We start from the raw sequence: 144,179 nt of genomic DNA, 5'->3' as shown, positions 1-144,179 counted from the left end.
CCGCCAAAGCCGTCAATGGGGTGCTGGGGAAAACATGAGCAGAATGGAAGAGGACAGCCTGGGAGGGAGGTGTGGTGTCCATAGCTTCCATATTAGAGGTACTGCCTGCCTGATCTGAGAGCAGAGAGTGAAAGTGGGAGAGCTTCTTCCTAGATTCTAACTCCTCTGAATTTATAGCACTGGCTCAGCCTGGCTTTATGACATATCCATTGTACGTGTCACAGAGAAAGGGCGGGCGGGGCAGGGGGGTGAGGCAGGGGTCACGTGCAAGCCCAGCTCGTGGCTTAACCCAGGCCCAAAGGCAAAGGGTGGGGCCCCTTCTGGACTTTCTAGTGTCTGGGACTTCTCGCTGTGGGTGGCAGGTGTTTGGCGCCAGATGGGCCACCATGCGGTGACTGCTGGGGACTGTGGAAGCCTCCTCCAGAGCTCACCCTGCCTGGGGACTGGCTCTGCAGGCCCCTCAGCCCTGTGTATGTATCGGCCAGGCCTTCCCCACCACGGGGCCCAGAGGCCAGAGCCTGCTGAGACCTGAGGGCAGGAGGCAGCCAGAGCTTACCAGGGTGTGGGCCACCTCGTCCGGAGACCTCCCCAGCTTCTCTGCGAGACCTGGAGACAGGATCGCCTTCTCCAGGGCTGCTCAGCTGCCAGCATCACCATGAGCCAGGTGGCCAAGGTTTCTGAGCAGGAGATGCAGAGCCCTGATCCGACTGGATACTGCACCCCACGATGTCCCTTCCCGGCAGATAGGTTCTTTCTTCACTTCTTTTTTGAAATCTGGTAAAACAACATTTAAACCTTGGCCTGTCCTTCAGGGTATATAGATGGTAGTGGCTTAGCTGGGATTCGATCCAAGCCTGTGTGATTCCAGAGCTCGTGCTCTGGACTGTGGTGCCTCCTTATCGTATATGCTTCATGTGTTACTTGTTTTTCTTTTTCTCTTGTAGTCCTTATGGTACTTAGCCCTAAGTGCCATACCTGTAACGAACAGCTACACTGCCCTGTAGGAGGTCTTCTTTTGTTCAATGCATGAATTGGTCATCCACCACACTGTGTTGTAATCTCAGAAGATACAGGTCAGGGACCACCAGTTGTCAGCATGGCACCATTCCATATTTCTAATTGAGGCTTGAAGCCCGTATTTTCCCTTTGTCTAGTTTGAAGGATCCAGATATGTCAAGATGATATTCTAGATAAATCATGGGCTATCGTGAAAGAAATTCACCAGTGAATTGTTCCGTATGGATTAGAAGCCAGCTTCTCTGGCCTTCCTGGAGTATATCCAGTAAGGCGTCTCATTCATGTCTAGAAAGCAAATATATCATTTATTGCAACTTCAGCGTGGGGCGATGTATTGGTATAAAGTACGATCAACACAATTTGGTCATTGTGAGTATGCCAGCTGGGTCCACTCTTACTACAGATATGTAACTCTAGAGATTCTTATGCCCAAGAGAGGAGACATACTCTTGGCTGTCTAGGACAAGGGAAGCATGTGTTGTTATTCAGGAGCTGGAAGCTTCAGCATGACAGGTAGGAATTGAACAATCCTGGTCTACACATCACTTGCCCTTGCTTAAAACTTGTTTCTTTGGCTTGCTTCATTGGAGTGTTTTCTCCCTCCTGGGGCTGACATTGTCTGTTATGTATCACGCATGTGACATGTAGAAGTTTCAGAACCCAAAATCATATAGATCAGTAAAAATGTATATATATATATATATATATGTATGTATGTATATATTTTAAAACCTATTGAAACTCACACTGGACATAATTCATATATTCCAAACTCAGTTTGACCCTCTGCTCATGAGATTCTTTTTATGGTATGTCCCAGCAAATCTGGGCTTCCATCCCCAATAAATGTTGGGGTTGGAGGACACAAAAGCTTTTGCTCAGACCTAAATTCTGTCTGAACAAAAGGGAAATATTATAAGCCCTTTGTAACCTCTCCAAGAGCAGAAATGATTTACAGCTGTGGCATTGAACCATAATTCCTCGATCTCCTTTGAGAAGAGTTCAGTTAGAAACAATGTCTTGATTTTTGTTTCTTTTGTTTCTTCCCTGTTTTCTTGTCTTGCTTACCAACAATCCATTGTAATTCATGAGTTAGTATGGCAGCAGGCTGAGTGTTCCCTGGAGCTCATTAAATGAACTGTTTTTCCTAAAATGACGTTTTGTCTCCTTGTTTTCAGCCCCTCTTCTTTCCTCTGCCCTTTACTATAACCAGAGCTCAGCAAAAGCTGAGTGGCTTTGTGCAGACCTTACTTAGGTTCAGCCTTTTTTTCTTCATTATTTTATTTACGGCTCCTCCATTTCATTGTTTGCCTTCTCGAAATGTGTTGAAATCTTTCTGTGGTTGATGACTTCCAAAATATCTTGGCTTTTATTGGTTGATTAATTTTGGTATTTCTACAGTTTTATTTAGATATGGTTTCAGGCGGAACAGAAAGTAATTATATTTCCTAGTCTGCCATCTTGCGCTGAAAATCCCTGTGGATTTTAGCATCCAGTGTTCCCATGGGAAAACACCCAACCATGGCATAAATGGATGTAACACTCAAGATTTCAGCTTTTCTTGAGCAATCACTAAGGATTTAATATGTGGTCATTTCTAATGGGGAAATAATAACTATCTCATGACGTTGATTTGGGGATTAAATTAGATAATGAACATGAAAATGCTTTGTAAGATTTAAAATTCTGTAAAAATGTTTTTGTTATTATTTGATGTGTTGCTATTTCAACTTCACTTGACAGTTGTTTATGACCTTGCCTATGTGAGAAAATGCCCTCTGGGTTACTTTTTTGAAAGCCAGAATGTATTTTTCAATAGCTCAACGGAACTGGCATCATTTGTGAAGGTTTAGGGTGAACGGGTAAATGTTTCTTGACCCCTATCACTTTACAGTGTTTTCAGGAACGAACTGACTCATGTATTCCTCTTCCAAATTTGGTTGAGGACCTCCTACCAGCCACATGCTTTACATCAGGTGTTGGAAAGCATCTTCTGGATTTTAAATATCTTAGGCTTTGTGGGCCATATACAGTTTCTGTAGCTTCTCCTCCTCTTTCTTCTTCAACAAGCTTTCTGAACGTGAGAACCGTTATTAGCTCACAGTCCCACAGATCCAGGCTGAGAGCCTGATTTGATTTGTGGTCATTATTTGCCGATTCCTGCTCTGCGTCCTCATTGAGGAGAGGGACCAGGTTTGAGTAATCACTTCTTTGAATCAACTGTTGGTCTTCTGGGGCTTGTCCTTGCTCTCCTACAATCTCTAATCAACGTGGCATCCAGAGAGATCTTGTTAAAACATAAGTCAGATCATGTCACTCAAATTTCTTCAGTGGCTTCTTCACAGAAAATGCAAAGTCCTCAGAGTGCCTCCACAGACCTAGAAATCTGGGCCTCCGTTTCCTCTCTGAGTGTTTCCTTCTCCTCTCCAATTTGCTCGCTCTGTTTTTCACACGCTGACATCCTTTCTGCTCCATGGATACTCCAAGCCTACACTTGCCTCATTGACTTTCTGCCGCAGGCCAGTTGCAGAAAGAGGATTTCACCGCCCAGGGTCAGAAGGGAAGGGGTAAGGAACTGAAGTAGCACCGATGAATGGTGTCAGAAGCCCATGCGGTCAGAAGGCTGCAATGAGAAGCCTGCTCACTGCAACAAAGAATAGACCCCCGCTCGCCAAACCTAGAGAAAGCATGCATGCAGCAATGAAGACCCAATGCAGCCAAAAATAAATAAATAAAAAATAAAGTATAGAATCTTAAAAATAATCTATAAAGGATATTACAAAAACAGAATCACAGGCCAGTTACTCCTTTGAACATGCATGCAAAATGTGTAAAGAGAAGCACAAACTGTATCCATGGTATGTTAAACAATCATATATCAAAATCAAAGTAGCTTTATTCTGGCAATGCAAGGTTGCTTTAATGTCCAAACATGAAACTGATCCCAGGAATGAATTAGAGTGGGAAAAAAGTCATTTAAAACTGAAATCCTGGGACTTCCCTGGTGGTCCAGTGTTTAGAACATGGCACTTTCACTGCTGGGACCCTGGGGTCCAATCCCATGTCAGGGAACTAAGATCCTGCAAGACATGAGGCAGGGCCACGAGAAAAAAAAAAGGAAAGAAAGAAGTCTTAACCAGGAGAAGCACAAGATCGAATAAACATAACAGATAACACCTTATGAAAAGTAGGTGAAGATTATGGAATATTCTAAAATTTAAAACAGAAAGAACCTTTTAAAGATTCAAAAGGATGTGACAAATATTGTACATAGGCAAAAATAAAATGAAATAAAATATACAAATGATGGGAGCCCAAAATTCCAGATGCCCAAGTCCTGTCTCTGAAGATTCTCATTCAATGGGTTCAGGATTTCCTCTATATTTATAAAGCTACAGGTGATTCTGGTACGATTCACAGACACAATGTAAAGCTTCTCTTTTACAGGAAAGAATACCAGATTATTTTGTTATCTTATAGTTATACTAACAGGTTGTACTATTGACGGATAATTCTGCTGTCAAAATGCACCCCCACTATGGATAAGAAAGGAACTAGTAGTCTCTACTGCTACTTGGTGGCAGCATGCATGTATTGCAAGGGCAATTATTGTAGGAATCCAAATTAGTGGAACATTTTAGAATTGGAAGACTACATACAGATCACCTAGTCAAGCTTCCAACTATTATAGTTGTAAAAACTAAGGCCCATATAAATGAAATGATTTATCTCCAAAGAGCATTAGTGAAAGTATGAAGTAAAAAATACCTCTGAAGTTTTAAATTAGTGCTGTTTTTATCAATCTCGAGTATTAGCTTCAACTTCAGTGTGACAGATTTGGGATTGAATCCTTGCTCATGTTTACTGATTGCGTGCCTTTTAGTAAGTTACTAAAACACATTTTTTTAAAAATAGACGTATTTATTTATTTATCTTTGGCTGCCTAGGCTCTTCATTGCCGTGCGCAGGCTTTCTCTAGTTGCAGTGAGCGGGGGCTACTCTGTTGCAGTAGGCGGGATTCTCATTGTGGTGGCTTCTCGTTGTTGCTGAGCACGGGGTCTAGGTGTGTGGGCTTCAGTAGTTGTGGTTCACGGGCTCTAGCACGCAGGCTCAATAGTTGTGGCACATGGTCTTAGTTGCTCCGTGGCATGTGGGATCTTCCCGGACCAGGGCTCAAACGTGTGTCCCGTGCACTGGCAGGTGGATCCTTAACCACTGCGCCAACAGGGAAGCCCTACAAATACACTTTTAACTTTGCTTTTCACATACGTAAAATGGTGAGCCTTGACTGATCTAGAACATGAGATAACCTAGCACTGTTCTTAACACATATATGTATTTAATTTTTTTGGCTCTCATCCCTTTTGGGCTGAACTTGTACATGGTAGTCATTCAACACTGTCCAGGGAAAAGTAAATAAAATAAAACCCAACTCTTCTGATGTAGCACATGTATGAAAGGTTAACTTGCTGCTCAGCCGCGTGGACGTACATGAAGACGTTTCACTTCTGGTGTCCTCTACTTCAGTACTTTACTCACAGCTCATTCACACATGTAGGCAACAGCATTCCTTAATTCGATGGAATCTGCAGCACTGGTTGTGATCGGTGTCATGAAAAGAAAAGGAAAGGTGGCGCAAAAGCCAAGGGAAGAGATTTTCAAGACAGAGACGTTGTTTAAGATCTAACTCGGCTTGGCGGTCACAAAGATAAGGATTGAGAAGTAGTCCCCTGGACTTGTCAACAGAGAAATCATTGGGGGCTTCAAGGAGGTCAGTTTCACGGGAGTAGTGGGGCAGAAACCAGATCGCAGTGTAGATGGGAGGGGAGAAATGGGGGGCAAGTCAAGAAATTGATGGCAAAGGGAAAGAAGGGAGGGTTGGATAGGAGGACAGGAAAATGGAATGGAGGAGAGCATTTCCTTGTGGCTCTTTAATATGGCTGGGAGGGGCCAACAGAGAAGGAGAGCGTGAAGATGTAGGAAGAGGGGGTGGCATCCCGAGCCCAAGGAGGACTGGCCCCTGTCTTCAGCTCCCACCAGCTGGATGTTCCCTTCCTCTAGCTTTCCACGTAGGCTGTGGAAGTTGCCCCTTGCCTCCTTGGATCAGCTGCCCTTGATTCGTTCGTCCTTTTCTTATTTCTCAGCACATCTGGGTCATACGTTATGTGAAGACAAACAAATCACCACGGATGCTTAATTTTCTTGAAAAATCCCCCAGGCAGGTACCATTTTGGAGAACTACATAGTGTGCCTCAGAAAGCCAAAGTAGCCCATTTTTCCTCTGTCATTGGGAGAGACTGCTGTTTCTTGGAGAACCTGATGAAGAGGGTGACTCGCACTTAGGAATAACGTTGCTTGAAAGGTGCAAAAGGTGAGGTAGTTTAGCTATGAGGGGCCTCTGAGGCCTGAGACTTCCTGAGAGATGGCAGACTCACAGCTCCCATTTCCCTCTGACCCTGGGCTATGAGCTCATCAAATGAGATGGTAAATAAAGTCACTGACATGGTTTAAAGGATAATTTTGTTCTCTCTTTTTCACTCAGAGCAAATTGAATGGAACTTGCATACAACATACGGATGAAATATCTATACGAAGGGGCTTGACCATATCCTCATGGTTCCCCTTCCCTTTTCTACATCTGGCCACTTTAGCTCTGCAGACTTAACGCCACACCATCAGTCCACCCAGTCGGTCCGCTGAATGTCTCTTCCTCCTTCGCATCTGGTCGTTGTCCTCACCTTGTTCTCCACTACCGCCCCCTGCAGTAGCTGTTAGGTCCAGAGCGGTTGGTTCACTGTGAGCAAGTAACAGTCAACTCCATGGATGGTTGGAGGTGACTTGGCAGCCGGAATGCACCCACCCTGAGTTCATTATACCAATGAGGGTCAAGGAGAATGGGGATGCAGCTGGTCTGCAGAGCCCCGGCAGTTCTGAGACACATGCTCCTGGATCCAAAGGTTGCTCCATACCCAGCCTTGCCTTTCTTTTTGCTCTCTCTTGACTCCATCCAGGTTTCTGCTCTCCTTGTCCCTTTGGGGAGGGAGGCCAGTACCAGCCCAGGTGTAGTCCCCCGAAGCTTCCTACTTCCAAGCATTACGTAGGCTTCTATATCCACTTGCTTGGGTTGCCCTGGCATTCGTGCCAACAAGTTGAGTGGTTTATGCCCTAGGCTCTCTTTTCTGGCAAGAAAGTGCCTAAAAATCTCCGCCTCTGGTTTGGTGGCCCCTAAACATTCCCAGTCAGTATTGGTGAGGGGACACTTGGTGACAGTGTTGTCTTTCGAAATGAGTGGGTCCATTACCGACAATGCTTTGCTCCCCATACATTATTTATAAGGTTTCCCTGTTTGTATGTGCAAACTCTTTGTGTGTATATTTTGAGAAATACATTGTACAGGCCTCTTTTTTATTTCTTCCACACACCCTAGAGATGTCATAGAGGCAGTAAATATGTCCAACTTTTTGAGATATTGGCACAATCAAGAGTTACCTGTATGGAATGCTGTTAAAGATGTCAATTCCCGCGACAGTACCTTTCCTCTGACACACTTAGGGACTGTTAACAGGCTAAAAGTAGTAAAAGACGCGGATAGAGAGAATTTTCATTATCTTGTGCTCTGAAATCTTGGATTTTCACTGGTTTGAATGGGCCTGAAAGTGTATTTTTGTTAGTAGGGGCATAGAAGCCTCTAGCGGTATTCTTAATAAAGCAAGGTGAGTTGTAAGCAATCATCTGATGGAGGGTAAATGTACCACACTCCAGTTTAAGAGAAATACAATATAAAAGTCTTACCATGGAAGAAAATCTTTATATGATCTTTTGTAAAAAAAAAAAGCTTCAAGAAACATAAAGACATGACACCATATTCAGTTGAAAGTCAGTGACTTGTAAGCAAGGCAAAGCAAAGACAGTCTGATTAAGGCCGTTGCATTGTTCTGGCATTTTTGAGGTCTCACCCATTTCTGTGGCCTTTTTAGAACCTAAGCTTCTAGGGCACAGAGCACTTCATCTTGACGTAGGGCTGAGCAAAGGCACAGAGCATTTCTCAATAAGTAGGCATTAAAATCTAAGTCCAGAAGGAGGCTTGAGATGCCCTCTCTTTACTCCTTGGTAGAACTGTTTTAACCATCAGCGAAAAACAGATTTTTTACTTTAAATCTCAAAATTCAGAGATTCCACATTCAGAACTTACTTCTCATACTGCCTTGTGGTCTGCTGTGGGCATGTGTCGAATGGTGTGAACTCTGCATGGGGAGCCTGGCCTACCCTCCTGCCCCACGGTTTGGGCTGCGGTGGTGCCATGCTGTGCTCAGGGGCCTTCTTTTTTGGAAGTCTGGGCTCCAGTGAGCCTTGGTCATGTTCTTTTATGGAACCTTGGGTGCTAGACCACTCTGACCCTCAGTCTCATTTGCAGGTTCTGGGGAGGATGAAATGAGCTCACGTGATATCCAGGTGACTGAGGCAGAGTCGGCTCGAGATGAACCTTTGCTTCGTTTTCATTAGCCGTGGAGAAGACGATGACAGCTTGGTGCCTCTCCAACTATAATATGGGTATGCCTCTCTTGTGGATCTTGTTAAATGCAGGCTGGTATTCAGTAGTTCTGGGTGGGGCCTGAATTCTGTGCTTCAAACAAGCTCCTAGGTGACGGTGACGCTGAGGGCAAGGGTTTGGCACCTGTGTTTCTCCCTTTCTGGAAGAGCAGGATGTCTGCCCCGCCCCCACCCCGAGAGGAGAAAACATCCGCAACGTGACTACTAGGAACCAGCATCCCTCACAGGCAAGGGACCTGTACCACTGCTCCCAACCATTCTGTCTGAGGCACAGCAAGCCAAAACACTGAAATGCTGAGGTTTGCGGCAAAGAGGAGGTTTATTCACAGGGTAGCCAAGCGAGGACGTGACGTGACAATAGGTCTCAAATCCGCCTCCCCAAAGGCAAGGGGCTTTGGGTATCTGTGGGATAAAGAATAAAGAAGCAGGGCAGTATGAGGCATGGGGAGCATGAGGAAAGGTGACTGGAAAAAGGTGTGCTCATCATTGTTCTGAGCTGGCATAACTAGGCTACAGGGCTCAGCACATTCTCAGGCTGGAGATTTCGGCCCTCTGATGGCAGGAGGTCAAAAGGCACTTGCCCAGGTGGAAGATCGGTGGTCCTCTCCACTCTAAACCAGCTCAGCCTAACCAGGCACAGCTGATTCCAAGTTCCTGGACGATCTCGGGACAAACATCTTATTGCTTATGCTACATGCTACTTGGAGGACGTGCAGGTGTTCAACCTACCTTGATGAGTGAAGACGGGATTTGACTAATCATGACACATTGTTTCACCTCCAGGCGAGCAGAAGAGAGCTGTAGGCTGAGTCTGGCTCCTGGCACCTGGTATTGGAGGCAGGTGGTTTAAAAACGGGCTCTGCCACCCTCTGTGCGATATTAGGTAGATAGACTATTGAACCTTCCTGTGCCTGTTTCTCCACAAGCAGCATGGGGACGCCCAGAATCCCTCTCTTGGGGGCTGTTATGAGGGTTCAGTGAGATATAGATGCATGCACAGGCACATGGGAGACACCCACTGTGTGTTCCCTTCGTGCTTATTTTTATTAGGACACCAGTATTGTTAGAAGATTTCTGGTTTGGACAACAAATTACATAGGTGGTCATTGCTATAGTTTATGCAACAGCAATTCACATTGCCATTTGCAAAAATGTAGTTGGTTGTCCAATGGGGATTATAAACATCCGTTTAACATGAGCTACTGAACAGATAGTTTACACAGTAGCGACTTTATTTAAAATCAATTCTCTTTGTTTTCTTAAGCAATTGTTAACCCCCAATTTCGTGAGTACTACCAAGTAAGTCACTTGAAAATCATCTAGAGCAATCTATTTCACTTAGCAAGCCTAAAGCTATAGTTCAACCATTTTATTTACTGTTCTGTGACAAAAATTACTCTCAACAGCTATCCCCTGGATAAGTAATCAGCTAAAGCTAGTTTGACTGACTAAATCGATTTACTGAGTTAATAAGCCAGTTGTTTTAGAAAAGGTCTAATGCATATTTCTCGTCCATTCTGCATTAAGCTATTTCCCATGCCTCAAATGTCTTTTTTCCCATTCGTACATACCCAAATTCCTACTTCTGTGCTGTAGGCCTTGGCTGAACTACACCTGCCTTCATTGAAACTTTTCTGCCCTGCACAATTGGAGATAATTTTAGTCTCCTCATGACTCCCACGGGGTTACCTCTGCTGTGACAATTGACTATTTGGTGGCATATTTTATTTTATTTTATTTGAAAAAGCCTTCCGTTCCTCCGTGCACATCAAACAGTAAATGCTTTCTCTTCGTACACCTGCATAACACTTTTCTGAACTCTTCTGCTCTGGGCAAGATTCATCAGTACACCAGGCAAACATAGTGAAAGAGGAGACAGTACTTGCGTTCTATTCAATTGGGTCTTGATACCTAAGTGTGACTCTTAACCAAGGATTACGCAGTAGTTAAGGACACAGATTAAAGTAGTTTAGGGTGTGTCCTAAAGTGTCAGTGGCAGAATGTAAGTCTCTACTCTGGAAATTGTAGACCTGAGACAGACTACTTCCCTAAACGTCATTTCCTACATCTGAGAAAGATAATAGTATCTACCTTGTAGTAGACCGAATAATACCATTGCCCCCAAATGTCCACATCCTACTCTCCAGAACCTGTGAATGTCACCTTAAATGGCAGAAGGCACTTTGCCAGTGGGATGAAAGTAATGGTTCTCAGATGGGAAGATTCTCCTGGACTACCTGGACGGGCCCAAATATAACCACTGGTGTTCTCGTAAGAGAGAGGCAGAGGGAATTTTTACCCCAAAGAGAATGTGATGATGAAGTTGGGGTTGGATTGATGTGGCCAGAAGTGAAGGAATGCTGGCGAGGAAAGAGATTCTCGCTTAGAGCCTCTAGAAGGAGGATGGATGGCCCTGTTGACTCCTGGTTTCAGCCCAGGGAAACTGGTTTTGGACCTCTGTCTTCCAGAACCATAAGAAAATAAGTGTGTTTTGTTAGAAGCAAGCACATTTGTAGTAATTTGTTACAGCAGCCATAGCGAACTAATGCCTACCTCATAGGAAGTATTTCTCCAATTAAAATGTGTGACTGGAAACACACTTAGTGGCATGTGTGACACACACTAGTTATGCTACCGTAGGTCGTTCTTGGAAACTGAAGCCTTGGTTTTGAGGGATCATCAAAACCAGTACAATGGTTGCCATGTTTCTCCTTGTTCAGCCTGGTGACCAACCCGGTAGAGAGAGCTCCATTCTTTCCCAAAGGACACAACCTGTGGGTACGTAGAGGGGAGCGGTTATGTCTCACTTAAGGCACCTTTTTCTTTTCCTTTCTACTTTTGTCTTCGTTAATCTTCATCCAACTGACCTTTCTAAATTTTACAGGAAACAAAACCATTTCTCAGTGGATTCAGATACTATCCCAAGTTAACATTCCAACCAAGTTCTTGTTCTTCTGGGTCTCATCACCAGAAATTTCTGAGCCTAAACCTTCTCTAGTTTCTAGGATCACTCATTTTCTCATTTCTCCCTTCTCCTTTTAGTTCAGAGTCTTGTCAATTTAGTTCCTTCCCTAACCACAACTTATAATAAGGTGACACAGCAAAGTGATGAAAGTCTAGATGGTCTGGTTTTAATCCCGGGTTTTGCCACCTACTAACTGTGTGGCATTAGGCAAGCTATTCAACGTCTCTGAGCCTCAGTTTCCCCCCAAAAAGTGAACATTATGAATATTCCCTACCACTAGGGTTGCCATTATGAGGAATAAGTGAGTTAATATTTGGTAAGCCCTTAGAATAGTACTTGTTATAGTCTAAGCACTACAGTTGTGCTTGTTAATAATAATAAATGAAATTCCAAGCGTATAACTTACTCAATTTTCTGTCATAACTTTGAAGTGTTGGTCTATCTGTTGGCTCACGTTGCAGGTAAATGAGTCGAGGCATGGGCTGAGGCATTGCTACCACTGGGTGGTGTGTTCCCAGAACTGGGAACAGCAGTGTGAAATGGGTAGTGGTTCTACTTGGAGACAGGGCAGACTGGAAAATGACAGCCTGGGAAGGAGGTGTGGTGTCCATAGCTTTGGTGTTAGAGGTGCTGCCTGCTGAAGCACCAGTGCCGGCCTAAGCGGTAAATGGGGTGCTGGGGTAAAGAGGAGCAGGATGGAAGATGACAGCCTGGGAAGGAGGTGTGGTGTCCATAGGTTCGGGGTCTGAGGTGCTGACTGCTGAGGCACCGATGCCCACCAAAGCCGAAAATGGGGTGCTGGAGAAAACAGGAGCAGAATAGAAGATGACAGCCTGGGAAGGAGGTGTGGTGTCCATAGGTTCGGGGTCAGACGTGCTGACTGCGGAAGCACCGATGCCCGCCAGGGCCGTAAATGGGGTGCTGGGGAAAACAGGAGCAGAATGGAAGATGACAGCGTGTGAAGGAGGTGTGGTGTCCATAGGTTCGGGGTCTGACGTGCTCCCTGCTGAAGCACCGATGCCCGCCAAAGCCGAAACTGGGGTGCTTGGGAAAACAGGAGCAGAATGGAAGATGACAGCATGTGAAGGAGGTGTGGTGTCCATAGGTTCGGGGTCTGACGTGATTCCTGCTGAAGCACCGATGCCCGCCAAACCCGTCAATGGGGTGCTGGGGAAAACAAGAGCAGAGTGGAAGATGACAGCGTGTGAAGGAGGTGTGGTGTCCATAGGTTCGGGGTCTGAGGTGCTGCCTGCTGAAGCACCGATGCCCGCCAAAGCCGTCAATGGGGTGCTGGGGAAAACAGGAGCAGAATGGAAGATAACAGCATGTGAAGGAGGTGTGGTGTCCATAGGTTCGGGGTCAGACGTGCTGCCTGCTGAAGCCCCGATACCCGCCAAAGCCGTCAATGGGGTGCTGGGGAAAACATGAGCAGAATGGAAGAGGACAGCCTGGGAGGGAGGTGTGGTGTCCATAGCTTCCATATTAGAGGTACTGCCTGCCTGATCTGAGAGCAGAGAGTGAAAGTGGGAGAGCTTCTTCCTAGATTCTAACTCCTCTGAATTTATAGCACTGGCTCAGCCTGGCTTTATGACATATCCATTGTACGTGTCACAGAGAAAGGGCGGGCGGGGCAGGGGGGTGAGGCAGGGGTCACGTGCAAGCCCAGCTCGTGGCTTAACCCAGGCCCAAAGGCAAAGGGTGGGGCCCCTTCTGGACTTTCTAGTGTCTGGGACTTCTCGCTGTGGGTGGCAGGTGTTTGGCGCCAGATGGGCCACCATGCGGAGACTGCTGGGGACTGTGGAAGCCTCCTCCAGAGCTCACCCTGCCTGGGGACTGGCTCTGCAGGCCCCTCAGCCCTGTGTATGTATCGGCCAGGCCTTCCCCACCACGGGGCCCAGAGGCCAGAGCCTGCTGAGACCTGAGGGCAGGAGGCAGCCAGAGCTTACCAGGGTGTGGGCCACCTCGTCCGGAGACCTCCCCAGCTTCTCTGCGAGACCTGGAGACAGGATCGCCTTCTCCAGGGCTGCTCAGCTGCCAGCATCACCATGAGCCAGGTGGCCAAGGTTTCTGAGCAGGAGATGCAGAGCCCTGATCCGACTGGATACTGCACCCCACGATGTCCCTTCCCGGCAGATAGGTTCTTTCTTCACTTCTTTTTTGAAATCTGGTAAAACAACATTTAAACCTTGGCCTGTCCTTCAGGGTATATAGATGGTAGTGGCTTAGCTGGGATTCGATCCAAGCCTGTGTGATTCCAGAGCTCGTGCTCTGGACTGTGGTGCCTCCTTATCGTATATGCTTCATGTGTTACTTGTTTTTCTTTTTCTCTTGTAGTCCTTATGGTACTTAGCCCTAAGTGCCATACCTGTAACGAACAGCTACACTGCCCTGTAGGAGGTCTTCTTTTGTTCAATGCATGAATTGGTCATCCACCACACTGTGTTGTAATCTCAGAAGATACAGGTCAGGGACCACCAGTTGTCAGCATGGCACCATTCCATATTTCTAATTGAGGCTTGAAGCCCGTATTTTCCCTTTGTCTAGTTTGAAGGATCCAGATATGTCAAGATGATATTCTAGATAAATCATGGGCTATCGTGAAAGAAATTCACCAGTGAATTGTTCCGTATGGATTAGAAGCCAGCTTCTCTGGCCTTCCTGGAGTATATCCAGTAAGGCGTCTCATTCATGTCTAGAAAGCAAATATATCATTTATTGCAACTTCAGCGTGGGGCGATGTATTGGTATAAAGTACGATCAACACAATTTGGTCATTGTGAGTATGCCAGCTGGGTCCACTCTTACTACAGATATGTAACTCTAGAGATTCTTATGCCCAAGAGAGGAGACATACTCTTGGCTGTCTAGGACAAGGGAAGCATGTGTTGTTATTCAGGAGCTGGAAGCTTCAGCATGACAGGTAGGAATTGAACAATCCTGGTCTACACATCACTTGACCTTGCTTAAAACTTGTTTCTTTGGCTTGCTTCATTGGAGTGTTTTCTCCCTCCTGGGGCTGACATTGTCTGTTATGTATCACGCATGTGACATGTAGAAGTTTCAGAACCCAAAATCATATAGATCAGTAAAAATGTATATATATATATATATATATGTATGTATGTATATATTTTAAAACCTATTGAAACTCACACTGGACATAATTCATATATTCCAAACTCAGTTTGACCCTCTGCTCATGAGATTCTTTTTATGGTATGTCCCAGCAAATCTGGGCTTCCATCCCCAATAAATGTTGGGGTTGGAGGACACAAAAGCTTTTGCTCAGACCTAAATTCTGTCTGAACAAAAGGGAAATATTATAAGCCCTTTGTAACCTCTCCAAGAGCAGAAATGATTTACAGCTGTGGCATTGAACCATAATTCCTCGATCTCCTTTGAGAAGAGTTCAGTTAGAAACAATGTCTTGATTTTTGTTTCTTTTGTTTCTTCCCTGTTTTCTTGTCTTGCTTACCAACAATCCATTGTAATTCATGAGTTAGTATGGCAGCAGGCTGAGTGTTCCCTGGAGCTCATTAAATGAACTGTTTTTCCTAAAATGACGTTTTGTCTCCTTGTTTTCAGCCCCTCTTCTTTCCTCTGCCCTTTACTATAACCAGAGCTCAGCAAAAGCTGAGTGGCTTTGTGCAGACCTTACTTAGGTTCAGCCTTTTTTTCTTCATTATTTTATTCACGGCTCCTCCATTTCATTGTTTGCCTTCTCGAAATGTGTTGAAATCTTTCTGTGGTTGATGACTTCCAAAATATCTTGGCTTTTATTGGTTGATTAATTTTGGTATTTCTACAGTTTTATTTAGATATGGTTTCAGGCGGAACAGAAAGTAATTATATTTCCTAGTCTGCCATCTTGCGCTGAAAATCCCTGTGGATTTTAGCATCCAGTGTTCCCATGGGAAAACACCCAACCATGGCATAAATGGATGTAACACTCAAGATTTCAGCTTTTCTTGAGCAATCACTAAGGATTTAATATGTGGTCATTTCTAATGGGGAAATAATAACTATCTCATGACGTTGATTTGGGGATTAAATTAGATAATGAACATGAAAATGCTTTGTAAGATTTAAAATTCTGTAAAAATGTTTTTGTTATTATTTGATGTGTTGCTATTTCAACTTCACTTGACAGTTGTTTATGACCTTGCCTATGTGAGAAAATGCCCTCTGGGTTACTTTTTTGAAAGCCAGAATGTATTTTTCAATAGCTCAACGGAACTGGCATCATTTGTGAAGGTTTAGGGTGAACGGGTAAATGTTTCTTGACCCCTATCACTTTACAGTGTTTTCAGGAACGAACTGACTCATGTATTCCTCTTCCAAATTTGGTTGAGGACCTCCTACCAGCCACATGCTTTACATCAGGTGTTGGAAAGCATCTTCTGGATTTTAAATATCTTAGGCTTTGTGGGCCATATACAGTTTCTGTAGCTTCTCCTCCTCTTTCTTCTTCAACAAGCTTTCTGAACGTGAGAACCGTTATTAGCTCACAGTCCCACAGATCCAGGCTGAGAGCCTGATTTGATTTGTGGTCATTATTTGCCGATTCCTGCTCTGCGTCCTCATTGAGGAGAGGGACCAGGTTTGAGTAATCACTTCTTTGAATCAACTGTTGGTCTTCTGGGGCTTGTCCTTGCTCTCCTACAATCTCTAATCAACGTGGCATCCAGAGAGATCTTGTTAAAACATAAGTCAGATCATGTCACTCAAATTTCTTCAGTGGCTTCTTCACAGAAAATGCAAAGTCCTCAGAGTGCCTCCACAGACCTAGAAATCTGGGCCTCTGTTTCCTCTCTGAGTGTTTCCTTCTCCTCTCCAATTTGCTCGCTCTGTTTTTCACACGCTGACATCCTTTCTGCTCCATGGATACTCCAAGCCTACACTTGCCTCATTGACTTTCTGCCGCAGGCCAGTTGCAGAAAGAGGATTTCACCGCCCAGGGTCAGAAGGGAAGGGGTAAGGAACTGAAGTAGCACCGATGAATGGTGTCAGAAGCCCATGCGGTCAGAAGGCTGCAATGAGAAGCCTGCTCACTGCAACAAAGAATAGACCCCCGCTCGCCAAACCTAGAGAAAGCATGCATGCAGCAATGAAGACCCAATGCAGCCAAAAATAAATAAATAAAAAATAAAGTATAGAATCTTAAAAATAATCTATAAAGGATATTACAAAAACAGAATCACAGGCCAGTTACTCCTTTGAACATGCATGCAAAATGTGTAAAGAGAAGCACAAACTGTATCCATGGTATGTTAAACAATCATATATCAAAATCAAAGTAGCTTTATTCTGGCAATGCAAGGTTGCTTTAATGTCCAAACATGAAACTGATCCCAGGAATGAATTAGAGTGGGAAAAAAGTCATTTAAAACTGAAATCCTGGGACTTCCCTGGTGGTCCAGTGTTTAGAACATGGCACTTTCACTGCTGGGACCCTGGGGTCCAATCCCATGTCAGGGAACTAAGATCCTGCAAGACATGAGGCAGGGCCACGAGAAAAAAAAAAGGAAAGAAAGAAGTCTTAACCAGGAGAAGCACAAGATCGAATAAACATAACAGATAACACCTTATGAAAAGTAGGTGAAGATTATGGAATATTCTAAAATTTAAAACAGAAAGAACCTTTTAAAGATTCAAAAGGATGTGACAAATATTGTACATAGGCAAAAATAAAATGAAATAAAATATACAAATGATGGGAGCCCAAAATTCCAGATGCCCAAGTCCTGTCTCTGAAGATTCTCATTCAATGGGTTCAGGATTTCCTCTATATTTATAAAGCTACAGGTGATTCTGGTACGATTCACAGACACAATGTAAAGCTTCTCTTTTACAGGAAAGAATACCAGATTATTTTGTTATCTTATAGTTATACTAACAGGTTGTACTATTGACGGATAATTCTGCTGTCAAAATGCACCCCCACTATGGATAAGAAAGGAACTAGTAGTCTCTACTGCTACTTGGTGGCAGCATGCATGTATTGCAAGGGCAATTATTGTAGGAATCCAAATTAGTGGAACATTTTAGAATTGGAAGACTACATACAGATCACCTAGTCAAGCTTCCAACTATTATAGTTGTAAAAACTAAGGCCCATATAAATGAAATGATTTATCTCCAAAGAGCATTAGTGAAAGTATGAAGTAAAAAATACCTCTGAAGTTTTAAATTAGTGCTGTTTTTATCAATCTCGAGTATTAGCTTCAACTTCAGTGTGACAGATTTGGGATTGAATCCTTGCTCATGTTTACTGATTGCGTGCCTTTTAGTAAGTTACTAAAACACATTTTTTTAAAAATAGACGTATTTATTTATTTATCTTTGGCTGCCTAGGCTCTTCATTGCCGTGCGCAGGCTTTCTCTAGTTGCAGTGAGCGGGGGCTACTCTGTTGCAGTAGGCGGGATTCTCATTGTGGTGGCTTCTCGTTGTTGCTGAGCACGGGGTCTAGGTGTGTGGGCTTCAGTAGTTGTGGTTCACGGGCTCTAGCACGCAGGCTCAGTAGTTGTGGCACATGGTCTTAGTTGCTCCGTGGCATGTGGGATCTTCCCGGACCAGGGCTCAAACGTGTGTCCCGTGCACTGGCAGGTGGATCCTTAACCACTGCGCCAACAGGGAAGCCCTACAAATACACTTTTAACTTTGCTTTTCACATACGTAAAATGGTGAGCCTTGACTGATCTAGAACATGAGATAACCTAGCACTGTTCTTAACACATATATGTATTTAATTTTTTTGGCTCTCATCCCTTTTGGGCTGAACTTGTACATGGTAGTCATTCAACACTGTCCAGGGAAAAGTAAATAAAATAAAACCCAACTCTTCTGATGTAGCACATGTATGAAAGGTTAACTTGCTGCTCAGCCGCGTGGACGTACATGAAGACGTTTCACTTCTGGTGTCCTCTACTTCAGTACTTTACTCACAGCTCATTCACACATGTAGGCAACAGCATTCCTTAATTCGATGGAATCTGCAGCACTGGTTGTGATCGGTGTCATGAAAAGAAAAGGAAAGGTGGCGCAAAAGCCAAGGGAAGAGATTTTCAAGACAGAGACGTTGTTTAAGATCTAACTCGGCTTGGCGGTCACAAAGATAAGGATTGAGAAGTAGTCCCCTGGACTTGTCAACAGAGAAATCATTGGGGGCTTCAAGGAGGTCAGTTTCACGGGAGTAGTGGGGCAGAAACCAGATCGCAGTGTAGATGGGAGGGGAGAAATGGGGGGCAAGTCAAGAAATTGATGGCAAAGGGAAAGAAGGGAGGGTTGGATAGGAGGACAGGAAAATGGAATGGAGGAGAGCATTTCCTTGTGGCTCTTTAATATGGCTGGGAGGGGCCAACAGAGAAGGAGAGCGTGAAGATGTAGGAAGAGGCGGTGGCATCCCGAGCCCAAGGAGGACTGGCCCCTGTCTTCAGCTCCCACCAGCTGGATGTTCCCTTCCTCTAGCTTTCCACGTAGGCTGTGGAAGTTGCCCCTTGCCTCCTTGGATCAGCTGCCCTTGATTCGTTCGTCCTTTTCTTATTTCTCAGCACATCTGGGTCATACGTTATGTGAAGACAAACAAATCACCACGGATGCTTAATTTTCTTGAAAAATCCCCCAGGCAGGTACCATTTTGGAGAACTACATAGTGTGCCTCAGAAAGCCAAAGTAGCCCATTTTTCCTCTGTCATTGGGAGAGACTGCTGTTTCTTGGAGAACCTGATGAAGAGGGTGACTCGCACTTAGGAATAACGTTGCTTGAAAGGTGCAAAAGGTGAGGTAGTTTGGCTATGAGGGGCCTCTGAGGCCTGAGACTTCCTGAGAGATGGCAGACTCACAGCTCCCATTTCCCTCTGACCCTGGGCTATGAGCTCATCAAATGAGATGGTAAATAAAGTCACTGACATGGTTTAAAGGATAATTTTGTTCTCTCTTTTTCACTCAGAGCAAATTGAATGGAACTTGCATACAACATACGGATGAAATATCTATACGAAGGGGCTTGACCATATCCTCATGGTTCCCCTTCCCTTTTCTACATCTGGCCCCTTTAGCTCTGCAGACTTAACGCCACACCATCAGTCCACCCAGTCGGTCCGCTGAATGTCTCTTCCTCCTTCGCATCTGGTCGTTGTCGTCACCTTGTTCTCCACTACCGCCCCCTGCAGTAGCTGTTAGGTCCAGAGCGGTTGGTTCACTGTGAGCAAGTAACAGTCAACTCCATGGATGGTTGGAGGTGACTTGGCAGCCGGAATGCACCCACCCTGAGTTCATTATACCAATGAGGGTCAAGGAGAATGGGGATGCAGCTGGTCTGCAGAGCCCCGGCAGTTCTGAGACACATGCTCCTGGATCCAAAGGTTGCTCCATACCCAGCCTTGCCTTTCTTTTTGCTCTCTCTTGACTCCATCCAGGTTTCTGCTCTCCTTGTCCCTTTGGGGAGGGAGGCCAGTACCAGCCCAGGTGTAGTCCCCCGAAGCTTCCTACTTCCAAGCATTACGTAGGCTTCTATATCCACTTGCTTGGGTTGCCCTGGCATTCGTGCCAACAAGTTGAGTGGTTTATGCCCTAGGCTCTCTTTTCTGGCAAGAAAGTGCCTAAAAATCTCCGCCTCTGGTTTGGTGGCCCCTAAACATTCCCAGTCAGTATTGGTGAGGGGACACTTGGTGACAGTGTTGTCTTTCGAAATGAGTGGGTCCATTACCGACAATGCTTTGCTCCCCATACATTATTTATAAGGTTTCCCTGTTTGTATGTGCAAACTCTTTGTGTGTATATTTTGAGAAATACATTGTACAGGCCTCTTTTTTATTTCTTCCACACACCCTAGAGATGTCATAGAGGCAGTAAATATGTCCAACTTTTTGAGATATTGGCACAATCAAGAGTTACCTGTATGGAATGCTGTTAAAGATGTCAATTCCCGCGACAGTACCTTTCCTCTGACACACTTAGGGACTGTTAACAGGCTAAAAGTAGTAAAAGACGCGGATAGAGAGAATTTTCATTATCTTGTGCTCTGAAATCTTGGATTTTCACTGGTTTGAATGGGCCTGAAAGTGTATTTTTGTTAGTAGGGGCATAGAAGCCTCTAGCGGTATTCTTAATAAAGCAAGGTGAGTTGTAAGCAATCATCTGATGGAGGGTAAATGTACCACACTCCAGTTTAAGAGAAATACAATATAAAAGTCTTACCATGGAAGAAAATCTTTATATGATCTTTTGTAAAAAAAAAAAGCTTCAAGAAACATAAAGACATGACACCATATTCAGTTTAAAGTCAGTGACTTGTAAGCAAGGCAAAGCAAAGACAGTCTGATTAAGGCCATTGCATTGTTCTGGCATTTTTGAGGTCTCACCCATTTCTGTGGCCTTTTTAGAACCTAAGCTTCTAGGGCACAGAGCACTTCATCTTGACGTAGGGCTGAGCAAAGGCACGGAGCATTTCTCAATAAGTAGGCATTAAAATCTAAGTCCAGAAAGAGGCTTGAGATGCCCTCTCTTTACTCCTTGGTAGAACTGTTTTAACCATCAGCCAAAAACAGATTTTTTACTTTAAATCTCAAAATTCAGAGATTCCACATTCAGAACTTACTTCTCATACTGCCTTGTGGTCTGCTGTGGGCATCTGTCGAATGGTGTGAACTCTGCATGGGGAGCCTGGCCTACCCTCCAGGCCCACGGTTTGGGCTGCGGTGGTGCCATGCTGTGCTCAGGGGCCTTCTTTTTTGGAAGTCTGGGCTCCAGTGAGCCTTGGTCATGTTCTTTTATGGAACCTTGGGTGCTAGACCACTCTGACCCTCAGTCTCATTTGCAGGTTCTGGGGAGGATTAAATGAGCTCACGTGATATCCAGGTGACTGAGGCAGAGTCGGCTCGAGATGAACCTTTGCTTCGTTTTCATTAGCCGTGGAGAAGACGATGACAGCTTGGTGCCTTTCCAACTATAATATGGGTATGCCTCTCTTGTGGATCTTGTTAAATGCAGGCTGGTATTCAGTAGTTCTGGGTGGGGCCTGAATTCTGTGCTTCAAACAAGCTCCTAGGTGACGGTGACGCTGAGGGCAAGGGTTTGGCACCTGTGTTTCTCCCTTTCTGGAAGAGCAGGATGTCTGCCCCGCCCCCACCCCGAGAGGAGAAAACATCCGCAACGTGACTACTAGGAACCAGCATCCCTCACAGGCAAGGGACCTGTACCACTGCTCCCAACCATTCTGTCTGAGGCACAGCAAGCCAAAACACTGAAATGCTGAGGTTTGCGGCAAAGAGGAGGTTTATTCACAGGGCAGCCAAGCGAGGACGTGACGTGACAATAGGTCTCAAATCCGCCTCCCCAAAGGCCAGGGGCTTTGGGTATCTGTGGGATAAAGAATAAAGAAGCAGGGCAGTATGAGGCATGGGGAGCATGAGGAAAGGTGACTGGAAAAAGGTGTGCTCATCATTGTTCTGAGCTGGCATAACTAGGCTACAGGGCTCAGCACATTCTCAGGCTGGAGATTTCGGCCCTCTGATGGCAGGAGGTCAAAAGGCACTTGCCCAGGTGGAAGATCGGTGGTCCTCTCCACTCTAAACCAGCTCAGCCTAACCAGGCACAGCTGATTCCAAGTTCCTGGACGATCACGGGACAAACATCTTATTGCTTATGCTACATGCTACTTGGAGGACGGGCAGGTGTTCAACCTACCTTGATGAGTGAAGACGGGATTTGACTAATCATGACACATTGTTTCACCTCCAGGCGAGCAGAAGAGAGCTGTAGGCTGAGTCTGGCTCCTGGCACCTGGTATTGGAGGCAGGTGGTTTAAAAACGGGCTCTGCCACCCTCTGTGCGATATTAGGTAGATAGACTATTGAACCTTCCTGTGCCTGTTTCTCCACAAGCAGCATGGGGACGCCCAGAGTCCCTCTCTTGGGGGCTGTTATGAGGGTTCAGTGAGATATAGATGCATGCACAGGCACACGGGAGACACCCACTGTGTGTTCCCTTCGTGCTTATTTTTATTAGGACACCAGTATTGTTAGAAGATTTCTGGTTTGGACAACAAATTACATAGGTGGTCATTGCTATAGTTTATGCAACAGCAATTCACATTGCCATTTGCAAAAATGTAGTTGGTTGTCCAATGGGGATTATAAACATCCGTTTAACATGAGCTACTGAACAGATAGTTTACACAGTAGCTACTTTATTTAAAATCAATTCTCTTTGTTTTCTTAAGCAATTGTTAACCCCCAATTTCGTGAGTACTACCAAGTAAGTCACTTGAAAATCATCTAGAGCAATCTATTTCACTTAGCAAGCCTAAAGCTATAGTTCAACCATTTTATTTACTGTTCTGTGACAAAAATTACTCTCAACAGCTATCCCCTGGATAAGTAATCAGCTAAAGCTAGTTTGACTGACTAAATCGATTTACTGAGTTAATAAGCCAGTTGTTTTAGAAAAGGTCTAATGCATATTTCTCGTCCATTCTGCATTAAACTATTTCCCATGCCTCAAATGTCTTTTTTCCCATTCGTACATACCCAAATTCCTACTTCTGTGCTGTAGGCCTTGGCTGAACTACACCTGCCTTCATTGAAACTTTTCTGCCCTGCACAATTGGAGATAATTTTAGTCTCCTCATGACTCCCACGGGGTTACCTCTGCTGTGACAATTGACTATTTGGTGGCATATTTTATTTTATTTTATTTGAAAAAGCCTTCCGTTCCTCCGTGCACATCAAACAGTAAATGCTTTCTCTTCGTACACCTGCATAACACTTTTCTGAACTCTTCTGCTCTGGGCAAGATTCATCAGTACACCAGGCAAACATAGTGAAAGAGGAGACAGTACTTGCGTTCTATTCAATTGGGTCTTGATACCTAAGTGTGACTCTTAACCAAGGATTACGCAGTAGTTAAGGACACAGATTAAAGTTGTTTAGGGTCCTAAAGTGTCAGTGGCAGAATGTAAGTCTCTACTCTGGAAATTGTAGACCTGAGACAGACTACTTCCCTAAACGTCATTTCCTACATCTGAGAAAGATAATAGTATCTACCTTGTAGTAGACCGAATAATACCATTGCCCCCAAATGTCCACATCCTACTCTCCAGAACCTGTGAATGTCACCTTAAATGGCAGAAGGCACTTTGCCAGTGGGATGAAAGTAATGGTTCTCAGATGGGAAGATTCTCCTGGACTACCTGGACGGGCCCAAATATAACCACTGGTGTTCTCGTAAGAGAGAGGCAGAGGGAATTTTTACCCCAAAGAGAATGTGATGATGAAGTTGGGGTTGGATTGATGTGGCCAGAAGTGAAGGAATGCTGGCGAGGAAACAGATTCTCGCTTAGAGCCTCTAGAAGGAGGATGGATGGCCCTGTTGACTCCTGGTTTCAGCCCAGGGAAACTGGTTTTGGATCTCTGTCTTCCAGAACCATAAGAAAATAAGTGTGTTTTGTTAGAAGCAAGCACATTTGTAGTAATTTGTTACAGCAGCCATAGCGAACTAATGCCTACCTCATAGGAAGTATTTCTCCAATTAAAATGTGTGACTGGAAACACACTTAGTGGCATGTGTGACACACACTAGTTATGCTACCGTAGGTCGTTCTTGGAAACTGAAGCCTTGGTTTTGAGGGATCATCAAAACCAGTACAATGGTTGCCATGTTTCTCCTTGTTCAGCCTGGTGACCAACCCGGTAGAGAGAGCTCCATCCTTTCCCACAGGACACAACCTGTGGGTACGTAGAGGGGAGCGGTTATGTCTCACTTAAGGCACCTTTTTCTTTTCCTTTCTACTTTTGTCTTCGTTAATCTTCATCCAACTGACCTTTCTAAATTTTACAGGAAACAACACCATTTCTCAGTGGATTCAGATACTACCCCAAGTTAACATTCCAACCAAGTTCTTGTTCTTCTGGGTCTCATCACCAGAAATTTCTGAGCCTAAACCTTCTCTAGTTTCTAGGATCACTCATTTTCTCATTTCTCCCTTCTCCTTTTAGTTCAGAATCTTGTCAATTTAGTCCCTTCCCTAACCACAACTTATAATAAGGTGACACAGCAAAGTGATGAAAGTCTAGATGGTCTGGTTTTAATCCCGGGTTTTGCCACCTACTAACTGTGTGGCATTAGGCAAGCTATTCAACGTCTCTGAGCCTCAGTTTCCCCCCAAAAAGTGAACACTATGAATATTCCCTACCACTAGGGTTGCCATTATGAGGAATAAGTGAGTTAATATTTGGTAAGCCCTTAGAATAGTACTTGTTATAGTCTAAGCACTACAGTTGTGCTTGTTAATAATAATAAATGAAATTCCAAGCGTATAACTTACTCAATTTTCTGTCATAACTTTGAAGTGTTGGTCTATCTGTTGGCTCACGTTGCAGGTAAATGAGTCGAGGCATGGGCTGAGGCATTGCTACCACTGGGTGGTGTGTTCCCAGAACTGGGAACAGCAGTGTGAAATGGGTAGTGGTTCTACTTGGAGACAGGGCAGACTGGAAAATGACAGCCTGGGAAGGAGGTGTGGTGTCCATAGCTTTGGTGTTAGAGGTGCTGCCTGCTGAAGCACCAGTGCCGGCCTAAGCGGTAAATGGGGTGCTGGGGTAAAGAGGAGCAGGATGGAAGATGACAGCCTGGGAAGGAGGTGTGGTGTCCATAGGTTCGGGTTCAGACGTGCTGACTGCGGAAGCACTGATGCCCGCCAGGGCCGTAAATGGGGTGCTGGGGAAAACAGGAGCAGAATGGAAGATGACAGCGTGTGAAGGAGGTGTGGTGTCCATAGGTTCGGGGTCTGACGTGCTCCCTGCTGAAGCACCGATGCCTGCCAAAGCCGAAAATGGGGTGCTTGGGAAAACAGGAGCAGAATGGAAGATGACAGCATGTGAAGGAGGTGTGGTGTCCATAGCTTCGGGGTCTGAGGTGCTGCCTGCTGAAGCACCGATGCCCGCCAAAGCCATCAATGGGGTGCTGGGGAAAGCAGGAGCAGAATGGAAGATAACAGCATGTGAAGGAGGTGTGGTGTCCATAGGTTCGGGGTCAGACGTGCTGCCTGCTGAAGCCCCGATACCCGCCAAAGCCGTCAATGGGGTGCTGGGGAAAACAGGAGCAGAATGGTAGAGGACAGCCTGGGAAGGAGATGTGGTGTCCATAGCTTCCATATTAGAGGTACTGCCTGCCTGATCTGAGAGCAGAGAGTGAAAGTGGGAGAGCTTCTCCCTAGATTCTAACTCCTCTGAATTTATAGCACTGGCTCAGCCTGGCTTTATGACATATCCATTGTACGTGTCACAGAGAAAGGGCGGGCGGGGCAGGGGGTGAGGCAGGGGTCACGTGCAAGCCCAGCTGGTGGCTTAACCCAGGCCCAAAAGCAAAGGGTGTGGCCCCTTCTGGACTTTCTAGTGGCTGGGACTTCTCGCTGTTGGTGGCAGGTGTTTGGCGCCAGATGGGCCACCATGCGGAGACTGCTGGGGACTGTGGAAGCCTCCTCCAGAGCTCACCCTGCCTGGGGACTGGCTCTGCAGGCCCCTCAGCCCTGTGTATGTATCGGCCAGGCCTTCCCCACCACGGGGCCCAGAGGCCAGAGCCTGCTCAGACCTGAGGGCAGGAGGCAGCCAGAGCTTACCAGGGTGTGGGCCACCTCGTCCGGAGACCTCCCCAGCTTCTCTGCGAGACCTGGAGACAGGATCGCCTTCTCCAGGGCTGCTCAGCTGCCAGCATCACCATGAGCCAGGTGGCCAAGGTTTCTGAGCAGGAGATGCAGAGCCCTGATCCGACTGGATACTGCACCCCACGATGTCCCTTCCTGGCAGATAGGTTCTTTCTTCACTTCTTTTTTGAAATCTGGTAAAACAACATTTAAACCTTGGCCTGTCCTTCAGGGTATATAGATGGTAGTGGCTTAGCTGGGATTCGATCCAAGCCTGTGTGATTCCAGAGCTCGTGCTCTGGACTGTGGTGCCTCCTTATCGTATATGCTTCATGTGTTACTTGTTTTTCTTTTTCTCTTGTAGTCCTTATGGTACTTAGCCCTAAGTGCCATACCTGTAACGAACAGCTACACTGCCTTGTAGGAGGTCTTCTTTTGTTCAATGCATGTATTGGTCATCCACCACACTGTGTTCTAATCTCAGAAGATACAGGTCAGGGACCACCAGTTGTCAGCATGGCACCATTCCATATTTCTAATTGAGGCTTGAAGCCCGTATTTTCCCTTTGTCTAGTTTGAAGGATCCAGATATGTCAAGATGATATTCTAGATAAATCATGGGCTATCGTGAAAGAAATTCACCAGTGAATTGTTCCATATGGATTAGAAGCCAGCTTCTCTGGCCTTCCTGGAGTATATCCAGTAAGGCGTCTCATTCATGTCTAGAAAGCAAATATATCATTTATTGCAACTTCAGCGTGGGGCGATGTATTGGTATAAAGTACGATCAACACAATTTGGTCATTGTGAGTATGCCAGCTGGGTCCACTCTTACTACAGATATGTAACTCTAGAGATTCTTATGCCCAAGAGAGGAGACATACTCTTGGCTGTCTAGGACAAGGCAAGCATGTGTTGTTATTCAGGAGCTGGAAGCTTCAGCATGACAGGTAGGAATTGAACAATCCTGGTCTACACATCACTTGACCTTGCTTAAAACTTGTTTCTTTGGCTTGCTTCATTGGAGTGTTTTCTCCCTCCTGGGGCTGACATTGTCTGTTATGTATCACGCATGTGACATGTAGAAGTTTCAGAACCCAAAATCATATAGATCAGTAAAAATGTATATATATATATATATATGTATGTATGTATATATTTTAAAACCTATTGAAACTCACACTGGACATAATTCATATATTCCAAAATCAGTTTGACCCTCTGCTCATGAGATTCTTTTTATGGTATGTCCCAGCAAATCTGGGCTTCCATCCCCAATAAATGTTGGGGTTGGAGGACACAAAAGCTTTTGCTCAGACCTAAATTCTGTCTGAACAAAAGGGAAATATTATAAGCCCTTTGTAACCTCTCCAAGAGCAGAAATGATTTACAGCTGTGGCATTGAACCATAATTCCTCGATCTCCTTTGAGAAGAGTTCAGTTAGAAACAATGTCTTGATTTTTGTTTCTTTTGTTTCTTCCCTGTTTTCTTGTCTTGCTTACCAACAATCCATTGTAATTCATGAGTTAGTATGGCAGCAGGCTGAGTGTTCCCTGGAGCTCATTAAACGAGCTGTTTTTCCTAAAATGACGTTTTGTCTCCTTGTTTTCAGCCCCTCTTCTTTCCTCTGCCCTTTACTATAACCAGAGCTCAGCAAAAGCTGAGTGGCTTTGTGCAGACCTTACTTAGGTTCAGCCTTTTTTTCTTCATTATTTTATTCACGGCTCCTCCATTTCATTGTTTGCCTTCTCGAAATGTGTTGAAATCTTTCTGTGGTTGATGACTTCCAAAATATCTTGGCTTTTATTGGCTGATTAATTTTGGTATTTCTACAGTTTTATTGAGATATGGTTTCATGAGGAACAGAAAGTAAATATATTTCCTAGTCTGCCATCTTCAGCTGAAAATCCCTGTGGATTTTAGCATCCAGTGTTCCCATGGGAAAACACCCAACCATGGCATTAATGGAGGTAACACTCAAGATATCAGCTTTTCTTGAGCAATCACTAAGGATTTAATATGTGGTCATTTCTAATGGGGAAATAATAACTATCTCATGACGTTGATTTGGGGATTAAATTAGATAATGAACATGAAAATGCTTTGTAAGATTTAAAATTCTGTAAAAATGTTTTTGTTATTATTTGATTTGTTGCTATTTCAACTTCACTTGACAGTTGTTTATGACCTTGCCTATGTGAGAAAATGCCCTCTGGGTTACTTTTTTGAAAGCCAGAATGTATTTTTCAATAGCTCAACGGAACTGGCATCATTTGTGAAGGTTAAGGGTGAACGGGTAAATGTTTCTTGATCCCTATCACTTTACAGTGTTTTCAGGAACAAACTGACTCATGTATTCCTCTTCCAAATTTCGTTGAGGACCTCCTACCAGCCACATGCTTTACATCAGGTGTTGGAAAGCATCTTCTGGATTTTAAATATCTTAGGCTTTGTGGGCCATATACAGTTTCTGTAGCTTCTCCTCCTCTTTCTTCTTCAACAAGCTTTCTGAACGTGAGAACAGTTATTAGCTCACAGTCCCACAGATCCAGGCTGAGAGCCTGATTTGATTTGTGGCCATTATTTGTCGATTTCTGCTCTGCGTCCTCATTGAGGAGGGGGACCAGGTTTGAGTAATCACTTCTTTGAATCAACTGTTGGTCTTCTGGGGCTTGTCCTTGCTCTCCTACAATCTCTAATCAACGTGGCATCCAGAGAGATCTTGTTAAAACATAAGTCAGATCATGTCACTCAAATTTCTTCAGTGGCTTCTTCACAGAAAATGCAAAGTCCTCAGAGTGCCTCCACAGACCTAGAAATCTGGGCCTCTGTTTCCTCTCTGAGTGTTTCCTTCTCCTCTCCAATTTGCTCGCTCTGTTTTTCACACGCTGACATCCTTTCTGCTCCTTGGATACTCCAAGCCTACTCCTTGCCTCATTGACTTTCTGCCGCAGGCCTGCTGCAGAAAGAGGATTTCACCGCCCAGGGTCAGAAGGGAAGGGGTAAGGAACTGAAGTGGCACCGACGAATGGTGTCAGAAGCCCATGCGGTCCGAAGGCTGCAATGAGAAGCCTACTCACTGCAACAAAGAATAGACCCCCGCTCGCCAAAACTAGAGAAAGCATGCATGCAGCAATGAAGACCCAATGCAGCCAAAAATAAATAAATAAAAAATAAAGTATAGAATCTTAAAAATAATCTATAAAGGATATTACAAGAATAGAATCACAGGCCAGTTTCTCCTTTGAACATGCATGCAAAATGTGTAAAGAGAAGCACAAACTGTATCCATGGTATGTAAAACAATCATATATCAAAATCAAAGTAGCTTTATTCTGGCAATGCAAGGTTGCTTTAATGTCCAAACATGAAACTGATCCCAGGAATGAATTAGAGTGGGAAAAAAGTCATTTAAAACTGAAATCTTGGGACTTCCCTGGTGGTCCAGTGTTTAGAACATGGCGCTTTCACTGCTGGGACCCTGGGGTCCAATCCCATGTCAGGGAACTAAGATCCTGCAAGACATGAGGCAGGGCCACGAGAAAAAAAAAAGGAAAGAAAGAAGTCTTAACCAGGAGAAGCACAAGATCGAATAAACATAACAGATAACACCTTATGAAAAGTAGGTGAAGATTATGGAATATTCTAAAATTTAAAACAGAAAGAACCTTTTAAAGATTCAAAAGGATGTGACAAATATTGTACATAGGCAAAAATAAAATGAAATAAAATATACAAATGATGGGAGCCCAAAATTCCAGATGCCCAAGTCCTGTCTCTGAAGATTCTCATTCAATGGGTTCAGGATTTCCTCTATATTTATAAAGCTACAGGTGATTCTGGTACGATTCACAGACACAATGTAAAGCTTCTCTTTTACAGGAAAGAATACCAGATTATTTTGTTATCTTATAGTTATACTAACAGGTTGTACTATTGACGGATAAGTCTGCTGTCAAAATGCACCCCCACTAGGGATAAAAAAGGAACTAGTAGTCTCTACTGCTACTTGGTGGCAGCATGCATGTATTGCAAGGGCAATTATTGTAGGAATCCAAATTAGTGGAACATTTTAGAATTGGAAGACTACATACAGATCACCTAGTCAAGCTTCCAACTATTATAGTTGTAAAAACTAAGGCCCATATAAATGAAATGATTTATCTCCAAAGAGCATTAGTGAAAGTATGAAGTAAAAAATACCTCTGAAGTTTTAAATTAGTGCTGTTTTTATCAATCTCGAGTATTAGCTTCAACTTCAGTGTGACAGATTTGGGATTGAATCCTTGCTCATGTTTACTGATTGCGTGCCTTTTAGTAAGTTACTAAAACACATTTTTTTAAAAATAGACGTATTTATTTATTTATCTTTGGCTGCCTAGGCTCTTCGTTGCTGTGCGCAGGCTTTCTCTAGTTGCAGTGAGCGGGGGCTACTCTGTTGCAGTACGTGGGATTCTCATTGGGGTGGCTTCTCGCTGTTGCTGAGCACGGGGCCTAGGTGTGTGGGCTTCAGTAGTTGTGGTTCACGGGCTCTAGCACGCAGGCTCAGTAGTTGTGGCACATGGTCTTAGTTGCTCCGTGGCATGTGGGATCTTCCCGGACCAGGGCTCAAACGTGTGTCCCGTGCACTGGCAGGTGGATCCTTAACCACTGCGCCAACAGGGAAGCCCTGCGAATACACTTTTAACTTTGCTTTTCACGTATGTAAAATGGTGAGCCTTGACTGATCTAGAACATGAGATAACCTAGCACTGTTCTTAACACATATATGTAGTTAAATTTTTTTGGCTCTCATCCCTCTTAAACAGCCTCTATCCTCTTAATAAGGAATGTGTCTTTCAGCTAGCAGAGCACCCCAGAGCTGACCACATTCTGGCAAGAGATATAGGATTCTTTTTCTTACTGGGGGTTCTTTATACCTGATATTTGAACTGCACTTAATCATGAACAACTCTTGTTTATACTGTATTAATGGATTTGATGGATGAAGTTTAGAAAGTAATATGCAGGAATTGAGCTGCCTTCCTCTCAAGAAATATAATTCGATAGTGGTGGCTAGAACGACAAACACTGTTTGGACAGGGAGTCCATATTGGATGTGAACTTCCTGTACTCCCTCCCATTCGTCTATTAAGAGTAAATTGAATCCTTTCAAAATGTGTTTTAAAGGGCAGTTATTTCTTTCTGCCTCATTTAAGTTACCTGCAAGAAAAAGACAATCTCCTGAATCCTTGTTTAATAGGCTTTTGATATAAATCAGCTAATTTTTTGCAACATTTCCCAAACTTTTAATTATCCAATTGGCTGAGGCTTCTCAACGATTATCATTTCACAACAACATCTCCATCTTCAGCTTCTTTCAATGAATTGGCCTAATAGATGTGCCATTAAAACAGAGCTTCACTCTCAACGTATTTTTAATTTTGTATTCAAACAGTATGAAGGATTCAGCCGTAACAGTGAGTGGATTTCTGATACATGCTACATGATGGATGCAACTAAGTGAAAGAAGTCAGGCATGAAAGGCTACATCTTGTATGGTTCCATTTATATGAAATGTCCAGCAGTGGCAAATCCATACACACAGAAAAGATTATACATTAGTGGTTGCCAGGGGTTTGGAAGAGAGGGAAATTGGGAATGACTCCTTAAAATGGGTGTAGGTTTCCTCTTGGTTGATGAAAATGTTTTGCAGCTAGGCAGTGGTGATAGTTGCACAACATTGTGACAGTAGTAAATTCCACTGAATGGTACAGTGAATTGTAAAATGATCCAAATGGTGAATTTTGTGTTATGTTCATTTTACTACAATAAAAAGGGGAAAGAATTAGAGAAAGACTTAGAGTTTGGGAAACTAAGGTGAACTGGTCAAGAAAAAGACAGCTCTATTATTCAGGTTTCTCTCAGCTCTCCCAGTGCATTATTAATCCTCAGCAAAAAGTAGCCTGAACTTGTAGATGATAGCCATTCAACACAGTCCAGGGAAAAGTAAATAAAATAAAACCCAACTCTTCTTCTTTAACACATGTATGAAAGGTTAACTTGCTGCTCAGCCACGTGGACGTACATGAAGACGTTTCACTTTAGGTGTCCTCTACTTCAGTACTGTACTCACTTTAGCTCATTCGCACGTGTAGGCAACAGCATTCCTTAATTCGATGGAATCTGCAGCACTGGTTGTGATCGGTGTCATGAAAAGAAAAGGAAAGGTGGCGCAGAAGCCAAGGGAAGAGATTTTCAAGACAGAGACGTTGTTTAAGGTCTAACTCGGCTTGGCGGTCACAAAGATAAGGATTGAGAAGTAGTCCCCTGGACTTGTCAACCGAGAAATCATTGGGGGCTTCAAGGAGGTCAGTTTCACGGGAGTAGTGGGGCAGAAACCAGGTCGCAGTGTAGATGGGAGGGGAGAAATGGGGGGCAAGTCAAGAAATTGATGGCAAAGGGAAAGAAGGGAGGGGTGGATAGGAGGACAGGAAAATGGAATGGAGGAGAGCATTTCCTTGTGGCTCTTTAATATGGCTGGGAGGGGCCAACAGAGCAGGAGAGCGTGAAGATGTAGGAAGAGGCGGTGGCATCCCGAGCCCAAGGAGGACTGGCCCCTGTCTTCAGCTCCCACCAGCTGGATGTTCCCTTCCTCTAGCTTTCCACGTAGGCTGTGGAAGTTGCCCCTTGCCTCCTTGGATCAGCTGCCCTTGATTCGTTCGTCCTTTTCTTATTTCTCAGCACATCTGGGTCATACGTTATGTGAAGACAAACAAATCACCACTGATGCTTAATTTTCTTGAAAAATCCCCCAGGCAGGTACCATTTTGGAGAACTACATATTGTGCCTCAGAAAGCCAAAGTAGCCCATTTTTCCTCTGTCATTGGGAGAGACTGCTGTTTCTTGGAGAACCTGATGAAGAGGGTGACTCGCACTTAGGAATAACGTTGCTTGAAAGGTGCAAAAGGTGAGGTAGTTTGGCTATGAGGGGCCTCTGAGGCCTGAGACTTCCTGAGAGATGGCAGACTCACAGCTCCCATTTCCCTCTGAACCTGGGCTATGAGCTCATCAAATGAGATGGTAAATAAAGTCACTGACATGGTTGAAAGGATAATTTTGTTCTCTCTTTTTCACTCAGAGCAAATTGAATGGAACTTGCATACAACATACGGATGAAATATCTATACGATGGGGCTTGACCATATCCTCATGGTTCCCCTTCCCTTTTCTACATCTGGCCCCTTTAGCTCTGCAGACTTAACGCCACACCATCAGTCCACCCAGTCGGTCCGCTGAATGTCTCTTCCTCCTTCGCATCTGGTCGTTGTCATCACCTTGTTCTCCACTACCGCCCCCTGCAGTAGCTGTTAGGTCCAGAGCGGTTGGTTCACTGTGAGCAAGTAACCGTCAACTCCATGGACGGGTGGAAGTGACTTGGCAGCCGGGATGCGCCCACCCTGAGTTCATTATACCAATGAGGGTCAAGGAGAATGGGGATGCAGCTGGTCTGCAGAGCCCCAGCAGTTCTGAGACACATGCTCCTGGATCCAAACGTTGCTCCATATCCAGCCTTGCCTTTCTTTTTGCTCTCTCTTGACTCCATCCAGGTTTCTGCTCTCCTTGTCCCTTTGGGGAGGGAGGCCAGTACCAGCCCAGGTGTAGTCCCCCAAAGCTTCCTACTTCCAAGCATTACGTAGGCTTCTATATCCACTTGCTTGGGGTGCCCTGGCATTCGTGCCAACAAGTTGAGTGGTTTATGCCCTAGGCTCTCTTTTCTGGCAAGAATGTGCCTAAAAATCTCCACCTCTGTTTTGGTGGCCCCTAAACATTCCCAGTCAGTTTTGGTGAGGGGACACTTGGTGACAGTGTTGTCTTTCGAAATGAGTAGTTCCGTTACCGACAATACTTTGCTCCCCATACATTATTTATAAGGTTTCCCTGTTTGTATGTGCAAACTCTTTGTGTGTATATTTTGAGAAATACATTGTACAGGCCTCTTTTTTATTTCTTCCACACACCCTAGAGATGTCATAGAGGCAGTAAATGTGTCCAACTTTCTGAGAAATTGGAACAATCAAGACTTACCTGTATGGAATGCTGTTAAAGATGTCAATTCCCGCGACAGTACCTTTCATCTGACACACTTAGGGACCGTTAACAGGCTAAAAGTAGTAAAAGAAGCGGATAGAGAGAATTTTCATTATCTTGTGCTCTGAAATCTTGGATTTTCACTGGTTTGAATGGGCCTGAAAATGTGTTTTTGTTAGTAGGGACATAGAAGCCTCTAGCGGTATTCTTAATAAAGCAAGGTGAGTTGTAAGCAATCATCTGATGGAGGGTAAATGTACCACACTCCAGTTTAAGAGAAATACAATATAAAAGTTTTACCATGGAAGAAAATCTTTATATGATCTTTTGTAAAAAAAAAAGCTTCAAGAAATGTAACGACATGACACCATATTCAGTTTAAAGTCAGTGACTTGTAAGCAAGGCAAAGCAAAGACAGTCTGATTAAGGCCGTTGCATTGTTCTGGCATTTTTGAGGTCTCACCCATTTCTGTGGCCTTTTTAGAACCTAAGCTTCTAGGGCACAGAGAACTTCATCTCGACGTAGGGCTGAGCAAATGCACGGAGCATTTCTCAATAATTAGGCATTAAATTCTAAGTCCAGAAGGGGCCTTGAGATGCCCTCTCTTTACTCCTTGGTAGAACTGTTTTAACCATCCCCCGAAAACAGATATTTTTCTTTAAATCTCAAAATTCAGAGATTCCACAATCAGAACTTACTTCTCATATTGCCTTGTGGTCTGCTGTGGGCATCTGTCGAATGCTGTGAACTCTGCGTGGGGAGCCTGGCCTACCCTCCAGGCCCACGGTTTGGACTGCGGTGGTGCCATGCTGTGCTCAGGGGCCTTCTGTTTTGGAAGTCTGGGCTCCAGTGAGCCTTGGTCATGTTCTTTTATGGAACCTTGGGTGCTAGACCACTCTGACCCTCAGTCTCATTTGCAGGTTCTGGGGTGTATTAAATGAGCTCACGTGATATCCAGGTGACTGAGGCAGAGTGAGTCGGCTCGGGATGAACCTCTGCTTCGTTTTCATTAGCCGTGGAGAAGACGATGACAGCTTGGTGCCTCTCCAACTTTAATATGGGTATGCCTCTCTTGTGGATCTTGTTAAATGCAGGCTGGTATTCAGTAGTTCTGGGTGGGGCCTGGATTCTGTGCTTCTAACAAGCTCCTAGGTGATGGTGACGCTGAGGGCAAGGGTTTGGCACCTGTGTTTCTCCCTTTCCGGAAGAGCAGGATGTCTGCCCCGCCCCCACCCCGAGAGGAGAAAACATCCGCAACGTGTCTACTAGGAACCAGCATCCCTCACAGGCAAGGGACCTGTACCACTGCTCCCAACCATTCTGCCTGAGGCGCAGCAAGCCAAAACACTGAAATGCTGAGGTTTGCAGCAAAGAGGAGGTTTATTCACAGGGCAGCCAAGCGAGGACGTGACGTGACAATAGGTCTCAAATCCGCCTCCCCAAAGGCAAGGGGCTTTGGGTATCTGTGGGATAAAGAATAAAGAAGCAGGGCAGTATGAGGCATGGGGAGCATGAGGAAAGGTGACTGGAAAAAGGTGTGCTCATCATTGTTCTGAGCTGGCGTAACTAGGCTACAGGGCTCAGCACATTCTCAGGCTGGAGATTTCGGCCCTCTGATGGCAGGAGGTCAAAAGGCACTTGCCCAGGTGGAAGATCGGTGGTCCTCTCCACTCTAAACCAGCTCAGCCTAACCAGGCACAGCTGATTCCAAGTTCCTGGACGATCACGGGACAAACATCTTATTGCTTATGCTACATGCTACTTGGAGGACGTGCAGGTGTTCAACCTACCTTGATGAGTGAAGACGGGATTTGACTAATCATGACACATTGTTTCACCTCCAGGCGAGCAGAAGAGAGCTGTAGGCTGAGTCTGGCTCCTGGCACCTGGTATTGGAGGCAGGTGGTTTAAAAACGGGCTCTGCCACCCTCTGTGCGATATTAGGTAGATAGACTATTGAACCTTCCTGTGCCTGTTTCTCCACAAGCAGCATGGGGACGCCCAGAGTCCCTCTCTTGGGGGCTGTTATGAGGGTTCAGTGAGATATAGATGCATGCACAGGCACACGGGAGACACCCACTGTGTGTTCCCTTCGTGCTTATTTTTATTAGGACACCAGTATTGTTAGAAGATTTCTGGTTTGGACAACAAATTACATAGGTGGTCATTGCTATAGTTTATGCAACAGCAATTCACATTGCCATTTGCAAAAATGTAGTTGGTTGTCCAATGGGGATTATAAACATCCGTTTAACATGAGCTACTGAACAGATAGTTTACACAGTAGCTACATTATTTAAAATCAATTCTCTTTGTTTTCTTAAGCAATTGTTAACCCCCAATTTCGTGAGTACTACCAAGTAAGTCACTTGAAAATCATCTAGAGCCATCTATTTCGCTTAGCAAGCCTAAAGCTATAGTTCAACCATTTTATTTACTGTTCTGTGACAAAAATTACTCTCAACAGCTATCCCCTGGATAAGTAATCAGCTAAAGCTAGTTTGACTGACTAAATCGATTTACTGAGTTAATAAGCCAGTTGTTTCAGAAAAGGTCTAATGCATATTTCTCGTCCATTCTGCATTAAACTATTTCCCATGCCTCAAATGTCTTTTTTCCCATTCGTACATACCCAAATTCCTACTTCTGTGCTGTAGGCCTTGGCTGAACTACACCTGCCTTCATTGAAACTTTTCTGCCCTGCACAATTGGAGATAATTTTAGTCTCCTCATGACTCCCACGGGGTTACCTCTGTTGTGACAATTGACTATTTGGTGGCATATTTTATTTCATTTTATTTGAAAAAGCCTTCCGTTCCTCCGTGCACATCAAACAGTAAATGCTTTCTCTTCGTACACCTGCATAACACTTTTCTGAACTCTTCTGCTCTGGGCAAGATTCATCAGTACACCAGGCAAACATAGTGAAAGAGGAGACAGTACTTGCATTCTATTCAATTGGGTCTTGATACCTAAGTGTGACTCTTAACCAAGGATTACGCAGTAGTTAAGGACACAGATTAAAGTTGTTTAGGGTGTGTCCTAAAGTGTCAGTGGCAGAATGTAAGTCTCTACTCTGGAAATTGTAGACCTGAGACAGACTACTTCCCTAAACGTCATTTCCTACATCTGAGAAAGACAATAGTATCTACCTTGTAGTAGACCGAATAATACCATTGCCCCCAAATGTCCACATCCTACTCTCCAGAACCTGTGAATGTCACCTTAAATGGCAGAAGGCACTTTGCCAGTGGGATGAAAGTAATGGTTCTCAGATGGGAAGATTCTCCTGGACTACCTGGACGGGCCCAAATATAACCACTGGTGTTCTCGTAAGAGAGAGGCAGAGGGAATTTTTACCCCAAAGAGAATGTGATGATGAAGTTGGGGTTGGATTGATGTGGCCAGAAGTGAAGGAATGCTGGCGAGGAAACAGATTCTCGCTTAGAGCCTCTAGAAGGAGGATGGATGGCCCTGTTGACTCCTGGTTTCAGCCCAGGGAAACTGGTTTTGGACCTCTGTCTTCCAGAACCATAAGAAAATAAGTGTGTTTTGTTAGAAGCAAGCACATTTGTAGTAATTTGTTACAGCAGCCATAGGGAACTAATGCCTACCTCATAGGAAGTATTTCTCCAATTAAAATGTGTGACTGGAAACACACTTAGTGGCATGTGTGACACACACTAGTTATGCTACCGTAGGTCGTTCTTGGAAACTGAAGCCTTGGTTTTGAGGGATCATCAAAACCAGTACAATGGTTGCCATGTTTCTCCTTGTTCAGCCTGGTGACCAACCCGGTAGAGAGAGCTCCATCCTTTCCCACAGGACACAACCTGTGGGTACGTAGAGGGGAGCGGTTATGTCTCACTTAAGGCACCTTTTTCTTTTCCTTTCTACTTTTGTCTTCGTTAATCTTCATCCAACTGACCTTTCTAAATTTTACAGGAAACAAAACCATTTCTCAGTGGATTCAGATACTACCCCAAGTTAACATTCCAACCAAGTTCTTGTTCTTCTGGGTCTCATCACCAGAAATTTATGAGCCTAAACCATCTCTAGTTTCTAGGATCACTCATTTTCTCATTTCTCCCTTCTCCTTTTAGTTCAGAGTCTTGTCAATTTAGTCCCTTCCCTAACCACAACTTATAATAAGGTGACACAGCAAAGTGATGAAAGTCTAGATGGTCTGGTTTTAATCCCGGGTTTTGCCACCTACTAACTGTGTGGCATTAGGCAAGCTATTCAACGTCTCTGAGACTCAGTTTCCCCCCAAAAAGTGAACACTATGAATATTCCCTACCACTAGGGTTGCCATTATGAGGAATAAGTGACTTAATATTTGGTAAGCCCTTAGAATAGTACTTGTTATAGTCTAAGCACTACAGTTGTGCTTGTTAATAATAATAAATGAAATTCCAAGCGTATAACTTACTCAATTTTCTGTCATAATTTTGAAGTGTTGGTCTATCTGTTGGCTCACGTTGCAGGTAAATGAGGCGAGGCATGGGCTGAGGCATTGCTACCACTGGGTGGTGTGTTCCCAGAACTGGGAACAGCAGTGTGAAATGGGTAGTGGTTCTACTTGGAGACAGGGCAGACTGGAAAATGACAGCCTGGGAAGGAAGTGTGGTGTCCATAGCTTTGGTGTTAGAGGTGCTGCCTGCTGAAGCACCAGTGCCGGCCTAAGCAGTAAATGGGGTGTTGGGGTAAGGAGGAGCAGGATGGAAGATGACAGCCTGGGAAGGAGGTGTGGTGTCCATAGGTTCGGGGTCTGAGGTGCTGACTGCTGAGGCACCGATGCCCACCAAACCCGAAAATGGGGTGCTGGAGAAAACAGGAGCAGAATAGAAGATGACAGCCTGGGAAGGAGGTGTGGTGTCCATAGGTTTGGGGTCAGACGTGCTGCCTGCTGAAGCCCCGATACCCGCCAAAGCCGTCAATGGGGTGCTGGGGAAAACATGAGCAGAATGGAAGAGGACAGCCTGGGAGGTAGGTGTGGTGTCCATCGCTTCCATATTAGAGGTACTGCCTGCCTGATCTGAGAGCAGAGAGTGAAAGTGGGAGAGCTTCTTCCTAGATTCTAACTCCTCTGAATTTATAGCACTGGCTCAGCCTGGCTTTATGACATATCCATTGTACGTGTCACAGAGAAAGGGCGGGCGGGGCAGGGGGTGAGGCAGGGGTCACGTGCAAGCCCAGCTGGTGGCTTAACCCAGGCCCAAAGGGAAAGGGTGGGGCCCCTTCTGGACTTTCTAGTGGCTGGGACTTCTCGCTGTTGGTGGCAGGTGTTTGGCGCCAGCTGGGCCACCATGCGGAGACTGCTGGGGACTGTGGAAGCCTCCTCCAGAGCTCACCCTGCCTGGGGACTGGCTCTGCAGGCCCCTCAGCCCTGTGTATGTATCGGCCAGGCCTTCCCCACCACGGGGCCCAGAGGCCAGAGCCTGCTGAGACCTGAGGGCAGGAGGCAGCCAGAGCTTACCAGGGTGTGGGCCACCTCGTCCGGAGACCTCCCCAGCTTCTCTGCGAGACCTGGAGACAGGATCGCCTTCTCCAGGGCTGCTCAGCTGCCAGCATCACCATGAGCCAGGTGGCCAAGGTTTCTGAGCAGGAGATGCAGAGCCCTGATCCGACTGGATACTGCACCCCACGATGTCCCTTCCCGGCAGATAGGTTCTTTCTTCACTTCTTTTTTGAAATCTGGTAAAACAACATTTAAACCTTGGCCTGTCCTTCAGGGTATATAGATGGTAGTGGCTTAGCTGGGATTTGATCCAAGCCTGTGTGATTCCAGAGCTCGTGCTCTGGACTGTGGTGCCTCCTTATCGTATATGCTTCATGTGTTACTTGTTTTTCTTTTTCTCTTGTAGTCCTTATGGTACTTAGCCCTAAGTGCCATACCTGTAACGAACAGCTACACTGCCCTGTAGGAGGTCTTCTTTTGTTCAATGCATGAATTGGTCATCCACCACACTGTGTTCTAATCTCAGAAGATACAGGTCAGGGACCACCAGTTGTCAGCATGGCACCATTCCATATTTCTAATTGAGGCTTGAAGCCCGTATTTTCCCTTTGTCTAGTTTGAAGGATCCAGATATGTCAAGATGATATTCTAGATAAATCATGGGCTATCGTGAAAGAAATTCACCAGTGAATTGTTCCGTATGGATTAGAAGCCAGCTTCTCTGGCCTTCCTGGAGTATATCCAGTAAGGCGTCTCATTCATGTCTAGAAAGCAAATATATCATTTATTGCAACTTCAGCGTGGGGCGATGTATTGGTATAAAGTACGATCAACACAATTTGGTCATTGTGAGTATGCCAGCTGGGTCCACTCTTACTACAGATATGTAACTCTAGAGATTCTTATGCCCAAGAGAGGAGACATACTCTTGGCTGTCTAGGACAAGGGAAGCATGTGTTGTTATTCAGGAGCTGGAAGCTTCAGCATGACAGGTAGGAATTGAACAATCCTGGTCTACACATCACTTGCCCTTGCTTAAAACTTGTTTCTTTGGCTTGCTTCATTGGAGTGTTTTCTCCCTCCTGGGGCTGACATTGTCTGTTATGTATCACGCATGTGACATGTAGAAGTTTCAGAACCCAAAATCATATAGATCAGTAAAAATGTATATATATATATATATATGTATGTATGTATATATTTTAAAACCTATTGAAACTCACACTGGACATAATTCATATATTCCAAAATCAGTTTGACCCTCTGCTCATGAGATTCTTTTTATGGTATGTCCCAGCAAATCTGGGCTTCCATCCCCAATAAATGTTGGGGTTGGAGGACACAAAAGCTTTTGCTCAGACCTAAATTCTGTCTGAACAAAAGGGAAATATTATAAGCCCTTTGTAACCTCTCCAAGAGCAGAAATGATTTACAGCTGTGGCATTGAACCATAATTCCTCGATCTCCTTTGAGAAGAGTTCAGTTAGAAACAATGTCTTGATTTTTGTTTCTTTTGTTTCTTCCCTGTTTTCTTGTCTTGCTTACCAACAATCCATTGTAATTCATGAGTTAGTATGGCAGCAGGCTGAGTGTTCCCTGGAGCTCATTAAATGAACTGTTTTTCCTAAAATGACGTTTTGTCTCCTTGTTTTCAGCCCCTCTTCTTTCCTCTGCCCTTTACTATAACCAGAGCTCAGCAAAAGCTGAGTGGCTTTGTGTAGACCTTACTTAGGTTCAGCCTTTTTTTCTTCATTATTTTATTCACGGCTCCTCCATTTCATTGTTTGACTTCTTGAAACCTTTCTGTGGTTGATGACTTCCAAAATATCTTGGCTTTTATTGGTTGATTAATTTTGGTATTTCTACAGTTTTATTTAGATATGGTTTCAGGAGGAACAGAAAGTAAATATATTTCCTAGTCTGCCATCTTGAGCTGAAAATCCCTGTGGATTTTAGCATCCAGTGTTCCCATGGGAAAACACCCAACCATGGCATTAATGGATGTAACACTCAAGATTTAAGCTTTTCTTGAGCAATCACTAAGGATTTAATATGTGGTCATTTCTAATGGGGAAATAATAACTATCTCATGACGTTGATTTGGGGATTAAATTAGATAATGAACATGAAAATGCTTTGTAAGATTTAAAATTCTGTAAAAATGTTTTTGTTATTATTTGATTTGTTGCTATTTCAACTTCACTTGACAGTTGTTTATGACCTTGCCTATGTGAGAAAATGCCCTCTGGGTTACTTTTTTGAAAGCCAGAATGTATTTTTCAACAGCTCAACGGAACTGGCATCATTTGTGAAGGTTTAGGGTGAACGGGTAAATGTTTCTTAACCCCTATCACTTTACAGTGTTTTCAGGTACGAACTGACTCATGTATTCCTCTTCCAAATTTGGTTGAGGACCTCCTACCAGCCACATGCTTTACATCAGGTGTTGGAAAGCATCTTCTGGATTTTAAATATCTTAGGCTTTGTGGGCCATATACAGTTTCTGTAGCTTCTCCTCCTCTTTCTTCTTCAACAAGCTTTCTGAACGTGAGAACCGTTATTAGCTCACAGTCCCACAGATCCAGGCTGAGAGCCTGATTTGATTTGTGGCCATTATTTGTCGATTCCTGCTCTGCGTCCTCATTGAGGAGGGGGACCAGGTTTGAGTAATCACTTCTTTGAATCAACTGTTGGTCTTCTGGGGCTTGTCCTTGCTCTCCTACAATCTCTAATCAACGTGGCATCCAGAGAGATCTTGTTAAAACATAAGTCAGATCATGTCACTCAAATTTCTTCAGTGGCTTCTTCACAGAAAGTGCAAAGTCCTCAGAGTGCCTCCACAGACCTAGAAATCTGGGCCTCTGTTTCCTCTCTGAGTGTTTCCTTCTCCTCTCCAATTTGCTCGCTCTGTTTTTCACACGCTGACATCCTTTCTGCTCCTTGGATACTCCAAGCCTACTGTTGCCTCATTGACTTTCTGCCGCAGGCCAGCTGCAGAAAGAGGATTTCACCGCCCAGGGTCAGAAGGGAAGGGGTAAGGAACTGAAGTAGCACCGACGAATGGTGTCAGAAGCCCATGCGGTCCGAAGGCTGCAATGAGAAGCCTACTCACTGCAACAAAGAATAGACCCCCGCTCGCCAAAACTAGAGAAAGCATGCATGCAGCAATGAAGACCCAATGCAGCCAAAAATAAATAAATAAAAAATAAAGTATAGAATCTTAAGAATAATCTATAAAGGATATTACAAGAATAGAATCACAGGCCAGTTTCTCCTTTGAACATGCATGCAAAATGTGTAAAGAGAAGCACAAACTGTATCCATGGTATGTAAAACAATCATATATCAAAATCAAAGTAGCTTTATTCTGGCAATGCAAGGTTGCTTTAATGTCCAAACATGAAACTGATCCCAGGAATGAATTAGAGTGGGAAAAAAGTCATTTAAAACTGAAATCTTGGGACTTCCCTGGTGGTCCAGTGTTTAGAACATGGCGCTTTCACTGCTGGGACCCTGGGGTCCAATCCCATGTCAGGGAACTAAGATCCTGCAAGACATGAGGCAGGGCCACGAGAAAAAAAAAGGAAAGAAAGAAGTCTTAACCAGGAGAAGCACAAGATCGAATAAACATAACAGATAACACCTTATGAAAAGTAGGTGAAGATTATGGAATATTCTAAAATTTAAAACAGAAAGAACCTTTTAAAGATTCAAAAGGATGTGACAAATATTGTACATAGGCAAAAATAAAATGAAATAAAATATACAAATGATGGGAGCCCAAAATTCCAGATGCCCAAGTCCTGTCTCTGAAGATTCTCATTCAATGGGTTCAGGATTTCCTCTATATTTATAAAGCTACAGGTGATTCTGGTACGATTCACAGACACAATGTAAAGCTTCTCTTTTACAGGAAAGAATACCAGATTATTTTGTTATCTTATAGTTATACTAACAGGTTGTACTATTGACGGATAAGTCTGCTGTCAAAATGCACCCCCACTAGGGATAAAAAAGGAACTAGTAGTCTCTACTGCTACTTGGTGGCAGCATGCATGTATTGCAAGGGCAATTATTGTAGGAATCCAAATTAGTGGAACATTTTAGAATTGGAAGACTACATACAGATCACCTAGTCAAGCTTCCAACTATTATAGTTGTAAAAACTAAGGCCCATATAAATGAAATGATTTATCTCCAAAGAGCATTAGTGAAAGTATGAAGTAAAAAATACCTCTGAAGTTTTAAATTAGTGCTGTTTTTATCAATCTCGAGTATTAGCTTCAACTTCAGTGTGACAGATTTGGGATTGAATCCTTGCTCATGTTTACTGATTGCGTGCCTTTTAGTAAGTTACTAAAACACATTTTTTTAAAAATAGACGTATTTATTTATTTATCTTGGGCTGCCTAGGCTCTTCGTTGCTGTGCACAGGCTTTCTCTAGTTGCAGTGAGCGGGGGCTACTCTGTTGCAGTACGCGGGATTCTCATTGTGGTGGCTTCTCGCTGTTGCTGAGCACGGGGCCTAGGTGCGTGGGCTTCAGTAGTTGTGGTTCACGGGCTCTAGCACGCAGGCTCAGTAGTTGTGGCACATGGTCTTAGTTGCTCCGTGGCATGTGGGATCTTCCCGGACCAGGGCTCAAACGTGTGTCCCGTGCACTGGCAGGTGGATCCTTAACCACTGCGCCAACAGGGAAGCCCTACGAATACACTTTTAACTTTGCTTTTCACGTATGTAAAATGGTGAGCCTTGACTGATCTAGAACATGAGATAACCTAGCACTGTTCTTAACACATATATGTAGTTAAATTTTTTTGGCTCTCATCCCTCTTAAACAGCCTCTATCCTCTTAATAATGAATGTGTCTTTCAGCTAGCAGAGCACCCCAGAGCTGACCACATTCTGGCAAGAGATATAGGATTCTTTTTCTTACTGGGGGTTCTTTATACCTGATATTTGAACTGCACTTAAACATGAACAACTCTTGTTTATACTGTATTAATGGATTTGATGGATGAAGTTTAGAAAGTAATATGCAGGAATTGAGCTGCCTTCCTCTCAAGAAATATAATTCGATAGCGGTGGCTAGAACGACAAACAGTGTTTGGAGAGGGAGTCCATATTGGATGTGAACTTCCTGTACTCCCTCCCATTCGTCTATTAAGAATAAATAGAATCCTTTCAAAATGTGTTTTAAAGGGCAGTTATTTCTTTCTGCCTCATTTAATTTACCTGCAAGAAAAAGACAATCTCCTGAATCCTTGTTTAATAGGCTTTTAATATAAATCAGCTAAGTTTTTGCAACATTTCCCAAACTTTTCATTATCCAATTGGCTGAGGCTTCTCAACGATTATCATTTCACAACAACATCTCCATCTTCAGCTTCTTTCAATGAATTGGCCTAATAGATGTGCCATTAAAACAGAGCTTCACTCTCAACGTATTTTTAATTTTGTATTCAAACAGTATGAAGGATTCAGCCGTAACAGTGAGTGGATTTCTGATACATGCTACATGATGGATGCAACTAAGTGAAAGAAGTCAGGCATGAAAGGCTACATATTGTATGGTTCCATTTATATGAAATGTCCAGCAGTGGCAAATCCATACACACAGAAAAGATTATACATTAGTGGTTGCCAGGGGTTTGGAAGAGAGGGAAATTGGGAATGACTCCTTAAAATGGGTGTAGGTTTCCTCTTGGTTGATGAAAATGTTTTGCAGCTAGGCAGTGGTGATAGTTGCACAACATTGTGACAGTAGTAAATTCCACTGAATGGTGCAGTGAATTGTAAAATGATCCAAATGGTGAATTTTGTGTTATGTTCATTTTACTACAATAAAAAGGGGAAAGAATTAGAGAAAGATTTAGAGTTTGGGAAACTAAGGTGAACTGGTCAAGAAAAAGACAGCTCTATTATTCAGTTTTCTCTCAGCTCTCCCAGTGCATTATTAATCCTCAGCAAAAAGTAGCCTGAACTTGTAGATGATAGCCATTCAACACAGTCCAGGGAAAAGTAAATAAAATAAAACCCAACTCTTCTTCTTTAACACATGTATGAAAGGTTAACTTGCTGCTCAGCCACGTGGACGTACATGAAGACGTTTCACTTTAGGTGTCCTCTACTTCAGTACTGTACTCACTTTAGCTCATTCACACATGTAGGCAACAGCATTCCTTAATTCGATGGAATCTGCAGCACTGGTTGTGATCGGTGTCATGAAAAGAAAAGGAAAGGTGGCGCAAAAGCCAAGGGAAGAGATTTTCAAGACAGAGACGTTGTTTAAGGTCTAACTCGGCTTGGCGGTCACAAAGATAAGGATTGAGAAGTAGTCCCCTGGATTTGTCAACAGAGAAATCATTGGGGGCTTCAAGGAGGTCAGTTTCACGGGAGTAGTGGGGCAGAAACCAGATCGCAGTGTAGATGGGAGGGGAGAAATGGGGGGCAAGTCAAGAAATTGATGGCAAAGGGAAAGAAGGGAGGGGTGGATAGGAGGACAGGAAAATGGAATGGAGGAGAGCATTTCCTTGTGGCTCTTTAATATGGCTGGGAGGGGCCAACAGAGAAGGAGAGCGTGAAGATGTAGGAAGAGGCGGTGGCATCCCGAGCCCAAGGAGGACTGGCCCCTGTCTTCAGCTCCCACCAGCTGGATGTTCCCTTCCTCTAGCTTTCCACGTAGGCTGTGGAAGTTGCCCCTTGCCTCCTTGGATCAGCTGCCCTTGATTCGTTCGTCCTTTTCTTATTTCTCAGCACATCTGGGTCATACGTTATGTGAAGACAAACAAATCACCACTGATGCTTAATTTTCTTGAAAAATCCCCCAGGCAGGTACCATTTTGGAGAACTACATATTGTGCCTCAGAAAGCCAAAGTAGCCCATTTTTCCTCTGTCATTGGGAGAGACTGCTGTTTCTTGGAGAACCTGATGAAGAGGGTGACTCGCACTTAGGAATAACGTTGCTTGAAAGGTGCAAAAGGTGAGGTAGTTTGGCTATGAGGGGCCTCTGAGGCCTGAGACTTCCTGAGAGATGGCAGACTCACAGCTCCCATTTCCCTCTGACCCTGGGCTATGAGCTCATCAAATGAGATGGTAAATAAAGTCACTGACATGGTTGAAAGGATAATTTTGTTCTCTCTTTTTCACTCAGAGCAAATTGAATGGAACTTGCATACAACATACGGATGAAATATCTATACGAATGGGCTTGACCATATCCTCACGGTTCCCCTTCCCTTTTCTATATCTGGCCCCTTTGGCTCTGCAGACTTAACGCCACACCATCAGTCCACCCAGTCGGTCCGCTGAATGTCTCTTCCTCCTTCGCATCTGGTCCTTGTCGTCACCTTGTTCTCCACTACCGCCCCCTGCAGTAGCAGTTAGGTCCAGAGCGGTTGGTTCACTGTGAGCAAGTAACCGTCAACTCCTTGGACGGGTGGAAGTGACTTGGCAGCCGGGATGCGCCCACCCTGAGTTCATTATACCAATGAGGGTCAAGGAGAATGGGGATGCAGCTGGTCTGCAGAGCCCCAGCAGTTCTGAGACACATGCTCCTGGATCCAAACGTTGCTCCATACCCAGCCTTGCCTTTCTTTTTGCTCTCTCTTGACTCCATCCAGGTTTCTGCTCTCCTTGTCCCTTTGGGGAGGGAGGCCAGTACCAGCCCAGGTGTAGTCCCCCAAAGCTTCCTACTTCCAAGCATTACGTAGGCTTCTATATCCACTTGCTTGGGTTGCCCTGGCATTCGTGCCAACAAGTTGAGTGGTTTATGCCCTAGGCTCTCTTTTCTGGCAAGAATGTGCCTAAAAATCTCCACCTCTGGTTTGGTGGCCCCTAAACATTCCCAGTCAGTTTTGGTGAGGGGACACTTGGTGACAGTGTTGTCTTTCGAAATGAGTAGTTCCGTTACCGACAATACTTTGCTCCCCATACATTATTTATAAGGTTTCCCTGTTTGTATGTGCAAACTCTTTGTGTGTATATTTTGAGAAATACATTGTACAGGCCTCTTTTTTATTTCTTCCACACACCCTAGAGATGTCATAGAGGCAGTAAATGTGTCCAACTTTCTGAGAAATTGGAACAATCAAGACTTACCTGTATGGAATGCTGTTAAAGATGTCAATTCCCGCGACAGTACCTTTCATCTGACACACTTAGGGACTGTTAACAGGCTAAAAGTAGTAAAAGACGTGGATAGAGAGAATTTTCATTATCTTGTGCTCTGAAATCTTGGATTTTCACTGGTTTGAATGGGCCTGAAAATGTATTTTTGTTAGTAGGGACATAGAAGCCTCTAGCGGTATTCTTAATAAAGCAAGGTGAGTTGTAAGCAATCATCTGATGGAGGGTAAATGTACCACACTCCAGTTTAAGAGAAATACAATATAAAAGTTTTACCATGGAAGAAAATCTTTATATGATCTTTTGTAAAAAAAAAAAGCTTCAAGAAACGTAAAGACATGACACCATATTCAGTTTAAAGTCAGTGACTTGTAAGCAAGGCAAAGCAAAGACAGTGTGATTAAGGCCGTTGCATTGTTCTGGCATTTTTGAGGTCTCACCCATTTCTGTGGCCTTTTTAGAACCTAAGCTTCTAGGGCACAGAGAACTTCATCTCGACGTAGGGCTGAGCAAATGCACGGAGCATTTCTCAATAAGTAGGCATTAAATTCTAAGTCCAGAAGGGGCCTTGAGATGCCCTCTCTTTACTCCTTGGTAGAACTGTTTTAACCATCTCCTGACAACAGATTTTTTTCTTTAAATCTCAAAATTCAGAGATTCCACAATCAGAACTTACTTCTCATATTGCCTTGTGGTCTGCTGTGGGCATCTGTCGAATGGTGTGAACTCTGCGTGGGGAGCCTGGCCTACCCTCCAGGCCCACGGTTTGGGCTGCGGTGGTGCCATGCTGTGCTCAGGGGCCTTCTGTTTTGGAAGTCTGGGCTCCAGTGAGCCTTGGTCATGTTCTTTTATGGAACCTTGGGTGCTAGACCACTCTGACCCTCAGTCTCATTTGCAGGTTCTGGGGAGGATGAAATGAGCTCATGTGATATCCAGGTGACTGAGGCAGAGTCGGCTCGGGATGAACCTTTGCTTCGTTTTCATTAGCCGTGGAGAAGACGATGACAGCTTGGTGCCTCTCCAACTTTAATATGGGTATGCCTCTCTTGTGGATCTTGTTAAATGCAGGCTGGTATTCAGTAGTTCTGGGTGGGGCCTGGATTCTGTGCTTCTAACAAGCTCCTAGGTGACGGTGACGCTGAGGGCAAGGGTTTGGCACCTGTGTTTCTCCCTTTCCGGAAGAGCAGGATGTCTGCCCCGCCCCCACCCCGAGAGGAGAGAACATCCGCAACGTGACTACTAGGAACCAGCATCCCTCACAGGCAAGGGACCTGTACCACTGCTCCCAACCATTCTGTCTGAGGCGCAGCAAGCCAAAACACTGAAATGCTGAGGTTTGCAGCAAAGAGGAGGTTTATTCACAGGGCAGCCAAGCGAGGACGTGACGTGACAATAGGTCTCAAATCCGCCTCCCCAAAGGCAAGGGGCTTTGGGTATCTGTGGGATAAAGAATAAAGAAGCAGGGCAGTATGAGGCATGGGGAGCATGAGGAAAGGTGACTGGAAAAAGGTGTGCTCATCATTGTTCTGAGCTGGCGTAACTAGGCTACAGGGCTCAGCACATTCTCAGGCTGGAGATTTCGGCCCTCTGATGGCAGGAGGTCAAAAGGCACTTGCCCAGGTGGAAGATCGGTGGTCCTCTCCACTCTAAACCAGCTCAGCCTAACCAGGCACAGCTGATTCCAAGTTCCTGGACGATCACGGGACAAACATCTTATTGCTTATGCTACATGCTACTTGGAGGACGTGCAGGTGTTCAACCTACCTTGATGAGTGAAGACGGGATTTGGCTAATCATGACACATTGTTTCACCTCCAGGCGAGCAGAAGAGAGCTGTAGGCTGAGTCTGGCTCCTGGCACCTGGTATTGGAGGCAGGTGGTTTAAAAACGGGCTCTGCCACCCTCTGTGCGATATTAGGTAGATAGACTATTGAACCTTCCTGTGCCTGTTTCTCCACAAGCAGCATGGGGACGCCCAGAGTCCCTCTCTTGGGGGCTGTTATGAGGGTTCAGTGAGATATAGATGCATGCACAGGCACACGGGAGACACCCACTGTGTGTTCCCTTCGTGCTTATTTTTATTAGGACACCAGTATTGTTAGAAGATTTCTGGTTTGGACAACAAATTACATAGGTGGTCATTGCTATAGTTTATGCAACAGCAATTCACATTGCCATTTGCAAAAATGTAGTTGGTTGTCCAATGGGGATTATAAACATCCGTTTAACATGAGCTACTGAACAGATAGTTTACACAGTAGCTACTTTATTTAAAATCAATTCTCTTTGTTTTCTTAAGCAATTGTTAACCCCCAATTTCGTGAGTACTACCAAGTAAGTCACTTGAAAATCATCTAGAGCCATCTATTTCGCTTAGCAAGCCTAAAGCTATAGTTCAACCATTTTATTTACTGTTCTGTGACAAAAATTACTCTCAACAGCTATCCCCTGGATAAGTAATCAGCTAAAGCTAGTTTGACTGACTAAATCGATTTACTGAGTTAATAAGCCAGTTGTTTTAGAAAAGGTCTAATGCATATTTCTCGTCCATTCTGCATTAAACTATTTCCCATGCCTCAAATGTCTTTTTTCCCATTCGTACATACCCAAATTCCTACTTCTGTGCTGTAGGCCTTGGCTGAACTACACCTGCCTTCATTGAAACTTTTCTGCCCTGCACAATTGGAGATAATTTTAGTCTCCTCATGACTCCCACGGGGTTACCTCTGTTGTGACAATTGACTATTTGGTGGCATATTTTATTTTATTTTATTTGAAAAAGCCTTCCGTTCCTCCGTGCACATCAAACAGTAAATGCTTTCTCTTCGTACACCTGCATAACACTTTTCTGAACTCTTCTGCTCTGGGCAAGATTCATCAGTACACCAGGCAAACATAGTGAAAGAGGAGACAGTACTTGCGTTCTATTCAATTGGGTCTTGATACCTAAGTGTGACTCTTAACCAAGGATTACGCAGTAGTTAAGGACACAGATTAAAGTTGTTTAGGGTGTGTCCTAAAGTGTCAGTGGCAGAATGTAAGTCTCTACTCTGGAAATTGTAGACCTGAGACAGACTACTTCCCTAAACGTCATTTCCTACATCTGAGAAAGATAATAGTATCTACCTTGTAGTAGACCGAATAATACCATTGCCCCCAAATGTCCACATCCTACTCTCCAGAACCTGTGAATGTCACCTTAAATGGCAGAAGGCACTTTGCCAGTGGGATGAAAGTAATGGTTCTCAGATGGGAAGATTCTCCTGGACTACCTGGACGGGCCCAAATATAACCACTGGTGTTCTCGTAAGAGAGAGGCAGAGGGAATTTTTACCCCAAAGAGAATGTGATGATGAAGTTGGGGTTGGATTGATGTGGCCAGAAGTGAAGGAATGCTGGCGAAGAAAGAGATTCTCGCTTAGAGCCTCTAGAAGGAGGATGGATGGCCCTGTTGACTCCTGGTTTCAGCCCAGGGAAACTGGTTTTGGACCTCTGTCTTCCAGAACCATAAGAAAATAAGTGTGTTTTGTTAGAAGCAAGCACATTTGTAGTAATTTGTTACAGCAGCCATAGCGAACTAATGCCTACCTCATAGGAAGTATTTCTCCAATTAAAATGTGTGACTGGAAACACACTTAGTGGCATGTGTGACACACACTAGTTATGCTACCGTAGGTCGTTCTTGGAAACTGAAGCCTTGGTTTTGAGGGATCATCAAAACCAGTACAATGGTTGCCATGTTTCTCCTTGTTCAGCCTGGTGACCAACCCGGTAGAGAGAGCTCCATCCTTTCCCACAGGACACAACCTGTGGGTACGTAGAGGGGAGCGGTTATGTCTCACTTAAGGCACCTTTTTCTTTTCCTTTCTACTTTTGTCTTCGTTAATCTTCATCCAACTGACCTTTCTAAATTTTACAGGAAACAACACCATTTCTCAGTGGATTCAGATACTACCCCAAGTTAACATTCCAACCAAGTTCTTGTTCTTCTGGGTCTCATCACCAGAAATTTCTGAGCCTAAACCTTCTCTAGTTTCTAGGATCACTCATTTTCTCATTTCTCCCTTCTCCTTTTAGTTCAGAGTCTTGTCAATTTAGTCCCTTCCCTAACCACAACTTATAATAAGGTGACACAGCAAAGTGATGAAAGTCTAGATGGTCTGGTTTTAATCCCGGGTTTTGCCACCTACTAACTGTGTGGCATTAGGCAAGCTATTCAACGTCTCTGAGCCTCAGTTTCCCCCCAAAAAGTGAACACTATGAATATTCCCTACCACTAGGGTTGCCATTATGAGGAATAAGTGAGTTAATATTTGGTAAGCCCTTAGAATAGTACTTGTTATAGTCTAAGCACTACAGTTGTGCTTGTTAATAATAATAAATGAAATTCCAAGCGTATAACTTACTCAATTTTCTGTCATAACTTTGAAGTGTTGGTCTATCTGTTGGCTCACGTTGCAGGTAAATGAGTCGAGGCATGGGCTGAGGCATTGCTACCACTGGGTGGTGTGTTCCCAGAACTGGGAAGAGCAGTGTGAAATGGGTAGTGGTTCTACTTGGAGACAGGGCAGACTGGAAAATGACAGCCTGGGAAGGAGGTGTGGTGTCCATAGCTTTGGTGTTAGAGGTGCTGCCTGCTGAAGCACCAGTGCCGGCCTAAGCGGTAAATGGGGTGCTGGGGTAAAGAGGAGCAGGATGGAAGATGACAGCCTGGGAAGGAGGTGTGGTGTCCATAGGTTCGGGGTCTGAGGTGCTGACTGCTGAGGCACCGATGCCCACCAAAGCCGAAAATGGGGTGCTGGAGAAAACAGGAGCAGAATAGAAGATGACAGCCTGGGAAGGAGGTGTGGTGTCCATAGGTTCGGGGTCAGACGTGCTGACTGCGGAAGCACCGATGCCCGCCAGGGCCGTCAATGGGGTGCTGGGGAAAACAGGAGCAGAATGGAAGATGACAGCGTGTGAAGGAGGTGTGGTGTCCATAGGTTCGGGGTCTGACGTGCTCCCTGCTGAAGCACCGATGCCCGCCAAAGCCGAAACTGGGGTGCTTGGGAAAACAGGAGCAGAATGGAAGATGACAGCATGTGAAGGAGGTGTGGTGTCCATAGGTTCGGGGTCTGACGTGATTCCTGCTGAAGCACCGATGCCCGCCAAACCCGTCAATGGGGTGCTGGGGAAAACAGGAGCAGAGTGGAAGATGACAGCGTGTGAAGGAGGTGTGGTGTCCATAGGTTCGGGGTCTGAGGTGCTGCCTGCTGAAGCACCGATGCCCGCCAAAGCCGTCAATGGGGTGCTGGGGAAAACAGGAGCAGAATGGAAGATAACAGCATGTGAAGGAGGTGTGGTGTCCATAGGTTCGGGGTCAGACGTGCTGCCTGCTGAAGCCCCGATACCCGCCAAAGCCGTCAATGGGGTGCTGGGGAAAACATGAGCAGAATGGAAGAGGACAGCCTGGGAGGGAGGTGTGGTGTCCATAGCTTCCATATTAGAGGTACTGCCTGCCTGATCTGAGAGCAGAGAGTGAAAGTGGGAGAGCTTCTTCCTAGATTCTAACTCCTCTGAATTTATAGCACTGGCTCAGCCTGGCTTTATGACATATCCATTGTACGTGTCACAGAGAAAGGGCGGGCGGGGCAGGGGGTGAGGCAGGGGTCACGTGCAAGCCCAGCTGGTGGCTTAACCCAGGCCCAAAGGCAAAGGGTGGGGCCCCTTCTGGACTTTCTAGTGGCTGGGACTTCTCGCTGTGGGTGGCAGGTGTTTGGCGCCAGATGGGCCACCATGCGGAGACTGCTGGGGACTGTGGAAGCCTCCTCCAGAGCTCACCCTGCCTGGGGACTGGCTCTGCAGGCCCCTCAGCCCTGTGTATGTATCGGCCAGGCCTTCCCCACCACGGGGCCCAGAGGCCAGAGCCTGCTGAGACCTGAGGGCAGGAGGCAGCCAGAGCTTACCAGGGTGTGGGCCACCTCGTCCGGAGACCTCCCCAGCTTCTCTGCGAGACCTGGAGACAGGATCGCCTTCTCCAGGGCTGCTCAGCTGCCAGCATCACCATGAGCCAGGTGGCCAAGGTTTCTGAGCAGGAGATGCAGAGCCCTGATCCGACTGGATACTGCACCCCACGATGTCCCTTCCCGGCAGATAGGTTCTTTCTTCACTTCTTTTTTGAAATCTGGTAAAACAACATTTAAACCTTGGCCTGTCCTTCAGGGTATATAGATGGTAGTGGCTTAGCTGGGATTCGATCCAAGCCTGTGTGATTCCAGAGCTCGTGCTCTGGACTGTGGTGCCTCCTTATCGTATATGCTTCATGTGTTACTTGTTTTTCTTTTTCTCTTGTAGTCCTTATGGTACTTAGCCCTAAGTGCCATACCTGTAACGAACAGCTACACTGCCCTGTAGGAGGTCTTCTTTTGTTCAATGCATGAATTGGTCATCCACCACACTGTGTTCTAATCTCAGAAGATACAGGTCAGGGACCACCAGTTGTCAGCATGGCACCATTCCATATTTCTAATTGAGGCTTGAAGCCCGTATTTTCCCTTTGTCTAGTTTGAAGGATCCAGATATGTCAAGATGATATTCTAGATAAATCATGGGCTATCGTGAAAGAAATTCACCAGTGAATTGTTCCGTATGGATTAGAAGCCAGCTTCTCTGGCCTTCCTGGAGTATATCCAGTAAGGCGTCTCATTCATGTCTAGAAAGCAAATATATCATTTATTGCAACTTCAGCGTGGGGCGATGTATTGGTATAAAGTACGATCAACACAATTTGGTCATTGTGAGTATGCCAGCTGGGTCCACTCTTACTACAGATATGTAACTCTAGAGATTCTTATGCCCAAGAGAGGAGACATACTCTTGGCTGTCTAGGACAAGGGAAGCATGTGTTGTTATTCAGGAGCTGGAAGCTTCAGCATGACAGGTAGGAATTGAACAATCCTGGTCTACACATCACTTGACCTTGCTTAAAACTTGTTTCTTTGGCTTGCTTCATTGGAGTGTTTTCTCCCTCCTGGGGCTGACATTGTCTGTTATGTATCACGCATGTGACATGTAGAAGTTTCAGAACCCAAAATCATATAGATCAGTAAAAATGTATATATATATATATATATGTATGTATGTATATATTTTAAAACCTATTGAAACTCACACTGGACATAATTCATATATTCCAAAATCAGTTTGACCCTCTGCTCATGAGATTCTTTTTATGGTATGTCCCAGCAAATCTGGGCTTCCATCCCCAATAAATGTTGGGGTTGGAGGACACAAAAGCTTTTGCTCAGACCTAAATTCTGTCTGAACAAAAGGGAAATATTATAAGCCCTTTGTAACCTCTCCAAGAGCAGAAATGATTTACAGCTGTGGCATTGAACCATAATTCCTCGATCTCCTTTGAGAAGAGTTCAGTTAGAAACAATGTCTTGATTTTTGTTTCTTTTGTTTCTTCCCTGTTTTCTTGTCTTGCTTACCAACAATCCATTGTAATTCATGAGTTAGTATGGCAGCAGGCTGAGTGTTCCCTGGAGCTCATTAAATGAACTGTTTTTCCTAAAATGACGTTTTGTCTCCTTGTTTTCAGCCCCTCTTCTTTCCTCTGCCCTTTACTATAACCGGAGCTCAGCAAAAGCTGAGTGGCTTTGTGCAGACCTTACTTAGGTTCAGCCTTTTTTTCTTCATTATTTTATTCACGGCTCCTCCATTTCATTGTTTGCCTTCTCGAAATGTGTTGAAATCTTTCTGTGGTTGATGACTTCCAAAATATCTTGGCTTTTATTGGTTGATTAATTTTGGTATTTCTACAGTTTTATTTAGATATGGTTTCAGGAGGAACAGAAAGTAAATATATTTCCTAGTCTGCCATCTTGAGCTGAAAATCCCTGTGGATTTTAGCATCCAGTGTTCCCATGGGAAAACACCCAACCATGGCATTAATGGATGTAACACTCAAGATTTAAGCTTTTCTTGAGCAATCACTAAGGATTTAATATGTGGTCATTTCTAATGGGGAAATAATAACTATCTCATGACGTTGATTTGGGGATTAAATTAGATAATGAACATGAAAATGCTTTGTAAGATTTAAAATTCTGTAAAAATGTTTTTGTTATTATTTGATTTGTTGCTATTTCAACTTCACTTGACAGTTGTTTATGACCTTGCCTATGTGAGAAAATGCCCTCTGGGTTACTTTTTTGAAAGCCAGAATGTATTTTTCAACAGCTCAACGGAACTGGCATCATTTGTGAAGGTTTAGGGTGAACGGGTAAATGTTTCTTGACCCCTATCACTTTACAGTGTTTTCAGGTACGAACTGACTCATGTATTCCTCTTCCAAATTTGGTTGAGGACCTCCTACCAGCCACATGCTTTACATCAGGTGTTGGAAAGCATCTTCTGGATTTTAAATATCTTAGGCTTTGTGGGCCATATACAGTTTCTGTAGCTTCTCCTCCTCTTTCTTCTTCAACAAGCTTTCTGAACGTGAGAACCGTTATTAGCTCACAGTCCCACAGATCCAGGCTGAGAGCCTGATTTGATTTGTGGCCATTATTTGTCGATTCCTGCTCTGCGTCCTCATTGAGGAGGGGGACCAGGTTTGAGTAATCACTTCTTTGAATCAACTGTTGGTCTTCTGGGGCTTGTCCTTGCTCTCCTACAATCTCTAATCAACGTGGCATCCAGAGAGATCTTGTTAAAACATAAGTCAGATCATGTCACTCAAATTTCTTCAGTGGCTTCTTCACAGAAAGTGCAAAGTCCTCAGAGTGCCTCCACAGACCTAGAAATCTGGGCCTCTGTTTCCTCTCTGAGTGTTTCCTTCTCCTCTCCAATTTGCTCGCTCTGTTTTTCACACGCTGACATCCTTTCTGCTCCTTGGATACTCCAAGCCTACTCTTGCCTCATTGACTTTCTGCCGCAGGCCAGCTGCAGAAAGAGGATTTCACCGCCCAGGGTCAGAAGGGAAGGGGTAAGGAACTGAAGTAGCACCGACGAATGGTGTCAGAAGCCCATGCGGTCCGAAGGCTGCAATGAGAAGCCTACTCACTGCAACAAAGAATAGACCCCCGCTCGCCAAAACTAGAGAAAGCATGCATGCAGCAATGAAGACCCAATGCAGCCAAAAATAAATAAATAAAAAATAAAGTATAGAATCTTAAAAATAATCTATAAAGGATATTACAAGAATAGAATCACAGGCCAGTTTCTCCTTTGAACATGCATGCAAAATGTGTAAAGAGAAGCACAAACTGTATCCATGGTATGTAAAACAATCATATATCAAAATCAAAGTAGCTTTATTCTGGCAATGCAAGGTTGCTTTAATGTCCAAACATGAAACTGATCCCAGGAATGAATTAGAGTGGGAAAAAAGTCATTTAAAACTGAAATCTTGGGACTTCCCTGGTGGTCCAGTGTTTAGAACATGGCGCTTTCACTGCTGGGACCCTGGGGTCCAATCCCATGTCAGGGAACTAAGATCCTGCAAGACATGAGGCAGGGCCACGAGAAAAAAAAAAGGAAAGAAAGAAGTCTTAACCAGGAGAAGCACAAGATCGAATAAACATAACAGATAACACCTTATGAAAAGTAGGTGAAGATTATGGAATATTCTAAAATTTAAAACAGAAAGAACCTTTTAAAGATTCAAAAGGATGTGACAAATATTGTACATAGGCAAAAATAAAATGAAATAAAATATACAAATGATGGGAGCCCAAAATTCCAGATGCCCAAGTCCTGTCTCTGAAGATTCTCATTCAATGGGTTCAGGATTTCCTCTATATTTATAAAGCTACAGGTGATTCTGGTACGATTCACAGACACAATGTAAAGCTTCTCTTTTACAGGAAAGAATACCAGATTATTTTGTTATCTTATAGTTATACTAACAGGTTGTACTATTGACGGATAAGTCTGCTGTCAAAATGCACCCCCACTAGGGATAAAAAAGGAACTAGTAGTCTCTACTGCTACTTGGTGGCAGCATGCATGTATTGCAAGGGCAATTATTGTAGGAATCCAAATTAGTGGAACATTTTAGAATTGGAAGACTACATACAGATCACCTAGTCAAGCTTCCAACTATTATAGTTGTAAAAACTAAGGCCCATATAAATGAAATGATTTATCTCCAAAGAGCATTAGTGAAAGTATGAAGTAAAAAATACCTCTGAAGTTTTAAATTAGTGCTGTTTTTATCAATCTCGAGTATTAGCTTCAACTTCAGTGTGACAGATTTGGGATTGAATCCTTGCTCATGTTTACTGATTGCGTGCCTTTTAGTAAGTTACTAAAACACATTTTTTTTAAAATAGACGTATTTATTTATTTATCTTTGGCTGCCTAGGCTCTTCGTTGCTGTGCGCAGGCTTTCTCTAGTTGCAGTGAGCGGGGGCTACTCTGTTGCAGTACGCGGGATTCTCATTGTGGTGGCTTCTCGCTGTTGCTGAGCACGGGGCCTAGGTGCGTGGGCTTCAGTAGTTGTGGTTCACGGGCTCTAGCACGCAGGCTCAGTAGTTGTGGCACATGGTCTTAGTTGCTCCGTGGCATGTGGGATCTTCCCGGACCAGGGCTCAAACGTGTGTCCCGTGCACTGGCAGGTGGATCCTTAACCACTGCGCCAACAGGGAAGCCCTATGAATACACTTTTAACTTTGCTTTTCACGTATGTAAAATGGTGAGCCTTGACTGATCTAGAACATGAGATAACCTAGCACTGTTCTTAACACATATATGTAGTTAAATTTTTTTGGCTCTCATCCCTCTTAAACAGCCTCTATCCTCTTAATAAGGAATGTGTCTTTCAGCTAGCAGAGCACCCCAGAGCTGACCACATTCTGGCAAGAGATATAGGATTCTTTTTCTTACTGGGGGTTCTTTATACCTGATATTTGAACTGCACTTAAACATGAACAACTCTTGTTTATACTGTATTAATGGATTTGATGGATGAAGTTTAGAAAGTAATATGCAGGAATTGAGCTGCCTTACTCTCAAGAAATATAATTCGATAGCGGTGGCTAGAACGACAAACAGTGTTTGGACAGGGAGTCCATATTGGATGTGAACTTCCTGTACTCCCTCCCATTCGTCTATTAAGAATAAATAGAATCCTTTCAAAATGTGTTTTAAAGGGCAGTTATTTCTTTCTGCCTCATTTAAGTTACCTGCAAGAAAAAGACAATCTCCTGAATCCTTGTTTAATAGGCTTTTAATATAAATCAGCTAATTTTTTGCAACATTTCCCAAACTTTTCATTATCCAATTGGCTGAGGCTTCTCAACGATTATCATTTCACAACAACATCTCCATCTTCAGCTTCTTTCAATGAATTGGCCTAATAGATGTGCCATTAAAACAGAGCTTCACTCTCAACGTATTTTTAATTTTGTATTCAAACAGTATGAAGGATTCAGCTGTAACAGTGAGTGGATTTCTGATACATGCTACATGATGGATGCAACTAAGTGAAAGAAGTCAGGCATGAAAGGCTACATCTTGTATGGTTCCATTTATATGAAATGTCCAGCAGTGGCAAATCCATACACACAGAAAAGATTATACATTAGTGGTTGCCAGGGGTTTGGAAGAGAGGGAAATTGGGAATGACTCCTTAAAATGGGTGTAGGTTTCCTCTTGGTTGATGAAAATGTTTTGCAGCTAGGCAGTGGTGATAGTTGCACAACATTGTGACAGTAGTAAATTCCACTGAATGGTACAGTGAATTGTAAAATGATCCAAATGGTGAATTTTGTGTTATGTTCATTTTACTACAATAAAAAGGGGAAAGAATTAGAGAAAGACTTAGAGTTTGGGAAACTAAGGTGAACTGGTCAAGAAAAAGACAGCTCTATTATTCAGTTTTCTCTCAGCTCTCCCAGTGCATTATTAATCCTCAGCAAAAAGTAGCCTGAACTTGTAGATGATAGCCATTCAACACAGTCCAGGGAAAAGTAAATAAAATAAAACCCAACTCTTCTTCTTTAACACATGTATGAAAGGTTAACTTGCTGCTCAGCCACGTGGACGTACATGAAGACGTTTCACTTTAGGTGTCCTCTACTTCAGTACTGTACTCACTTTAGCTCATTCACACGTGTAGGCAACAGCATTCCTTAATTCGATGGAATCTGCAGCACTGGTTGTGATCGGTGTCATGAAAAGAAAAGGAAAGGTGGCGCAGAAGCCAAGGGAAGAGATTTTCAAGACAGAGACGTTGTTTAAGGTCTAACTCGGCTTGGCGGTCACAAAGATAAGGATTGAGAAGTAGTCCCCTGGACTTGTCAACAGAGAAATCATTGGGGGCTTCAAGGAGGTCAGTTTCACGGGAGTAGTGGGGCAGAAACCAGATCGCAGTGTAGATGGGAGGGGAGAAATGGGGGGCAAGTCAAGAAATTGATGGCAAAGGGAAAGAAGGGAGGGGTGGATAGGAGGACAGGAAAATGGAATGGAGGAGAGCATTTCCTTGTGGCTCTTTAATATGGCTGGGAGGGGCCAACAGAGAAGGAGAGCGTGAAGATGTAGGAAGAGGCGGTGGCATCCCGAGCCCAAGGAGGACTGGCCCCTGTCTTCAGCTCCCACCAGCTGGATGTTCCCTTCCTCTAGCTTTCCACGTAGGCTGTGGAAGTTGCCCCTTGCCTCCTTGGATCAGCTGCCCTTGATTCGTTCGTCCTTTTCTTATTTCTCAGCACATCTGGGTCATACGTTATGTGAAGACAAACAAATCACCACTGATGCTTAATTTTCTTGAAAAATCCCCCAGGCAGGTACCATTTTGGAGAACTACATATTGTGCCTCAGAAAGCCAAAGTAGCCCATTTCTCCTCTGTCATTGGGAGAGACTGCTGTTTCTTGGAGAACCTGATGAAGAGGGTGACTCGCACTTAGGAATAACGTTGCTTGAAAGGTGCAAAAGGTGAGGTAGTTGGCTATGAGGGGTCTCTGAGGCCTGAGACTTCCTGAGAGATGGCAGACTCACAGCTCCCATTTCCCTCTGACCCTGGGCTATGAGCTCATCAAATGAGATGGTAAATAAAGTCACTGACATGGTTGAAAGGATAATTTTGTTCTCTCTTTTTCACTCAGAGCAAATTGAATGGAACTTGCATACAACATACGGATGAAATATCTATACGAAGGGGCTTGACCATATCCTCATGGTTCCCCTTCCCTTTTCTACATCTGGCCCCTTTAGCTCTGCAGACTTAACGCCACACCATCAGTCCACCCAGTCGGTCCGCTGAATGTCTCTTCCTCCTTCGCATCTGGTCCTTGTCGTCACCTTGTTCTCCACTACCGCCCCCTGCAGTAGCTGTTAGGTCCAGAGCGGTTGGTTCACTGTGAGCAAGTAACCGTCAACTCCATGGACGGGTGGAAGTGACTTGGCAGCCGGGATGCGCCCACCCTGAGTTCATTATACCAATGAGGGTCAAGGAGAATGGGGATGCAGCTGGTCTGCAGAGCCCCAGCAGTTCTGAGACACATGCCCCTGGATCCAAACGTTGCTCCATACCCAGCCTTGCCTTTCTTTTTGCTCTCTCTTGACTCCATTCAGGTTTCTGCTCTCCTTGTCCCTTTGGGGAGGGAGGCCAGTACCAGCCCAGGTGTAGTCCCCCAAAGCTTCCTACTTCCAGCATTACGTAGGCTTCTATATCCATTTGCTTGGGTTGCCCTGGCATTCGTGCCAACAAGTTGAGTGGTTTATGCCCTAGGCTCTCTTTTCTGGCAAGAATGTGCCTAAAAATCTCCACCTCTGGTTTGGTGGCCCCTAAACATTCCCAGTCAGTTTTGGTGAGGGGACACTTGGTGACAGTGTTGTCTTTCGAAATGAGTAGTTCCGTTACCGACAATACTTTGCTCCCCATACATTATTTATAAGGTTTCCCTGTTTGTATGTGCAAACTCTTTGTGTGTATATTTTGAGAAATACATTGTACAGGCCTCTTTTTTATTTCTTCCACACACCCTAGAGATGTCATAGAGGCAGTAAATGTGTCCAACTTTTTGAGAAATTGGAACAATCAAGACTTACCTGTATGGAATGCTGTTAAAGATGTCAATTCCCGCGACAGTACCTTTCATCTGACACACTTAGGGACTGTTAACAGGCTAAAAGTAGTAAAAGACGCGGATAGAGAGAATTTTCATTATCTTGTGCTCTGAAATCTTGGATTTTCACTGGTTTGAATGGGCCTGAAAATGTATTTTTGTTAGTAGGGACATAGAAGCCTCTAGCGGTATTCTTAATAAAGCAAGGTGAGTTGTAAGCAATCATCTGATGGAGGGTAAATGTACCACACTCCAGTTTAAGAGAAATACAATATAAAAGTTTTACCATGGAAGAAAATCTTTATATGATCTTTTGTAAAAAAAAAAAGCTTCAAGAAACGTAAAGACATGACACCATATTCAGTTTAAAGTCAGAGACTTGTAAGCAAGGCAAAGCAAAGACAGTCTGATTAAGGCCGTTGCATTGTTCTGGCATTTTTAAGGTCTCACCCATTTCTGTGGCCTTTTTAGAACCTAAGCTTCTAGGGCACAGAGAACTTCATCTCGACGTAGGGCTGAGCAAATGCACGGAGCATTTCTCAATAAGTAGGCATTAAATTCTAAGTCCAGAAGGGGCCTTGAGATGCCCTCTCTTTACTCCTTGGTAGAACTGTTTTAACCATCCCCCGAAAACAGATTTTTTTCTTTAAATCTCAAAATTCAGAGATTCCACAATCAGAACTTACTTCTCATATTGCCTTGTGGTCTGCTGTGGGCATCTGTCGAATGGTGTGAACTCTGCGTGGGGAGCCTGGCCTACCCTCCAGGCCCACGGTTTGGGCTGCGGTGGTGCCATGCTGTGCTCAGGGGCCTTCTTTTTTGGAAGTCTGGGCTCCAGTGAGCCTTGGTCATGTTCTTTTATGGAACCTTGGGTGCTAGACCACTCTGACCCTCAGTCTCATTTGCAGGTTCTGGGGAGGATTAAATGAGCTCATGTGATATCCAGGTGACTGAGGCAGAGTCGGCTCGGGATGAACCTCTGCTTCGTTTTCATTAGCCGTGGAGAAGACGATGACAGCTTGGTGCCTCTCCAACTTTAATATGGGTATGCCTCTCTTGTGGATCTTGTTAAATGCAGGCTGGTATTCAGTAGTTCTGGGTGGGGCCTGGATTCTGTGCTTCTAACAAGCTCCTAGGTGACGGTGACGCTGAGGGCAAGGGTTTGGCACCTGTGTTTCTCCCTTTCCGGAAGAGCAGGATGTCTGCCCCGCCCCCACCCCGAGAGGAGAAAACATCCGCAACGTGACTACTAGGAACCAGCATCCCTCACAGGCAAGGGACCTGTACCACTGCTCCCAACCATTCTGTCTGAGGCGCAGCAAGCCAAAACACTGAAATGCTGAGGTTTGCAGCAAAGAGGAGGTTTATTCACAGGGCAGCCAAGCGAGGACGTGACGTGACAATAGGTCTCAAATCCGCCTCCCCAAAGGCAAGGGGCTTTGGGTATCTGTGGGATAAAGAATAAAGAAGCAGGGCAGTATGAGGCATGGGGAGCATGAGGAAAGGTGACTGGAAAAAGGTGTGCTCATCATTGTTCTGAGCTGGCGTAACTAGGCTACAGGGCTCAGCACATTCTCAGGCTGGAGATTTCGGCCCTCTGATGGCAGGAGGTCAAAAGGCACTTGCCCAGGTGGAAGATCGGTGGTCCTCTCCACTCTAAACCAGCTCAGCCTAACCAGGCACAGCTGATTCCAAGTTCCTGGACGATCACGGGACAAACATCTTATTGCTTATGCTACATGCTACTTGGAGGACGTGCAGGTGTTCAACCTACCTTGATGAGTGAAGACGGGATTTGACTAATCATGACACATTGTTTCACCTCCAGGCGAGCAGAAGAGAGCTGTAGGCTGAGTCTGGCTCCTGGCACCTGGTATTGGAGGCAGGTGGTTTAAAAACGGGCTCTGCCACCCTCTGTGCGATATTAGGTAGATAGACTCTTGAACCTTCCTGTGCCTGTTTCTCCACAAGCAGCATGGGGACGCCCAGAGTCCCTCTCTTGGGGGCTGTTATGAGGGTTCAGTGAGATATAGATGCATGCACAGGCACACGGGAGACACCCACTGTGTGTTCCCTTCGTGCTTATTTTTATTAGGACACCAGTATTGTTAGAAGATTTCTGGTTTGGACAACAAATTACATAGGTGGTCATTGCTATAGTTTATGCAACAGCAATTCACATTGCCATTTGCAAAAATGTAGTTGGTTGTCCAATGGGGATTATAAACATCCGTTTAACATGAGCTACTGAACAGATAGTTTACACAGTAGCTACTTTATTTAAAATCAATTCTCTTTGTTTTCTTAAGCAATTGTTAACCCCCAATTTCGTGAGTACTACCAAGTAAGTCACTTGAAAATCATCTAGAGCCATCTATTTCACTTAGCAAGCCTAAAGCTATAGTTCAACCATTTTATTTACTGTTCTGTGACAAAAATTACTCTCAACAGCTATCCCCTGGATAAGTAATCAGCTAAAGCTAGTTTGACTGACTAAATCGATTTACTGAGTTAATAAGCCAGTTGTTTTAGAAAAGGTCTAATGCATATTTCTCGTCCATTCTGCATTAAACTATTTCCCATGCCTCAAATGTCTTTTTTCCCATTCGTACATACCCAAATTCCTACTTCTGTGCTGTAGGCCTTGGCTGAACTACACCTGCCTTCATTGAAACTTTTCTGCCCTGCACAATTGGAGATAATTTTAGTCTCCTCATGACTCCCACGGGGTTACCTCTGCTGTGACAATTGACTATTTGGTGGCATATTTTATTTTATTTTATTTGAAAAAGCCTTCCGTTCCTCCGTGCACATCAAACAGTAAATGCTTTCTCTTCGTACACCTGCATAACACTTTTCTGAACTCTTCTGCTCTGGGCAAGATTCATCAGTACACCAGGCAAACATAGTGAAAGAGGAGACAGTACTTGCGTTCTATTCAATTGGGTCTTGATACCTAAGTGTCACTCTTAACCAAGGATTACGCAGTAGTTAAGGACACAGATTAAAGTTGTTTAGGGTGTGTCCTAAAGTGTCAGTGGCAGAATGTAAGTCTCTACTCTGGAAATTGTAGACCTGAGACAGACTACTTCCCTAAACGTCATTTCCTACATCTGAGAAAGATAATAGTATCTACCTTGTAGTAGACCGAATAATACCATTGCCCCCAAATGTCCACATCCTACTCTCCAGAACCTGTGAATGTCACCTTAAATGGCAGAAGGCACTTTGCCAGTGGGATGAAAGTAATGGTTCTCAGATGGGAAGATTCTCCTGGACTACCTGGACGGGCCCAAATATAACCACTGGTGTTCTCGTAAGAGAGAGGCAGAGGGAATTTTTACCCCAAAGAGAATGTGATGATGAAGTTGGGGTTGGATTGATGTGGCCAGAAGTGAAGGAATGCTGGCGAGGAAAGAGATTCTCGCTTAGAGCCTCTAGAAGGAGGATGGATGGCCCTGTTGACTCCTGGTTTCAGCCCAGGGAAACTGGTTTTGGACCTCTGTCTTCCAGAACCATAAGAAAATAAGTGTGTTTTGTTAGAAGCAAGCACATTTGTAGTAATTTGTTACAGCAGCCATAGGGAACTAATGCCTACCTCATAGGAAGTATTTCTCCAATTAAAATGTGTGACTGGAAACACACTTAGTGGCATGTGTGACACACACTAGTTATGCTACCGTAGGTCGTTCTTGGAAACTGAAGCCTTGGTTTTGAGGGATCATCAAAACCAGTACAATGGTTGCCATGTTTCTCCTTGTTCAGCCTGGTGACCAACCCGGTAGAGAGAGCTCCATCCTTTCCCACAGGACACAACCTGTGGGTACGTAGAGGGGAGCGGTTATGTCTCACTTAAGGCACCTTTTTCTTTTCCTTTCTACTTTTGTCTTCGTTAATCTTCATCCAACTGACCTTTCTAAATTTTACAGGAAACAAAACCATTTCTCAGTGGATTCAGATACTACCCCAAGTTAACATTCCAACCAAGTTCTTGTTCTTCTGGGTCTCATCACCAGAAATTTCTGAGCCTAAACCTTCTCTAGTTTCTAGGATCACTCATTTTCTCATTTCTCCCTTCTCCTTTTAGTTCAGAGTCTTGTCAATTTAGTCCCTTCCCTAACCACAACTTATAATAAGGTGACACAGCAAAGTGATGAAAGTCTAGATGGTCTGGTTTTAATCCCGGGTTTTGCCACCTACTAACTGTGTGGCATTAGGCAAGCTATTCAACGTCTCTGAGCCTCAGTTTCCCCCCAAAAAGTGAACACTATGAATATTCCCTACCACTAGGGTTGCCATTATGAGGAATAAGTGAGTTAATATTTGGTAAGCCCTTAGAATAGTACTTGTTATAGTCTAAGCACTACAGTTGTGCTTGTTAATAATAATAAATGAAATTCCAAGCGTATAACTTACTCAATTTTCTGTCATAACTTTGAAGTGTTGGTCTATCTGTTGGCTCACGTTGCAGGTAAATGAGTCGAGGCATGGGCTGAGGCATTGCTACCACTGGGTGGTGTGTTCCCAGAACTGGGAACAGCAGTGTGAAATGGGTAGTGGTTCTACTTGGAGACAGGGCAGACTGGAAAATGACAGCCTGGGAAGGAGGTGTGGTGTCCATAGCTTTGGTGTTAGAGGTGCTGCCTGCTGAAGCACCAGTGCCGGCCTAAGCGGTAAATGGGGTGCTGGGGTAAAGAGGAGCAGGATGGAAGATGACAGCCTGGGAAGGAGGTGTGGTGTCCATAGGTTCGGGGTCTGAGGTGCTGACTGCTGAGGCACCGATGCCCACCAAAGCCGAAAATGGGGTGCTGGAGAAAACAGGAGCAGAATAGAAGATGACAGCCTGGGAAGGAGGTGTGGTGTCCATAGGTTCGGGGTCAGACGTGCTGACTGCGGAAGCACCGATGCCCGCCAGGGCCGTAAATGGGGTGCTGGGGAAAACAGGAGCAGAATGGAAGATGACAGCGTGTGAAGGAGGTGTGGTGTCCATAGGTTCGGGGTCTGACGTGCTCCCTGCTGAAGCACCGATGCCCGCCAAAGCCGAAACTGGGGTGCTTGGGAAAACAGGAGCAGAATGGAAGATGACAGCATGTGAAGGAGGTGTGGTGTCCATAGGTTCGGGGTCTCACGTGATCCTTGCTGAAGCACCGATGCCCGCCAAACCCGTCAATGGGGTGCTGGGGAAAACAGGAGCAGAGTGGAAGATGACAGCGTGTGAAGGAGGTGTGGTGTCCATAGGTTCGGGGTCTGAGGTGCTGCCTGCTGAAGCACCGATGCCCGCCAAAGCCGTCAATGGGGTGCTGGGGAAAACAGGAGCAGAATGGAAGATAACAGCATGTGAAGGAGGTGTGGTGTCCATAGGTTCGGGGTCAGACGTGCTGCCTGCTGAAGCCCCGATACCCGCCAAAGCCGTCAATGGGGTGCTGGGGAAAACATGAGCAGAATGGAAGAGGACAGCCTGGGAGGGAGGTGTGGTGTCCATAGCTTCCATATTAGAGGTACTGCCTGCCTGATCTGAGAGCAGAGAGTGAAAGTGGGAGAGCTTCTTCCTAGATTCTAACTCCTCTGAATTTATAGCACTGGCTCAGCCTGGCTTTATGACATATCCATTGTACGTGTCACAGAGAAAGGGCGGGCGGGGCAGGGGGTGAGGCAGGGGTCACGTGCAAGCCCAGCTGGTGGCTTAACCCAGGCCCAAAGGCAAAGGGTGGGGCCCCTTCTGGACTTTCTAGTGGCTGGGACTTCTCGCTGTGGGTGGCAGGTGTTTGGCGCCAGATGGGCCACCATGCGGAGACTGCTGGGGACTGTGGAAGCCTCCTCCAGAGCTCACCCTGCCTGGGGACTGGCTCTGCAGGCCCCTCAGCCCTGTGTATGTATCGGCCAGGCCTTCCCCACCACGGGGCCCAGAGGCCAGAGCCTGCTCAGACCTTAGGGCAGGAGGCAGCCAGAGCTTACCAGGGTGTGGGCCACCTCGTCCGGAGACCTCCCCTGCTTCTCTGCGAGACCTGGAGACAGGATCGCCTTCTCCAGGGCTGCTCAGCTGCCAGCATCACCATGAGCCAGGTGGCCAAGGTTTCTGAGCAGGAGATGCAGAGCCCTGATCCGACTGGATACTGCACCCCACGATGTCCCTTCCCGGCAGATAGGTTCTTTCTTCACTTCTTTTTTGAAATCTGGTAAAACAACATTTAAACCTTGGCCTGTCCTTCAGGGTATATAGATGGTAGTGGCTTAGCTGGGATTCGATCCAAGCCTGTGTGATTCCAGAGCTCGTGCTCTGGACTGTGGTGCCTCCTTATCGTATATGCTTCATGTGTTACTTGTTTTTCTTTTTCTCTTGTAGTCCTTATGGTACTTAGCCCTAAGTGCCATACCTGTAACGAACAGCTACACTGCCCTGTAGGAGGTCTTCTTTTGTTCAATGCATGAATTGGTCATCCACCACACTGTGTTCTAATCTCAGAAGATACAGGTCAGGGACCACCAGTTGTCAGCATGGCACCATTCCATATTTCTAATTGAGGCTTGAAGCCCGTATTTTCCCTTTGTCTAGTTTGAAGGATCCAGATATGTCAAGATGATATTCTAGATAAATCATGGGCTATCGTGAAAGAAATTCACCAGTGAATTGTTCCGTATGGATTAGAAGCCAGCTTCTCTGGCCTTCCTGGAGTATATCCAGTAAGGCGTCTCATTCATGTCTAGAAAGCAAATATATCATTTATTGCAACTTCAGCGTGGGGCGATGTATTGGTATAAAGTACGATCAACACAATTTGGTCATTGTGAGTATGCCAGCTGGGTCCACTCTTACTACAGATATGTAACTCTAGAGATTCTTATGCCCAAGAGAGGAGACATACTCTTGGCTGTCTAGGACAAGGGAAGCATGTGTTGTTATTCAGGAGCTGGAAGCTTCAGCATGACAGGTAGGAATTGAACAATCCTGGTCTACACATCACTTGCCCTTGCTTAAAACTTGTTTCTTTGGCTTGCTTCATTGGAGTGTTTTCTCCCTCCTGGGGCTGACATTGTCTGTTATGTATCACGCATGTGACATGTAGAAGTTTCAGAACCCAAAATCATATAGATCAGTAAAAATGTATATATATATATATATGTATGTATGTATATATTTTAAAACCTATTGAAACTCACACTGGACATAATTCATATATTCCAAAATCAGTTTGACCCTCTGCTCATGAGATTCTTTTTATGGTATGTCCCAGCAAATCTGGGCTTCCATCCCCAATAAATGTTGGGGTTGGAGGACACAAAAGCTTTTGCTCAGACCTAAATTCTGTCTGAACAAAAGGGAAATATTATAAGCCCTTTGTAACCTCTCCAAGAGCAGAAATGATTTACAGCTGTGGCATTGAACCATAATTCCTCGATCTCCTTTGAGAAGAGTTCAGTTAGAAACAATGTCTTGATTTTTGTTTCTTTTGTTTCTTCCCTGTTTTCTTGTCTTGCTTACCAACAATCCATTGTAATTCATGAGTTAGTATGGCAGCAGGCTGAGTGTTCCCTGGAGCTCATTAAATGAACTGTTTTTCCTAAAATGACGTTTTGTCTCCTTGTTTTCAGCCCCTCTTCTTTCCTCTGCCCTTTACTATAACCGGAGCTCAGCAAAAGCTGAGTGGCTTTGTGCAGACCTTACTTAGGTTCAGCCTTTTTTTCTTCATTATTTTATTCACGGCTCCTCCATTTCATTGTTTGCCTTCTCGAAATGTGTTGAAATCTTTCTGTGGTTGATGACTTCCAAAATATCTTGGCTTTTATTGGTTGATTAATTTTGGTATTTCTACAGTTTTATTTAGATATGGTTTCAGGAGGAACAGAAAGTAAATATATTTCCTAGTCTGCCATCTTGAGCTGAAAATCCCTGTGGATTTTAGCATCCAGTGTTCCCATGGGAAAACACCCAACCATGGCATTAATGGATGTAACACTCAAGATTTCAGCTTTTCTTGAGCAATCACTAAGGATTTAATATGTGGTCATTTCTAATGGGGAAATAATAACTATCTCATGACGTTGATTTGGGGATTAAATTAGATAATGAACATGAAAATGCTTTGTAAGATTTAAAATTCTGTAAAAATGTTTTTGTTATTATTTGATTTGTTGCTATTTCAACTTCACTTGACAGTTGTTTATGACCTTGCCTATGTGAGAAAATGCCCTCTGGGTTACTTTTTTGAAAGCCAGAATGTATTTTTCAACAGCTCAACGGAACTGGCATCATTTGTGAAGGTTTAGGGTGAACGGGTAAATGTTTCTTGACCCCTATCACTTTACAGTGTTTTCAGGTACGAACTGACTCATGTATTCCTCTTCCAAATTTGGTTGAGGACCTCCTACCAGCCACATGCTTTACATCAGGTGTTGGAAAGCATCTTCTGGATTTTAAATATCTTAGGCTTTGTGGGCCATATACAGTTTCTGTAGCTTCTCCTCCTCTTTCTTCTTCAACAAGCTTTCTGAACGTGAGAACCGTTATTAGCTCACAGTCCCACAGATCCAGGCTGAGAGCCTGATTTGATTTGTGGCCATTATTTGTCGATTCCTGCTCTGCGTCCTCATTGAGGAGGGGGACCAGGTTTGAGTAATCACTTCTTTGAATCAACTGTTGGTCTTCTGGGGCTTGTCCTTGCTCTCCTACAATCTCTAATCAACGTGGCATCCAGAGAGATCTTGTTAAAACATAAGTCAGATCATGTCACTCAAATTTCTTCAGTGGCTTCTTCACAGAAAATGCAAAGTCCTCAGAGTGCCTCCACAGACCTAGAAATCTGGGCCTCTGTTTCCTCTCTGAGTGTTTCCTTCTCCTCTCCAATTTGCTCACTCTGTTTTTCACACGCTGACATCCTTTCTGCTCCTTGGATACTCCAAGCCTACTCTTGCCTCATTGACTTTCTGCCGCAGGCCAGCTGCAGAAAGAGGATTTCACCGCCCAGGGTCAGAAGGGAAGGGGTAAGGAACTGAAGTAGCACCGACGAATGGTGTCAGAAGCCCATGCGGTCCGAAGGCTGCAATGAGAAGCCTACTCACTGCAACAAAGAATAGACCCCCGCTCGCCAAAACTAGAGAAAGCATGCATGCAGCAATGAAGACCCAATGCAGCCAAAAATAAATAACTAAAAAAGAAAGTATAGAATCTTAAAAATAATCTATAAAGGATATTACAAGAATAGAATCACAGGCCAGTTTCTCCTTTGAACATGCATGCAAAATGTGTAAAGAGAAGCACAAACTGTATCCATGGTATGTAAAACAATCATATATCAAAATCAAAGTAGCTTTATTCTGGCAATGCAAGGTTGCTTTAATGTCCAAACATGAAACTGATCCCAGGAATGAATTAGAGTGGGAAAAAAGTCATTTAAAACTGAAATCTTGGGACTTCCCTGGTGGTCCAGTGTTTAGAACATGGCGCTTTCACTGCTGGGACCCTGGGGTCCAATCCCATGTCAGGGAACTAAGATCCTGCAAGACATGAGGCAGGGCCACGAGAAAAAAAAAAGGAAAGAAAGAAGTCTTAACCAGGAGAAGCACAAGATCGAATAAACATAACAGATAACACCTTATGAAAAGTAGGTGAAGATTATGGAATATTCTAAAATTTAAAACAGAAAGAACCTTTTAAAGATTCAAAAGGATGTGACAAATATTGTACATAGGCAAAAATAAAATGAAATAAAATATACAAATGATGGGAGCCCAAAATTCCAGATGCCCAAGTCCTGTCTCTGAAGATTCTCATTCAATGGGTTCAGGATTTCCTCTATATTTATAAAGCTACAGGTGATTCTGGTACGATTCACAGACACAATGTAAAGCTTCTCTTTTACAGGAAAGAATACCAGATTATTTTGTTATCTTATAGTTATACTAACAGGTTGTACTATTGACGGATAAGTCTGCTGTCAAAATGCACCCCCACTAGGGATAAAAAAGGAACTAGTAGTCTCTACTGCTACTTGGTGGCAGCATGCATGTATTGCAAGGGCAATTATTGTAGGAATCCAAATTAGTGGAACATTTTAGAATTGGAAGACTACATACAGATCACCTAGTCAAGCTTCCAACTATTATAGTTGTAAAAACTAAGGCCCATATAAATGAAATGATTTATCTCCAAAGAGCATTAGTGAAAGTATGAAGTAACAAATACCTCTGAAGTTTTAAATTAGTGCTGTTTTTATCAATCTCGAGTATTAGCTTCAACTTCAGTGTGACAGATTTGGGATTGAATCCTTCCTCATGTTTACTGATTGCGTGCCTTTTAGTAAGTTACTAAAACACATTTTTTTAAAAATAGACGTATTTATTTATTTATCTTTGGCTGCCTAGGCTCTTCGTTGCTGTGCGCAGGCTTTCTCTAGTTGCAGTGAGCGGGGGCTACTCTGTTGCAGTACGCGGGATTCTCATTGTGGTGGCTTCTCGCTGTTGCTGAGCACGGGGCCTAGGTGCGTGGGCTTCAGTAGTTGTGGTTCACGGGCTCTAGCACGCAGGCTCAGTAGTTGTGGCACATGGTCTTAGTTGCTCCGTGGCATGTGGGATCTTCCCGGACCAGGGCTCAAACGTGTGTCCCGTGCACTGGCAGGTGGATCCTTAACCACTGCGCCAACAGGGAAGCCCTACGAATACACTTTTAACTTTGCTTTTCACGTATGTAAAATGGTGAGCCTTGACTGATCTAGAACATGAGATAACCTAGCACTGTTCTTAACACATATATGTAGTTAAATTTTTTTGGCTCTCATCCCTCTTAAACAGCCTCTATCCTCTTAATAATGAATGTGTCTTTCAGCTAGCAGAGCACCCCAGAGCTGACCACATTCTGGCAAGAGATATAGGATTCTTTTTCTTACTGGGGGTTCTTTATACCTGATATTTGAACTGCACTTAAACGTGAACAACTCTTGTTTATACTGTATTAATGGATTTGATGGATGAAGTTTAGAAAGTAATATGCAGGAATTGAGCTGCCTTCCTCTCAAGAAATATAATTCGATAGCGGTGGCTAGAACGACAAACAGTGTTTGGACAGGGAGTCCATATTGGATGTGAACTTCCTGTACTCCCTCCCATTCGTCTATTAAGAATAAATAGAATCCTTTCAAAATGTGTTTTAAAGGGCAGTTATTTCTTTCTGCCTCATTTAAGTTACCTGCAAGAAAAAGACAATCTCCTGAATCCTTGTTTAATAGGCTTTTAATATAAATCAGCTAATTTTTTGCAACATTTCCCAAACTTTTCATTATCCAATTGGCTGAGGCTTCTCAACGATTATCATTTCACAACAACATCTCCATCTTCAGCTTCTTTCAATGAATTGGCCTAATAGATGTGCCATTAAAACAGAGCTTCACTCTCAACGTATTTTTAATTTTGTATTCAAACAGTATGAAGGATTCAGCCGTAACAGTGAGTGGATTTCTGATACATGCTACATGATGGATGCAACTAAGTGAAAGAAGTCAGGCATGAAAGGCTACATCTTGTATGGTTCCATTTATATGAAATGTCCAGCAGTGGCAAATCCATACACACAGAAAAGATTATACATTAGTGGTTGCCAGGGGTTTGGAAGAGAGGGAAATTGGGAATGACTCCTTAAAATGGGTGTAGGTTTCCTCTTGGTTGATGAAAATGTTTTGCAGCTAGGCAGTGGTGATAGTTGCACAACATTGTGACAGTAGTAAATTCCACTGAATGGTACAGTGAATTGTAAAATGATCCAAATGGTGAATTTTGTGTTATGTTCATTTTACTACAATAAAAAGGGGAAAGAATTAGAGAAAGACTTAGAGTTTGGGAAACTAAGGTGAACTGGTCAAGAAAAAGACAGCTCTATTATTCAGTTTTCTCTCTGCTCTCACAGTGCATTATTAATCCTCAGCAAAATGTAGCCTGAACTTGTAGATGATAGCCATTCAACACAGTCCAGGGAAAAGTAAATAAAATAAAACCCAACTCTTCTTCTTTAACACATGTATGAAAGGTTAACTTGCTGCTCAGCCACGTGGACGTACATGAAGACGTTTCACTTTAGGTGTCCTCTACTTCAGTACTGTACTCACTTTAGCTCATTCGCACATGTAGGCAACAGCATTCCTTAATTCGATGGAATCTGCAGCACTGGTTGTGATCGGTGTCATGAAAAGAAAAGGAAAGGTGGCGCAGAAGCCAAGGGAAGAGATTTTCAAGACAGAGACGTTGTTTAAGGTCTAACTGGGCTTGGCGGTCACAAAGATAAGGATTGAGAAGTAGTCCCCTGGACTTGTCAACAGAGAAATCATTGGGGGCTTCAAGGAGGTCAGTTTCACCTGAGTAGTGGGGCAGAAACCAGATCACAGTGTAGATGGGAGGGGAGAAATGGGGGGCAAGTCAAGAAATTGATGGCAAAGGGAAAGAAGGGAGGGGTGGATAGGAGGACAGGAAAATGGAATGGAGGAGAGCATTTCCTTGTGGCTCTTTAATATGGCTGGGAGGGGCCAACAGAGAAGGAGAGCGTGAAGATGTAGGAAGAGGCGGTGGCATCCCGAGCCCAAGGAGGACTGGCCCCTGTCTTCAGCTCCCACCAGCTGGATGTTCCCTTCCTCTAGCTTTCCACGTAGGCTGTGGAAGTTGCCCCTTGCCTCCTTGGATCAGCTGCCCTTGATTCGTTCGTCCTTTTCTTATTTCTCAGCACATCTGGGTCATACGTTATGTGAAGACAAACAAATCACCACTGATGCTTAATTTTCTTGAAAAATCCCCCAGGCAGGTACCATTTTGGAGAACTACATATTGTGCCTCAGAAAGCCAAAGTAGCCCATTTTTCCTCTGTCACTGGGAGAGACTGCTGTTTCTTGGAGAACCTGATGAAGAGGGTGACTCGCACTTAGGAATAACGTTGCTTGAAAGGTGCAAAAGGTGAGGTAGTTTGGCTATGAGGGACCTCTGAGGCCTGAGACTTCCTGAGAGATGGCAGACTCACAGCTCCCATTTCCCTCTGACCCTGGGCTATGAGCTCATCAAATGAGATGGTAAATAAAGTCACTGACATGGTTGAAAGGATAATTTTGTTCTCTCTTTTTCACTCAGAGCAAATTGAATGGAACTTGCATACAACATACGGATGAAATATCTATACGAAGGGGCTTGACCATATCCTCATGGTTCCCCTTCCCTTTTCTACACCTCGCCCCTTTAGCTCTGCAGACTTAACGCCACACCATCAGTCCACCCAGTCGGTCCGCTGAATGTCTCTTCCTCCTTCGCATCTGGTCCTTGTCGTCACCTTGTTCTCCACTACCGCCCCCTGCAGTAGCTGTTAGGTCCAGAGCGGTTGGTTCACTGTGAGCAAGTAACCGTCAACTCCATGGACGGGTGGAAGTGACTTCGCAGCCGGGATGCGCCCACCCTGAGTTCATTATACCAATGAGGGTCAAGGAGAATGGGGATGCAGCTGGTCTGCAGAGCTCCAGCAGTTCTGAGACACATGCCCCTGGATCCAAACGTTGCTCCATACCCAGCCTTGCCTTTCTTTTTGCTCTCTCTTGACTCCATCCAGGTTTCTGCTCTCCTTGTCCCTTTGGGGAGGGAGGTCAGTACCAGCCCAGGTGTAGTCCCCCAAAGCTTCCTACTTCCAAGCATTACGTAGGCTTCTATATCCACTTGCTTGGGTTGCCCTGGCATTCGTGCCAACAAGTTGAGTGGTTTATGCCCTAGGCTCTCTTTTCTGGCAAGAATGTGCCTAAAATTCTCCACCTCTGGTTTGGTGGCCCCTAAACATTCCCAGTCAGTTTTGGTGAGGGGACACTTGGTGACAGTGTTGTCTTTCGAAATGAGTAGTTCCGTTACCGACAATACTTTGCTCCCCATACATTATTTATAAGGTTTCCCTGTTTGTATGTGCAAACTCTTTGTGTGTACATTTTGAGAAATACATTGTACAGGCCTCTTTTTTATTTCTTCCACACACCCTAGAGATGTCATAGAGGCAGTAAATGTGTCCAACTTTTTGAGAAATTGGAACAATCAAGACTTACCTGTATGGAATGTGTTAAAGATGTCAATTCCCGCGACAGTACCTTTCATCTGACACACTTAGGGACTGTTAACAGGCTAAAAGTAGTAAAAGACGCGGATAGAGAGAATTTTCATTATCTTGTGCTCTGAAATCTTGGATTTTCACTGGTTTGAATGGGCCTGAAAATGTATTTTTGTTAGTAGGGACATAGAAGCCTCTAGCGGTATTCTTAATAAAGCAAGGTGAGTTGTAAGCAATCATCTGATGGAGGGTAAATGTACCACACTCCAGTTTAAGAGAAATACAATACAAAAGTTTTACCATGGAAGAAAATCTTTATATGATCTTTTGTAAAAAAAAAAAGCTTCAAGAAACGTAAAGACATGACACCATATTCAGTTTAAAGTCAGAGACTTGTAAGCAAGGCAAAGCAAAGACAGTCTGATTAAGGCCGTTGCATTGTTCTGGCATTTTTAAGGTCTCACCCATTTCTCTGGCCTTTTTAGAACCTAAGCTTCTAGGCCACAGAGAACTTCATCTCGACGTAGGGCTGAGCAAATGCACGGAGCATTTCTCAATAAGTAGGCATTAAATTCTAAGTCCAGAAGGGGCCTTGAGATGCCCTCTCTTTACTCCTTGGTAGAACTGTTTTAACCATCCCCCGAAAACAGATTTTTTCTTTAAATCTCAAAATTCAGAGATTCCACAATCAGAACTTACTTCTCATATTGCCTTGTGGTCTGCTGTGGGCATCTGTCGAATGGCGTGAACTCTGCATGGGGAGCCTGGCCTACCCTCCAGGCCCACGGTTTGGGCTGCGGTGGTGCCATGCTGTGCTCAGGGGCCTTCTTTTTTGGAAGTCTGGGCTCCAGTGAGCCTTGGTCCTGTTTTTTTATGGAACCTTGGGTGCTAGACCACTCTGACCCTCAGTCTCATTTGCAGGTTCTGGGGAGGATGAAATGAGCTCACGTGATATCCAGGTGACTGAGGCAGAGTCGGCTCGGGATGAACCTTTGCTTCGTTTTCATTAGCCGTGGAGAAGACGATGACAGCTTGGTGCCTCTCCAACTTTAATATGGGTATGCCTCTCTTGTGGATCTTGTTAAATGCAGGCTGGTATTCAGTAGTTCTGGGTGGGGCCTGGATTCTGTGCTTCTAACAAGCTCCTAGGTGACGGTGACGCTGAGGGCAAGGGTTTGGCACCTGTGTTTCTCCCTTTCCGGAAGAGCAGGATGTCTGCCCCGCCCCCACCCCGAGAGGAGAAAACATCCGCAACGTGACTACTAGGAACCAGCATCCCTCACAGGCAAGGGACCTGTACCACTGCTCCCAACCATTCTGTCTGAGGCGCAGCAAGCCAAAACACTGAAATGCTGAGGTTTGCAGCAAAGAGGAGGTTTATTCACAGGGCAGCCAAGCGAGGACGTGACGTGACAATAGGTCTCAAATCCGCCTCCCCAAAGGCAAGGGGCTTTGGGTATCTGTGGGATAAAGAATAAAGAAGCAGGGCAGTATGAGGCATGGGGAGCATGAGGAAAGGTGACTGGAAAAAGGTGTGCTCATCATTGTTCTGAGCTGGCGTAACTAGGCTACAGGGCTCAGCACATTCTCAGGCTGGAGATTTCGGCCCTCTGATGGCAGGAGGTCAAAAGGCACTTGCCCAGGTGGAAGATCGGTGGTCCTCTCCACTCTAAACCAGCTCAGCCTAACCAGGCACAGCTGATTCCAAGTTCCTGGACGATCACGGGACAAACATCTTATTGCTTATGCTACATGCTACTTGGAGGACGTGCAGGTGTTCAACCTACCTTGATGAGTGAAGACGGGATTTGACTAATCATGACACATTGTTTCACCTCCAGGCGAGCAGAAGAGAGCTGTAGGCTGAGTCTGGCTCCTGGCACCTGGTATTGGAGGCAGGTGGTTTAAAAACGGGCTCTGCCACCCTCTGTGCGATATTAGGTAGATAGACTCTTGAACCTTCCTGTGCCTGTTTCTCCACAAGCATCATGGGGACGCCCAGAGTCCCTCTCTTGGGGGCTGTTATGAGGGTTCAGTGAGATATAGATGCATGCACAGGCACACGGGAGACACCCACTGTGTGTTCCCTTCGTGCTTATTTTTATTAGGACACCAGTATTGTTAGAAGATTTCTGGTTTGGACAACAAATTACATAGGTGGTCATTGCTATAGTTTATGCAACAGCAATTCACATTGCCATTTGCAAAAATGTAGTTGGTTGTCCAATGGGGATTATAAACATCCGTTTAACATGAGCTACTGAACAGATAGTTTACACAGTAGCTACTTTATTTAAAATCAATTCTCTTTGTTTTCTTAAGCAATTGTTAACCCCCAATTTCGTGAGTACTACCAAGTAAGTCACTTGAAAATCATCTAGAGCCATCTATTTCGCTTAGCAAGCCTAAAGCTATAGTTCAACCATTTTATTTACTGTTCTGTGACAAAAATTACTCTCAACAGCTATCCCCTGGATAAGTAATCAGCTAAAGCTAGTTTGACTGACTAAATCGATTTACTGAGTTAATAAGCCAGTTGTTTTAGAAAAGGTCTAATGCATATTTCTCGTCCATTCTGCATTAAACTATTTCCCATGCCTCAAATGTCTTTTTTCCCATTCGTACATACCCAAATTCCTACTTCTGTGCTGTAGGCCTTGGCTGAACTACACCTGCCTTCATTGAAACTTTTCTGCCCTGCACAATTGGAGATAATTTTAGTCTCCTCATGACTCCCACGGGGTTACCTCTGCTGTGACAATTGACTATTTGGTGGCATATTTTATTTTATTTTATTTGAAAAAGCCTTCCGTTCCTCCGTGCACATCAAACAGTAAATGCTTTCTCTTCGTACACCTGCATAACATTTTTCTGAACTCTTCTGCTCTGGGCAAGATTCATCAGTACACCAGGCAAACATAGTGAAAGAGGAGACAGTACTTGCGTTCTATTCAATTGGGTCTTGATACCTAAGTGTGACTCTTAACCAAGGATTACGCAGTAGTTAAGGACACAGATTAAAGTTGTTTAGGGTGTCTCCTAAAGTGTCAGTGGCAGAATGTAAGTCTCTACTCTGGAAATTGTAGACCTGAGACAGACTACTTCCCTAAACGTCATTTCCTACATCTGAGAAAGATAATAGTATCTACCTTGTAGTAGACCGAATAATACCATTGCCGCCAAATGTCCACATCCTACTCTCCAGAACCTGTGAATGTCACCTTAAATGGCAGAAGGCACTTTGCCAGTGGGATGAAAGTAATGGTTCTCAGATGGGAAGATTCTCCTGGACTACCTGGATGGGCCCAAATATAACCACTGGTGTTCTCGTAAGAGAGAGGCAGAGGGAATTTTTACCCCAAAGAGAATGTGATGATGAAGTTGGGGTTGGATTGATGTGGCCAGAAGTGAAGGAATGCTGGCGAGGAAAGAGATTCTCGCTTAGAGCCTCTAGAAGGAGGATGGATGGCCCTGTTGACTCCTGGTTTCAGCCCAGGGAAACTGGTTTTGGACCTCTGTCTTCCAGAACCATAAGAAAATAAGTGTGTTTTGTTAGAAGCAAGCACATTTGTAGTAATTTGTTACAGCAGCCATAGCGAACTAATGCCTACCTCATAGGAAGTATTTCTCCAATTAAAATGTGTGACTGGAAACACACTTAGTGGCATGTGTGACACACACTAGTTATGCTACCGTAGGTCGTTCTTGGAAACTGAAGCCTTGGTTTTGAGGGATCATCAAAACCAGTACAATGGTTGCCATGTTTCTCCTTGTTCAGCCTGGTGACCAACCCGGTAGAGAGAGCTCCATCCTTTCCCACAGGACACAACCTGTGGGTACGTAGAGGGGAGCGGTTATGTCTCACTTAAGGCACCTTTTTCTTTTCCTTTCTACTTTTGTCTTCGTTAATCTTCATCCAACTGACCTTTCTAAATTTTACAGGAAACAAAACCATTTCTCAGTGGATTCAGATGCTACCCCAAGTTAACATTCCAACCAAGTTCTTGTTCTTCTGGGTCTCGTCACCAGAAATTTCTGAGCCTAAACCTTCTTTAGTTTCTAGGATCACTCATTTTCTCATTTCTCCCTTCTCCTTTTAGTTCAGAGTCTTGTCAATTTAGTCCCTTCCCTAACCACAACTTATAATAAGGTGACACAGCAAAGTGATGAAAGTCTAGATGGTCTGGTTTTAATCCCGGGTTTTGCCACCTACTAACTGTGTGGCATTAGGCAAGCTATTCAACGTCTCTGAGCCTCAGTTTCCCCCCAAAAAGTGAACACTATGAATATTCCCTACCACTAGGGTTGCCATTATGAGGAATAAGTGAGTTAATATTTGGTAAGCCCTTAGAATAGTACTTGTTATAGTCTAAGCACTACAGTTGTGCTTGTTAATAATAATAAATGAAATTCCAAGCATATAACTTACTCAATTTTCTGTCATAACTTTGAAGTGTTGGTCTATCTGTTGGCTCACGTTGCAGGTAAATGAGTCGAGGCATGGGCTGAGGCATTGCTACCACTGGGTGGTGTGTTCCCAGAACTGGGAAGAGCAGTGTGAAATGGGTAGTGGTTCTACTTGGAGACAGGGCAGACTGGAAAATGACAGCCTGGGAAGGAGGTGTGGTGTCCATAGCTTTGGTGTTAGAGGTGCTGCCTGCTGAAGCACCAGTGCCAGCCTAAGCGGTAAATGGGGTGCTGGGGTAAAGAGGAGCAGGATGGAAGATGACAGCCTGGGAAGGAGGTGTGGTGTCCATAGGTTCGGGGTCTGAGGTGCTGACTACTGAGGCACCGATGCCCACCAAAGCCGAAAATGGGGTGCTGGAGAAAACAGGAGCAGAATAGAAGATGACAGCCTGGGAAGGAGGTGTGGTGTCCATAGGTTCGGGGTCAGACGTGCTGACTGCGGAAGCACCGATGCCCGCCAGGGCCGTAAATGGGGTGCTGGGGAAAACAGGAGCAGAATGGAAGATGACAGCGTGTGAAGGAGGTGTGGTGTCCATAGGTTCGGGGTCTGACGTGATTCCAGCTGAAGCACCGATGCCCGCCAAACCTGTCAATGGGGTGCTGGGGAAAACAAGAGATGAGTGGAAGATGACAGCGTGTGAAGGAGGTGTGGTGTCCATAGGTTCGGGGTCTGAGGTGCTGCCTGCTGAAGCACCGATGCCCGCCAAAGCCGTCAATGGGGTGCTGGGGAAAACAGGAGCAGAATGGAAGATAACAGCATGTGAAGGAGGTGTGGTGTCCATAGGTTCGGGGTCAGACGTGTTGCCTGCTGAAGCCCCGATACCCGCCAAAGCCGTCAATGGGGTGCTGGGGAAAACATGAGCAGAATGGAAGAGGACAGCCTGGGAGGGAGGTGTGGTGTCCATAGCTTCCATATTAGAGGTACTGCCTGCCTGATCTGAGAGCAGAGAGTGAAAGTGGGAGAGCTTCTTCCTAGATTCTAACTCCTCTGAATTTATAGCACTGGCTCAGCCTGGCTTTATGACATATCCATTGTACGTGTCACAGAGAAAGGGCGGGCGGGGCAGGGGGGTGAGGCAGGGGTCACGTGCAAGCCCAGCTGGTGGCTTAACCCAGGCCCAAAGGCATAGTGTGGGGCCCCTTCTGGACTTTCTAGTGGCTGGGACTTCTCGCTGTTGGTGGCAGGTGTTTGGCGCCAGATGGGCCACCATGCAGAGACTGCTGGGGACTGTGGAAGCCTCCTCCAGAGCTCACCCTGCCTGGGGACTGGCTCTGCAGGCCCCTCAGCCCTGTGTATGTATCGGCCAGGCCTTCCCCACCACGGGGCCCAGAGGCCAGAGCCTGCTCAGACCTGAGGGCAGGAGGCAGCCAGAGCTTACCAGGGTGTGGGCCACCTCGTCCGGAGACCTCCCCAGCTTCTCTGCAAGACCTGGAGACAGGATCGCCTTCTCCAGGGCTGCTCAGCTGCCAGCATCACCATGAGCCAGGTGGCCAAGGTTTCTGAGCAGGAGATGCAGAGCCCTGATCCGACTGGATACTGCACCCCACGATGTCCCTTCCTGGCAGATAGGTTCTTTCTTCACTTCTTTTTTGAAATCTGGTAAAACAACATTTAAACCTTGGCCTGTCCTTCAGGGTATATAGATGGTAGTGGCTTAGCTGGGATTCGATCCAAGCCTGTGTGATTCCAGAGCTCGTGCTCTGGACTGTGGTGCCTCCTTATCGTATATGCTTCATGTGTTACTTGTTTTTCTTTTTCTCTTGTAGTCCTTATGGTACTTAGCCCTAAGTGCCATACCTGTAACGAACAGCTACACTGCCCTGTAGGAGGTCTTCTTTTGTTCAATGCATGAATTGGTCATCCACCACACTGTGTTCTAATCTCAGAAGATACAGGTCAGGGACCACCAGTTGTCAGCATGGCACCATTCCATATTTCTAATTGAGGCTTGAAGGCCGTATTTTCCCTTTGTCTAGTTTGAAGGATCCAGATATGTCAAGATGATATTCTAGATAAATCATGGGCTATCGTGAAAGAAATTCACCAGTGAATTGTTCCGTATGGATTAGAAGCCAGCTTCTCTGGCCTTCCTGGAGTATATCCAGTAAGGCGTCTCATTCATGTCTAGAAAGCAAATATATCATTTATTGCAACTTCAGCGTGGGGCGATGTATTGGTATAAAGTACGATCAACACAATTTGGTCATTGTGAGTATGCCAGCTGGGTCCACTCTTACTACAGATATGTAACTCTAGAGATTCTTATGCCCAAGAGAGGAGACATACTCTTGGCTGTCTAGGACAAGGCAAGCAAGTGTTGTTATTCAGGAGCTGGAAGCTTCAGCATGACAGGTAGGAATTGAACAATCCTGGTCTACACATCACTTGATCACTTGCTTAAAACTTGTTTCTTTGGCTTGCTTCATTGGAGTGTTTTCTCCCTCCTGGGGCTGACATTGTCTGTTATGTATCACGCATGTGACATGTAGAAGTTTCAGAACCCAAAATCATATAGATCAGTAAAAATGTATATATATATAAATATGTATGTATGTATATATTTTAAAACCTATTGAAACTCACACTGGACATAATTCATATATTCCAAAATCAGTTTGACCCTCTGCTCATGAGATTCTTTTTATGGTATGTCCCAGCAAATCTGGGCTTCCATCCCCAATAAATGTTGGGGTTGGAGGACACAAAAGCTTTTGCTCAGACCTAAATTCTGTCTGAACAAAAGGGAAATATTATAAGCCCTTTGTAACCTCTCCAAGAGCAGAAATGATTTACAGCTGTGGCATTGAACCATAATTCCTCGATCTCCTTTGAGAAGAGTTCAGTTAGAAACAATGTCTTGATTTTTGTTTCTTTCGTTTCTTCCCTGTTTTCTTGTCTTGCTTACCAACAATCCATTGTAATTCATGAGTTAGTATGGCAGCAGGCTGAGTGTTCCCTGGAGCTCATTAAACGAACTGTTTTTCCTAAAATGACGTTTTGTCTCCTTGTTTTCTGCCCCTCTTCTTTCCTCTGCCCTTTACTATAACCGGAGCTCAGCAAAAGCTGAGTGGCTTTGTGCAGACCTTACTTAGGTTCAGCCTTTTTTTCTTCATTATTTTATTCACGGCTCCTCCATTTCATTGTTTGCCTTCTCGAAATGTGTTGAAATCTTTCTGTGGTTGATGACTTCCAAAATATCTTGGCTTTTATTGGTTGATTAATTTTGGTATTTCTACAGTTTTATTTAGATATGGTTTCAGGAGGAACAGAAAGTAAATATATTTCCTAGTCTGCCATCTTGAGCTGAAAATCCCTGTGGATTTTAGCATCCAGTGTTCCCATGGGAAAACACCCAACCATGGCATTAATGGATGTAACACTCAAGATTTCAGCTTTTCTTGAGCAATCACTAAGGATTTAATATGTGGTCATTTCTAATGGGGAAATAATAACTATCTCATGACGTTGATTTGGGGATTAAATTAGATAATGAACATGAAAATGCTTTGTAAGATTTAAAATTCTGTAAAAATGTTTTTGTTATTATTTGATTTGTTGCTATTTCAACTTCACTTGACAGTTGTTTATGACCTTGCCTATGTGAGAAAATGCCCTCTGGGTTACTTTTTTGAAAGCCAGAATGTATTTTTCAATAGCTCAATGGAATTGGCATCATTTGTGAAGGTTAAGGGTGAACGGGTAAATGTTTCTTGACCCCTATCACTTTACAGTGTTTTCAGGAACGAACTGACTCATGTATTCCTCTTCCAAATTTGGTTGAGGACCTCCTACCAGCCACATGTTTTACATCAGGTGTTGGAAAGCATCTTCTGGATTTTAAATATCTTAGGCTTTGTGGGCCATATACAGTTTCTGTAGCTTCTCCTCCTCTTTCTTCTTCAACAAGCTTTCTGAACGTGAGAACCGTTATTAGCTCACAGTCCCACAGATCCAGGCTGAGAGCCTGATTTGATTTGTGGCCATTATTTGCCGATTCCTGCTCTGCGTCCTCATTGAGGAGGGGGACCAGGTTTGAGTAATCACTTCTTTGAATCAACTGTTGGTCTTCTGGGGCTTGTCCTTGCTCTCCTACAATCTCTAATCAACGTGGCATCCAGAGAGATCTTGTTAAAACATAAGTCAGATCATGTCACTCAAATTTCTTCAGTGGCTTCTTCACAGAAAATGCAAAGTCCTCACAGTGCCTCCACAGACCTAGAAATCTGGGCCTCTGTTTCCTCTCTGAGTGTTTCCTTCTCCTCTCTAATTTGCTCGCTCTGTTTTTCACACGCTGACATCCTTTCTGCTCCTTGGATACTCCAAGCCTACTCTTGCCTCATTGACTTTCTGCCGCAGGCCAGCTGCAGAAAGAGGATTTCACCGCCCAGGGTCAGAAGGGAAGGGGTAAGGAACTGAAGTAGCACCGACGAATGGGGTCAGAAGCCCATGTGGTCAGAAGGCTGCAATGAGAAACCTACTCACTGCAACAAAGAATAGACCCCCGCTCGCCAAAACTAGAGAAAGCATGCATGCAGCAATGAAGACCCAATGCAGCCAAAAATATAAATAAATAAAAAATAAAGTATAGAATCTTAAAAATAATCTATAAAGGATATTACAAGAATAGAATCACAGGCCAGTTTCTCCTTTGAACATGCATGCAAAATGTGTAAAGAGAAGCACAAACTGTATCCATGGTATGTAAAACAATCATATATCGAAATCAAAGTAGCTTTATTCTGGCAATGCAAGGTTGCTTTAATGTCCAAACATGAAACTGATCCCAGGAATGAATTAGAGTGGGAAAAAAGTCATTTAAAACTGAAATCTTGGGACTTCCCTGGTGGTCCAGTGTTTAGAACATGGCGCTTTCACTGCTGGGACCCTGGGGTCCAATCCCATGTCAGGGAACTAAGATCCTGCAAGACATGAGGCAGGGCCACGAGAAAAAAAAAGGAAAGAAAGAAGTCTTAACCAGGAGAAGCACAAGATCGAATAAACATAACAGATAACACCTTATGAAAAGTAGGTGAAGATTATGGAATATTCTAAAATTTAAAACAGAAAGAACCTTTTAAAGATTCAAAAGGATGTGACAAATATTGTACATAGGCAAAAATAAAATGAAATAAAATATACAAATGATGGGAGCCCAAAATTCCAGATGCCCAAGTCCTGTCTCTGAAGATTCTCATTCAATGGGTTCAGGATTTCCTCTATATTTATAAAGCTACAGGTGATTCTGGTACGATTCACAGACACAATGTAAAGCTTCTCTTTTACAGGAAAGAATACCAGATTATTTTGTTATCTTATAGTTATACTAACAGGTTGTACTATTGACGGATAAGTCTGCTGTCAAAATGCACCCCCACTAGGGATAAAAAAGGAACTAGTAGTCGCTACTGCTACTTGGTGGCAGCATGCATGTATTGCAAGGGCAATTATTGTAGGAATCCAAATTAGTGGAACATTTCAGAATTGGAAGACTACATACAGATCACCTAGTCAAGCTTCCAACTATTATAGTTGTAAAAACTAAGGCCCATATAAATGAAATGATTTATCTCCAAAGAGCATTAGTGAAAGTATGAAGTAAAAAATACCTCTGAAGTTTTAAATTAGTGCTGTTTTTATCAATCTCGAGTATTAGCTTCAACTTCTGTGTGACAGATTTGGGATTGAATCCTTGCTCACGTTTACTGATTGCGTGCCTTTTAGTAAGTTACTAAAACACATTTTTTTAAAAATAGACGTATTTATTTATTTATCTTTGGCTGCCTAGGCTCTTCGTTGCTGTGCGCAGGCTTTCTCTAGTTGCAGTGAGCGGGGGCTACTCTGTTGCAGTACGCGGGATTCTCATTGTGGTGGCTTCTCACTGTTGCTGAGCACGGGGCCTAGGTGCGTGGGCTTCAGTAGTTGTGGTTCACGGGCTCTAGCACGCAGGCTCAGTAGTTGTGGCACATGGTCTTAGTTGCTCCGTGGCATGTGGGATCTTCCCGGACCAGGGCTCAAACATGTGTCCCGTGCACTGGCAGGTGGATCCTTAACCACTGCGCCAACAGGGAAGCCCTACGAATACACTTTTAACTTTGCTTTTCACGTATGTAAAATGGTGAGCCTTGACTGATCTAGAACATGAGATAACCTAGCACTGTTCTTAACACATATATGTAGTTAAATTTTTTTGGCTCTCATCCCTCTTAAACAGCCTCTATCCTCTTAATAAGGAATGTGTCTTTCAGCTAGCAGAGCACCCCAGAGCTGACCACATTCTGGCAAGAGATATAGGATTCTTTTTCTTACTGGGGGTCCTTTATACCTGATATTTGAACTGCACTTAAACATGAACAACTCTTGTTTATACTGTATTAATGGATTTGATGGATGAAGTTTAGAAAGTAATATGCAGGAATTGAGCTGCCTTACTCTCAAGAAATATAATTCGATAGCGGTGGCTAGAACGACAAACAGTGTTTGGACAGGGAGTCCATATTGGATGTGAACTTCCTGTACTCCCTCCCATTCGTCTATTAAGAATAAATAGAATCCTTTCAAAATGTGTTTTAAAGGGCAGTTATTTCTTTCTGCCTCATTTAAGTTACCTGCAAGAAAAAGACAATCTCCTGAATCCTTGTTTAATAGGCTTTTAATATAAATCAGCTAATATTCTGCAACATTTCCCAAACATTTCATTATCCAATTGGCTGAGGCTTCTCAACGATTATCATTTCACAACAACATCTCCATCTTCAGCTTCTTTCAATGAATTGGCCTAATAGATGTGCCATTAAAACAGAGCTTCACTCTCAACGTATTTTTAATTTTGTATTCAAACAGTATGAAGGATTCAGCCGTAACAGTGAGTGGATTTCTGATACATGCTACATGATGGATGCAACTAAGTGAAAGAAGTCAGGCATGAAAGGCTACATCTTGTATGGTTCCATTTATATGAAATGTCCAGCAGTGGCAAATCCATACACACAGAAAAGATTATACATTAGTGGTTGCCAGGGCTTTGGAAGAGAGGGAAATTGGGAATGACTCCTTAAAATGGGTGTAGGTTTCCTCTTGGTTGATGAAAATGTTTTGCAGCTAGGCAGTGGTGATAGTTGCACAACATTGTGACAGTAGTAAATTCCACTGAATGGTACAGTGAATTGTAAAATGATCCAAATGGTGAATTTTGTGTTATGTTCATTTTACTACAATAAAAAGGGGAAAGAATTAGAGAAAGACTTAGAGTTTGGGAAACTAAGGTGAACTGGTCAAGAAAAAGACAGCTCTATTATTCAGGTTTCTCTCAGCTCTCCCAGTGCATTATTAATCCTCAGCAAAAAGTAGCCTGAACTTGTAGATGATAGCCATTCAACACAGTCCAGGGAAAAGTAAATAAAATAAAACCCAACTCTTCTTCTTTAACACATGTATGAAAGGTTAACTTGCTGCTCAGCCACGTGGACGTACATGAAGACGTTTCACTTTAGGTGTCCTCTACTTCAGTACTGTACTCACTTTAGCTCATTCGCACATGTAGGCAACAGCATTCCTTAATTCGATGGAATCTGCAGCACTGGTTGTGATCTGTGTCATGAAAAGAAAAGGAAAGGTGGCGCAGAAGCCAAGGGAAGAGATTTTCAAGACAGAGACGTTGTTTAAGGTCTAACTCGGCTTGGCGGTCACAAAGATAAGGATTGAGAAGTAGTCCCCTGGACTTGTCAACAGAGAAATCATTGGGGGCTTCAAGGAGGTCAGTTTCACGGGAGTAGTGGGGCAGAAACCAGATCGCAGTGTAGATGGGAGGGGAGAAATGGGGGGCAAGTCAAGAAATTGATGGCAAAGGGAAAGAAGGGAGGGGTGGATAGGAGGACAGGAAAATGGAATGGAGGAGAGCATTTCCTTGTGGCTCTTTAATATGGCTGGGAGGGGCCAACAGAGAAGGAGAGCGTGAAGAGGTAGGAAGAGGCGGTGGCATCCCGAGCCCAAGGAGGACTGGCCCCTGTCTTCAGCTCCCACCATCTGGGTGTTCCCTTCCTCTAGCTTTCCACGTAGGCTGTGGAAGTTGCCCCTTGCCTCCTTGGATCAGCTGCCCTTGATTCGTTCGTCCTTTTCTTATTTCTCAGCACATCTGGGTCATACGTTATGTGAAGACAAACAAATCACCACTGATGCTTAATTTTCTTGAAAAATCCCCCAGGCAGGTACCATTTTGGAGAACTACATATTGTGCCTCAGAAAGCCAAAGTAGCCCATTTTTCCTCTGTCATTGGGAGAGACTGCTGTTTCTTGGAGAACCTGATGAAGAGGATGACTCGCACTTAGGAATAACGTTGCTTGAAAGGTGCAAAAGGTGAGGTAGTTTGGCTATGAGGGGCCTCTGAGGCCTGAGACTTCCTGAGAGATGGCAGACTCACAGCTCCCATTTCCCTCTGACCCTGGGCTATGAGCTCATCAAATGAGATGGTAAATAAAGTCACTGACATGGTTGAAAGGATAATTTTGTTCTCTCTTTTTCACTCAGAGCAAATTGAATGGAACTTGCATACAACATACGGATGAAATATCTATACGAAGGGGCTTGACCATATCCTCATGGTTCCCCTTCCATTTTCTACACCTGGCCCCTTTAGCTCTGCAGACTTAACGCCACACCATCAGTCCACCCAGTCGGTCCGCGGAATGTCTCTTCCTCCTTCGCATCTGGTCCTTGTCGTCACCTTGTTGTCCACTACCGCCCCCTGCAGTAGCTGTTAGGTCCAGAGCGGTTGGTTCACTGTGAGCAAGTAACCGTCAATTCCATGGACGGGTGGAAGTGACTTGGCAGCCGGGATGCGCCCACCCTGAGTTCATTATACCAATGAGGGTCAAGGAGAATGGGGATGCAGCTGGTCTGCAGAGCCCCAGCAGTTCTGAGACACATGCCCCTGGATCCAAACGTTGCTCCATACCCAGCCTTGCCTTTCTTTTTGCTCTCTCTTGACTCCATCCAGGTTTCTGCTCTCCTTGTCCCTTTGGGGAGGGAGGCCAGTACCAGCCCAGGTGTAGTCCCCCAAAGCTTCCTACTTCCAAGCATTACGTAGGCTTCTATATCCACTTGCTTGGGTTGCCCTGGCATTCGTGCCAACAAGTTGAGTGGTTTATGCCCTAGGCTCTCTTTTCTGGCAAGAATGTACCTACAAATCTCCACCTCTGGTTTGGTGGCCCCTAAACATTCCCAGTCAGTTTTGGTGAGGGGACACTTGGTGACAGTGTTGTCTTTCGAAATGAGTAGTTCCGTTACCGACAATATTTTGCTCCCCATACATTATTTATAAGGTTTCCCTGTTTGTATGTGCAAACTCTTTGTGTGTATATTTTGAGAAATACATTGTACAGGCCTCTTTTTTATTTCTTCCACACACCCTAGAGATGTCATAGAGGCAGTAAATGTGTCCAACTTTCTGAGAAATTGGAACAATCAAGACTTACCTGTATGGAATGCTGTTAAAGATGTCAATTCCCGCGACAGTACCTTTCATCTGACACACTTAGGGATGTTAACAGGCTAAAAGTAGTAAAAGACGCGGATAGAGAGAATTTTCATTATCTTGTGCTCTGAAATCTTGGATTTTCCCTGGTTTGAATGGGCCTGAAAATGTATTTTTGTTAGTAGGGACATAGAAGCCTCTAGCGGTATTCTTAATAAAGCAAGGTGAGTTGTAAGCAATCATCTGATGGAGGGTAAATGTACCACACTCCAGTTTAAGAGAAATACAATATAAAAGTTTTATCATGGAAGAAAACCTTTATATGATCTTTTGTAAAAAAAAAAGCTTCAAGAAACGTAAATACATGACACCATATTCAGTTTAAAGTCAGTGACTTGTAAGCAAGGCAAAGCAAAGACAGTCTGATTAACGCCGTTGCATTGTTCTGGCATTTTTGAGGTCTCACCCATTTCTGTGGCCTTTTTAGAACCTAAGCTTTTAGGGCACAGAGAACTTCATCTCGACGTAGGGCTGAGCAAATGCACGGAGCATTTCTCAATAAGTAGGCATTAAATTCTAAGTCCAGAAGGGGCCTTGAGATGCCCTCTCTTTACTCCTTGGTAGAACTGTTTTAACCATCCCCCGAAAACAGATTTTTTTCTTTAAATCTCAAAATTCAGAGATTCCACAATCAGAACTTACTTCTCATATTGCCTTGTGGTCTGCTGTGGGCATCTGTCGAATGGTGTGAACTCTGCGTGGGCAGCCTGGCCTACCCTCCAGGCCCACGGTTTGGGCTGCGGTGGTGCCATGCTGTGCTCAGGGGCCTTCTTTTTTGGAAGTCTGGGCTCCAGTGAGCCTTGGTCATGTTCTTTTATGGAACCTTGGGTGCTAGACCACTCTGACCCTCAGTCTCATTTGCAGGTTCTGGGGAGGATTAAATGAGCTCACGTGATATCCAGGTGACTGAGGCAGAGTCGGCTCGGGATGAACCTCTGCTTCGTTTTCATTAGCCGTGGAGAAGACGATGACAGCTTGGTGCCTCTCCAACTTTAATATGGGTATGCCTCTCTTGTGGATCTTGTTAAATGCAGGCTGGTATTCAGTAGTTCTGGGTGGGGCCTGGATTCTGTGCTTCTAACAAGCTCCTAGGTGACGGTGACGCTGAGGGCAAGGGTTTGGCACCTGTGTTTCTCCCTTTCCGGAAGAGCAGGATGTCTGCCCCGCCCCCACCCCGAGAGGAGAAAACATCCGCAACGTGACTACTAGGAACCAGCATCCCTCACAGGCAAGGGACCTGTACCGCTGCTCCCAACCATTCTGTCTGAGGCGCAGCAAGCCAAAACACTGAAATGCTGAGGTTTGCAGCAAAGAGGAGGTTTATTCACAGGGCAGCCAAGCGAGGACGTGACGTGACAATAGGTCTCAAATCCGCCTCCCCAAAGGCAAGGGGCTTTGGGTATCTGTGGGATAAAGAATAAAGAAGCAGGGCAGTATGAGGCATGGGGAGCATGAGGAAAGGTGACTGGAAAAAGGTGTGCTCATCATTGTTCTGAGCTGGCGTAACTAGGCTACAGGGCTCAGCACATTCTCAGGCTGGAGATTTCGGCCCTCTGATGGCAGGAGGTCAAAAGGCACTTGCCCAGGTGGAAGATCGGTGGTCCTCTCCACTCTAAACCAGCTCAGCCTAACCAGGCACAGCTGATTCCAAGTTCCTGGACGATCACGGGACAAACATCTTATTGCTTATGCTACATGCTACTTGGAGGACGTGCAGGTGTTCAACCTACCTTGATGAGTGAAGACGGGATTTGACTAATCATGACACATTGTTTCACCTCCAGGCGAGCAGAAGAGAGCTGTAGGCTGAGTCTGGCTCCTGGCACCTGGTATTGGAGGCAGGTGGTTTAAAAACGGGCTCTGCCACCCTCTGTGCGATATTAGGTAGATAGACTATTGAACCTTCCTGTGCCTGTTTCTCCACAAGCAGCATGGGGACGCCCAGAGTCCCTCTCTTGGGGGCTGTTATGAGGGTTCAGTGAGATATAGATGCATGCACAGGCACACGGGAGACACCCACTGTGTGTTCCCTTCGTGCTTATTTTTATTAGGACACCAGTATTGTTAGAAGATTTCTGGTTTGGACAACAAATTACATAGGTGGTCATTGCTATAGTTTATGCAACAGCAATTCACATTGCCATTTGCAAAAATGTAGTTGGTTGTCCAATGGGGATTATAAACATCCGTTTAACATGAGCTACTGAACAGATAGTTTACACAGTAGCTACTTTATTTAAAATCAATTCTCTTTGTTTTCTTAAGCAATTGTTAACCCCCAATTTCGTGAGTACTACCAAGTAAGTCACTTGAAAATCATCTAGAGCCATCTATTTCGCTTAGCAAGCCTAAAGCTATAGTTCAACCATTTTATTTACTGTTCTGTGACAAAAATTACTCTCAACAGCTATCCCCTGGATAAGTAATCAGCTAAAGCTAGTTTGACTGACTAAATCGATTTACTGAGTTAATAAGCCAGTTGTTTTAGAAAAGGTCTAATGCATATTTCTCGTCCATTCTGCATTAAACTATTTCCCATGCCTCAAATGTCTTTTTTCCCATTCGTACATACCCAAATTCCTACTTCTGTGCTGTAGGCCTTGGCTGAACTACACCTGCCTTCATTGAAACTTTTCTGCCCTGCACAATTGGAGATAATTTTAGTCTCCTCATGACTCCCACGGGGTTACCTCTGTTGTGACAATTGACTATTTGGTGGCATATTTTATTTTATTTTATTTGAAAAAGCCTTCCGTTCCTCCGTGCACATCAAACAGTAAATGCTTTCTCTTCGTACACCTGCATAACACTTTTCTGAACTCTTCTGCTCTGGGCAAGATTCATCAGTACACCAGGCAAACATAGTGAAAGAGGAGACAGTACTTGCGTTCTATTCAATTGGGTCTTGATACCTAAGTGTGACTCTTAACCAAGGATTACGCAGTAGTTAAGGACACAGATTAAAGTTGTTTAGAGTGTGTCCTAAAGTGTCAGTGGCAGAATGTAAGTCTCTACTCTGGAAATTGTAGACCTGAGACAGACTACTTCCCTAAACGTCATTTCCTACATCTGAGAAAGATAATAGTATCTACCTTGTAGTAGACCGAATAATACCATTGCCCCCAAATGTCCACATCCTACTCTCCAGAACCTGTGAATGTCACCTTAAATGGCAGAAGGCACTTTGCCAGTGGGATGAAAGTAATGGTTCTCAGATGGGAAGATTCTCCTGGACTACCTGGACGGGCCCAAATATAACCACTGGTGTTCTCGTAAGAGAGAGGCAGAGGGAATTTTTACCCCAAAGAGAATGTGATGATGAAGTTGGGGTTGGATTGATGTGGCCAGAAGTGAAGGAATGCTGGCGAGGAAAGAGATTCTCGCTTAGAGCCTCTAGAAGGAGGATGGATGGCCCTGTTGACTCCTGGTTTCAGCCCAGGGAAACTGGTTTTGGACCTCTGTCTTCCAGAACCATAAGAAAATAAGTGTGTTTTGTTAGAAGCAAGCACATTTGTAGTAATTTGTTACAGCAGCCATAGGGAACTAATGCCTACCTCATAGGAAGTATTTCTCCAATTAAAATGTGTGACTGGAAACACACTTAGTGACATGTGTGACACACACTAGTTATGCTACCGTAGGTCGTTCTTGGAAACTGAAGCCTTGGTTTTGAGGGATCATCAAAACCAGTACAATGGTTGCCATGTTTCTCCTTGTTCAGCCTGGTGACCAACCCGGTAGAGAGAGCTCCATTCTTTCCCACAGGACACAACCTGTGGGTACGTAGAGGGGAGCGGTTATGTCTCACTTAAGGCACCTTTTTCTTTTCCTTTCTACTTTTGTCTTCGTTAATCTTCATCCAACTGACCTTTCTAAATTTTACAGGAAACAAAACCATTTCTCAGTGGATTCAGATACTATCCCAAGTTAACATTCCAACCAAGCTCTTGTTCTTCTGGGTCTCATCACCAGAAATTTCTGAGCCTAAACCTTCTCTAGTTTCTAGGATCACTCATTTTCTCATTTCTCCCTTCTCCTTTTAGTTCAGAGTCTTGTCAATTTAGTCCCTTCCCTAACCACAACTTATAATAAGGTGACACAGCAAAGTGATGAAAGTCTAGATGGTCTGGTTTTAATCCCGGGTTTTGCCACCTACTAACTGTGTGGCATTAGGCAAGCTATTCAACGTCTCTGAGCCTCAGTTTCCCCCCAAAAAGTGAACACTATGAATATTCCCTACCACTAGGGTTGCCATTATGAGGAATAAGTGAGTTAATATTTGGTAAGCCCTTAGAATAGTACTTGTTATAGTCTAAGCACTACAGTTGTGCTTGTTAATAATAATAAATGAAATTCCAAGCGTATAACTTACTCAATTTTCTGTCATAACTTTGAAGTGTTGGTCTATCTGTTGGCTCACGTTGCAGGTAAATGAGTCGAGGCATGGGCTGAGGCATTGCTACCACTGGGTGGTGTGTTCCCAGAACTTGGAACAGCAGTGTGAAATGGGTAGTGGTTCTACTTGGAGACAGGGCAGACTGGAAAATGACAGCCTGGGAAGGAGGTGTGGTGTCCATAGCTTTGGTGTTAGAGGTGCTGCCTGCTGAAGCACCAGTGCCGGCCTAAGCGGTAAATGGGGTGCTGGGGTAAAGAGGAGCAGGATGGAAGATGACAGCCTGGGAAGGAGGTGTGGTGTCCATAGGTTCGGGGTCTGAGGTGCTGACTGCTGAGGCACCGATGCCCATCAAAGCCGAAAATGGGGTGCTGGAGAAAACAGGAGCAGAATAGAAGATGACAGCCTGGGAAGGAGGTGTGGTGTCCATAGGTTCGGGGTCAGACGTGCTGACTGCGGAAGCACCGATGCCCGCCAGGGCCGTAAATGGGGTGCTGGGGAAAACAGGAGCAGAATGGAAGATGACAGCATGTGAAGGAGGTGTGGTGTCCATAGGTTTGGGGTCTGACGTGATTCCTGCTGAAGCACCGATGCCCGCCAAACCCGTAAAAGGGGTGCTGGGGAAAACAGGAGCAGAGTGGAAGATGACAGCGTGTGAAGGAGGTGTGGTGTCCATAGGTTCGGGGTCTGAGGTGCTGCCTGCTGAAGCACCGATGCCCGCCAAAGCCGTCAATGGGGTGCTGGGGAAAACAGGAGCAGAATGGAAGATAACAGCATGTGAAGGAGGTGTGGTGTCCATAGATTCGGGGTCAGACGTGCTGCCTGCTGAAGCCCCGATACCCGCCAAAGCCGTCAATGGGGTGCTGGGGAAAACATGAGCAGAATGGAAGAGGACAGCCTGGGAGGTAGGTGTGGTGTCCATCGCTTCCATATTAGAGGTACTGCCTGCCTGATCTGAGAGCAGAGAGTGAAAGTGGGAGAGCTTCTTCCTAGATTCTAACTCCTCTGAATTTATAGCACTGGCTCAGCCTGGCTTTATGACATATCCATTGTACGTGTCACAGAGAAAGGGCGGGCGGGGCAGGGGGTGAGGCAGGGGTCACGTGCAAGCCCAGCTGGTGGCTTAACCCAGGCCCAAAGGCAAAGGGTGGGGCCCCTTCTGGACTTTCTAGTGGCTGGGACTTCTCGCTGTGGGTGACAGGTGTTTGGCGCCAGATGGGCCACCATGCGGAGACTGCTGGGGACTGTGGAAGCCTCCTCCAGAGCTCACCCTGCCTGGGGACTGGCTCTGCAGGCCCCTCAGCCCTGTGTATGTATCGGCCAGGCCTTCCCCACCACGGGGCCCAGAGGCCAGAGCCTGCTCAGACCTGAGGGCAGGAGGCAGCCAGAGCTTACCAGGGTGTGGGCCACCTCGTCCGGAGACCTCCCCAGCTTCTCTGCGAGACCTGGAGACAGGATCGCCTTCTCCAGGGCTGCTCAGCTGCCAGCATCACCATGAGCCAGGTGGCCAAGGTTTCTGAGCAGGAGATGCAGAGCCCTGATCCAACTGGATACTGCACCCCACGATGTCCCTTCCTGGCAGATAGGTTCTTTCTTCACTTCTTTTTTGAAATCTGGTAAAACAACATTTAAACCTTGGCCTGTCCTTCAGGGTATATAGATGGTAGTGGCTTAGCTGGGATTCGATCCAAGCCTGTGTGATTCCAGAGCTCGTGCTCTGGACTGTGGTGCCTCCTTATCGTATATGCTTCATGTGTTACTTGTTTTTCTTTTTCTCTTGTAGTCCTTATGGTACTTAGCCCTAAGTGCCATACCTGTAACGAACAGCTACACTGCCCTGTAGGAGGTCTTCTTTTGTTCAATGCATGAATTGGTCATCCACCACACTGTGTTCTAATCTCAGAAGATACAGGTCAGGGACCACCAGTTGTCAGCATGGCACCATTCCATATTTCTAATTGAGGCTTGAAGCCCGTATTTTCCCTTTGTCTAGTTTGAAGGATCCAGATATGTCAAGATGATATTCTAGATAAATCATGGGCTATCGTGAAAGAAATTCACCAGTGAATTGTTCCGTATGGATTAGAAGCCAGCTTCTCTGGCCTTCCTGGAGTATATCCAGTAAGGCGTCTCATTCATGTCTAGAAAGCAAATATATCATTTCTTGCAACTTCAGCGTGGGGCGATGTATTGGTATAAAGTACGATCAACACAATTTGGTCATTGTGAGTATGCCAGCTGGGTCCACTCTTACTACAGATATGTAACTCTAGAGATTCTTATGCCCAAGAGAGGAGACATACTCTTGGCTGTCTAGGACAAGGGAAGCATGTGTTGTTATTCAGGAGCTGGAAGCTTCAGCATGACAGGTAGGAATTGAACAATCCTGGTCTACACATCACTTGACCTTGCTTAAAACTTGTTTCTTTGGCTTGCTTCATTGGAGTGTTTTCTCCCTCCTGGGGCTGACATTGTCTGTTATGTATCACGCATGTGACATGTAGAAGTTTCAGAACCCAAAATCATATAGATCAGTAAAAATGTATATATATATATATATGTATGTATGTATATATTTTAAAACCTATTGAAACTCACACTGGACATAATTCATATATTCCAAAATCAGTTTGACCCTCTGCTCATGAGATTCTTTTTATGGTATGTCCCAGCAAATCTGGGCTTCCATCCCCAATAAATATTGGGGTTGGAGGACACAAAAGCTTTTGCTCAGACCTAAATTCTGTCTGAACAAAAGGGAAATATTATAAGCCCTTTGTAACCTCTCCAAGAGCAGAAATGATTTACAGCTGTGGCATTGAACCATAATTCCTCGATCTCCTTTGAGAAGAGTTCAGTTAGAAACAATGTCTTGATTTTTGTTTCTTTTGTTTCTTCCCGGTTTTCTTGTCTTGCTTACCAACAATCCATTGTAATTCATGAGTTAGTATGGCAGCAGGCTGAGTGTTCCCTGGAGCTCATTAAACGAACTGTTTTTCCTAAAATGACGTTTTGTCTCCTTGTTTTCAGCCCCTCTTCTTTCCTCTGCCCTTTACTATAACCGGAGCTCAGCAAAAGCTGAGTGGCTTTGTGCAGACCTTACTTAGGTTCAGCCTTTTTTTCTTCATTATTTTATTCACGGCTCTTCCATTTCATTGTTTGCCTTCTCGAAATGTGTTGAAATCTTTCTGTGGTTGATGAATTCCAAAATATCTTGACTTTTATTGGTTGATTAATTTTGGTATTTCTACAGTTTTATTTAGATAGGGTTTCAGGAGGAACAGAAAGTAAATATATTTCCTAGTCTGCCATCTTGAGCTGAAAATCCCTGTGGATTTTAGCATCCAGTGTTCCCATGGGAAAACACCCAACCATGGCATTAATGGATGTAACACTCAAGATTTCAGCTTTTCTTGAGCAATCACTAAGGATTTAATATGTGGCCATTCCTAATGGGGAAATAATAACTATCTCATGACGTTGATTTGGGGATTAAATTAGATAATGAACATGAAAATGCTTTGTAAGATTTAAAATTCTGTAAAAATGTTTTTGTTATTATTTGATTTGTTGCTATTTCAACTTCACTTGACAGTTGTTTATGACCTTGCCTATGTGAGAAAATGCCCTCTGGGTTACTTTTTTGAAAGCCAGAATGTATTTTTCAATAGCTCAACGGAACTGGCATCATTTGTGAAGGTTAAGGGTGAACGGGTAAATGTTTCTTGACCCCTATCACTTTACAGTGTTTTCAGGAACGAACTGACTCATGTATTCCTCTTCCAAATTTGGTTGAGGACCTCCTACCAGCCACATGTTTTACATCAGGTGTTGGAAAGCATCTTCTGGATTTTAAATATCTTAGGCTTTGTGGGCCATATACAGTTTCTGTAGCTTCTCCTCCTCTTTCTTCTTCAACAAGCTTTCTGAACGTGAGAACCGTTATTAGCTCACAGTCCCACAGATCCAGGCTGAGAGCCTGATTTGATTTGTGGCCATTATTTGCCGATTCCTGCTCTGCGTCCTCATTGAGGAGGGGGACCAGGTTTGAGTAATCACTTCTTTGAATCAACTGTTGGTCTTCTGGGGCTTGTCCTTGCTCTCCTACAATCTCTAATCAACGTGGCATCCAGAGAGATCTTGTTAAAACATAAGTCAGATCATGTCACTCAAATTTCTTCAGTGGCTTCTTCACAGAAAATGCAAAGTCCTCACAGTGCCTCCACAGACCTAGAAATCTGGGCCTCTGTTTCCTCTCTGAGTGTTTCCTTCTCCTCTCTAATTTGCTCGCTCTGTTTTTCACACGCTGACATCCTTTCTGCTCCTTGGATACTCCAAGCCTACTCTTGCCTCATTGACTTTCTGCCGCAGGCCAGCTGCAGAAAGAGGATTTCACCGCCCAGGGTCAGAAGGGAAGGGGTAAGGAACTGAAGTAGCACCGACAAATGGGGTCAGAAGCCCATGTGGTCAGAAGGCTGCAATGAGAAACCTACTCACTGCAACAAAGAATAGACCCCCGCTCGCCAAAACTAGAGAAAGCATGCATGCAGCAATGAAGACCCAATGCAGCCAAAAATATAAATAAATAAAAAATAAAGTATAGAATCTTAAAAATAATCTATAAAGGATATTACAAGAATAGAATCACAGGCCAGTTTCTCCTTTGAACATGCATGCAAAATGTGTAAAGAGAAGCACAAACTGTATCCATGGTATGTAAAACAATCATATATCGAAATCAAAGTAGCTTTATTCTGGCAATGCAAGGTTGCTTTAATGTCCAAACATGAAACTGATCCCAGGAATGAATTAGAGTGGGAAAAAAGTCATTTAAAACTGAAATCTTGGGACTTCCCTGGTGGTCCAGTGTTTAGAACATGGCGCTTTCACTGCTGGGACCCTGGGGTCCAATCCCATGTCAGGGAACTAAGATCCTGCAAGACATGAGGCAGGGCCACGAGAAAAAAAAAGGAAAGAAAGAAGTCTTAACCAGGAGAAGCACAAGATCGAATAAACATAACAGATAACACCTTATGAAAAGTAGGTGAAGATTATGGAATATTCTAAAATTTAAAACAGAAAGAACCTTTTAAAGATTCAAAAGGATGTGACAAATATTGTACATAGGCAAAAATAAAATGAAATAAAATATACAAATGATGGGAGCCCAAAATTCCAGATGCCCAAGTCCTGTCTCTGAAGATTCTCATTCAATGGGTTCAGGATTTCCTCTATATTTATAAAGCTACAGGTGATTCTGGTACGATTCACAGACACAATGTAAAGCTTCTCTTTTACAGGAAAGAATACCAGATTATTTTGTTATCTTATAGTTATACTAACAGGTTGTACTATTGACGGATAAGTCTGCTGTCAAAATGCACCCCCACTAGGGATAAAAAAGGAACTAGTAGTCGCTACTGCTACTTGGTGGCAGCATGCATGTATTGCAAGGGCAATTATTGTAGGAATCCAAATTAGTGGAACATTTTAGAATTGGAAGACTACATACAGATCACCTAGTCAAGCTTCCAACTATTATAGTTGTAAAAACTAAGGCCCATATAAATGAAATGATTTATCTCCAAAGAGCATTAGTGAAAGTATGAAGTAAAAAATACCTCTGAAGTTTTAAATTAGTGCTGTTTTTATCAATCTCGAGTATTAGCTTCAACTTCTGTGTGACAGATTTGGGATTGAATCCTTGCTCACGTTTACTGATTGCGTGCCTTTTAGTAAGTTACTAAAACACATTTTTTTAAAAATAGACGTATTTATTTATTTATCTTTGGCTGCCTAGGCTCTTCGTTGCTGTGCGCAGGCTTTCTCTAGTTGCAGTGAGCGGGGGCTACTCTGTTGCAGTACGCGGGATTCTCATTGTGGTGGCTTCTCACTGTTGCTGAGCATGGGGCCTAGGTGCGTGGGCTTCAGTAGTTGTGGTTCACGGGCTCTAGCACGCAGGCTCAGTAGTTGTGGCACATGGTCTTAGTTGCTCCGTGGCATGTGGGATCTTCCCGGACCAGGGCTCAAACATGTGTCCCGTGCACTGGCAGGTGGATCCTTAACCACTGCGCCAACAGGGAAGCCCTACGAATACACTTTTAACTTTGCTTTTCACGTATGTAAAATGGTGAGCCTTGACTGATCTAGAACATGAGATAACCTAGCACTGTTCTTAACACATATATGTAGTTAAATTTTTTTGGCTCTCATCCCTCTTAAACAGCCTCTATCCTCTTAATAAGGAATGTGTCTTTCAGCTAGCAGAGCACCCCAGAGCTGACCACATTCTGGCAAGAGATATAGGATTCTTTTTCTTACTGGGGGTCCTTTATACCTGATATTTGAACTGCACTTAAACATGAACAACTCTTGTTTATACTGTATTAATGGATTTGATGGATGAAGTTTAGAAAGTAATATGCAGGAATTGAGCTGCCTTACTCTCAAGAAATATAATTCGATAGCGGTGGCTAGAACGACAAACAGTGTTTGGACAGGGAGTCCATATTGGATGTGAACTTCCTGTACTCCCTCCCATTCGTCTATTAAGAATAAATAGAATCCTTTCAAAATGTGTTTTAAAGGGCAGTTATTTCTTTCTGCCTCATTTAAGTTACCTGCAAGAAAAAGACAATCTCCTGAATCCTTGTTTAATAGGCTTTTAATATAAATCAGCTAATATTCTGCAACATTTCCCAAACATTTCATTATCCAATTGGCTGAGGCTTCTCAACGATTATCATTTCACAACAACATCTCCATCTTCAGCTTCTTTCAATGAATTGGCCTAATAGATGTGCCATTAAAACAGAGCTTCACTCTCAACGTATTTTTAATTTTGTATTCAAACAGTATGAAGGATTCAGCCGTAACAGTGAGTGGATTTCTGATACATGCTACATGATGGATGCAACTAAGTGAAAGAAGTCAGGCATGAAAGGCTACATCTTGTATGGTTCCATTTATATGAAATGTCCAGCAGTGGCAAATCCATACACACAGAAAAGATTATACATTAGTGGTTGCCAGGGCTTTGGAAGAGAGGGAAATTGGGAATGACTCCTTAAAATGGGTGTAGGTTTCCTCTTGGTTGATGAAAATGTTTTGCAGCTAGGCAGTGGTGATAGTTGCACAACATTGTGACAGTAGTAAATTCCACTGAATGGTACAGTGAATTGTAAAATGATCCAAATGGTGAATTTTGTGTTATGTTCATTTTACTACAATAAAAAGGGGAAAGAATTAGAGAAAGACTTAGAGTTTGGGAAACTAAGGTGAACTGGTCAAGAAAAAGACAGCTCTATTATTCAGGTTTCTCTCAGCTCTCCCAGTGCATTATTAATCCTCAGCAAAAAGTAGCCTGAACTTGTAGATGATAGCCATTCAACACAGTCCAGGGAAAAGTAAATAAAATAAAACCCAACTCTTCTTCTTTAACACATGTATGAAAGGTTAACTTGCTGCTCAGCCACGTGGACGTACATGAAGACGTTTCACTTTAGGTGTCCTCTACTTCAGTACTGTACTCACTTTAGCTCATTCGCACATGTAGGCAACAGCATTCCTTAATTCGATGGAATCTGCAGCACTGGTTGTGATCTGTGTCATGAAAAGAAAAGGAAAGGTGGCGCAGAAGCCAAGGGAAGAGATTTTCAAGACAGAGACGTTGTTTAAGGTCTAACTCGGCTTGGCGGTCACAAAGATAAGGATTGAGAAGTAGTCCCCTGGACTTGTCAACAGAGAAATCATTGGGGGCTTCAAGGAGGTCAGTTTCACGGGAGTAGTGGGGCAGAAACCAGATCGCAGTGTAGATGGGAGGGGAGAAATGGGGGGCAAGTCAAGAAATTGATGGCAAAGGGAAAGAAGGGAGGGGTGGATAGGAGGACAGGAAAATGGAATGGAGGAGAGCATTTCCTTGTGGCTCTTTAATATGGCTGGGAGGGGCCAACAGAGAAGGAGAGCGTGAAGAGGTAGGAAGAGGCGGTGGCATCCCGAGCCCAAGGAGGACTGGCCCCTGTCTTCAGCTCCCACCATCTGGGTGTTCCCTTCCTCTAGCTTTCCACGTAGGCTGTGGAAGTTGCCCCTTGCCTCCTTGGATCAGCTGCCCTTGATTCGTTCGTCCTTTTCTTATTTCTCAGCACATCTGGGTCATACGTTATGTGAAGACAAACAAATCACCACTGATGCTTAATTTTCTTGAAAAATCCCCCAGGCAGGTACCATTTTGGAGAACTACATATTGTGCCTCAGAAAGCCAAAGTAGCCCATTTTTCCTCTGTCATTGGGAGAGACTGCTGTTTCTTGGAGAACCTGATGAAGAGGATGACTCGCACTTAGGAATAACGTTGCTTGAAAGGTGCAAAAGGTGAGGTAGTTTGGCTATGAGGGGCCTCTGAGGCCTGAGACTTCCTGAGAGATGGCAGACTCACAGCTCCCATTTCCCTCTGACCCTGGGCTATGAGCTCATCAAATGAGATGGTAAATAAAGTCACTGACATGGTTGAAAGGATAATTTTGTTCTCTCTTTTTCACTCAGAGCAAATTGAATGGAACTTGCATACAACATACGGATGAAATATCTATACGAAGGGGCTTGACCATATCCTCATGGTTCCCCTTCCATTTTCTACACCTGGCCCCTTTAGCTCTGCAGACTTAACGCCACACCATCAGTCCACCCAGTCGGTCCGCGGAATGTCTCTTCCTCCTTCGCATCTGGTCCTTGTCGTCACCTTGTTGTCCACTACCGCCCCCTGCAGTAGCTGTTAGGTCCAGAGCGGTTGGTTCACTGTGAGCAAGTAACCGTCAATTCCATGGACGGGTGGAAGTGACTTGGCAGCCGGGATGCGCCCACCCTGAGTTCATTATACCAATGAGGGTCAAGGAGAATGGGGATGCAGCTGGTCTGCAGAGCCCCAGCAGTTCTGAGACACATGCCCCTGGATCCAAACGTTGCTCCATACCCAGCCTTGCCTTTCTTTTTGCTCTCTCTTGACTCCATCCAGGTTTCTGCTCTCCTTGTCCCTTTGGGGAGGGAGGCCAGTACCAGCCCAGGTGTAGTCCCCCAAAGCTTCCTACTTCCAAGCATTACGTAGGCTTCTATATCCACTTGCTTGGGTTGCCCTGGCATTCGTGCCAACAAGTTGAGTGGTTTATGCCCTAGGCTCTCTTTTCTGGCAAGAATGTACCTACAAATCTCCACCTCTGGTTTGGTGGCCCCTAAACATTCCCAGTCAGTTTTGGTGAGGGGACACTTGGTGACAGTGTTGTCTTTCGAAATGAGTAGTTCCGTTACCGACAATATTTTGCTCCCCATACATTATTTATAAGGTTTCCCTGTTTGTATGTGCAAACTCTTTGTGTGTATATTTTGAGAAATACATTGTACAGGCCTCTTTTTTATTTCTTCCACACACCCTAGAGATGTCATAGAGGCAGTAAATGTGTCCAACTTTCTGAGAAATTGGAACAATCAAGACTTACCTGTATGGAATGCTGTTAAAGATGTCAATTCCCGCGACAGTACCTTTCATCTGACACACTTAGGGATGTTAACAGGCTAAAAGTAGTAAAAGACGCGGATAGAGAGAATTTTCATTATCTTGTGCTCTGAAATCTTGGATTTTCCCTGGTTTGAATGGGCCTGAAAATGTATTTTTGTTAGTAGGGACATAGAAGCCTCTAGCGGTATTCTTAATAAAGCAAGGTGAGTTGTAAGCAATCATCTGATGGAGGGTAAATGTACCACACTCCAGTTTAAGAGAAATACAATATAAAAGTTTTATCATGGAAGAAAACCTTTATATGATCTTTTGTAAAAAAAAAAGCTTCAAGAAACGTAAATACATGACACCATATTCAGTTTAAAGTCAGTGACTTGTAAGCAAGGCAAAGCAAAGACAGTCTGATTAACGCCATTGCATTGTTCTGGCATTTTTGAGGTCTCACCCATTTCTGTGGCCTTTTTAGAACCTAAGCTTTTAGGGCACAGAGAACTTCATCTCGACGTAGGGCTGAGCAAATGCACGGAGCATTTCTCAATAAGTAGGCATTAAATTCTAAGTCCAGAAGGGGCCTTGAGATGCCCTCTCTTTACTCCTTGGTAGAACTGTTTTAACCATCCCCCGAAAACAGATTTTTTTCTTTAAATCTCAAAATTCAGAGATTCCACAATCAGAACTTACTTCTCATATTGCCTTGTGGTCTGCTGTGGGCATCTGTCGAATGGTGTGAACTCTGCGTGGGCAGCCTGGCCTACCCTCCAGGCCCACGGTTTGGGCTGCGGTGGTGCCATGCTGTGCTCAGGGGCCTTCTTTTTTGGAAGTCTGGGCTCCAGTGAGCCTTGGTCATGTTCTTTTATGGAACCTTGGGTGCTAGACCACTCTGACCCTCAGTCTCATTTGCAGGTTCTGGGGAGGATTAAATGAGCTCACGTGATATCCAGGTGACTGAGGCAGAGTCGGCTCGGGATGAACCTCTGCTTCGTTTTCATTAGCCGTGGAGAAGACGATGACAGCTTGGTGCCTCTCCAACTTTAATATGGGTATGCCTCTCTTGTGGATCTTGTTAAATGCAGGCTGGTATTCAGTAGTTCTGGGTGGGGCCTGGATTCTGTGCTTCTAACAAGCTCCTAGGTGACGGTGACGCTGAGGGCAAGGGTTTGGCACCTGTGTTTCTCCCTTTCCGGAAGAGCAGGATGTCTGCCCCGCCCCCACCCCGAGAGGAGAAAACATCCGCAACGTGACTACTAGGAACCAGCATCCCTCACAGGCAAGGGACCTGTACCGCTGCTCCCAACCATTCTGTCTGAGGCGCAGCAAGCCAAAACACTGAAATGCTGAGGTTTGCAGCAAAGAGGAGGTTTATTCACAGGGCAGCCAAGCGAGGACGTGACGTGACAATAGGTCTCAAATCCGCCTCCCCAAAGGCAAGGGGCTTTGGGTATCTGTGGGATAAAGAATAAAGAAGCAGGGCAGTATGAGGCATGGGGAGCATGAGGAAAGGTGACTGGAAAAAGGTGTGCTCATCATTGTTCTGAGCTGGCGTAACTAGGCTACAGGGCTCAGCACATTCTCAGGCTGGAGATTTCGGCCCTCTGATGGCAGGAGGTCAAAAGGCACTTGCCCAGGTGGAAGATCGGTGGTCCTCTCCACTCTAAACCAGCTCAGCCTAACCAGGCACAGCTGATTCCAAGTTCCTGGACGATCACGGGACAAACATCTTATTGCTTATGCTACATGCTACTTGGAGGACGTGCAGGTGTTCAACCTACCTTGATGAGTGAAGACGGGATTTGACTAATCATGACACATTGTTTCACCTCCAGGCGAGCAGAAGAGAGCTGTAGGCTGAGTCTGGCTCCTGGCACCTGGTATTGGAGGCAGGTGGTTTAAAAACGGGCTCTGCCACCCTCTGTGCGATATTAGGTAGATAGACTATTGAACCTTCCTGTGCCTGTTTCTCCACAAGCAGCATGGGGACGCCCAGAGTCCCTCTCTTGGGGGCTGTTATGAGGGTTCAGTGAGATATAGATGCATGCACAGGCACACGGGAGACACCCACTGTGTGTTCCCTTCGTGCTTATTTTTATTAGGACACCAGTATTGTTAGAAGATTTCTGGTTTGGACAACAAATTACATAGGTGGTCATTGCTATAGTTTATGCAACAGCAATTCACATTGCCATTTGCAAAAATGTAGTTGGTTGTCCAATGGGGATTATAAACATCCGTTTAACATGAGCTACTGAACAGATAGTTTACACAGTAGCTACTTTATTTAAAATCAATTCTCTTTGTTTTCTTAAGCAATTGTTAACCCCCAATTTCGTGAGTACTACCAAGTAAGTCACTTGAAAATCATCTAGAGCCATCTATTTCGCTTAGCAAGCCTAAAGCTATAGTTCAACCATTTTATTTACTGTTCTGTGACAAAAATTACTCTCAACAGCTATCCCCTGGATAAGTAATCAGCTAAAGCTAGTTTGACTGACTAAATCGATTTACTGAGTTAATAAGCCAGTTGTTTTAGAAAAGGTCTAATGCATATTTCTCGTCCATTCTGCATTAAACTATTTCCCATGCCTCAAATGTCTTTTTTCCCATTCGTACATACCCAAATTCCTACTTCTGTGCTGTAGGCCTTGGCTGAACTACACCTGCCTTCATTGAAACTTTTCTGCCCTGCACAATTGGAGATAATTTTAGTCTCCTCATGACTCCCACGGGGTTACCTCTGTTGTGACAATTGACTATTTGGTGGCATATTTTATTTTATTTTATTTGAAAAAGCCTTCCGTTCCTCCGTGCACATCAAACAGTAAATGCTTTCTCTTCGTACACCTGCATAACACTTTTCTGAACTCTTCTGCTCTGGGCAAGATTCATCAGTACACCAGGCAAACATAGTGAAAGAGGAGACAGTACTTGCGTTCTATTCAATTGGGTCTTGATACCTAAGTGTGACTCTTAACCAAGGATTACGCAGTAGTTAAGGACACAGATTAAAGTTGTTTAGAGTGTGTCCTAAAGTGTCAGTGGCAGAATGTAAGTCTCTACTCTGGAAATTGTAGACCTGAGACAGACTACTTCCCTAAACGTCATTTCCTACATCTGAGAAAGATAATAGTATCTACCTTGTAGTAGACCGAATAATACCATTGCCCCCAAATGTCCACATCCTACTCTCCAGAACCTGTGAATGTCACCTTAAATGGCAGAAGGCACTTTGCCAGTGGGATGAAAGTAATGGTTCTCAGATGGGAAGATTCTCCTGGACTACCTGGACGGGCCCAAATATAACCACTGGTGTTCTCGTAAGAGAGAGGCAGAGGGAATTTTTACCCCAAAGAGAATGTGATGATGAAGTTGGGGTTGGATTGATGTGGCCAGAAGTGAAGGAATGCTGGCGAGGAAAGAGATTCTCGCTTAGAGCCTCTAGAAGGAGGATGGATGGCCCTGTTGACTCCTGGTTTCAGCCCAGGGAAACTGGTTTTGGACCTCTGTCTTCCAGAACCATAAGAAAATAAGTGTGTTTTGTTAGAAGCAAGCACATTTGTAGTAATTTGTTACAGCAGCCATAGGGAACTAATGCCTACCTCATAGGAAGTATTTCTCCAATTAAAATGTGTGACTGGAAACACACTTAGTGGCATGTGTGACACACACTAGTTATGCTACCGTAGGTCGTTCTTGGAAACTGAAGCCTTGGTTTTGAGGGATCATCAAAACCAGTACAATGGTTGCCATGTTTCTCCTTGTTCAGCCTGGTGACCAACCCGGTAGAGAGAGCTCCATTCTTTCCCACAGGACACAACCTGTGGGTACGTAGAGGGGAGCGGTTATGTCTCACTTAAGGCACCTTTTTCTTTTCCTTTCTACTTTTGTCTTCGTTAATCTTCATCCAACTGACCTTTCTAAATTTTACAGGAAACAAAACCATTTCTCAGTGGATTCAGATACTATCCCAAGTTAACATTCCAACCAAGCTCTTGTTCTTCTGGGTCTCATCACCAGAAATTTCTGAGCCTAAACCTTCTCTAGTTTCTAGGATCACTCATTTTCTCATTTCTCCCTTCTCCTTTTAGTTCAGAGTCTTGTCAATTTAGTCCCTTCCCTAACCACAACTTATAATAAGGTGACACAGCAAAGTGATGAAAGTCTAGATGGTCTGGTTTTAATCCCGGGTTTTGCCACCTACTAACTGTGTGGCATTAGGCAAGCTATTCAACGTCTCTGAGCCTCAGTTTCCCCCCAAAAAGTGAACACTATGAATATTCCCTACCACTAGGGTTGCCATTATGAGGAATAAGTGAGTTAATATTTGGTAAGCCCTTAGAATAGTACTTGTTATAGTCTAAGCACTACAGTTGTGCTTGTTAATAATAATAAATGAAATTCCAAGCGTATAACTTACTCAATTTTCTGTCATAACTTTGAAGTGTTGGTCTATCTGTTGGCTCACGTTGCAGGTAAATGAGTCGAGGCATGGGCTGAGGCATTGCTACCACTGGGTGGTGTGTTCCCAGAACTTGGAACAGCAGTGTGAAATGGGTAGTGGTTCTACTTGGAGACAGGGCAGACTGGAAAATGACAGCCTGGGAAGGAGGTGTGGTGTCCATAGCTTTGGTGTTAGAGGTGCTGCCTGCTGAAGCACCAGTGCCGGCCTAAGCGGTAAATGGGGTGCTGGGGTAAAGAGGAGCAGGATGGAAGATGACAGCCTGGGAAGGAGGTGTGGTGTCCATAGGTTCGGGGTCTGAGGTGCTGACTGCTGAGGCACCGATGCCCATCAAAGCCGAAAATGGGGTGCTGGAGAAAACAGGAGCAGAATAGAAGATGACAGCCTGGGAAGGAGGTGTGGTGTCCATAGGTTCGGGGTCAGACGTGCTGACTGCGGAAGCACCGATGCCCGCCAGGGCCGTAAATGGGGTGCTGGGGAAAACAGGAGCAGAATGGAAGATGACAGCATGTGAAGGAGGTGTGGTGTCCATAGGTTTGGGGTCTGACGTGATTCCTGCTGAAGCACCGATGCCCGCCAAACCCGTAAAAGGGGTGCTGGGGAAAACAGGAGCAGAGTGGAAGATGACAGCGTGTGAAGGAGGTGTGGTGTCCATAGGTTCGGGGTCTGAGGTGCTGCCTGCTGAAGCACCGATGCCCGCCAAAGCCGTCAATGGGGTGCTGGGGAAAACATGAGCAGAATGGAAGAGGACAGCCTGGGAGGTAGGTGTGGTGTCCATCGCTTCCATATTAGAGGTACTGCCTGCCTGATCTGAGAGCAGAGAGTGAAAGTGGGAGAGCTTCTTCCTAGATTCTAACTCCTCTGAATTTATAGCACTGGCTCAGCCTGGCTTTATGACATATCCATTGTACGTGTCACAGAGAAAGGGCGGGCGGGGCAGGGGGTGAGGCAGGGGTCACGTGCAAGCCCAGCTGGTGGCTTAACCCAGGCCCAAAGGCAAAGGGTGGGGCCCCTTCTGGACTTTCTAGTGGCTGGGACTTCTCGCTGTGGGTGACAGGTGTTTGGCGCCAGATGGGCCACCATGCGGAGACTGCTGGGGACTGTGGAAGCCTCCTCCAGAGCTCACCCTGCCTGGGGACTGGCTCTGCAGGCCCCTCAGCCCTGTGTATGTATCGGCCAGGCCTTCCCCACCACGGGGCCCAGAGGCCAGAGCCTGCTCAGACCTGAGGGCAGGAGGCAGCCAGAGCTTACCAGGGTGTGGGCCACCTCGTCCGGAGACCTCCCCAGCTTCTCTGCGAGACCTGGAGACAGGATCGCCTTCTCCAGGGCTGCTCAGCTGCCAGCATCACCATGAGCCAGGTGGCCAAGGTTTCTGAGCAGGAGATGCAGAGCCCTGATCCAACTGGATACTGCACCCCACGATGTCCCTTCCTGGCAGATAGGTTCTTTCTTCACTTCTTTTTTGAAATCTGGTAAAACAACATTTAAACCTTGGCCTGTCCTTCAGGGTATATAGATGGTAGTGGCTTAGCTGGGATTCGATCCAAGCCTGTGTGATTCCAGAGCTCGTGCTCTGGACTGTGGTGCCTCCTTATCGTATATGCTTCATGTGTTACTTGTTTTTCTTTTTCTCTTGTAGTCCTTATGGTACTTAGCCCTAAGTGCCATACCTGTAACGAACAGCTACACTGCCCTGTAGGAGGTCTTCTTTTGTTCAATGCATGAATTGGTCATCCACCACACTGTGTTCTAATCTCAGAAGATACAGGTCAGGGACCACCAGTTGTCAGCATGGCACCATTCCATATTTCTAATTGAGGCTTGAAGCCCGTATTTTCCCTTTGTCTAGTTTGAAGGATCCAGATATGTCAAGATGATATTCTAGATAAATCATGGGCTATCGTGAAAGAAATTCACCAGTGAATTGTTCCGTATGGATTAGAAGCCAGCTTCTCTGGCCTTCCTGGAGTATATCCAGTAAGGCGTCTCATTCATGTCTAGAAAGCAAATATATCATTTCTTGCAACTTCAGCGTGGGGCGATGTATTGGTATAAAGTACGATCAACACAATTTGGTCATTGTGAGTATGCCAGCTGGGTCCACTCTTACTACAGATATGTAACTCTAGAGATTCTTATGCCCAAGAGAGGAGACATACTCTTGGCTGTCTAGGACAAGGGAAGCATGTGTTGTTATTCAGGAGCTGGAAGCTTCAGCATGACAGGTAGGAATTGAACAATCCTGGTCTACACATCACTTGACCTTGCTTAAAACTTGTTTCTTTGGCTTGCTTCATTGGAGTGTTTTCTCCCTCCTGGGGCTGACATTGTCTGTTATGTATCACGCATGTGACATGTAGAAGTTTCAGAACCCAAAATCATATAGATCAGTAAAAATGTATATATATATATATGTATGTATGTATATATTTTAAAACCTATTGAAACTCACACTGGACATAATTCATATATTCCAAAATCAGTTTGACCCTCTGCTCATGAGATTCTTTTTATGGTATGTCCCAGCAAATCTGGGCTTCCATCCCCAATAAATGTTGGGGTTGGAGGACACAAAAGCTTTTGCTCAGACCTAAATTCTGTCTGAACAAAAGGGAAATATTATAAGCCCTTTGTAACCTCTCCAAGAGCAGAAATGATTTACAGCTGTGGCATTGAACCATAATTCCTCGATCTCCTTTGAGAAGAGTTCAGTTAGAAACAATGTCTTGATTTTTGTTTCTTTTGTTTCTTCCCGGTTTTCTTGTCTTGCTTACCAACAATCCATTGTAATTCATGAGTTAGTATGGCAGCAGGCTGAGTGTTCCCTGGAGCTCATTAAACGAACTGTTTTTCCTAAAATGACGTTTTGTCTCCTTCTTTTCAGCCCCTCTTCTTTCCTCTGCCCTTTACTATAACCGGAGCTCAGCAAAAGCTGAGTGGCTTTGTGCAGACCTTACTTAGGTTCAGCCTTTTTTTCTTCATTATTTTATTCACGGCTCCTCCATTTCATTGTTTGCCTTCTCGAAATGTGTTGAAATCTTTCTGTGGTTGATGAATTCCAAAATATCTTGACTTTTATTGGTTGATTAATTTTGGTATTTCTACAGTTTTATTTAGATAGGGTTTCAGGAGGAACAGAAAGTAAATATATTTCCTAGTCTGCCATCTTGAGCTGAAAATCCCTGTGGATTTTAGCATCCAGTGTTCCCATGGGAAAACACCCAACCATGGCATTAATGGATGTAACACTCAAGATTTCAGCTTTTCTTGAGCAATCACTAAGGATTTAATATGTGGCCATTCCTAATGGGGAAATAATAACTATCTCATGACGTTGATTTGGGGATTAAATTAGATAATGAACATGAAAATGCTTTGTAAGATTTAAAATTCTGTAAAAATGTTTTTGTTATTATTTGATTTGTTGCTATTTCAACTTCACTTGACAGTTGTTTATGACCTTGCCTATGTGAGAAAATGCCCTCTGGGTTACTTTTTTGAAAGCCAGAATGTATTTTTCAATAGCTCAACGGAACTGGCATCATTTGTGAAGGTTAAGGGTGAACGGGTAAATGTTTCTTGACCCCTATCACTTTACAGTGTTTTCAGGAACGAACTGACTCATGTATTCCTCTTCCAAATTTGGTTGAGGACCTCCTACCAGCCACATGTTTTACATCAGGTGTTGGAAAGCATCTTCTGGATTTTAAATATCTTAGGCTTTGTGGGCCATATACAGTTTCTGTAGCTTCTCCTCCTCTTTCTTCTTCAACAAGCTTTCTGAACGTGAGAACCGTTATTAGCTCACAGTCCCACAGATCCAGGCTGAGAGCCTGATTTGATTTGTGGCCATTATTTGCCGATTCCTGCTCTGCGTCCTCATTGAGGAGGGGGACCAGGTTTGAGTAATCACTTCTTTGAATCAACTGTTGGTCTTCTGGGGCTTGTCCTTGCTCTCCTACAATCTCTAATCAACGTGGCATCCAGAGAGATCTTGTTAAAACATAAGTCAGATCATGTCACTCAAATTTCTTCAGTGGCTTCTTCACAGAAAATGCAAAGTCCTCACAGTGCCTCCACAGACCTAGAAATCTGGGCCTCTGTTTCCTCTCTGAGTGTTTCCTTCTCCTCTCTAATTTGCTCGCTCTGTTTTTCACACGCTGACATCCTTTCTGCTCCTTGGATACTCCAAGCCTACTCTTGCCTCATTGACTTTCTGCCGCAGGCCAGCTGCAGAAAGAGGATTTCACCGCCCAGGGTCAGAAGGGAAGGGGTAAGGAACTGAAGTAGCACCGACGAATGGGGTCAGAAGCCCATGTGGTCAGAAGGCTGCAATGAGAAACCTACTCACTGCAACAAAGAATAGACCCCCGCTCGCCAAAACTAGAGAAAGCATGCATGCAGCAATGAAGACCCAATGCAGCCAAAAATATAAATAAATAAAAAATAAAGTATAGAATCTTAAAAATAATCTATAAAGGATATTACAAGAATAGAATCACAGGCCAGTTTCTCCTTTGAACATGCATGCAAAATGTGTAAAGAGAAGCACAAACTGTATCCATGGTATGTAAAACAATCATATATCGAAATCAAAGTAGCTTTATTCTGGCAATGCAAGGTTGCTTTAATGTCCAAACATGAAACTGATCCCAGGAATGAATTAGAGTGGGAAAAAAGTCATTTAAAACTGAAATCTTGGGACTTCCCTGGTGGTCCAGTGTTTAGAACATGGCGCTTTCACTGCTGGGACCCTGGGGTCCAATCCCATGTCAGGGAACTAAGATCCTGCAAGACATGAGGCAGGGCCACGAGAAAAAAAAAGGAAAGAAAGAAGTCTTAACCAGGAGAAGCACAAGATCGAATAAACATAACAGATAACACCTTATGAAAAGTAGGTGAAGATTATGGAATATTCTAAAATTTAAAACAGAAAGAACCTTTTAAAGATTCAAAAGGATGTGACAAATATTGTACATAGGCAAAAATAAAATGAAATAAAATATACAAATGATGGGAGCCCAAAATTCCAGATGCCCAAGTCCTGTCTCTGAAGATTCTCATTCAATGGGTTCAGGATTTCCTCTATATTTATAAAGCTACAGGTGATTCTGGTACGATTCACAGACACAATGTAAAGCTTCTCTTTTACAGGAAAGAATACCAGATTATTTTGTTATCTTATAGTTATACTAACAGGTTGTACTATTGACGGATAAGTCTGCTGTCAAAATGCACCCCCACTAGGGATAAAAAAGGAACTAGTAGTCGCTACTGCTACTTGGTGGCAGCATGCATGTATTGCAAGGGCAATTATTGTAGGAATCCAAATTAGTGGAACATTTCAGAATTGGAAGACTACATACAGATCACCTAGTCAAGCTTCCAACTATTATAGTTGTAAAAACTAAGGCCCATATAAATGAAATGATTTATCTCCAAAGAGCATTAGTGAAAGTATGAAGTAAAAAATACCTCTGAAGTTTTAAATTAGTGCTGTTTTTATCAATCTCGAGTATTAGCTTCAACTTCTGTGTGACAGATTTGGGATTGAATCCTTGCTCACGTTTACTGATTGCGTGCCTTTTAGTAAGTTACTAAAACACATTTTTTTAAAAATAGACGTATTTATTTATTTATCTTTGGCTGCCTAGGCTCTTCGTTGCTGTGCGCAGGCTTTCTCTAGTTGCAGTGAGCGGGGGCTACTCTGTTGCAGTACGCGGGATTCTCATTGTGGTGGCTTCTCACTGTTGCTGAGCACGGGGCCTAGGTGCGTGGGCTTCAGTAGTTGTGGTTCACGGGCTCTAGCACGCAGGCTCAGTAGTTGTGGCACATGGTCTTAGTTGCTCCGTGGCATGTGGGATCTTCCCGGACCAGGGCTCAAACATGTGTCCCGTGCACTGGCAGGTGGATCCTTAACCACTGCGCCAACAGGGAAGCCCTACGAATACACTTTTAACTTTGCTTTTCACGTATGTAAAATGGTGAGCCTTGACTGATCTAGAACATGAGATAACCTAGCACTGTTCTTAACACATATATGTAGTTAAATTTTTTTGGCTCTCATCCCTCTTAAACAGCCTCTATCCTCTTAATAAGGAATGTGTCTTTCAGCTAGCAGAGCACCCCAGAGCTGACCACATTCTGGCAAGAGATATAGGATTCTTTTTCTTACTGGGGGTCCTTTATACCTGATATTTGAACTGCACTTAAACATGAACAACTCTTGTTTATACTGTATTAATGGATTTGATGGATGAAGTTTAGAAAGTAATATGCAGGAATTGAGCTGCCTTACTCTCAAGAAATATAATTCGATAGCGGTGGCTAGAACGACAAACAGTGTTTGGACAGGGAGTCCATATTGGATGTGAACTTCCTGTACTCCCTCCCATTCGTCTATTAAGAATAAATAGAATCCTTTCAAAATGTGTTTTAAAGGGCAGTTATTTCTTTCTGCCTCATTTAAGTTACCTGCAAGAAAAAGACAATCTCCTGAATCCTTGTTTAATAGGCTTTTAATATAAATCAGCTAATATTCTGCAACATTTCCCAAACATTTCATTATCCAATTGGCTGAGGCTTCTCAACGATTATCATTTCACAACAACATCTCCATCTTCAGCTTCTTTCAATGAATTGGCCTAATAGATGTGCCATTAAAACAGAGCTTCACTCTCAACGTATTTTTAATTTTGTATTCAAACAGTATGAAGGATTCAGCCGTAACAGTGAGTGGATTTCTGATACATGCTACATGATGGATGCAACTAAGTGAAAGAAGTCAGGCATGAAAGGCTACATCTTGTATGGTTCCATTTATATGAAATGTCCAGCAGTGGCAAATCCATACACACAGAAAAGATTATACATTAGTGGTTGCCAGGGCTTTGGAAGAGAGGGAAATTGGGAATGACTCCTTAAAATGGGTGTAGGTTTCCTCTTGGTTGATGAAAATGTTTTGCAGCTAGGCAGTGGTGATAGTTGCACAACATTGTGACAGTAGTAAATTCCACTGAATGGTACAGTGAATTGTAAAATGATCCAAATGGTGAATTTTGTGTTATGTTCATTTTACTACAATAAAAAGGGGAAAGAATTAGAGAAAGACTTAGAGTTTGGGAAACTAAGGTGAACTGGTCAAGAAAAAGACAGCTCTATTATTCAGGTTTCTCTCAGCTCTCCCAGTGCATTATTAATCCTCAGCAAAAAGTAGCCTGAACTTGTAGATGATAGCCATTCAACACAGTCCAGGGAAAAGTAAATAAAATAAAACCCAACTCTTCTTCTTTAACACATGTATGAAAGGTTAACTTGCTGCTCAGCCACGTGGACGTACATGAAGACGTTTCACTTTAGGTGTCCTCTACTTCAGTACTGTACTCACTTTAGCTCATTCGCACATGTAGGCAACAGCATTCCTTAATTCGATGGAATCTGCAGCACTGGTTGTGATCTGTGTCATGAAAAGAAAAGGAAAGGTGGCGCAGAAGCCAAGGGAAGAGATTTTCAAGACAGAGACGTTGTTTAAGGTCTAACTCGGCTTGGCGGTCACAAAGATAAGGATTGAGAAGTAGTCCCCTGGACTTGTCAACAGAGAAATCATTGGGGGCTTCAAGGAGGTCAGTTTCACGGGAGTAGTGGGGCAGAAACCAGATCGCAGTGTAGATGGGAGGGGAGAAATGGGGGGCAAGTCAAGAAATTGATGGCAAAGGGAAAGAAGGGAGGGGTGGATAGGAGGACAGGAAAATGGAATGGAGGAGAGCATTTCCTTGTGGCTCTTTAATATGGCTGGGAGGGGCCAACAGAGAAGGAGAGCGTGAAGAGGTAGGAAGAGGCGGTGGCATCCCGAGCCCAAGGAGGACTGGCCCCTGTCTTCAGCTCCCACCATCTGGGTGTTCCCTTCCTCTAGCTTTCCACGTAGGCTGTGGAAGTTGCCCCTTGCCTCCTTGGATCAGCTGCCCTTGATTCGTTCGTCCTTTTCTTATTTCTCAGCACATCTGGGTCATACGTTATGTGAAGACAAACAAATCACCACTGATGCTTAATTTTCTTGAAAAATCCCCCAGGCAGGTACCATTTTGGAGAACTACATATTGTGCCTCAGAAAGCCAAAGTAGCCCATTTTTCCTCTGTCATTGGGAGAGACTGCTGTTTCTTGGAGAACCTGATGAAGAGGATGACTCGCACTTAGGAATAACGTTGCTTGAAAGGTGCAAAAGGTGAGGTAGTTTGGCTATGAGGGGCCTCTGAGGCCTGAGACTTCCTGAGAGATGGCAGACTCACAGCTCCCATTTCCCTCTGACCCTGGGCTATGAGCTCATCAAATGAGATGGTAAATAAAGTCACTGACATGGTTGAAAGGATAATTTTGTTCTCTCTTTTTCACTCAGAGCAAATTGAATGGAACTTGCATACAACATACGGATGAAATATCTATACGAAGGGGCTTGACCATATCCTCATGGTTCCCCTTCCATTTTCTACACCTGGCCCCTTTAGCTCTGCAGACTTAACGCCACACCATCAGTCCACCCAGTCGGTCCGCGGAATGTCTCTTCCTCCTTCGCATCTGGTCCTTGTCGTCACCTTGTTGTCCACTACCGCCCCCTGCAGTAGCTGTTAGGTCCAGAGCGGTTGGTTCACTGTGAGCAAGTAACCGTCAATTCCATGGACGGGTGGAAGTGACTTGGCAGCCGGGATGCGCCCACCCTGAGTTCATTATACCAATGAGGGTCAAGGAGAATGGGGATGCAGCTGGTCTGCAGAGCCCCAGCAGTTCTGAGACACATGCCCCTGGATCCAAACGTTGCTCCATACCCAGCCTTGCCTTTCTTTTTGCTCTCTCTTGACTCCATCCAGGTTTCTGCTCTCCTTGTCCCTTTGGGGAGGGAGGCCAGTACCAGCCCAGGTGTAGTCCCCCAAAGCTTCCTACTTCCAAGCATTACGTAGGCTTCTATATCCACTTGCTTGGGTTGCCCTGGCATTCGTGCCAACAAGTTGAGTGGTTTATGCCCTAGGCTCTCTTTTCTGGCAAGAATGTACCTACAAATCTCCACCTCTGGTTTGGTGGCCCCTAAACATTCCCAGTCAGTTTTGGTGAGGGGACACTTGGTGACAGTGTTGTCTTTCGAAATGAGTAGTTCCGTTACCGACAATATTTTGCTCCCCATACATTATTTATAAGGTTTCCCTGTTTGTATGTGCAAACTCTTTGTGTGTATATTTTGAGAAATACATTGTACAGGCCTCTTTTTTATTTCTTCCACACACCCTAGAGATGTCATAGAGGCAGTAAATGTGTCCAACTTTCTGAGAAATTGGAACAATCAAGACTTACCTGTATGGAATGCTGTTAAAGATGTCAATTCCCGCGACAGTACCTTTCATCTGACACACTTAGGGATGTTAACAGGCTAAAAGTAGTAAAAGACGCGGATAGAGAGAATTTTCATTATCTTGTGCTCTGAAATCTTGGATTTTCCCTGGTTTGAATGGGCCTGAAAATGTATTTTTGTTAGTAGGGACATAGAAGCCTCTAGCGGTATTCTTAATAAAGCAAGGTGAGTTGTAAGCAATCATCTGATGGAGGGTAAATGTACCACACTCCAGTTTAAGAGAAATACAATATAAAAGTTTTATCATGGAAGAAAACCTTTATATGATCTTTTGTAAAAAAAAAAGCTTCAAGAAACGTAAATACATGACACCATATTCAGTTTAAAGTCAGTGACTTGTAAGCAAGGCAAAGCAAAGACAGTCTGATTAACGCCGTTGCATTGTTCTGGCATTTTTGAGGTCTCACCCATTTCTGTGGCCTTTTTAGAACCTAAGCTTTTAGGGCACAGAGAACTTCATCTCGACGTAGGGCTGAGCAAATGCACGGAGCATTTCTCAATAAGTAGGCATTAAATTCTAAGTCCAGAAGGGGCCTTGAGATGCCCTCTCTTTACTCCTTGGTAGAACTGTTTTAACCATCCCCCGAAAACAGATTTTTTTCTTTAAATCTCAAAATTCAGAGATTCCACAATCAGAACTTACTTCTCATATTGCCTTGTGGTCTGCTGTGGGCATCTGTCGAATGGTGTGAACTCTGCGTGGGCAGCCTGGCCTACCCTCCAGGCCCACGGTTTGGGCTGCGGTGGTGCCATGCTGTGCTCAGGGGCCTTCTTTTTTGGAAGTCTGGGCTCCAGTGAGCCTTGGTCATGTTCTTTTATGGAACCTTGGGTGCTAGACCACTCTGACCCTCAGTCTCATTTGCAGGTTCTGGGGAGGATTAAATGAGCTCACGTGATATCCAGGTGACTGAGGCAGAGTCGGCTCGGGATGAACCTCTGCTTCGTTTTCATTAGCCGTGGAGAAGACGATGACAGCTTGGTGCCTCTCCAACTTTAATATGGGTATGCCTCTCTTGTGGATCTTGTTAAATGCAGGCTGGTATTCAGTAGTTCTGGGTGGGGCCTGGATTCTGTGCTTCTAACAAGCTCCTAGGTGACGGTGACGCTGAGGGCAAGGGTTTGGCACCTGTGTTTCTCCCTTTCCGGAAGAGCAGGATGTCTGCCCCGCCCCCACCCCGAGAGGAGAAAACATCCGCAACGTGACTACTAGGAACCAGCATCCCTCACAGGCAAGGGACCTGTACCGCTGCTCCCAACCATTCTGTCTGAGGCGCAGCAAGCCAAAACACTGAAATGCTGAGGTTTGCAGCAAAGAGGAGGTTTATTCACAGGGCAGCCAAGCGAGGACGTGACGTGACAATAGGTCTCAAATCCGCCTCCCCAAAGGCAAGGGGCTTTGGGTATCTGTGGGATAAAGAATAAAGAAGCAGGGCAGTATGAGGCATGGGGAGCATGAGGAAAGGTGACTGGAAAAAGGTGTGCTCATCATTGTTCTGAGCTGGCGTAACTAGGCTACAGGGCTCAGCACATTCTCAGGCTGGAGATTTCGGCCCTCTGATGGCAGGAGGTCAAAAGGCACTTGCCCAGGTGGAAGATCGGTGGTCCTCTCCACTCTAAACCAGCTCAGCCTAACCAGGCACAGCTGATTCCAAGTTCCTGGACGATCACGGGACAAACATCTTATTGCTTATGCTACATGCTACTTGGAGGACGTGCAGGTGTTCAACCTACCTTGATGAGTGAAGACGGGATTTGACTAATCATGACACATTGTTTCACCTCCAGGCGAGCAGAAGAGAGCTGTAGGCTGAGTCTGGCTCCTGGCACCTGGTATTGGAGGCAGGTGGTTTAAAAACGGGCTCTGCCACCCTCTGTGCGATATTAGGTAGATAGACTATTGAACCTTCCTGTGCCTGTTTCTCCACAAGCAGCATGGGGACGCCCAGAGTCCCTCTCTTGGGGGCTGTTATGAGGGTTCAGTGAGATATAGATGCATGCACAGGCACACGGGAGACACCCACTGTGTGTTCCCTTCGTGCTTATTTTTATTAGGACACCAGTATTGTTAGAAGATTTCTGGTTTGGACAACAAATTACATAGGTGGTCATTGCTATAGTTTATGCAACAGCAATTCACATTGCCATTTGCAAAAATGTAGTTGGTTGTCCAATGGGGATTATAAACATCCGTTTAACATGAGCTACTGAACAGATAGTTTACACAGTAGCTACTTTATTTAAAATCAATTCTCTTTGTTTTCTTAAGCAATTGTTAACCCCCAATTTCGTGAGTACTACCAAGTAAGTCACTTGAATATCATCTAGAGCCATCTATTTCGCTTAGCAAGCCTAAAGCTATAGTTCAACCATTTTATTTACTGTTCTGTGACAAAAATTACTCTCAACAGCTATCCCCTGGATAAGTAATCAGCTAAAGCTAGTTTGACTGACTAAATCGATTTACTGAGTTAATAAGCCAGTTGTTTTAGAAAAGGTCTAATGCATATTTCTCGTCCATTCTGCATTAAACTATTTCCCATGCCTCAAATGTCTTTTTTCCCATTCGTACATACCCAAATTCCTACTTCTGTGCTGTAGGCCTTGGCTGAACTACACCTGCCTTCATTGAAACTTTTCTGCCCTGCACAATTGGAGATAATTTTAGTCTCCTCATGACTCCCACGGGGTTACCTCTGTTGTGACAATTGACTATTTGGTGGCATATTTTATTTTATTTTATTTGAAAAAGCCTTCCGTTCCTCCGTGCACATCAAACAGTAAATGCTTTCTCTTCGTACACCTGCATAACACTTTTCTGAACTCTTCTGCTCTGGGCAAGATTCATCAGTACACCAGGCAAACATAGTGAAAGAGGAGACAGTACTTGCGTTCTATTCAATTGGGTCTTGATACCTAAGTGTGACTCTTAACCAAGGATTACGCAGTAGTTAAGGACACAGATTAAAGTTGTTTAGAGTGTGTCCTAAAGTGTCAGTGGCAGAATGTAAGTCTCTACTCTGGAAATTGTAGACCTGAGACAGACTACTTCCCTAAACGTCATTTCCTACATCTGAGAAAGATAATAGTATCTACCTTGTAGTAGACCGAATAATACCATTGCCCCCAAATGTCCACATCCTACTCTCCAGAACCTGTGAATGTCACCTTAAATGGCAGAAGGCACTTTGCCAGTGGGATGAAAGTAATGGTTCTCAGATGGGAAGATTCTCCTGGACTACCTGGACGGGCCCAAATATAACCACTGGTGTTCTCGTAAGAGAGAGGCAGAGGGAATTTTTACCCCAAAGAGAATGTGATGATGAAGTTGGGGTTGGATTGATGTGGCCAGAAGTGAAGGAATGCTGGCGCGGAAAGAGATTCTCGCTTAGAGCCTCTAGAAGGAGGATGGATGGCCCTGTTGACTCCTGGTTTCAGCCCAGGGAAACTGGTTTTGGACCTCTGTCTTCCAGAACCATAAGAAAATAAGTGTGTTTTGTTAGAAGCAAGCACATTTGTAGTAATTTGTTACAGCAGCCATAGGGAACTAATGCCTACCTCATAGGAAGTATTTCTCCAATTAAAATGTGTGACTGGAAACACACTTAGTGGCATGTGTGACACACACTAGTTATGCTACCGTAGGTCGTTCTTGGAAACTGAAGCCTTGGTTTTGAGGGATCATCAAAACCAGTACAATGGTTGCCATGTTTCTCCTTGTTCAGCCTGGTGACCAACCCGGTAGAGAGAGCTCCATTCTTTCCCACAGGACACAACCTGTGGGTACGTAGAGGGGAGCGGTTATGTCTCACTTAAGGCACCTTTTTCTTTTCCTTTCTACTTTTGTCTTCGTTAATCTTCATCCAACTGACCTTTCTAAATTTTACAGGAAACAAAACCATTTCTCAGTGGATTCAGATACTATCCCAAGTTAACATTCCAACCAAGCTCTTGTTCTTCTGGGTCTCATCACCAGAAATTTCTGAGCCTAAACCTTCTCTAGTTTCTAGGATCACTCATTTTCTCATTTCTCCCTTCTCCTTTTAGTTCAGAGTCTTGTCAATTTAGTCCCTTCCCTAACCACAACTTATAATAAGGTGACACAGCAAAGTGATGAAAGTCTAGATGGTCTGGTTTTAATCCCGGGTTTTGCCACCTACTAACTGTGTGGCATTAGGCAAGCTATTCAACGTCTCTGAGCCTCAGTTTCCCCCCAAAAAGTGAACACTATGAATATTCCCTACCACTAGGGTTGCCATTATGAGGAATAAGTGAGTTAATATTTGGTAAGCCCTTAGAATAGTACTTGTTATAGTCTAAGCACTACAGTTGTGCTTGTTAATAATAATAAATGAAATTCCAAGCGTATAACTTACTCAATTTTCTGTCATAACTTTGAAGTGTTGGTCTATCTGTTGGCTCACGTTGCAGGTAAATGAGTCGAGGCATGGGCTGAGGCATTGCTACCACTGGGTGGTGTGTTCCCAGAACTTGGAACAGCAGTGTGAAATGGGTAGTGGTTCTACTTGGAGACAGGGCAGACTGGAAAATGACAGCCTGGGAAGGAGGTGTGGTGTCCATAGCTTTGGTGTTAGAGGTGCTGCCTGCTGAAGCACCAGTGCCGGCCTAAGCGGTAAATGGGGTGCTGGGGTAAAGAGGAGCAGGATGGAAGATGACAGCCTGGGAAGGAGGTGTGGTGTCCATAGGTTCGGGGTCTGAGGTGCTGACTGCTGAGGCACCGATGCCCATCAAAGCCGAAAATGGGGTGCTGGAGAAAACAGGAGCAGAATAGAAGATGACAGCCTGGGAAGGAGGTGTGGTGTCCATAGGTTCGGGGTCAGACGTGCTGACTGCGGAAGCACCGATGCCCGCCAGGGCCGTAAATGGGGTGCTGGGGAAAACAGGAGCAGAATGGAAGATGACAGCATGTGAAGGAGGTGTGGTGTCCATAGGTTTGGGGTCTGACGTGATTCCTGCTGAAGCACCGATGCCCGCCAAACCCGTAAAAGGGGTGCTGGGGAAAACAGGAGCAGAGTGGAAGATGACAGCGTGTGAAGGAGGTGTGGTGTCCATAGGTTCGGGGTCTGAGGTGCTGCCTGCTGAAGCACCGATGCCCGCCAAAGCCGTCAATGGGGTGCTGGGGAAAACATGAGCAGAATGGAAGAGGACAGCCTGGGAGGTAGGTGTGGTGTCCATCGCTTCCATATTAGAGGTACTGCCTGCCTGATCTGAGAGCAGAGAGTGAAAGTGGGAGAGCTTCTTCCTAGATTCTAACTCCTCTGAATTTATAGCACTGGCTCAGCCTGGCTTTATGACATATCCATTGTACGTGTCACAGAGAAAGGGCGGGCGGGGCAGGGGGTGAGGCAGGGGTCACGTGCAAGCCCAGCTGGTGGCTTAACCCAGGCCCAAAGGCAAAGGGTGGGGCCCCTTCTGGACTTTCTAGTGGCTGGGACTTCTCGCTGTGGGTGACAGGTGTTTGGCGCCAGATGGGCCACCATGCGGAGACTGCTGGGGACTGTGGAAGCCTCCTCCAGAGCTCACCCTGCCTGGGGACTGGCTCTGCAGGCCCCTCAGCCCTGTGTATGTATCGGCCAGGCCTTCCCCACCACGGGGCCCAGAGGCCAGAGCCTGCTCAGACCTGAGGGCAGGAGGCAGCCAGAGCTTACCAGGGTGTGGGCCACCTCGTCCGGAGACCTCCCCAGCTTCTCTGCGAGACCTGGAGACAGGATCGCCTTCTCCAGGGCTGCTCAGCTGCCAGCATCACCATGAGCCAGGTGGCCAAGGTTTCTGAGCAGGAGATGCAGAGCCCTGATCCAACTGGATACTGCACCCCACGATGTCCCTTCCTGGCAGATAGGTTCTTTCTTCACTTCTTTTTTGAAATCTGGTAAAACAACATTTAAACCTTGGCCTGTCCTTCAGGGTATATAGATGGTAGTGGCTTAGCTGGGATTCGATCCAAGCCTGTGTGATTCCAGAGCTCGTGCTCTGGACTGTGGTGCCTCCTTATCGTATATGCTTCATGTGTTACTTGTTTTTCTTTTTCTCTTGTAGTCCTTATGGTACTTAGCCCTAAGTGCCATACCTGTAACGAACAGCTACACTGCCCTGTAGGAGGTCTTCTTTTGTTCAATGCATGAATTGGTCATCCACCACACTGTGTTCTAATCTCAGAAGATACAGGTCAGGGACCACCAGTTGTCAGCATGGCACCATTCCATATTTCTAATTGAGGCTTGAAGCCCGTATTTTCCCTTTGTCTAGTTTGAAGGATCCAGATATGTCAAGATGATATTCTAGATAAATCATGGGCTATCGTGAAAGAAATTCACCAGTGAATTGTTCCGTATGGATTAGAAGCCAGCTTCTCTGGCCTTCCTGGAGTATATCCAGTAAGGCGTCTCATTCATGTCTAGAAAGCAAATATATCATTTCTTGCAACTTCAGCGTGGGGCGATGTATTGGTATAAAGTACGATCAACACAATTTGGTCATTGTGAGTATGCCAGCTGGGTCCACTCTTACTACAGATATGTAACTCTAGAGATTCTTATGCCCAAGAGAGGAGACATACTCTTGGCTGTCTAGGACAAGGGAAGCATGTGTTGTTATTCAGGAGCTGGAAGCTTCAGCATGACAGGTAGGAATTGAACAATCCTGGTCTACACATCACTTGACCTTGCTTAAAACTTGTTTCTTTGGCTTGCTTCATTGGAGTGTTTTCTCCCTCCTGGGGCTGACATTGTCTGTTATGTATCACGCATGTGACATGTAGAAGTTTCAGAACCCAAAATCATATAGATCAGTAAAAATGTATATATATATATATGTATGTATGTATATATTTTAAAACCTATTGAAACTCACACTGGACATAATTCATATATTCCAAAATCAGTTTGACCCTCTGCTCATGAGATTCTTTTTATGGTATGTCCCAGCAAATCTGGGCTTCCATCCCCAATAAATGTTGGGGTTGGAGGACACAAAAGCTTTTGCTCAGACCTAAATTCTGTCTGAACAAAAGGGAAATATTATAAGCCCTTTGTAACCTCTCCAAGAGCAGAAATGATTTACAGCTGTGGCATTGAACCATAATTCCTCGATCTCCTTTGAGAAGAGTTCAGTTAGAAACAATGTCTTGATTTTTGTTTCTTTTGTTTCTTCCCGGTTTTCTTGTCTTGCTTACCAACAATCCATTGTAATTCATGAGTTAGTATGGCAGCAGGCTGAGTGTTCCCTGGAGCTCATTAAACGAACTGTTTTTCCTAAAATGACGTTTTGTCTCCTTCTTTTCAGCCCCTCTTCTTTCCTCTGCCCTTTACTATAACCGGAGCTCAGCAAAAGCTGAGTGGCTTTGTGCAGACCTTACTTAGGTTCAGCCTTTTTTTCTTCATTATTTTATTCACGGCTCCTCCATTTCATTGTTTGCCTTCTCGAAATGTGTTGAAATCTTTCTGTGGTTGATGAATTCCAAAATATCTTGACTTTTATTGGTTGATTAATTTTGGTATTTCTACAGTTTTATTTAGATAGGGTTTCAGGAGGAACAGAAAGTAAATATATTTCCTAGTCTGCCATCTTGAGCTGAAAATCCCTGTGGATTTTAGCATCCAGTGTTCCCATGGGAAAACACCCAACCATGGCATTAATGGATGTAACACTCAAGATTTCAGCTTTTCTTGAGCAATCACTAAGGATTTAATATGTGGCCATTCCTAATGGGGAAATAATAACTATCTCATGACGTTGATTTGGGGATTAAATTAGATAATGAACATGAAAATGCTTTGTAAGATTTAAAATTCTGTAAAAATGTTTTTGTTATTATTTGATTTGTTGCTATTTCAACTTCACTTGACAGTTGTTTATGACCTTGCCTATGTGAGAAAATGCCCTCTGGGTTACTTTTTTGAAAGCCAGAATGTATTTTTCAATAGCTCAACGGAACTGGCATCATTTGTGAAGGTTAAGGGTGAACGGGTAAATGTTTCTTGACCCCTATCACTTTACAGTGTTTTCAGGAACGAACTGACTCATGTATTCCTCTTCCAAATTTGGTTGAGGACCTCCTACCAGCCACATGTTTTACATCAGGTGTTGGAAAGCATCTTCTGGATTTTAAATATCTTAGGCTTTGTGGGCCATATACAGTTTCTGTAGCTTCTCCTCCTCTTTCTTCTTCAACAAGCTTTCTGAACGTGAGAACCGTTATTAGCTCACAGTCCCACAGATCCAGGCTGAGAGCCTGATTTGATTTGTGGCCATTATTTGCCGATTCCTGCTCTGCGTCCTCATTGAGGAGGGGGACCAGGTTTGAGTAATCACTTCTTTGAATCAACTGTTGGTCTTCTGGGGCTTGTCCTTGCTCTCCTACAATCTCTAATCAACGTGGCATCCAGAGAGATCTTGTTAAAACATAAGTCAGATCATGTCACTCAAATTTCTTCAGTGGCTTCTTCACAGAAAATGCAAAGTCCTCACAGTGCCTCCACAGACCTAGAAATCTGGGCCTCTGTTTCCTCTCTGAGTGTTTCCTTCTCCTCTCTAATTTGCTCGCTCTGTTTTTCACACGCTGACATCCTTTCTGCTCCTTGGATACTCCAAGCCTACTCTTGCCTCATTGACTTTCTGCCGCAGGCCAGCTGCAGAAAGAGGATTTCACCGCCCAGGGTCAGAAGGGAAGGGGTAAGGAACTGACGTAGCACCGACGAATGGGGTCAGAAGCCCATGTGGTCAGAAGGCTGCAATGAGAAACCTACTCACTGCAACAAAGAATAGACCCCCGCTCGCCAAAACTAGAGAAAGCATGCATGCAGCAATGAAGACCCAATGCAGCCAAAAATATAAATAAATAAAAAATAAAGTATAGAATCTTAAAAATAATCTATAAAGGATATTACAAGAATAGAATCACAGGCCAGTTTCTCCTTTGAACATGCATGCAAAATGTGTAAAGAGAAGCACAAACTGTATCCATGGTATGTAAAACAATCATATATCGAAATCAAAGTAGCTTTATTCTGGCAATGCAAGGTTGCTTTAATGTCCAAACATGAAACTGATCCCAGGAATGAATTAGAGTGGGAAAAAAGTCATTTAAAACTGAAATCTTGGGACTTCCCTGGTGGTCCAGTGTTTAGAACATGGCGCTTTCACTGCTGGGACCCTGGGGTCCAATCCCATGTCAGGGAACTAAGATCCTGCAAGACATGAGGCAGGGCCACGAGAAAAAAAAAGGAAAGAAAGAAGTCTTAACCAGGAGAAGCACAAGATCGAATAAACATAACAGATAACACCTTATGAAAAGTAGGTGAAGATTATGGAATATTCTAAAATTTAAAACAGAAAGAACCTTTTAAAGATTCAAAAGGATGTGACAAATATTGTACATAGGCAAAAATAAAATGAAATAAAATATACAAATGATGGGAGCCCAAAATTCCAGATGCCCAAGTCCTGTCTCTGAAGATTCTCATTCAATGGGTTCAGGATTTCCTCTATATTTATAAAGCTACAGGTGATTCTGGTACGATTCACAGACACAATGTAAAGCTTCTCTTTTACAGGAAAGAATACCAGATTATTTTGTTATCTTATAGTTATACTAACAGGTTGTACTATTGACGGATAAGTCTGCTGTCAAAATGCACCCCCACTAGGGATAAAAAAGGAACTAGTAGTCGCTACTGCTACTTGGTGGCAGCATGCATGTATTGCAAGGGCAATTATTGTAGGAATCCAAATTAGTGGAACATTTCAGAATTGGAAGACTACATACAGATCACCTAGTCAAGCTTCCAACTATTATAGTTGTAAAAACTAAGGCCCATATAAATGAAATGATTTATCTCCAAAGAGCATTAGTGAAAGTATGAAGTAAAAAATACCTCTGAAGTTTTAAATTAGTGCTGTTTTTATCAATCTCGAGTATTAGCTTCAACTTCTGTGTGACAGATTTGGGATTGAATCCTTGCTCACGTTTACTGATTGCGTGCCTTTTAGTAAGTTACTAAAACACATTTTTTTAAAAATAGACGTATTTATTTATTTATCTTTGGCTGCCTAGGCTCTTCGTTGCTGTGCGCAGGCTTTCTCTAGTTGCAGTGAGCGGGGGCTACTCTGTTGCAGTACGCGGGATTCTCATTGTGGTGGCTTCTCACTGTTGCTGAGCACGGGGCCTAGGTGCGTGGGCTTCAGTAGTTGTGGTTCACGGGCTCTAGCACGCAGGCTCAGTAGTTGTGGCACATGGTCTTAGTTGCTCCGTGGCATGTGGGATCTTCCCGGACCAGGGCTCAAACATGTGTCCCGTGCACTGGCAGGTGGATCCTTAACCACTGCGCCAACAGGGAAGCCCTACGAATACACTTTTAACTTTGCTTTTCACGTATGTAAAATGGTGAGCCTTGACTGATCTAGAACATGAGATAACCTAGCACTGTTCTTAACACATATATGTAGTTAAATTTTTTTGGCTCTCATCCCTCTTAAACAGCCTCTATCCTCTTAATAAGGAATGTGTCTTTCAGCTAGCAGAGCACCCCAGAGCTGACCACATTCTGGCAAGAGATATAGGATTCTTTTTCTTACTGGGGGTCCTTTATACCTGATATTTGAACTGCACTTAAACATGAACAACTCTTGTTTATACTGTATTAATGGATTTGATGGATGAAGTTTAGAAAGTAATATGCAGGAATTGAGCTGCCTTACTCTCAAGAAATATAATTCGATAGCGGTGGCTAGAACGACAAACAGTGTTTGGACAGGGAGTCCATATTGGATGTGAACTTCCTGTACTCCCTCCCATTCGTCTATTAAGAATAAATAGAATCCTTTCAAAATGTGTTTTAAAGGGCAGTTATTTCTTTCTGCCTCATTTAAGTTACCTGCAAGAAAAAGACAATCTCCTGAATCCTTGTTTAATAGGCTTTTAATATAAATCAGCTAATATTCTGCAACATTTCCCAAACATTTCATTATCCAATTGGCTGAGGCTTCTCAACGATTATCATTTCACAACAACATCTCCATCTTCAGCTTCTTTCAATGAATTGGCCTAATAGATGTGCCATTAAAACAGAGCTTCACTCTCAACGTATTTTTAATTTTGTATTCAAACAGTATGAAGGATTCAGCCGTAACAGTGAGTGGATTTCTGATACATGCTACATGATGGATGCAACTAAGTGAAAGAAGTCAGGCATGAAAGGCTACATCTTGTATGGTTCCATTTATATGAAATGTCCAGCAGTGGCAAATCCATACACACAGAAAAGATTATACATTAGTGGTTGCCAGGGCTTTGGAAGAGAGGGAAATTGGGAATGACTCCTTAAAATGGGTGTAGGTTTCCTCTTGGTTGATGAAAATGTTTTGCAGCTAGGCAGTGGTGATAGTTGCACAACATTGTGACAGTAGTAAATTCCACTGAATGGTACAGTGAATTGTAAAATGATCCAAATGGTGAATTTTGTGTTATGTTCATTTTACTACAATAAAAAGGGGAAAGAATTAGAGAAAGACTTAGAGTTTGGGAAACTAAGGTGAACTGGTCAAGAAAAAGACAGCTCTATTATTCAGGTTTCTCTCAGCTCTCCCAGTGCATTATTAATCCTCAGCAAAAAGTAGCCTGAACTTGTAGATGATAGCCATTCAACACAGTCCAGGGAAAAGTAAATAAAATAAAACCCAACTCTTCTTCTTTAACACATGTATGAAAGGTTAACTTGCTGCTCAGCCACGTGGACGTACATGAAGACGTTTCACTTTAGGTGTCCTCTACTTCAGTACTGTACTCACTTTAGCTCATTCGCACATGTAGGCAACAGCATTCCTTAATTCGATGGAATCTGCAGCACTGGTTGTGATCTGTGTCATGAAAAGAAAAGGAAAGGTGGCGCAGAAGCCAAGGGAAGAGATTTTCAAGACAGAGACGTTGTTTAAGGTCTAACTCGGCTTGGCGGTCACAAAGATAAGGATTGAGAAGTAGTCCCCTGGACTTGTCAACAGAGAAATCATTGGGGGCTTCAAGGAGGTCAGTTTCACGGGAGTAGTGGGGCAGAAACCAGATCGCAGTGTAGATGGGAGGGGAGAAATGGGGGGCAAGTCAAGAAATTGATGGCAAAGGGAAAGAAGGGAGGGGTGGATAGGAGGACAGGAAAATGGAATGGAGGAGAGCATTTCCTTGTGGCTCTTTAATATGGCTGGGAGGGGCCAACAGAGAAGGAGAGCGTGAAGAGGTAGGAAGAGGCGGTGGCATCCCGAGCCCAAGGAGGACTGGCCCCTGTCTTCAGCTCCCACCATCTGGGTGTTCCCTTCCTCTAGCTTTCCACGTAGGCTGTGGAAGTTGCCCCTTGCCTCCTTGGATCAGCTGCCCTTGATTCGTTCGTCCTTTTCTTATTTCTCAGCACATCTGGGTCATACGTTATGTGAAGACAAACAAATCACCACTGATGCTTAATTTTCTTGAAAAATCCCCCAGGCAGGTACCATTTTGGAGAACTACATATTGTGCCTCAGAAAGCCAAAGTAGCCCATTTTTCCTCTGTCATTGGGAGAGACTGCTGTTTCTTGGAGAACCTGATGAAGAGGATGACTCGCACTTAGGAATAACGTTGCTTGAAAGGTGCAAAAGGTGAGGTAGTTTGGCTATGAGGGGCCTCTGAGGCCTGAGACTTCCTGAGAGATGGCAGACTCACAGCTCCCATTTCCCTCTGACCCTGGGCTATGAGCTCATCAAATGAGATGGTAAATAAAGTCACTGACATGGTTGAAAGGATAATTTTGTTCTCTCTTTTTCACTCAGAGCAAATTGAATGGAACTTGCATACAACATACGGATGAAATATCTATACGAAGGGGCTTGACCATATCCTCATGGTTCCCCTTCCATTTTCTACACCTGGCCCCTTTAGCTCTGCAGACTTAACGCCACACCATCAGTCCACCCAGTCGGTCCGCGGAATGTCTCTTCCTCCTTCGCATCTGGTCCTTGTCGTCACCTTGTTGTCCACTACCGCCCCCTGCAGTAGCTGTTAGGTCCAGAGCGGTTGGTTCACTGTGAGCAAGTAACCGTCAATTCCATGGACGGGTGGAAGTGACTTGGCAGCCGGGATGCGCCCACCCTGAGTTCATTATACCAATGAGGGTCAAGGAGAATGGGGATGCAGCTGGTCTGCAGAGCCCCAGCAGTTCTGAGACACATGCCCCTGGATCCAAACGTTGCTCCATACCCAGCCTTGCCTTTCTTTTTGCTCTCTCTTGACTCCATCCAGGTTTCTGCTCTCCTTGTCCCTTTGGGGAGGGAGGCCAGTACCAGCCCAGGTGTAGTCCCCCAAAGCTTCCTACTTCCAAGCATTACGTAGGCTTCTATATCCACTTGCTTGGGTTGCCCTGGCATTCGTGCCAACAAGTTGAGTGGTTTATGCCCTAGGCTCTCTTTTCTGGCAAGAATGTACCTACAAATCTCCACCTCTGGTTTGGTGGCCCCTAAACATTCCCAGTCAGTTTTGGTGAGGGGACACTTGGTGACAGTGTTGTCTTTCGAAATGAGTAGTTCCGTTACCGACAATATTTTGCTCCCCATACATTATTTATAAGGTTTCCCTGTTTGTATGTGCAAACTCTTTGTGTGTATATTTTGAGAAATACATTGTACAGGCCTCTTTTTTATTTCTTCCACACACCCTAGAGATGTCATAGAGGCAGTAAATGTGTCCAACTTTCTGAGAAATTGGAACAATCAAGACTTACCTGTATGGAATGCTGTTAAAGATGTCAATTCCCGCGACAGTACCTTTCATCTGACACACTTAGGGATGTTAACAGGCTAAAAGTAGTAAAAGACGCGGATAGAGAGAATTTTCATTATCTTGTGCTCTGAAATCTTGGATTTTCCCTGGTTTGAATGGGCCTGAAAATGTATTTTTGTTAGTAGGGACATAGAAGCCTCTAGCGGTATTCTTAATAAAGCAAGGTGAGTTGTAAGCAATCATCTGATGGAGGGTAAATGTACCACACTCCAGTTTAAGAGAAATACAATATAAAAGTTTTATCATGGAAGAAAACCTTTATATGATCTTTTGTAAAAAAAAAAGCTTCAAGAAACGTAAATACATGACACCATATTCAGTTTAAAGTCAGTGACTTGTAAGCAAGGCAAAGCAAAGACAGTCTGATTAACGCCGTTGCATTGTTCTGGCATTTTTGAGGTCTCACCCATTTCTGTGGCCTTTTTAGAACCTAAGCTTTTAGGGCACAGAGAACTTCATCTCGACGTAGGGCTGAGCAAATGCACGGAGCATTTCTCAATAAGTAGGCATTAAATTCTAAGTCCAGAAGGGGCCTTGAGATGCCCTCTCTTTACTCCTTGGTAGAACTGTTTTAACCATCCCCCGAAAACAGATTTTTTTCTTTAAATCTCAAAATTCAGAGATTCCACAATCAGAACTTACTTCTCATATTGCCTTGTGGTCTGCTGTGGGCATCTGTCGAATGGTGTGAACTCTGCGTGGGCAGCCTGGCCTACCCTCCAGGCCCACGGTTTGGGCTGCGGTGGTGCCATGCTGTGCTCAGGGGCCTTCTTTTTTGGAAGTCTGGGCTCCAGTGAGCCTTGGTCATGTTCTTTTATGGAACCTTGGGTGCTAGACCACTCTGACCCTCAGTCTCATTTGCAGGTTCTGGGGAGGATTAAATGAGCTCACGTGATATCCAGGTGACTGAGGCAGAGTCGGCTCGGGATGAACCTCTGCTTCGTTTTCATTAGCCGTGGAGAAGACGATGACAGCTTGGTGCCTCTCCAACTTTAATATGGGTATGCCTCTCTTGTGGATCTTGTTAAATGCAGGCTGGTATTCAGTAGTTCTGGGTGGGGCCTGGATTCTGTGCTTCTAACAAGCTCCTAGGTGACGGTGACGCTGAGGGCAAGGGTTTGGCACCTGTGTTTCTCCCTTTCCGGAAGAGCAGGATGTCTGCCCCGCCCCCACCCCGAGAGGAGAAAACATCCGCAACGTGACTACTAGGAACCAGCATCCCTCACAGGCAAGGGACCTGTACCGCTGCTCCCAACCATTCTGTCTGAGGCGCAGCAAGCCAAAACACTGAAATGCTGAGGTTTGCAGCAAAGAGGAGGTTTATTCACAGGGCAGCCAAGCGAGGACGTGACGTGACAATAGGTCTCAAATCCGCCTCCCCAAAGGCAAGGGGCTTTGGGTATCTGTGGGATAAAGAATAAAGAAGCAGGGCAGTATGAGGCATGGGGAGCATGAGGAAAGGTGACTGGAAAAAGGTGTGCTCATCATTGTTCTGAGCTGGCGTAACTAGGCTACAGGGCTCAGCACATTCTCAGGCTGGAGATTTCGGCCCTCTGATGGCAGGAGGTCAAAAGGCACTTGCCCAGGTGGAAGATCGGTGGTCCTCTCCACTCTAAACCAGCTCAGCCTAACCAGGCACAGCTGATTCCAAGTTCCTGGACGATCACGGGACAAACATCTTATTGCTTATGCTACATGCTACTTGGAGGACGTGCAGGTGTTCAACCTACCTTGATGAGTGAAGACGGGATTTGACTAATCATGACACATTGTTTCACCTCCAGGCGAGCAGAAGAGAGCTGTAGGCTGAGTCTGGCTCCTGGCACCTGGTATTGGAGGCAGGTGGTTTAAAAACGGGCTCTGCCACCCTCTGTGCGATATTAGGTAGATAGACTATTGAACCTTCCTGTGCCTGTTTCTCCACAAGCAGCATGGGGACGCCCAGAGTCCCTCTCTTGGGGGCTGTTATGAGGGTTCAGTGAGATATAGATGCATGCACAGGCACACGGGAGACACCCACTGTGTGTTCCCTTCGTGCTTATTTTTATTAGGACACCAGTATTGTTAGAAGATTTCTGGTTTGGACAACAAATTACATAGGTGGTCATTGCTATAGTTTATGCAACAGCAATTCACATTGCCATTTGCAAAAATGTAGTTGGTTGTCCAATGGGGATTATAAACATCCGTTTAACATGAGCTACTGAACAGATAGTTTACACAGTAGCTACTTTATTTAAAATCAATTCTCTTTGTTTTCTTAAGCAATTGTTAACCCCCAATTTCGTGAGTACTACCAAGTAAGTCACTTGAATATCATCTAGAGCCATCTATTTCGCTTAGCAAGCCTAAAGCTATAGTTCAACCATTTTATTTACTGTTCTGTGACAAAAATTACTCTCAACAGCTATCCCCTGGATAAGTAATCAGCTAAAGCTAGTTTGACTGACTAAATCGATTTACTGAGTTAATAAGCCAGTTGTTTTAGAAAAGGTCTAATGCATATTTCTCGTCCATTCTGCATTAAACTATTTCCCATGCCTCAAATGTCTTTTTTCCCATTCGTACATACCCAAATTCCTACTTCTGTGCTGTAGGCCTTGGCTGAACTACACCTGCCTTCATTGAAACTTTTCTGCCCTGCACAATTGGAGATAATTTTAGTCTCCTCATGACTCCCACGGGGTTACCTCTGTTGTGACAATTGACTATTTGGTGGCATATTTTATTTTATTTTATTTGAAAAAGCCTTCCGTTCCTCCGTGCACATCAAACAGTAAATGCTTTCTCTTCGTACACCTGCATAACACTTTTCTGAACTCTTCTGCTCTGGGCAAGATTCATCAGTACACCAGGCAAACATAGTGAAAGAGGAGACAGTACTTGCGTTCTATTCAATTGGGTCTTGATACCTAAGTGTGACTCTTAACCAAGGATTACGCAGTAGTTAAGGACACAGATTAAAGTTGTTTAGAGTGTGTCCTAAAGTGTCAGTGGCAGAATGTAAGTCTCTACTCTGGAAATTGTAGACCTGAGACAGACTACTTCCCTAAACGTCATTTCCTACATCTGAGAAAGATAATAGTATCTACCTTGTAGTAGACCGAATAATACCATTGCCCCCAAATGTCCACATCCTACTCTCCAGAACCTGTGAATGTCACCTTAAATGGCAGAAGGCACTTTGCCAGTGGGATGAAAGTAATGGTTCTCAGATGGGAAGATTCTCCTGGACTACCTGGACGGGCCCAAATATAACCACTGGTGTTCTCGTAAGAGAGAGGCAGAGGGAATTTTTACCCCAAAGAGAATGTGATGATGAAGTTGGGGTTGGATTGATGTGGCCAGAAGTGAAGGAATGCTGGCGAGGAAAGAGATTCTCGCTTAGAGCCTCTAGAAGGAGGATGGATGGCCCTGTTGACTCCTGGTTTCAGCCCAGGGAAACTGGTTTTGGACCTCTGTCTTCCAGAACCATAAGAAAATAAGTGTGTTTTGTTAGAAGCAAGCACATTTGTAGTAATTTGTTACAGCAGCCATAGGGAACTAATGCCTACCTCATAGGAAGTATTTCTCCAATTAAAATGTGTGACTGGAAACACACTTAGTGGCATGTGTGACACACACTAGTTATGCTACCGTAGGTCGTTCTTGGAAACTGAAGCCTTGGTTTTGAGGGATCATCAAAACCAGTACAATGGTTGCCATGTTTCTCCTTGTTCAGCCTGGTGACCAACCCGGTAGAGAGAGCTCCATTCTTTCCCACAGGACACAACCTGTGGGTACGTAGAGGGGAGCGGTTATGTCTCACTTAAGGCACCTTTTTCTTTTCCTTTCTACTTTTGTCTTCGTTAATCTTCATCCAACTGACCTTTCTAAATTTTACAGGAAACAAAACCATTTCTCAGTGGATTCAGATACTATCCCAAGTTAACATTCCAACCAAGCTCTTGTTCTTCTGGGTCTCATCACCAGAAATTTCTGAGCCTAAACCTTCTCTAGTTTCTAGGATCACTCATTTTCTCATTTCTCCCTTCTCCTTTTAGTTCAGAGTCTTGTCAATTTAGTCCCTTCCCTAACCACAACTTATAATAAGGTGACACAGCAAAGTGATGAAAGTCTAGATGGTCTGGTTTTAATCCCGGGTTTTGCCACCTACTAACTGTGTGGCATTAGGCAAGCTATTCAACGTCTCTGAGCCTCAGTTTCCCCCCAAAAAGTGAACACTATGAATATTCCCTACCACTAGGGTTGCCATTATGAGGAATAAGTGAGTTAATATTTGGTAAGCCCTTAGAATAGTACTTGTTATAGTCTAAGCACTACAGTTGTGCTTGTTAATAATAATAAATGAAATTCCAAGCGTATAACTTACTCAATTTTCTGTCATAACTTTGAAGTGTTGGTCTATCTGTTGGCTCACGTTGCAGGTAAATGAGTCGAGGCATGGGCTGAGGCATTGCTACCACTGGGTGGTGTGTTCCCAGAACTTGGAACAGCAGTGTGAAATGGGTAGTGGTTCTACTTGGAGACAGGGCAGACTGGAAAATGACAGCCTGGGAAGGAGGTGTGGTGTCCATAGCTTTGGTGTTAGAGGTGCTGCCTGCTGAAGCACCAGTGCCGGCCTAAGCGGTAAATGGGGTGCTGGGGTAAAGAGGAGCAGGATGGAAGATGACAGCCTGGGAAGGAGGTGTGGTGTCCATAGGTTCGGGGTCTGAGGTGCTGACTGCTGAGGCACCGATGCCCATCAAAGCCGAAAATGGGGTGCTGGAGAAAACAGGAGCAGAATAGAAGATGACAGCCTGGGAAGGAGGTGTGGTGTCCATAGGTTCGGGGTCAGACGTGCTGACTGCGGAAGCACCGATGCCCGCCAGGGCCGTAAATGGGGTGCTGGGGAAAACAGGAGCAGAATGGAAGATGACAGCATGTGAAGGAGGTGTGGTGTCCATAGGTTTGGGGTCTGACGTGATTCCTGCTGAAGCACCGATGCCCGCCAAACCCGTAAAAGGGGTGCTGGGGAAAACAGGAGCAGAGTGGAAGATGACAGCGTGTGAAGGAGGTGTGGTGTCCATAGGTTCGGGGTCTGAGGTGCTGCCTGCTGAAGCACCGATGCCCGCCAAAGCCGTCAATGGGGTGCTGGGGAAAACAGGAGCAGAATGGAAGATAACAGCATGTGAAGGAGGTGTGGTGTCCATAGATTCGGGGTCAGACGTGCTGCCTGCTGAAGCCCCGATACCCGCCAAAGCCGTCAATGGGGTGCTGGGGAAAACATGAGCAGAATGGAAGAGGACAGCCTGGGAGGTAGGTGTGGTGTCCATCGCTTCCATATTAGAGGTACTGCCTGCCTGATCTGAGAGCAGAGAGTGAAAGTGGGAGAGCTTCTTCCTAGATTCTAACTCCTCTGAATTTATAGCACTGGCTCAGCCTGGCTTTATGACATATCCATTGTACGTGTCACAGAGAAAGGGCGGGCGGGGCAGGGGGTGAGGCAGGGGTCACGTGCAAGCCCAGCTGGTGGCTTAACCCAGGCCCAAAGGCAAAGGGTGGGGCCCCTTCTGGACTTTCTAGTGGCTGGGACTTCTCGCTGTGGGTGACAGGTGTTTGGCGCCAGATGGGCCACCATGCGGAGACTGCTGGGGACTGTGGAAGCCTCCTCCAGAGCTCACCCTGCCTGGGGACTGGCTCTGCAGGCCCCTCAGCCCTGTGTATGTATCGGCCAGGCCTTCCCCACCACGGGGCCCAGAGGCCAGAGCCTGCTCAGACCTGAGGGCAGGAGGCAGCCAGAGCTTACCAGGGTGTGGGCCACCTCGTCCGGAGACCTCCCCAGCTTCTCTGCGAGACCTGGAGACAGGATCGCCTTCTCCAGGGCTGCTCAGCTGCCAGCATCACCATGAGCCAGGTGGCCAAGGTTTCTGAGCAGGAGATGCAGAGCCCTGACCCCACAGGATACTGCACCCCACGATGTCCCTTCCTGGCAGATAGGTTCTTTCTTCACTTCTTTTTTGAAATCTGGTAAAACAACATTTAAACCTTGGCCTGTCCTTCAGGGTATATAGATGGTAGTGGCTTAGCTGGGATTCGATCCAAGCCTGTGTGATTCCAGAGCTCGTGCTCTGGACTGTGGTGCCTCCTTATCGTATATGCTTCATGTGTTACTTGTTTTTCTTTTTCTCTTGTAGTCCTTATGGTACTTAGCCCTAAGTGCCATACCTGTAACGAACAGCTACACTGCCCTGTAGGAGGTCTTCTTTTGTTCAATGCATGAATTGGTCATCCACCACACTGTGTTCTAATCTCAGAAGATACAGGTCAGGGACCACCAGTTGTCAGCATGGCACCATTCCATATTTCTAATTGAGGCTTGAAGCCCGTATTTTCCCTTTGTCTAGTTTGAAGGATCCAGATATGTCAAGATGATATTCTAGATAAATCATGGGCTATCGTGAAAGAAATTCACCAGTGAATTGTTCCGTATGGATTAGAAGCCAGCTTCTCTGGCCTTCCTGGAGTATATCCAGTAAGGCGTCTCATTCATGTCTAGAAAGCAAATATATCATTTCTTGCAACTTCAGCGTGGGGCGATGTATTGGTATAAAGTACGATCAACACAATTTGGTCATTGTGAGTATGCCAGCTGGGTCCACTCTTACTACAGATATGTAACTCTAGAGATTCTTATGCCCAAGAGAGGAGACATACTCTTGGCTGTCTAGGACAAGGGAAGCATGTGTTGTTATTCAGGAGCTGGAAGCTTCAGCATGACAGGTAGGAATTGAACAATCCTGGTCTACACATCACTTGACCTTGCTTAAAACTTGTTTCTTTGGCTTGCTTCATTGGAGTGTTTTCTCCCTCCTGGGGCTGACATTGTCTGTTATGTATCACGCATGTGACATGTAGAAGTTTCAGAACCCAAAATCATATAGATCAGTAAAAATGTATATATATATATATGTATGTATGTATATATTTTAAAACCTATTGAAACTCACACTGGACATAATTCATATATTCCAAAATCAGTTTGACCCTCTGCTCATGAGATTCTTTTTATGGTATGCCCCAGCAAATCTGGGCTTCCACCCCCAATAAATGTTGGGGTTGGAGGACACAAAAGCTTTTGCTCAGACCTAAATTCTGTCTGAACAAAAGGGAAATATTATAAGCCCTTTGTAACCTCTCCAAGAGCAGAAATGATTTACAGCTGTGGCATTGAACCATAATTCCTCGATCTCCTTTGAGAAGAGTTCAGTTAGAAACAATGTCTTGATTTTTGTTTCTTTTGTTTCTTCCCGGTTTTCTTGTCTTGCTTACCAACAATCCATTGTAATTCATGAGTTAGTATGGCAGCAGGCTGAGTGTTCCCTGGAGCTCATTAAACGAACTGTTTTTCCTAAAATGACGTTTTGTCTCCTTCTTTTCAGCCCCTCTTCTTTCCTCTGCCCTTTACTATAACCGGAGCTCAGCAAAAGCTGAGTGGCTTTGTGCAGACCTTACTTAGGTTCAGCCTTTTTTTCTTCATTATTTTATTCACGGCTCCTCCATTTCATTGTTTGCCTTCTCGAAATGTGTTGAAATCTTTCTGTGGTTGATGAATTCCAAAATATCTTGACTTTTATTGGTTGATTAATTTTGGTATTTCTACAGTTTTATTTAGATAGGGTTTCAGGAGGAACAGAAAGTAAATATATTTCCTAGTCTGCCATCTTGAGCTGAAAATCCCTGTGGATTTTAGCATCCAGTGTTCCCATGGGAAAACACCCAACCATGGCATTAATGGATGTAACACTCAAGATTTCAGCTTTTCTTGAGCAATCACTAAGGATTTAATATGTGGCCATTCCTAATGGGGAAATAATAACTATCTCATGACGTTGATTTGGGGATTAAATTAGATAATGAACATGAAAATGCTTTGTAAGATTTAAAATTCTGTAAAAATGTTTTTGTTATTATTTGATTTGTTGCTATTTCAACTTCACTTGACAGTTGTTTATGACCTTGCCTATGTGAGAAAATGCCCTCTGGGTTACTTTTTTGAAAGCCAGAATGTATTTTTCAATAGCTCAACGGAACTGGCATCATTTGTGAAGGTTAAGGGTGAACGGGTAAATGTTTCTTGACCCCTATCACTTTACAGTGTTTTCAGGAACGAACTGACTCATGTATTCCTCTTCCAAATTTGGTTGAGGACCTCCTACCAGCCACATGTTTTACATCAGGTGTTGGAAAGCATCTTCTGGATTTTAAATATCTTAGGCTTTGTGGGCCATATACAGTTTCTGTAGCTTCTCCTCCTCTTTCTTCTTCAACAAGCTTTCTGAACGTGAGAACCGTTATTAGCTCACAGTCCCACAGATCCAGGCTGAGAGCCTGATTTGATTTGTGGCCATTATTTGCCGATTCCTGCTCTGCGTCCTCATTGAGGAGGGGGACCAGGTTTGAGTAATCACTTCTTTGAATCAACTGTTGGTCTTCTGGGGCTTGTCCTTGCTCTCCTACAATCTCTAATCAACGTGGCATCCAGAGAGATCTTGTTAAAACATAAGTCAGATCATGTCACTCAAATTTCTTCAGTGGCTTCTTCACAGAAAATGCAAAGTCCTCACAGTGCCTCCACAGACCTAGAAATCTGGGCCTCTGTTTCCTCTCTGAGTGTTTCCTTCTCCTCTCTAATTTGCTCGCTCTGTTTTTCACACGCTGACATCCTTTCTGCTCCTTGGATACTCCAAGCCTACTCTTGCCTCATTGACTTTCTGCCGCAGGCCAGCTGCAGAAAGAGGATTTCACCGCCCAGGGTCAGAAGGGAAGGGGTAAGGAACTGAAGTAGCACCGACGAATGGGGTCAGAAGCCCATGTGGTCAGAAGGCTGCAATGAGAAACCTACTCACTGCAACAAAGAATAGACCCCCGCTCGCCAAAACTAGAGAAAGCATGCATGCAGCAATGAAGACCCAATGCAGCCAAAAATATAAATAAATAAAAAATAAAGTATAGAATCTTAAAAATAATCTATAAAGGATATTACAAGAATAGAATCACAGGCCAGTTTCTCCTTTGAACATGCATGCAAAATGTGTAAAGAGAAGCACAAACTGTATCCATGGTATGTAAAACAATCATATATCGAAATCAAAGTAGCTTTATTCTGGCAATGCAAGGTTGCTTTAATGTCCAAACATGAAACTGATCCCAGGAATGAATTAGAGTGGGAAAAAAGTCATTTAAAACTGAAATCTTGGGACTTCCCTGGTGGTCCAGTGTTTAGAACATGGCGCTTTCACTGCTGGGACCCTGGGGTCCAATCCCATGTCAGGGAACTAAGATCCTGCAAGACATGAGGCAGGGCCACGAGAAAAAAAAAGGAAAGAAAGAAGTCTTAACCAGGAGAAGCACAAGATCGAATAAACATAACAGATAACACCTTATGAAAAGTAGGTGAAGATTATGGAATATTCTAAAATTTAAAACAGAAAGAACCTTTTAAAGATTCAAAAGGATGTGACAAATATTGTACATAGGCAAAAATAAAATGAAATAAAATATACAAATGATGGGAGCCCAAAATTCCAGATGCCCAAGTCCTGTCTCTGAAGATTCTCATTCAATGGGTTCAGGATTTCCTCTATATTTATAAAGCTACAGGTGATTCTGGTACGATTCACAGACACAATGTAAAGCTTCTCTTTTACAGGAAAGAATACCAGATTATTTTGTTATCTTATAGTTATACTAACAGGTTGTACTATTGACGGATAAGTCTGCTGTCAAAATGCACCCCCACTAGGGATAAAAAAGGAACTAGTAGTCGCTACTGCTACTTGGTGGCAGCATGCATGTATTGCAAGGGCAATTATTGTAGGAATCCAAATTAGTGGAACATTTCAGAATTGGAAGACTACATACAGATCACCTAGTCAAGCTTCCAACTATTATAGTTGTAAAAACTAAGGCCCATATAAATGAAATGATTTATCTCCAAAGAGCATTAGTGAAAGTATGAAGTAAAAAATACCTCTGAAGTTTTAAATTAGTGCTGTTTTTATCAATCTCGAGTATTAGCTTCAACTTCTGTGTGACAGATTTGGGATTGAATCCTTGCTCACGTTTACTGATTGCGTGCCTTTTAGTAAGTTACTAAAACACATTTTTTTAAAAATAGACGTATTTATTTATTTATCTTTGGCTGCCTAGGCTCTTCGTTGCTGTGCGCAGGCTTTCTCTAGTTGCAGTGAGCGGGGGCTACTCTGTTGCAGTACGCGGGATTCTCATTGTGGTGGCTTCTCACTGTTGCTGAGCACGGGGCCTAGGTGCGTGGGCTTCAGTAGTTGTGGTTCACGGGCTCTAGCACGCAGGCTCAGTAGTTGTGGCACATGGTCTTAGTTGCTCCGTGGCATGTGGGATCTTCCCGGACCAGGGCTCAAACATGTGTCCCGTGCACTGGCAGGTGGATCCTTAACCACTGCGCCAACAGGGAAGCCCTACGAATACACTTTTAACTTTGCTTTTCACGTATGTAAAATGGTGAGCCTTGACTGATCTAGAACATGAGATAACCTAGCACTGTTCTTAACACATATATGTAGTTAAATTTTTTTGGCTCTCATCCCTCTTAAACAGCCTCTATCCTCTTAATAAGGAATGTGTCTTTCAGCTAGCAGAGCACCCCAGAGCTGACCACATTCTGGCAAGAGATATAGGATTCTTTTTCTTACTGGGGGTCCTTTATACCTGATATTTGAACTGCACTTAAACATGAACAACTCTTGTTTATACTGTATTAATGGATTTGATGGATGAAGTTTAGAAAGTAATATGCAGGAATTGAGCTGCCTTACTCTCAAGAAATATAATTCGATAGCGGTGGCTAGAACGACAAACAGTGTTTGGACAGGGAGTCCATATTGGATGTGAACTTCCTGTACTCCCTCCCATTCGTCTATTAAGAATAAATAGAATCCTTTCAAAATGTGTTTTAAAGGGCAGTTATTTCTTTCTGCCTCATTTAAGTTACCTGCAAGAAAAAGACAATCTCCTGAATCCTTGTTTAATAGGCTTTTAATATAAATCAGCTAATATTCTGCAACATTTCCCAAACATTTCATTATCCAATTGGCTGAGGCTTCTCAACGATTATCATTTCACAACAACATCTCCATCTTCAGCTTCTTTCAATGAATTGGCCTAATAGATGTGCCATTAAAACAGAGCTTCACTCTCAACGTATTTTTAATTTTGTATTCAAACAGTATGAAGGATTCAGCCGTAACAGTGAGTGGATTTCTGATACATGCTACATGATGGATGCAACTAAGTGAAAGAAGTCAGGCATGAAAGGCTACATCTTGTATGGTTCCATTTATATGAAATGTCCAGCAGTGGCAAATCCATACACACAGAAAAGATTATACATTAGTGGTTGCCAGGGCTTTGGAAGAGAGGGAAATTGGGAATGACTCCTTAAAATGGGTGTAGGTTTCCTCTTGGTTGATGAAAATGTTTTGCAGCTAGGCAGTGGTGATAGTTGCACAACATTGTGACAGTAGTAAATTCCACTGAATGGTACAGTGAATTGTAAAATGATCCAAATGGTGAATTTTGTGTTATGTTCATTTTACTACAATAAAAAGGGGAAAGAATTAGAGAAAGACTTAGAGTTTGGGAAACTAAGGTGAACTGGTCAAGAAAAAGACAGCTCTATTATTCAGGTTTCTCTCAGCTCTCCCAGTGCATTATTAATCCTCAGCAAAAAGTAGCCTGAACTTGTAGATGATAGCCATTCAACACAGTCCAGGGAAAAGTAAATAAAATAAAACCCAACTCTTCTTCTTTAACACATGTATGAAAGGTTAACTTGCTGCTCAGCCACGTGGACGTACATGAAGACGTTTCACTTTAGGTGTCCTCTACTTCAGTACTGTACTCACTTTAGCTCATTCGCACATGTAGGCAACAGCATTCCTTAATTCGATGGAATCTGCAGCACTGGTTGTGATCTGTGTCATGAAAAGAAAAGGAAAGGTGGCGCAGAAGCCAAGGGAAGAGATTTTCAAGACAGAGACGTTGTTTAAGGTCTAACTCGGCTTGGCGGTCACAAAGATAAGGATTGAGAAGTAGTCCCCTGGACTTGTCAACAGAGAAATCATTGGGGGCTTCAAGGAGGTCAGTTTCACGGGAGTAGTGGGGCAGAAACCAGATCGCAGTGTAGATGGGAGGGGAGAAATGGGGGGCAAGTCAAGAAATGGATGGCAAAGGGAAAGAAGGGAGGGGTGGATAGGAGGACAGGAAAATGGAATGGAGGAGAGCATTTCCTTGTGGCTCTTTAATATGGCTGGGAGGGGCCAACAGAGAAGGAGAGCGTGAAGAGGTAGGAAGAGGCGGTGGCATCCCGAGCCCAAGGAGGACTGGCCCCTGTCTTCAGCTCCCACCATCTGGGTGTTCCCTTCCTCTAGCTTTCCACGTAGGCTGTGGAAGTTGCCCCTTGCCTCCTTGGATCAGCTGCCCTTGATTCGTTCGTCCTTTTCTTATTTCTCAGCACATCTGGGTCATACGTTATGTGAAGACAAACAAATCACCACTGATGCTTAATTTTCTTGAAAAATCCCCCAGGCAGGTACCATTTTGGAGAACTACATATTGTGCCTCAGAAAGCCAAAGTAGCCCATTTTTCCTCTGTCATTGGGAGA

The sequence above is a fragment of the Delphinapterus leucas genome, chromosome 12 (assembly GCF_059928025.1).
Source record: "Delphinapterus leucas isolate spDelLeu-1000000601 "Yukka" chromosome 12, BTC_Dleu_Yukka2, whole genome shotgun sequence".
NCBI classification, from domain to species: Eukaryota; Metazoa; Chordata; class Mammalia; order Artiodactyla; family Monodontidae; genus Delphinapterus; species Delphinapterus leucas.
The sequence above is the reverse complement of the archived record's forward strand: the minus strand, read 5'-3'. Positions refer to the sequence as shown.